The 144,179-nt window shown below is 37.1% G+C and overlaps 6 protein-coding genes across 11 annotated transcripts in view; 5 read left to right on the top strand and 1 right to left on the bottom strand.

The window, feature by feature from the left end:
• The window catches only part of LOC121388260 (cathepsin Z-like), an 8,944-nt gene extending 6,254 nt beyond the window's left edge, over positions 1–2,690 (top strand). Inside the window, exons 5-7 of the mRNA XM_041519529.1 lie at positions 95–170; positions 1,065–1,157; positions 2,268–2,690. Coding sequence (XP_041375463.1) covers positions 95–170; positions 1,065–1,157; positions 2,268–2,381 — 283 coding nt within the window. The 3' untranslated portion in view covers positions 2,382–2,690. The remainder of the gene's footprint in view (positions 1–94; positions 171–1,064; positions 1,158–2,267) is intronic.
• Positions 2,691–7,457: 4,767 nt separating this feature from the next.
• Positions 7,458–10,967, top strand: LOC121388396 (small conductance calcium-activated potassium channel protein 2-like). Its single transcript, XM_041519704.1, has 2 exons — positions 7,458–7,548; positions 8,641–10,967. The coding sequence occupies exon 2, from the start codon at positions 8,753–8,755 to the stop codon at positions 10,010–10,012; it is 1,260 nt and encodes a 419-aa protein (XP_041375638.1). The 5' UTR covers positions 7,458–7,548; positions 8,641–8,752; the 3' UTR covers positions 10,013–10,967.
• Positions 10,968–11,821: 854 nt separating this feature from the next.
• On the top strand, positions 11,822–29,808 carry LOC121388397 (neuroguidin-like). Its single transcript, XM_041519705.1, has 13 exons — positions 11,822–11,954; positions 15,888–16,016; positions 16,876–17,013; positions 17,628–17,712; positions 18,457–18,509; positions 19,313–19,406; positions 20,308–20,432; positions 21,746–21,801; positions 24,828–24,876; positions 26,900–26,992; positions 27,732–27,758; positions 28,906–28,924; positions 29,751–29,808. Exons 1-13 carry the CDS (start codon positions 11,931–11,933, stop codon positions 29,774–29,776), a joined length of 918 nt encoding a protein of 305 aa, XP_041375639.1. The 5' UTR covers positions 11,822–11,930; the 3' UTR covers positions 29,777–29,808.
• Positions 29,795–54,553, bottom strand: LOC121388395 (N-acetylgalactosamine-6-sulfatase-like). The gene is made up of 14 exons (XM_041519703.1): positions 54,350–54,553; positions 48,576–48,699; positions 45,738–45,812; positions 44,092–44,194; positions 42,885–43,028; positions 42,439–42,505; positions 41,026–41,153; positions 39,261–39,397; positions 38,480–38,583; positions 36,861–36,997; positions 36,341–36,443; positions 35,920–36,041; positions 35,361–35,478; positions 29,795–31,044 (listed from the first exon to the last, which is right to left on the bottom strand). The coding sequence occupies exons 1-14, from the start codon at positions 54,437–54,439 to the stop codon at positions 30,958–30,960; spliced, it is 1,539 nt and encodes a 512-aa protein (XP_041375637.1). The 5' UTR covers positions 54,440–54,553; the 3' UTR covers positions 29,795–30,957.
• Positions 54,554–54,821: 268 nt separating this feature from the next.
• On the top strand, positions 54,822–56,867 carry LOC121388864 (glucose-fructose oxidoreductase domain-containing protein 1-like). Its single transcript, XM_041520384.1, has 2 exons — positions 54,822–56,535; positions 56,748–56,867. The coding sequence occupies exon 1, from the start codon at positions 55,339–55,341 to the stop codon at positions 56,515–56,517; it is 1,179 nt and encodes a 392-aa protein (XP_041376318.1). The 5' UTR covers positions 54,822–55,338; the 3' UTR covers positions 56,518–56,535; positions 56,748–56,867.
• Positions 56,868–75,389: 18,522 nt separating this feature from the next.
• LOC121389454 (WD repeat-containing protein 7-like) lies at positions 75,390–140,744 on the top strand. 6 transcript variants are annotated; one of them, XM_041521086.1, is made up of 30 exons: positions 75,390–75,498; positions 80,026–80,202; positions 80,672–80,778; positions 81,595–81,673; positions 83,081–83,249; positions 84,507–84,583; positions 85,130–85,246; positions 86,875–86,925; positions 92,609–92,754; positions 96,725–96,751; positions 102,440–102,472; positions 105,386–105,473; positions 105,859–106,027; positions 109,185–109,267; positions 109,964–110,123; positions 110,779–110,996; positions 111,877–112,072; positions 112,790–113,104; positions 113,830–113,958; positions 114,535–115,327; positions 124,214–124,454; positions 125,242–125,427; positions 126,295–126,304; positions 127,434–127,637; positions 128,454–128,640; positions 129,992–130,262; positions 131,392–131,474; positions 134,479–134,581; positions 135,197–135,301; positions 136,262–140,744. In XM_041521086.1, the coding sequence occupies exons 2-30, from the start codon at positions 80,041–80,043 to the stop codon at positions 136,445–136,447; spliced, it is 4,695 nt and encodes a 1,564-aa protein (XP_041377020.1). In that variant the 5' UTR covers positions 75,390–75,498; positions 80,026–80,040; the 3' UTR covers positions 136,448–140,744. The 6 variants fall into 6 exon arrangements, with proteins under 6 accessions (XP_041377020.1, XP_041377018.1, XP_041377022.1 ...); XM_041521084.1 differs by lacking the exon at positions 126,295–126,304 and having other exon boundaries at positions 125,242–125,437; XM_041521088.1 differs by lacking the exons at positions 86,875–86,925; positions 126,295–126,304 and having other exon boundaries at positions 125,242–125,437.
• Positions 140,745–144,179: the final 3,435 nt, after the last annotated feature.

Genomic DNA, 144,179 nt, shown 5'->3' with positions numbered 1-144,179 from the left:
CATTTTGCAGATTTGTCCCACATTAGCTGCTTAGAACTCCTTTTAGAGTCCTTTGTTTAATATATATGTTAACAGTCAATGTTGTTTGTTTTAGTTGTGGTATAATGGCAACAAATAAACTTGAGGCTTACACTGGAGGAATTTATGCCGAATATCATTTGTTTAATGCAGTAAGTTCAACTATTTTGACACAGCCAATTTTCAATGGTATTGTAAATTTTTATACATTTCAATGAATTAAGTTTAGCTGGCAGTTTGTACTATTATCCTGGGGAGTATTTTTATTTATCCAATTTTCTGAAGATTGGAATTTCCATCCAATATTACATTTTACAACCCATCTGCATTTAAGTAAAAATCTTTGCTAATAGTGTAAACCTTTCTAACATCTTCAGACTGTGCTTTTTTCCCCATTATTTGATTAGTTAGATAATTTAGCATTTGAGAATAATCAAGTTACATTATTTGGCAGCTTAATTTTTATTACTATGGTATTGTTTGTTTTAGTTGTAATTTCTACCCATTTTCATCTACAATTTCTTCACAACATTTTCATGTGCAGTCTGATATAATAATTATTGCATTTTACAGTTTGTTCAGATTTAATTGGTAAAAATTGGTACTAAAGCAATGAAGGTTTTTTTCTCAAATGTTTTAGTTTTTTTTTTTAATATAGTGTATGTTAAATATTGTCAGGGCTTCTAGATTATGGTAGCCCCACTCCCATGGCTAGTGATATTCAACGTTGGGCTAGCAAATAACTACTATTGCCATGCCCAATGGCTAATGAATTTTTGGGGTGTCAAATCTTGCAGTGAAGTCTATTTTGTAAATATGAATATCCTGCCCCCACCCCAACCCCCCATTGTTAGTGTGTTTAATCTCTATCTCCCTCTTTAGGTGACATATCTGATTATTACTATTATTTAGTAAAATTGTATTAACTTAAAGTAAAGTAGGGTTAGTGAATTTTTAATTGTGGCTAGTGAAGTTTTCAAATCACTGATCCCATGGCTAGTGGACTTTATAAAAATTCTAGAAGGTCTGATATTGTTCTTTCTTAGATTAATCACATAATCTCGGTGGTTGGCTGGGGAGTTGATAAGGCATCTGGAGTGGAATACTGGATCGTCAGAAATTCCTGGGGAGAACCATGGGTGAGTATTAAATTTACACCCTCACTGTAGCATATTCTAACATTTACCAAATTGAAGGAAGGAAATGTTTTATTTAACGACACTCAACACATTTTATTTACGGTTATATAGCGTCGGACATATGGGCTACTCTTTTCGATTAGCAGCAAAGGATCTTTTATATGCACCATCCCATAGACAGGATAGCACATACCACGATTGTGGTGCACTGGCTGGAGTGAGAAATAGCCCAATGGGCCCACCGACGGGGATCGATCCCAAACCGACTGCGCATCAAGCGAGCGTTTTACCACTGGGCTACGTCTCGCCCTATTTACCAAATTGAATGCAAAATACATGGAGAATTATTATAATTTTAATAAATGTGTATTATCGAAAAAAGGCCATTTCTGGGTGAACAGCAAACTTTGCCAAATTATATTTTGAACTTCAAAAATTGCAGAACCCCAGGCAAGCCTCATCTGAGGTCGAAATTTCTGCCACCTCTGGTGAACTTTGCTATTCCACATGACCACATAATTATGATGGAGTCTTATATTCCAACACAAACAGTTATGGATTTTTATAATCTATCGTCACGTTGGTAAAGCCAAACCGATCAATATTTTTTATTATAATCAATCATTGGAACATCACTAATACTGTATCACTATCAGTAGCTGTCAGACAACATATAGGTTAGTATCCTATTACTTTGTATCACAAATCAGTGTGAAATAACTGGCCTCCTCTCAGTTTTAAAATGGAGAGTAATAGTTATTTCTATGTGACAGAATGCTTATTCTACATGGTTAAATAATTTGTAAAATATACCTGAGATGTCCGAATGAATTTACTTGCACAAGAATTTTATTAAATGCTTTCATTTATGTATACCACTGTAGCACTATAAAAACTGCTCTTAAACCAACAGATTGGTATTTTATAATTGTGCCCGAAATTATATGTTTTGATTGAAGACTGTAGTTATGCACCACTGACACAATGTACTGTACGTTTTTTTATTTTTAATTCTACAATATTTTTAGCCATGTCTTAAAATTATTTAAAGTTTTGTTCAGTTTCTGTGTATCTACCATGATCTCTCACTACAAATTGTTTTGTTTACAGGGAGAGCACGGATGGTTTCAAATAGTGACGAGTCTGTACAAACATGGAGAAGGCCACCATTACAATCTTGGTATTGAGAGTGGCTGTTCCTATGGTGACCCAATTGTGCCATAAATCTATCCAATAATTATGCAACATTTAAAAAAAAACTAAATTTAATTTTGTTGGCTCACTTAAAATTATAAGTATTTCAAATAGAAATTGATTGTACTAATATTCAGTTCCAACAGGATTAATCTTGGTCACAGTTTTACTAATTCAGATGTTAAAAATATCAAACTTATTAATGTTCTTTCCAAAACTATAATTTATTTTCATAACTGAAATATATTTTTTTTATGGTATCCATTGTTAAAGGATAAACTGGAATTTATGTCCATGTTATATTGTCTGAGATTATACATAAAACCTTTTCGAATAAAATGTTTGTTGTAATATTTTGTGCATATATATGGTGCTGATGTCTTGTGAGGTGTAAACAAATTCATGTCTCACAGTAGTGTTTTATTATTATGTATTAGATATCATTACGTGTTATATTATACAGTAATTTGTTTGATTTATTATTAGGTATTAGATGTTATTAAGTGTAATGTTGTACTGTAAATTGTGCGATTTTTACAATGTGTTGTTGAAAGGTTTTCTCTGTTATTAAACTTGTAGAAAGAGATATCTGTTGTGAGTAGCGTACAAGAGGAAAGATCATGTATATATTGCTGTTTATCATGATCGTATGTTTGAGGTTAGAATGTGATAGCTTCAGTCTTTTGTCAAGCAGCAACCACCACGTAACTGTTAAACTACAATAATAGTGAGTTCCTTAGAAATTAGGCAAGGCATGGTAGACCAAACACTTGGGGCATTTTCACCATTTTCGGGGCACTTGTATTTCATTAAAAATACACAAAAATTAATTGAAATAAACATTAATGTAATTTATGTGCTTGCTTTAATAAATGAATGGCAAAAGATATAAAAGCCATATTTTATTAATTAATAATACCATTTTGGGTGTTTTATAATGGCAATTTTAGAATTAATTACTGAAAAAGGCTTGTTTAATCTCAGGGCAGCATGGCGCTGATTAAGGCAAGATGGTGCTAGACTATTGAGGCATGGTGCTGCACCATGCTAAAACAAGCTAGGGAAAACACTAAATAATATAGGCCTATATGTAAAACAAATTTAATATTTCAACCCCTGCAATTGTCAACGGCAATCAGCATTGCCGTGGAGTTTTTAATTTTTCACAGCATTATATTAGAACAAAATTTCAAGGCATATTTGTCTGCAGTGGACATTTTCTTAATTACAGGTGTTGTATTTTCATTTCTTTTCACCTTAACCCGACCTAAGACAAGTGGCATTTTCCCCCATGGTGTTAGTGGACTATTTACTCCATGGAACTGTAAACTGTTGCTTCGATATTAGTCAATGTTAATATATATTTTTATACATATATATATTTTAGACTTATCATATACTGTTCTTGCATTCCAATGTTCACATATCTGTCTAGTCACGTACTAGATACATGTACTTTACCTAAGCCATGTAACAATTCCTAGCAATATATAGAATATACATATAGTTGGGTGCAAGTGATTAAAAGGGGTTTCTTTGTACACAAAATAATAAAATCTAAAATTTATTTTGGAGGGGTTGGTTGGGGTCAGTTTGTAGCTGAATTGGGTAGGAGATTTATCAGTTTTATTCAGCTGTATGTATATTTAAGTTTAAAAAGATTTTTATTTTTATTTTAGTTGTGAAAGTGTTTTTATTTTTTTAAACTTATTAATCAATTTAGACTGTCTCTCGGGCACTTCGGGGTATGTAAACAGTTTTTATGAATTGAATTTGAATAACAGTTGTTGAATAATAAAAAAATATATATTTCTTTCATTCTGTGCTTTATTGTGGGTCTTTAAGCAAGAAGGGTGGTTGTGTGTGTTTTGTTTGTTATTGGCGATTTTGGTTTTGTTTGGACAGGAAGGAATGTTTTAATTTAATGACAAACTCAACACATTTTATGGTTAAGGACCACACGGATAACGAGAGGAAACCTGATGCCGCCACACATTGGGCTACACTTTTCAGTTAGCAGCAAGAGATATATTATATGCAACGTCGCACACAATGGTACATATTACTGTGGGACACATGTTGGCATGAGAATTAGCCAAATGGGCCCTCTCGACAGGGGACGATTCTAAACTAGCCACAGACAGGACAGCGCATATCACGGCCATTGATATATCAATCGTGGTGCACTGGCTGGAACGAGAAATAGCCCACAATGGGCCCATGGACGGAGATTGATCCCAAACCGGCCGTGCATCAAGCGAGTATTTACCACTGGGCTACGTCCCGTTCCCGGTGTTTTTAATTCTCCGTGGCACTTGTTTTGCTGTGAACTATATTTGATTTTTTATTCAACAGCTCAGTTTTTTGTTGTTGATCATCCAGGAGATACAACTAGCACTAGATGAGGGAGGCCCTAAAACTAGTAGTCACACGACTATCGATCGTGGTATATTTTTCACAAAATATATTCTGACATTGAAATTGTATTGAATTGCAAGTAGTAATTGTGAAGAACCATAAACAGGAAGGAAATGTTTTATTTAACGACGCACTTAACACAGATTTTATTTACGGTTATATGGCATCTGACATGATTAAGAACCACAGATATTGAGACGGGGTACCCGCTGTCGCCACTTCATGGGCTACTGTTTTTCAATTAGCAGCAAGGGAATTTTTATATGCACCATCTCACAGACAGAATAGCATATACTAGTTGATTAGGAAACCACAGATATTGAAACGGGGGAACCCGCTGTCGCCACTTCGTGGGCTACTGTTTTTCAATTAGCAGCAAGGGAATTTTTATATGCACCATCCCACAGACAATAGATATACCAGTTGTGGTACACTGGCTGGAACATCCCGCCCCTGAAACTTAAACAGATGCTAATTAAAAATCAAAATGAACGAACAAACAAACACAGTTATAGGCCCTATAATAACTTTATATACTTCTGTCCAGTGATTTAACACACAAAAAAAACCCCCAATACATGTATATTATTAAACAGGCACAGCCAGCATATCAAGTAATCATAATTATAAGACGTGTAGCAGATGAATATTAAAATTAATGTTATATTTTGGCAAATATATCATGTCGTTAGAATTTAAAATTGTCATAAAATCATTGTTTTTAGTTGTGAATCGTAGATGTATTTTAATCATAGTCCTTTGACTGTTCTGTGCGTCATGGATAAATAACGAAGCATAATTTAGTTTAAAATATGCCCACAGTGTTTAAAAATTAGGGTCTGTCCCTTTAACTTTAAAGCCACTGAATAGAAGTTTAAAGTCAAAGTTTGTTCGGTTAAACGACACCAATAAAGCATATACATTTATTATTCCAAATAATATATGATGCAGATTTGGTTTTTCTATAATTGTTCAATTAAACTTAATAATGTATTTTACCAGATAAATAGGCTACGATTATAAATATATTTTGGACATGAATATAATACCCAACTTTATTTCGCTATCAAATGTTCAACAATGCATCTACAAAATAATTATCACTTTACTTTAAAAAATATTATACGCACTTGATGAAACATATAGAACCAAATAAACAATAACAGTTCTACATTAGTTGAAAGTAAACAATAAACATGATTATGTCACTATTTCGTATATTTAACAATATAGAAATCATACAACAATTTATACTTTTACATTTTAGATGTAAGCTATTAAAAAAATGTTTAAAGGTTTTTGACTATAATGTAGTTTCACGACATAAACATTATTTTAAAGCCTGTTTAGGACGGGCACTTGAATTCGTCTGCATATAAATAAGTTACTATAGTATTTCTATTAAAGAGCACCTGCTTACACAATTCACTGGAGGTTCAGATAGTTTGACTAAATAAAATTGCATATCTAGTTGACATGGAATGCTTTGTTGTATGCTTTTCTAATGAATGTGTGCGTTTCTTGTTGCAAAAGATTTGGTAATTAAAATATTAATGGTCGATATGACAAACAAAATATATCAATTAGGCTATCTCATGACAAATGTCTTGTCAAATGATTAGGTTTATATTTGCACGATATCTGTTTTCGTATCAGATTTTGACAGTAAAAAGTTTGCTTTGTTTAAACGGCACCAATGGATCCCATAGATGGGGATCGATCCCAGACTAACCGCACATTTGGCAAGCGCTTACTACTGGGCTATGTCCAGCACCCCCCCCCCCCCCCCCACACACACACACACACAAACACACCCCTGCAAACAGTAAAGAGCAACCATCATCAATTATATTCATACCAAAAAGCATCCAAGACTGTTTTAAGCAAGCCCAGGTGTTTTGATGTGAGCATTGCTTGTTTAAATTGTGATATCGATGTTCACGTTATTTTCCTGTCACCCCATAACACAACTCATAAATTTCTAAGAAGAAAAGTTTAGGAAACAAGAAAAATACCCAACTATTTTTGTGTCTAATTTAGAAAACAATCGGCTCAAAAATAAGTAACTTGTAGTAAATTCCATAGGCGTGTGCAGGAATTTATGCAGGCAGCACGGTGGGGGGGGGGGGGGGGGGGGGGGGAGAGGGCGTGTCTATAGTCCGTCCCATCCTCCTACAAAAATGTTGGGTTTTTTGTAAATAATTTCAGTTTGGTTTGACGTAAGCGAAAAATAAAAGTGTTTTGGAAATAAATTTAAAAAATACACTTTGTTGTGCAATTTAGAAAATTTTCATTAGCGGAGGGGGGGGGGGGGGGGGGGTTCACCCCCAAAACTCACCTGCACGGTGTACGCGATAGCTCGCGTGTCCGCTAACCCTCGCCTGTGTATATGTTGTCAGGGAGACTGACAACATATAAACAGGGGAGGGCTAGAGCACACGCGAGCTAAGTTTAAGTGTACGCGACTGTATTCCGCTTTCCTCTGCCATTTAATACGTTTTATAACACTCATCCAGAGCGTTTTAGTGATTGTTAAATGCTCCTAATATAATTGGAACCGAAAGCAATCCAATGGGTTCATCTTTTAAAAAACACAAAAAAACCCACCCCTATTAATTAACGATTTAGCCTCGGTCGTATTCTTTTTGTTTCGGTTTTGCCATGGGATCACGTGGTAAGTGACGTAAGTAGCCACCTTGATAAGTGAGCAGAAGTTTGGTGGCGCCAAAACTAAAGTGTGAAGAAAACAAACCATAACGTTTTCTGTAGATATATATTCGTAAGTATTTTTCAAAACCAATGTTTGACATATTGTTTCCTTTTTAAATGTCATCAATAAATGGAAATAATAAAGTATTTAAAATGGAGGAATTAAAATACACGTTACAGCGTGATACTGCAGAAAATGGTTTGGTCCATTATCTACTTTCGACTGGATTCGAAGTTCATTTCTTTCTTTTTTTCTCGAAACTATATAACATATTGACTGGGTAGCTAGTAACTGAGAATAGGCTTATAAGCATGTCAATAAAAGTTTAATCATGTAAACGTCAAAATCGAGCTCACCCAAGTGCGTGTGTGTGTGTATGTGTGCGTTTGTGTGTGTGAGAGAGACACCATCCACGTGTGATGGAGTCAAATATAGACCTAATTTTAAGCTTGCTACGCGCCTACTATATATATATAGCTATATACATGTCCTTTTAATAAGTTTTATTAAACCATAACGATGCACTAAGATATGCATCTGGCAGTGTGCCATGACTGGCGCAGCAAAGGTCATGTTATGTACAGTATTGTCTACAGGAAAGTTTATATAGAAGAGCCCCTTTACTTTAACACGTAAAAAACCAACCTGCCGCAATTGTAATTTTAATAAACAATGTGTTTTGGTGTCATAAAACACACCTCCCTTTGTTTTTTTGGCAGATGAAAGCAGGAAATGTTAATATTTCTTGTTTCTACTTCTTTCCGTCCTAAAACCAGTGTCCCACAACTGGCATATGACAAGCCGTTATATATGGTTTCCTCTGAAACTACGTGTCAGAATTACCAAACGTTTGATATCCAATTAGTAATAGGCATCGAATTTTGATTTTTTTTCTTTTTTTCTTTTTCTTTTTTTTAAATTATTATTTTTAATTATTATTATTTTTGTATTTCGCCACAATCATAAACATGATTTAATAAAGATATTTTGTTTTTCCGCCCCATATTCTTACGTTTCCGACCCAAAATCTGGGATTCGCAGAAGCACGGAATTGTGCAAAATTCACAGACTTAATAATTTTACCAATGATTAATTATATAAATCAGTACTGTAGTGGTGTTAAACAAAACAAACTATAAATTATAATCATTCTACTTTCAGAATTAAAAACAGAACAAAATGTGTGACGTTGGTGACGAAGAACTTTATCCACTGATATCACCCAGTGGTCATCTATTACCGACCAGTACAGTTGTAACAACCGTATTACGCGATGAAAGGGAACATTGGCTATAGACTCGACCGTAGGAAAATCTTAATGATTTATCGACAGCGCATAGTGAAGGCAGAATTTATCTTTGCGATGATCGGATTGTTAATGATGTTGATCAACACAGAACTGTACATACACAAGGTTGACGCTAATGAATATTACTCTCTGATGCTTATCATCAGATTTGTGATGTCGTCGAGCACATTACTGCTCATGGTGGCCGTCTACTTTTACCACAAAACACAGGTTAAACTGCTTAAGCTGAATAAAAATGTTGATGACTGGCGAATGGTCGTATCATGTGCGTTTATCCTGACAGGTTGCACTGAGCTTTTAATATGTGCAATACATCCTATTCCCGGTGACATCGTGATGCCATTCCTAACCATCGATGGTCATTTAAAGCATGTATCCATTGACGCCGTGCTATCAATCCTGATGCTGTTGCGATTATACATAGTGTTAAAGTTCATCGTCATGCACAACAAATGGATACTCAGCACGTCCATGGTCAGTTTTGGTGCCCTGAACGAAGTTGATGTTAATACGGATTTCTTCTTCAAGTGTCTCATGAGGGACCATGCGGCAGTACTGGTCGTGTCCATCATGCTAGCAATCTTCGTTGTCAACTCCTGGGCCATGAGAACCTGTGAATCCTATTTTGTACCCGACAACGAACAGAGCAACGTCTACAATTCCATGTGGCTTGTGGCCATCACTTTCCTCACTGTAGGCTACGGAGATCTAGCACCCAACAGTTACTGCGGCCGAGTTATAGCTGCGGAGACGGGCGTCATGGGTGTAGCCATTACTGCATTGCTGGTGACAGTCATCACGTCGAAATTCAGACAAACCAGATCGGAGCGCTACGTGCATGCTTTCATGATTCGAGTAAAGCTGGAAAGAAAAAAGAAAAATGCCGCTGCTAGAGTGATTACTGTGGCTATGGTGAGGTGGTACCTGAGACGTCATGACCAGCTCACCGGCAATCGAGTTTCAATCTTGAAACGAAAGCTGCGAAAAGCCGTGAAGAAAATGCGAGACGTTGACAGAAGATTGGCGGCCATTAGTTTGAATGCACTGGGTCTTGTTGAAGTGTCCAATGAGATGGAAAATATTTGCAGTGTTGTGGAAGCTATGCAAGCCGAGATTACAAATCTCGTAAACAGAAGTAAACTGCTGGATTCCTTTCTGATAAAAATTGACAATGACCTAAGTACAATACAAGCTGCCGTGGGTAGAAGCTCTGGGTATCACTGAGTTAGCAGCTATAGACCATCTCGCTGATCTCCCTGGTCGCTATAATACTGTACAATACAAACTGCCGTGGGTATAGGCACTGGGTATTACTGAGTTAGCAGCTATAGACCATCTCGCTGATCTCCCTGGTCGCTATAATACTGTAGTCAAATCGTCACAATAGTGTTGAGTTAGCAAACACGGCCTCGTTATACGAAGCGATCTTAGCGCTGAGATCACCGTAAGTGCATTATTCAGTTATGCACTTATGATAATCTTGTCGCTAAGATCGCTTCGTAAAACGAGTCCCAGATCATCTTGTCCACTCTTTGATATTTATAATATTGTAGTCAGATCATCAAGTTAATAGTCAGAATATCTGCTCAACGCCTAGACCTTTATAGTATACTAGGCTACTATTATTGTAGTCGAATCGCTGGATATTGTTGAGTGAGCAGTCAGAACATCTGGTCGACTCTTTGATCTTTATAATATTCTAGTCAGATCGTGCTTGTATCCATTTAAGGTTTAGGAACGTCAACGCTGCTTTGGTCACATGCATCAGTCATCAGGGTAGCTAGCTAGTCCAATTGGGGCCAATGGTAATTGAGAAGAAAGTCTATGTAACATCGTTACACATAAGGTACACAATCTAAAACCAAAAAATTGAAAATAAATTGTTAATTTATAACATAAATATTAACTAACGGTTATGTCTGTCGCACTGTCAAATGGTTATTATTAAGAACCAAATGTATCAGTATTTGACCAGAGCTATTGCAGTTTTATTTTCACTAGTCATTAAATATGACATCTGGGGGGAAAAAATCTAAAATATTTCCAATAACGATCCATGAAATTAAACGAATAAAATGCCTAGTAAGATGTATAATTTGTGCCTAATCCATTTGTTTTGTTTGGTTGGGTTTTTGGGGTTTTTTTGTTTAAAGCAATAAAATATGTTTCAATCAATAAACTTGACGCATTTTTTGTTTGTTTGATCAACAAACATGTTCGTCGAAAAACATTAAAATGAGGTTGGGGGTATACTTACAAAGAGTGATCAGTATTAAATGTAACGCTGATACTGGTCAGAATGTAGTGATTTGAGCTTCTGTTGATACTGTGTCCCTCCTGTGGCAGTCTAGAAGAGGTTGTTTGTCCTTTAATACCAAAATTGAATGCATCGGAATAACCACGTGCATTTTATCTGCAATACATGGATTACCATCAGGTCAGGTCATAGGGTTTAACGTGTACATTGAGAACAAGCTGTTTTAGCGCACGCCTGTCATGGGTACAGGAGCCGTCCGAGGCTTTCTCCCCTGCCCAGGACAGGATAATTACCATACATACACGTACATTATATAACACATGATATACATTTTGTTTTTTAGCCCACCATTGTATTCGTTCATTGAATAATAATGATTTGATTGAAAGTATTCTATAAGTCAAATGTCTCGTGCGTGTATGTAGGGTGGTGGGGGTAGACTGGTGGTGGTGGTGTGTTTGGGAGGTGGGGGGGGGGGGGGGGGTCATATATACATTTTTGTGATCTATGTGTCGTGTATGTTTGTTAAAACATGTACACATCTATCTTTCGCATTAAAATCTTTTTAAAACTACAAATAATCTATGTTCTGATACTGATGTACATTATACGTGAGTTAATAGCATATTTGTAACGTAATCAAGATCTATTCCAAGATGTATGCCCCACCATTTTTTAAATATAAAAACAGAAATTACTCAACTTACTTAAATGTCGCGAATCCATTAAAATAACCTTACACTGACATAAGTGTCTGGAGGGGGGTGGGGGGGGGGTAAAACTAGTGTATGATTATGTTTATTTGCAGGTGCGTCGCCTGAAAGGAGGGATAACTTTCGGAGCGTAATTTAAAAGGCGGAACATACGTCACGAAAACGAAACAGCATGGAGGGGACGCAACTTCAGCAGGTATGAAAATATTAAATATCAGGCAATATTTTAGTCCCTGGAACGTAAACGCCTTTCATATGGTAGTCGAATAAAAAATGGGTTGACTTCATTATTTTCTTCACCTGTTATAACTGTTTGTTTGTCCAATGTAGAATTAAAGGGACACCCTAGTTACGGCTATTTATTAACCATTACGGCGTTGTTTTTCGCTATTAAACCCCATTTTTCACAATAAAATTGCACTTTACTTACATTTTATTATTTAGAATACACATTTCCATTCACCTGAAGTGCTTTTTGGTAATCCTGATGTTTGTAAAACCACGAAATGCATTTTTTCACAAGACGTGCTGTCGAGAAAAAACCGTTAGGCAAGCGAGGTCCAATCTATTTTTAGAGGGAATCTTCCTGTGTAAACGTCACAGATGTTGGTATACCACGTGACCGTTATCATTTTGGTTCGGTTTGTTTTCTCGTGCACGGTTCGCGCAATCAACATCCGATTTGTTGTTGTTCATTTGTGAGATTTTTCTTCACAGTTCGTGAACATTTTCTATAACAATAAAGTTCAAACAAGTAAGTGTCTCAATACAAAACGTTACAAACCCTTAAAACCAATAATTTTGCTAAGTCTTACGATATCTGGAGAGGGGATATAACCAGGACAGAACAGTTGGAACATGTCCAGGAGAGGTGAAAAGAACGCACCCCAAGTCTGTGCGCACTCTGTGAAATTTGTCGTGACGTAGGCATTGTTGTGCTTCGAGCGACATCTACCGGTGACATCAGAATACTAACTTTCAAAATTATTTCAAGCAATTGGGACATGGGAATTCCCATGGTATTTATCGATATAAAACCTGCTTTTTCACTCCATTTGATAAAAACGTGATCTAAGTGTGTTACAGGTTTGTAGATTAATTAACCAAATTATAATTTATTTTTGCTGGATGGAACTAGGGTGTGCAGCTTTAATAAATCTATGTCATTGAAATGTAGTGTGATGAGCCTTATTATCGCAAGTTGTCTTTTTCGGATGGGGATAGTATATAGGTTGGACTATACCAATTAAAATCCCAAAGGCGACCATGTTAACGTTTGTGTTTAAAAACACTATGCAATATATCAACCAAACTATGACCCATAAATATCAGTACTAGAACCCCTACCTCAAAGTATTAACTGCAGAAAATGGTACCTTTCAAGTTTCAATTTTCATGGCTCATTTTCGGTATACCGTATTATTACTATAACCAGATGTTTCTAGAACACACCTAGTTTCGCACAAAATTTGAGTACATTTTTTTTTTACAGGTGCCCCATACATGTCCCAAGCACAAGGCTACTTCACATGGTGGTACTACATCAAATAAAATTGCATACATTTTTAGCCCATATGAAACTAATTTTGTTTACAACCAACACACTCACATTTATGGGGACCAGACAACTCGGACCGGGGGACAACTCGGCCCAGACATCTCGGCCATGGGGCCGAGTTGTCTCGGACAACTCGGCCCCGTGGCAGAGTTATTTTACTGATAGACGGGGCACATTATATGCGTGTTAAGTATGATAGTTGGCCATGTCGTAGTGTCGAAGTATTGTACTATAGTAATAATAATGCATTATACTGATAGATACCGCTAACTATATGGTCACCATTAAGAATGACAATTGTGTATGTCATAGGCGCATATCGTAGTGTCGGATGGGTTTCTAGAAGTATTGTACTATAGAAATAACGCAAAAGACATCATTTGCCAAATTCCCACATTTATTACATTAAATACATACGCACATATGTACGCAAAAAAAACAACAGAACACATATACATTAAGTTATAATAAAGAAATAAAACACCAATCACCAAAAGAACATAGAAATAAAACGTCCAACAAAAGATAAAAGTCAGTGTTGTTACAACAATAAATAACTTTTGCATGTTTTTTCTGGGATCATCTCCAATGTTTAGGTCACCGACTGTAGAACAAAAACAAATTATTCGAACAGTGGAAACTATCTTCAAAGATAAATGGATCAGCAATTTATCAATTTAACAAAAAACAAATTCTTTTATTTCTGTGAGAATACTTTGATTTAAAAAAAAAACACTTGTTCAACAATAGACAAGATTGTCCATGAGCCGAGTTGTCTCTGGACTCTGGGCTGAGTTGTCTTGCGGTGGGCCGGGTTGTCTCAGAACTCCGGGCCGAGCTGTCTCGACGTGGGCCGAGTTGTCCACCGGGCCGAGTTGTCTGGCATTCACATTTATCACCAATCACAGGACATGTGGTGTTCACTTCTCTATCAAAAGTTCGGTGCACCTCGAACTTCATTCCAGCCGGAAATTAATTGGTTTAGTGATACCTATAGAGAATACATGTAACTGGTTACTAGGGCCTCCACGAGTCCAAAATATTGGACTCGAGTACTCGAGGGTCAAACTCGACCCGGACCCGAGTACCCGACATTTACACTAGATGATGATGAGATTAAAGAATAAAGTTAAATAGAATTATGCATTTTAATTCCAGGGCTGAACATCGATGCCAAATCATGTCATTGTATTGCATTTAGAAACCAGTTGATATATTTAGTGTTATGATGGATGGACGGCCAGTTTAAAAAAAGAAACTAGCGCATGATCTTATAATTATTGTGTCACTTATATCGTTGATTATCTAAGCCTGAAATTATTGTCCTACATTGTCCAGTGTATTATAATTGATTCCACCTTGTACGGGTACTCGAGTCCTGTGAACAGACTCGAGTCTTGATAGACTCGACCCGTGCCCGAGTACTCGAGTACTCGTGGAGACCCTACTGGTTACTGTCTTATCCTGTGAAGGTTAGAATGGCGAATGCTGCGAGGCTCTGCCGAACTGCATTCACCATTCGACCTGAGCAGGATAAAGCCGATATCTTAAGAAGTAACCATTTTTTTCTTTTATCCTGCAATCTTACAGGAATAGTCGGAAAATCATTATTTGTTCCATTTTTGTGTATCCAAATCAAGTATTGTCAACCTAGCAAGGCTTTTGCCCTATGATGTCATACAAGATACATGACATCATTCTTTGTAAAACACTAGCTACATTCTGTCACATTCAAATAGTGTTTCTAAGCTCCCAATTCATAAACAAAACTAAAATTTATTTGGATTTACTGTACTAAGACAAATGATTTAAAGAGTATGTTTATTGAAAATCTAGTCTGAAATACTCGAGTTGAGTCGGGCTTACATTGTAGGTCACGTGACCTATATTTTTTGTCACTGACCAAAAATATAGAGATTTATTTAGTCATCATATCTTGACAATGAATACAGTGATTGCGGAATACAACTATAATCCATCCCATCCTCCTACGAAATGTTTGGGGTTTGTTTGGGGGGTTTTGTAAATAATTTCACTTTGGTTTGACATAAGAAAACGTGTTTTGGAAATAACAAAAACTTACCATTTTTGTGTGCAATTTAGAAAACAATCTGCTCAGAAATAAATAATTTGTAGTAAATGCCATAGTATGAAAAAAAGGCGTTCCCTGTGCAGTGTTCGAGATTAAAAATTTTGGGCAGTATCCCAGTTGGATACTAACATTTCAAAATCTGGTATCCCACCTGAGAATTTAGTATTATATGGTATCCCGGTGGGATACTGGGTTCTTGAAGTCTGGTATCCAAAATTAAATTCTGGTATCCCCGGGATATCGGGATACCGTTAATCTCGAACACTGCTGTGGGAAAGACTATAGAAATAAAGATTTTTATTGTAATAACGCGTTTTGCAAGATTACCTGTCAAGGCATTTTTATCTTTCAATTATTATTTTTAGTGTGTTGTAAACAACTTTTGCAAATACCTATTACGTTAACTTCTTAAAACTTTTTAAATGTGTTACATGTTTGACATATAATACATTTTTTATTTAATTTTAACATAATTTTAGATACTAGATGGTGATCTACCCAAATTCATTTCCTTGCTCAAAGACGTATCCTCAAAAAGTGGTGATGTAAAGCAGCACTTGAACCAACTGCTGAACAAAGTGAAAGATGGAGAACTGTCAACCAGTAAGGTATGATGGATCAACTTTGAAACAGATGCCTGATGTACAGTCGGTCTAGGATTGATCCCGGTCGGTGGGCAAATTGGTCTATTTCTCATTCCACCATAACTTGTATATCAAAGACAGTTGTATGTGCTATCTTGTCTGTGGGATGGTGCATGTAAAAGATCTGTTGCTACTAATGGAAAAATGTAGCAGGTTTCCTCTCTAAGACTAAATGTCAAAATTACCAAAGTTTTGACATCCAATAACCAATGATTAATTAAATTAATGTTTGCTAGTTGTGTCTTTAAACAAAACAAACTTTGGAAATAGATGTATTGTACATACTGAAGCAAATTTAATGTTTTCAAGGAACAGAACATCATGTGAACAATTGTTCAGTTTGTCATTTATAATGATTATATGCTGTTACATGGATACATATACTAGTGAACATTATGTTATCAGAATCGGCCAATTGAGTATATTTGTGTTAGTGCTTCGTAGCCATGCAACTTGAGTTTCAGATATATCAGACTTTTAATTCCTGTGCCCTATATTGGTATTTATTGTTTACTGAATGCACTGGTCAAAGTTTTTTGTACAAAATAATTCTGTCTGCTTTCAAAATTTAAATCTTGAAATTTGTGTTATTGGTATATTACATGTACATGACATATAGTAGGTTATTCTTTGAAATTCATTGAGTTGGATTATATACTATAACTTTATTTTAAAATGCGAAAATATGCAAAATATATTGCTGCCATTTAATGTAGCTAAAATGTATACACATTTCTGACTAGTTACCTCTAGTAGATGTTTTCCACAGCTGTGTATTAAAGTGGTAACAATTACTAATTTAAAGTATTTGTTTTGTTTTCAGGGTATCAGCTTTTTAGAAACTAAATACCACCTGTTGTTAAGCTACCTGATCAACTTGACGTACGTGTTGTTGTTGAAGACTGGTGGCCAGTCCATAGAAGGAGATTCAGCAATCAACAGGCTCATTGAACTCAGGACAGTCAGTGAAAAAAACTGATTTTTTTAAAAATGTTCATTCAGACCAAGTTATGATACAGTATTAAAAATTGGACATAACTTTGTGCATATAAAAAGCATCTCTTCAGTTTATGAATTTTTAAGAAAGAAAAAGGTTAGTGGTTTTTGAGAAAGTAAGAAAAAATTAAAATGTTCTACAAATTTGGAATTCATTACAATAAATTTGTAAATATAAAATGAAAATGTTTGAGTTAGGCTTTTGTTTGTTTGGTTTTGTTAGTGTTTTTTAAAAACATTTTTGGCCCATATTATAATTAATATAGAAATTATATTTATTAAAAAATACTTATTAAGGTCAGTTCATATCTTACAAAAGATTCATTATTAGGAGACAGCATGGTTAAATTAATCTTTGCATTTTGTAAATATTAATGAAAACTAATTAACTTAAAATGTGTGTAGTTAATCGTATTGAATGTTAGTATAGCTTAATAAATGATTTAAGATCAAGATCCAAAAGCAATGCTTGTGAAATCTTTGACAAAAATGCTATCCGTCCTTGTATTAATACTATTACTGTGCTATCACTATATGTGGTGATTAACCATCTTTAAAATTTAAAGCATTTACTTTCAGGTGTTGGAGAAGATGCGGCCTATTGAACAGAAGTTGAAATATCAAATCGATAAACTTGTGAAGGCTGCACAGACTAACACACTGGGTAAGCCTTTGCATCAACCTTCAGGATTGGTATACACTAAGATTTGTATATTTATTAAATTTATGTCTTGTTCCAAATTTACCGGCGTCGTGGTTAGGCCATCGGTCTACAGGCTGGTAGGTACTGGGTTCAGATCCCAGTCAAGGCATGTGATTTGTAATCCAGATACCGACTCCAAACCCTGAGTGAGTGCTCCGCAAGGTTCAGTGGGTAGGTGTAAACCACTTGCACCAACCAATGATCCATAACTGGTTCAACAAAGCCCATGGTTTGTGCTATCCTGCCTGTGGGAAGCGCAAATAAAAGATCCCTTGCTGCTAATCGGAAAGAGTAGCCCATGTAGTGGCAACAGCGGGTTTCCTCTAAAAATCTGTGTGGTCCTTAACCATATGTCTGACGCCATATTACTGTAAATAAAATGTGTTGAGTGCATTGTTAAATAAAACATTTCTTTCTTTCTTTTGTTCCAAATTTGTTTGGTTCATAAAAACATAATGGAATAAAAACCAGTGCTGGCATTGAATATGTGGATTTTTTTTTTTTTTACGATTCCACCAGTATCATAAACATTATGTAATATAGATATTTTGGGATTCTTCATCATAAACGTACACGTTTTACCCAAAATCTGGGATTTGTGGAAGCACAACATTGTACTAAATTCGCAGTCTGATGTGCCATACAGCCCTAATTACTAGTACTTGCTTGTTTACTTTTGAACTGTCTGGTGTTTTTTTTTTTTAGATGATAATGATCCTCTCAGATTTAAGGCCAAACCCAGCAACCTCGTCAGTAAGGTAAGATTTCAGTTCTGTAGGTAGTTTATTTTTTCAGACTATATGTTTATGATGGAAATCAGGCACCGATACTTTATTTGCCATTTGTGAAATAATTACTAATGAAAACTAGAAGTGATAATTATCAGTTATCACACAAATGCATTTTTAAATAAAGCAATTGGTTTTTATTTCTCTCTTATTAATGTTGCCCTGTATTAAAACATAATTCCTCTCCAACATGTTTAAACTTCAAAAATATTTCCTGCAGTTTTCTTTGTAGTAATTTACAGAATTGCAGAATATAATTTAATGGAAAAGTTGTGAATAATTTATTTTACGTTTTCTACATGTTGTTGACTAATATCTAGTTCACAAAAGTATTTATATTTGTTTGCATACAAAACCATGATCTTTTATTATTAAACAATCTCTTAGCAGTTGTTTTGTAGGTTTCTTTGTTACTGCAGGGGGCGACATTTAGCTCTCTGTTGGGTGACCACACGCCTGAGGTGCTTGCGTCACAGGATCAACCCACCTCAGTGGATCCATTGAACTGATTGTTTTTATGTTTTTGTTCCAGCCAATGCACCATAACTGGTCAAAGGCCGTGGTATGTGCTTTCCGGTCTATGGAAAAATGCACATAAAAGATCCCTTGCTGCTAATGGAAACATTTAGCAGGTTTCCTCTGATGGCTATGAGTCAGAATTACCAAATGTTTGAAATCCAGTAGCCGATGATTAATTAATCAATATGATCTAGTGGTGTCGTTAAAACAAAAAACAACCTTGATACTGCAGCTAAGATTGTTTTGTTTTTCAGTTGGATGATGCTGAATCAGATGGTGGTTCGGGTGAAGAGAAAGAATCGAAAAGCAAAGCTTATGTTGCACCACGACTTGCTGCTGTACCATATAGTGAGATTATATTTTGGAATATTAGTTAGCAATTGCCGTAGTTGCATCATGAGTTGTAGGACAGGGGCTTTACTGATGATAGTTTTTTGCCACTACATAAAAATTATTGTCATCAGTTGAAAGGATTGTTTTGTGGGGTGGGGGTAGGGTATTTGTTTCAAAAGTTATTGATTTAAAATATCCATAGACAGGCTCAAAATTGGCATAGGTATGCATTTTGTCTATGGCAAAGAACATTTAAAAATTGCGGTGTGTAACAAAGTCTTACGTTTTGAGCTCTGGTTACTACTAAACGAAAAGGAATGTCCAGAATATTTGTTTGAAATACGTACATGAAGATCTTTAATACCAGTGCTTATCTGTTATTTGTTAACTTTAATACATCGTAGTTAAAACATTAATACTTGGTTAATAAACTTTAGCATAAGAACTAGGAAAGGAGCAGTTTTTGTATGGTACTAAAATCCTTATTCAGGATAAACCTTCCTTATTTTTTCTAATCTAAGATTTGACCACACAAATATTACATTGTATCTTCACCTGCTATTTTTGTTATCTCCAGCTGGTGATGAGGGGTGGGACGTAGTCCAGTGGTAAAGCGTTCGCTTCATGCACGGTTGGTCTAGGATCGATCCCTGTCAGTGGACCCATTGGGCTATTTCTTGTTCCAGCCAGTGCACCACGACTGGTATAACAAAAGCCGTGGTATGTACTATCCTGTCTGTGGAATGGTGCATATGAAAGATCCCTTGCTGTTAATCGAAAAAGAGTAGCCCATGAAGTGGCGACAGCGGGTTTCCTCTCTCAATATCTGTGTAGTCCTTAATCATTTGTTTGACGCCATATAACTGTAAATAAAATGTGTTGAGTGTGTTGTTAAATAAAACATTTCTTTCTCCAGCTGGTGATGAGACTGCGGAGGATCGTCAAAAACGCCTGCTGGAGAAGGCGACAAGGCGTGCACTGAGCAGCAGTATGCTACAAGAGCTGCGGAAAGAGTACTACGACGGACCAGAGGAAATCAGGGTAAAACTCGTTATTAACCTACTCAGTTTTAAAGAGCCTATCAATATGAAACGTATTGTGCGATTATGGGTTTATTAGTCTGGTGAGGTATGGTAGTCAATCTGCAGGTTCTCGCTCCCATCAAATGCCGTGGTATGTGCTATCCTGTCTGTGGGATGTTGCATATAAAAGATCCCTTGCTATTAATGGAAAAATTTATCTGGTTTCCTCTCTAAGACTATATGTAAAAATTACCAAATGTTTGACATCCAGTAGCCGATGATTAATGAATCAGTGTGCTCTAGTGGTGTTGTTAAACAAAACCTTTTTTTTTTAATCTGCAGGATTGATTTTCCTCAATAGATGCATTAGATTTTTTTCTGATCCATCCTGTGTCCGTATCATAAAATAGAGGTTGTGATATATATGGGCACTCTTATTTCTTTGAGAATGGAGAGAGGCAGTACGTTGTGGGTCTATTTTTCTGTTTTTGACAAGTCTTCAAAAATGCCTCATTTATTTCAGACAAACCAGTGTCAGAAACATGGTCTTTGGTATTATAATGGAAAAAATCCATTACTATCATATAGACTACTTTCATATATATGTTGAGTGCCTTTTCTAGCTAGTCATTTGTTAATGTGACTTAAAAAGGTGATTTAAAACAAAATATATTAATTCTGACATAATGAAAACCAGGGCGAGCTCTAGCTCTGAGTGATCAGAAAACAATTGGCAAATTTTATTTTATTTTGGTGGGAATATTTTAATGTAATAAGTTATATTTTGTAAGAAAATAACAAGGGTTTCTGCAATTTGTGAAGCTTAATAGATAATTTTCCGAAATTTTCTGCTCACCCTGATTACTATAATAACAAATGTGTCTCATGATTCATAATAAAGATTGTGTTCTCTTCCTTGTGACCGGCCTCGGTGGCATCGTGGTTAGGCCATCAGTCAACAGGCTGGTAGGTACTGGGTTCGGATCTCAGTTGAGGCATGGGATTTTTAATCCAGATACCGACTCCAAACCCTGAGTGAGTGCTCCGCAAGGCTCAATGGGTAGGTGTAAACCACTTGCACAGACCAGTGATCCATAACTGGTTCAACAAAGGCCATGGTTTGTGCTATCCTGCCTGTGGGAAGCGCAAATAAAAGATCCCTTGCTGCTAATCGGAAAGAGTAGCCCATGTAGTGGCGACAGTGGGTTTCCTCTCAACATCTGTGTGGTCCGTAACCATATGTCTGACGCCATATAACCGTAAATAAAATGTGTTGAGTGCGTCGTTAAATAAAACATTTCTTTCTTTTTTTCTTCCTTCCTTGTGTTACAGGAATCCAGAAATCTTCACAGAATGTCAGCAGTAAAGAGAGCAAAAGAAAGATCAGAGTATGTAAAATGTTTGTCACTGTATCTTGTGGTGAAGCCTCCCTAAGTAGTCAATATGTCTGATGGTGGAACCTTCCCAAGTAGTCTCTGTATCTTGTGGTGAAGTCTCCCCAAGTAGTCACTATGTCTGATGGTGGAACCTTCCCAAGTAGTCTCTGTATCTTGTGGTGAAGCCTCCCTAAGTAGTCAATATGTCTGATGGTGGAACCTTCCCAAGTAGTCACTGTATCTTGTGGTGAAGCCTCCCTAAGTAGTCAATATGTCTGATGGTGGAACCTTCCCAAGTAGTCTCTGTATCTTGTGGTGAAGCCTCCCCAAGTAGTCACTATGTCTGATGGTGGAACCTTCCCAAGTAGTCTCTGTATCTTGTGGTGAAGCCTCCCTAAGTAGTCAATATGTCTGATGGTGGAACCTTCCCAAGTAGTCTCTGTATCTTGTGGTGAAGCCTCCCCAAGTAGTCACTATGTCTGATGGTGGAACCTTCCCAAGTAGTCTCTGTATCTTGTGGTGAAGTCTCCCCAAGTAGTCACTATGTCTGATGGTGGAACCTTCCCAAGTAGTCACTGTATCTTGTGGTGAAGTCTCCCCAAGTAGTCACTATGTCTGATGGTGGAACCTTCCCAAGTAGTCACTGTATCTTGTGGTGAAGCCTCCCCAAGTAGTCAAGTAGTCCCACTATGTCCCTGATGGTGGAACCTTCCCAAGTAGTCTCTGTATCTTGTGGTGAAGCCTCCCTAAGTAGTCAATATGTCTGATGGTGGAACCTTCCCAAGTAGTCTCTGTATCTTGTGGTGAAGCCTCCCCAAGTAGTCACTAGTCTATGGTGGAACCTTCCCAAGTAGTCTCTATCTTGTGGTGAAGTCCCCAAGTAGTCACTATGTCTGATGGTGGAACCTTCCCAAGTAGTCTCTGTATCTTGTGGTGAAGCCTCCCCAAGTAGTCACTATGTCTGATGGTGGAACCTTCCCAAGTAGTCACTGTATCTCTCCCCAAGTAGTCACTATGTCTGATGGTGGAACCTTCCCAAGTAGTCTCTGTATCTTGTGGTGAAGCCTCCCTAAGTAGTCAATATGTCTGATGGTGGAACCTTCCCAAGTAGTCTCTGTATCTTGTGGTGAAGCCTCCCTAAGTAGTCAATATGTCTGATGGTGGAACCTTCCCAAGTAGTCTCTGTATCTTGTGGTGAAGCCTCCCTAAGTAGTCAATATGTCTGATGGTGGAACCTTCCCAAGTAGTCTCTGTATCTTGTGGTGAAGCCTCCCTAAGTAGTCACTATGTCTGATGGTGGAACCTTCCCAAGTAGTCTCTGTATCTTGTGGTGAAGCCTCCCTAAGTAGTCACTATGTCTGATGGTGGAACCTTCCCAAGTAGTCTCTGTATCTTGTGGTGAAGCCTCCCCAAGTAGTCACTATGTCTGATGGTGGAACCTTCCCAAGTAGTCTCTGTATCTTGTGGTGAAGCCTCCCTAAGTAGTCAATATGTCTGATGGTGGAACCTTCCCAAGTAGTCTCTGTATCTTGTGGTGAAGCCTCCCTAAGTAGTCAATATGTCTGATGGTGGAACCTTCCCAAGTAGTCTCTGTATCTTGTGGTGAAGCCTCCCTAAGTAGTCAATATGTCTGATGGTGGAACCTTCCCAAGTAGTCTCTGTATCTTGTGGTGAAGCCTCCCTAAGTAGTCACTATGTCTGATGGTGGAACCTTCCCAAGTAGTCTCTGTATCTTGTGGTGAAGCCTCCCTAAGTAGTCACTATGTCTGATGGTGGAACCTATGTCTCTGTATCTTGTGGTGAAGCCTCCCTAAGAACTATGTCTGATGGTGGAACCTTCCCAAGTAGTCTCTGTATCTTGTGGTGAAGCCTCCCTAAGTAGTCACTATGTCTGATGGTGGAACCTTCCCAAGTAGTCTCTGTATCTTGTGGTGAAGCCTCCCTAAGTAGTCACTATGTCTGATGGTGGAACCTTCCCAAGTAGTCTCTGTATCTTGTGGTGAAGCCTCCCTAAGTAGTCACTATGTCCGATGGTGGAACCTTCCCAAGTAGTCACTGTATCTTGTGGTGAAGTCTCCCCAAGTAGTCACTATGTCCGATGGTGGAACCTTCCCAAGTAGTCTCTGTATCTTGTGGTGAAGCCTCCCCAAGTAGTCACTATGTCTGGTGGTGGAACCTTCCCAAGTAGTCACTATGTCTTGTGGTGAAGCCTCCCCAAGTAGTCACTATGTCTGGTGGTGGAACCTTCCCAAGTAGTCACTATGTCTGGTGGTGGAACCTTCCCAAGTAGTCACTATGTCTGGTGGTGGAACCTTCCCAAGTAGTCACTATGTCTGATGGTGGAACCTTCCCAAGTAGTCACTATGTCTGATGGTGGAATCACCCTGAGACATTGTGTTCGCAGCTTTGTGATATTTATACTCCTATTAATACATTTTTCTGGCCTGGTCATTTGACCGTACTAACAGTAGTTTCTTGAAGAGCTACTGAGTAGATCTTTATAATAGCTTAACATAGTATGTATACCTTTTACTGATCTTGTAAAAAAAATAAAAAAATAAAAATTTAAATGTCGAGACCTTCAGGAGGGGTGGGAGGAGCATTTTGTTTACTTAGTTGTTTGTTAGAACTTCTATGACCAGTTTGAGATGTCTTGACAGTGTATATCTGTAATACAACGTCACATTCAACATCACAGGTGTTAACAGTTAACTGGAGTAATTTATTCATTTATTCACCGATTCCACTGGGTGTCACATATTATAATTGTAACCATTTAGTATTGAATAATGTTCATTTGTTACCGAATAAAGCTTATGACAATTAAAAATAATAATTCAAGACAAAAACATGATTCTTATAAATCTCTTAATATCATGCTCTTGGTGACATTCCAGTGTCTTAAGCTGCTTGTCAGTCGTGAATTATGAAAGTGGAATAAATAAAGACATAGCACTTTTTTTAATGTTTGTTAATAGCACTATCAATGATTTTTGTTAATAACATTTTAGAAACATTTTGCCAAATTCTGTTTTCAGATATGAGGAAGAACATTTTGTGAGATTAACTGTTTCCAAAAAAGAAAAGGTAAAGTATTTTTATTATTGGAACAATTTGATTATCAGTGTCTAAACAAAATGTGTCTTACATTATTTTTAAGGGACATACCCTAGTTTTTAAACAGTAAAGCATATTTTTCACTATTAGAGCCGTTTATGATCACTGAAATCAAACATTACTTATATTTTATTGTTTAGATTATCCATTTCCGTACAACCAAAGTGTTTCTGGTCATCCTGGTGTTTATAATACATTTGTGTACCACATAATGCATTTTTCATATTTTTAAAAATGCACCTGCATGAGAAGTAATGATTATTGAATCGCGCTTTAGTCTATTTTTAAGGGTAGTTCAACGTCACAGACTCTATTGTATCCAAATTTGTTACAAGTTTGTAAATTAACCAAACTTAGTGTTCATTGTTATGGGTTGAAACTAGGATTTAGGTGAAAAATATGCCTTGGTGTTTAAAAACTACGGTCTGTCCCTTTAGGTGTGATGTATTTTGTAAATGTTATCATCCCTATCCCCTCACCATGTATTTTCAGTCCCTGAATCAAGTTGTCCAGTCACATGTATTTATGTATTTTGTAAATGTTATCATCCCTATCCCCTCACCATGTATTTTCAGTCCCTGAATCAAGTTGTCCAGTCACATGTATTTATGTATTTTGTAAATTTTGTCATCCCTATCCCCTCACCATGTATTTTCAGTCCCTGAATCAAGTTGTCCAGTCACATGTATTTATGTATTTTGTAAATTTTGTCATCCCTATTCCCTCACCATGTATTTTCAGTCCCTGAATCAAGTTGTCCAGTCACATGTATTTATGTATTTTGTAAATTTTGTCATCCCTATCCCCTCACCATGTATTTTCAGTCCCTGAATCAAGTTGTCCAGTCACATGTATTTATGTATTTTGTAAATTTTGTCATCCCTATCCCCTCACCATGTATTTTCAGTCCCTGAATCAAGTTGTCCAGTCACATGTATTTATGTATTTTGTAAATTTTGTCATCCCTATCCCCTCACCATGTATTTTCAGTCCCTGAATCAAGTTGTCCAGTCACATGTATTTATGTATTTTGTAAATTTTGTCATCCCTATCCCCTCACCATGTATTTTCAGTCCCTGAATCAAGTTGTCCAGTCACATGTATTTATGTATTTTGTAAATTTTGTCATCCCTATCCCTCACCATGTATTTTCAGTCCCTGAATCAAGTTGTCCAGTCACATGTATTTATGTATTTTGTAAATTTTGTCATCCCTATCCCCTCACCATGTATTTTCAGTCCCTGAATCAAGTTGTCCAGTCACATGTATTTATGTATTTTGTAAATTTTGTCATCCCTATCCCTTCACCATGTATTTTCAGTCCCTGAATCAAGTTGTCCAGTCACATGTATTTATGTATTTTGTAAATTTTGTCATCCCTATCCCCTCACCATGTATTTTCAGTCCCTGAATCAAGTTGTCCAATCACATGTATTTATGTATTTTGTAAATTTTGTCATCCCTATCCCCTCACCATGTATTTTCAGTCCCTGAATCAAGTTGTCCAGTCACATGTATTTATGTAAGAGTAGCCCTAGAAGGTTAAAATTCTTTACTATGTTGGGGTACTTTCGTATCTCCCGCATAAGCATATTATGGTACAAAAGAATATATATAGGTCATAAAACACAAGACCCTCAATTAGATGGACTATCCATGTTGTAAACAAATACTGAGCATCAAAATGACGTCATATAAACAACACCAAGAAAGGTGTATCCCATCCCTATTTCAGAGTTGGAATTTTGATTTTAAAATCAGTTTTTAAGAAAATGCCTCCACATTTGACCATTTTTAGGTCACCTAAGCTATTGCAATCCATTTTCATCTGTCGACTTGCATCGTCCGTCGTGCGTATACTAAACTTTTCACATTTTTAACTTCTTCTCCTAAACTAATTGACCAATTCCAAACTAAACTTTGTGGTAAGCTTCCTTTGCACATGGAGAACAGGTGGGATAAGATAGATTGAGTTCAAATATTGTTTTTGTAGATGGCGCTGAAGCAAGTTGAGACTGTGTCCAGTCTTGGTGGTTTGACAGACTTCGGAGATATCAGTGCCCTGACAGGAGAACAACAGAATGAGGTAAATATAATCACAGTACTGCTAAACTGAACATAACCCATCCTTGATGCTGTGGGGTAAGCGTTTAGGTTTAAAGAGGTTACATACTGGGTTTTATATCCCTGTAACAGTTCAAGCCCAGTGTGAATGCACAGTTCATTAGGTAGGAGTCAGGGGCCTAATTCACAAAGGTCTGTTATCGTCTGCTAGACAACAAAGCATCCTCTGCGGTGCGGTATACTTTAACATGCTCATATACCACGAAGGTTTAAAGTATGTCTGCCTCAGGGTTCGGTCTCTGGGAAGCCAGGGCACCATTCCAGGTCAGAAAGCATCCTCTTGGTAAGTCTTTTAGCATTACACTGCGAGGTTGCGAGAGTTTAGTGAATTAGGCCCCAGGTCACTACACTGAGGTTTCTCGGACCATTAACCTCAGGCAGTACGAATAAATGAGGTGTGGAGGGAAACTTTTTTTTCTCAAAATTTTGACAGATGCTGATCTGATGAAAACCGAGTAGCAATTACTATATAACACTTTAGAATTTTGTAGACATCTCTGAAATTTGCAGAGCAAAATTTTACATGGTGTGTTTGAACATTATATAGTTAAAATTAAATGAATTTAATTGGTTTTCCATTAATTTAATTTATTCATCCTTTAGATTCTTTTAATTTTTGTTAATTTACATACTGTACATAAAGTAATTTTTAAGGAAATGGATGGTGTTTTATATTAGTTTTTTTATTTTATGTCTTTCAGGATAGAAAACGAAAGAGAAAACGGACGGTTTGTATCCTAAATTACTGTAATGTTTTTAAGAGCACAGTGCAGTTCTTCGACTGGATTAATACACACATTATTCTATAACTGGCAAATTGTGTCAATCTGTAATTTCTGCTAATGTGTTTCACCAGTATGTTATGGGGCCTAGCTACATGTGAGCAGACATTTATTCACCAAATTAAATTAAAATTTGCCAATTGAGTTTTAAATTCGCAATTGGCGAAGTTGGCGAGTGCCAGAGTTAGCCCTATGTTACCAAGGTTTGTTATGTATGGTCCATGTTTTACCACACAATTTTAAAATACTAATGTAATGTTTATCCACATGAAAACTGTACTTTGATTTATTGTATTCAGGGCTAGCTCTGGGCGACCAAAACATTTCACCAAATGCAGGGATGCGAGAGCGCAGAAATGCGTAAATGCGCTTTTTCATTTCATCTTTAAAAAAGAAAAAAAAGAAAAATGCGAAAATGAAAGTAGTATTGCATGATCGCAAGTAGTATTCGTGTGTAGTACATTCCCTTTGTTGGATTTCGTCAGCTTTGCTGCAATTCGCCAGTTTTGCCCAATCCAGGATATACTATTTGAAAGCCTTTGTCCGACTTGGGAAGAAAGGTGGTGAGCAGTAAGCTTTTTTGTTCCAGTCCCTCTCACATCCCTGCAAATGGTTTATTAAACTTAAAAAATTGTAGAAATCAACAGTTATTTTCTATAAAAAATGTCAATTATTATATAAAATTATTTTGCAGATTAAAATAAAATTTGCCAACTGCTTACAAAATTCGCCGAGTGCCAGAGCCAGCCCTGGTATTTATTTGTAATTTTATGGATAGACCAACAGTTTGTTATGAAATGTCTTACAGGTTAAAGAGAAAAGAAATCGTGGACTATAGTTTATAGCTATTTCTGATATCTATAGAAACAACAATTCTCAGAACTAGTTTTAAGTAATTTATAAGTAACAAAAAAACAGCTATAGCATTTATTGATTTTAATTCAGCTAAATCAAAGGTGAAGTTTTCAAAACGTTTATGTTTAAGTCTTGATTATTATATCATGGATGACAAATATGAGCTTATATTGCACTGTTTTACAATGAATGAACCCAAGAATTGTAAAATTAATATTATTTATGTTTGTCCTTTCAGTCAACCAAGGGGAAAAAAGGTATGCAAGAAAATCATTTTATTTCAACTGTATAAACTGTTTATTCATCTATTTTTATAAACAAAGACACCTGATATCATAAAGCATAAATTAATATACTGTATAACCAGGAATTTTCCTGGGTTTGTACTTTCGAGGTTAAGTTGACAGCCTAAAAAATATATAAACTTGAAAATATCAACAAATTCTATATAAAAAGAATTGTGATCACAATAATAAACGGACAATTTTCTGGAATATTTTCTTTGCTACCATTCGCATATCACAAGAAACTAAGGGAATTGTGTATTCAAAACACCAAGTTATTATATTTTGTAAAGTAAAATACTGTAAAGTACATACTGGTATGTGCAGCATGACGCTGTAATGAGCCAGCTTACTATATGAGTATGAATGAAATGTGTCAAGCTCACATTAAACACTTCACAGTCAGACTTTGAAAATAAAAAAACAAAAATGTCTCCCACAATTGGCTTTATATAAAATCAAAGACTGATCAGTGGTCTTGCTAATAGCATAGCGATTATACGGTATTACTTTTACTGACTTTGTTCCTCTAACGCTGTTGTGGAACGGCCTGAGTGTAATAAAGTTCTGTTCTGTAACAGTAATCATTTATGTGATTGATACGTGATCTCTTTATGTGTATAATTTATATCTAAACAAATGGCACTCCTAAGTTGAGAAAATCTTACCATCATGTTATTATGCATTGTCAACTAGATTTGAAATGAATTGTATAACTTATTTATTATAAGTTTGGAACTTAGATAAACAAATGAAAACAATTTGCATTTAAATCTTTTCTCTCTCGTTTGTTTTTTAGGAACAAAGAAAAGAAGACGGAATTGATTTTGAATTGGTTAATAAACTTTATAAGTTTCTCAAAGTGTACTGAATTTATTGTAATAAAGTTCCAACACGGAGTATAGTAATGCTATTATTTAGAGTGAATTACACAGGTTCCCTACTGATACAGGTCTGTATATGTAACAACTTGTGTTGCTTTTGGTGTTTTAAAAATATATAATATTAATTGACCCATGTTAGTATTTGTTACTTGTTTAAATCCAATTGCAAAATTAATTTAACCTGAAAAATCATGTTATCAAATTATTTGCTATCTCCCATTTTATTTTACATTAAAGATAAGTATTGACAGTCTGTTTCATGGCAGCATTTTCATAATGCAGAAAGGTGAAAGTGCTTTGGCATTTGATAAATCTGAAAGTTCCTCTATTATTATTATTTAGGAATGGACTAGTCTTGCTAGACTCGGCCTGTGCCCCAGTACTCGTGGAGACTCAATTTGTATTGTGATGTGAAATATGCTTTATTGATCTCACTATTAACACAATTAACAATTTAACAGATGGTGGTGAAGACATGGTAAAAACATCATACATGTTACATTCAACAATAAGTCATATTGTAACAACTAAATCATTAAAAACTCAATAATGTTGAACATTAAATACCTGTTTGTGTAAACCTTAAATAATACAAATTTGTATTATTAAAACATAAAATAAATTGTGATATTGTCATTGGTTACATGGAAATGTAAAAAAATAATATCACCTGGATAATACAAATTAAAAAATATATATACAACAAAATATATATTGCACAATGTATGCCTATTGACACCGCAATAAACTACAGGAAAAGTCATTTTCTTTTCATGCATAAAAACAATTGTCTGTTAGATTGATTTATAATATTTTAAATTGACCTAAAAGTAATTACTATCAAATTTTAACAGCCAATTGATTTTAACTGAAATGTTTGTTATTAAAAGAAGACAAACCTTTGCAGATTAGTGTTTTGGAATCTTTAAAACCGATTTTTCAAATATTTAAAATTTTCATAAAAGCCTACACCTAAATTCGACACCCATGGCCTCAGTATCTAATTGCTTTCAACTGACCATAAAAACAATCTTTAACATGAGTAGAAAATATACCACAATGAAACTTTTAAATGGCAAGATGTCATGTGACGGCAAGTACCATGTCGTGGCTGTTAAAAAGTTAATGTGGCCATACACACTTGTAAAGTTTTGATGGGGGTGGATCAATGCACTTGTTAAGTTTTTCGCAACCAGGAGGCGACCAGTTCTGAAAGAAAACGGAAGTGTATTTCTAGTTAATAATGAATTTATTAGGTCAAATAACTTAGTTAAAATATACCACCTCCTCCCTCCAAATAAGGGGGCGGGACATAGCCCAGTAGTAAAGCTTTCGCTTGATGGGCGGTCGGTCTAGGATCGATCACTGTCGGTGGGCCCACTGAGCTATCTCTCGCTCCAGTCAGTGGGCCCACTGGGCTATCTCTCGCTCCAGTCAGTGCACCACGACTGGTATATCAAAGGCTGTGGGATGGTGCATATAAAAGATCCCTTGCTACTACTAAAAAAATATTGGGTTTCCTCTCTAAAACAAGATGTCAAAATGACCAAATGTTTGACATCCAGTAGCCGATGATTAATAAATCAATATGCTCTAGTGGTGTCATTAAACAAAACAAACGTCTTCCCTCCAACCATAACTTATCTGAAGTAGTCAAGACACCAAAAATACGGGATTACGACACGTTTACAACAGTTTACAAAGATGGCCGACAAAACATACAGAAATTTCATTTGGAAACATCCATGGCCTCTTTCTACAGTTGTCGAAAGAGGAAAGGACATGGATCCAGCCGGCCTCGGTGGTGCAGTGGTTAAGCCATCGGACTACAGGATGGTAGGTACAGGGTTTGCAGCTCTGTACCGGCTCCAACCCAGAGCGATTTCTTAAGGGCTCAGTGGGTAGGTGTAAGGCCACTACACCCTCTTCTCTCCCTAAACGACTAACCCACTGTCCTGGACAGACAACCCAGATAGCTGAGGTGTGTGCCCAGGACAGCGTGCTTGAACCTTAATTGGATATAAGCATGAAAATAAGTTAAAATGAACATGGTTCCATCAGGTTTTTTTTTTACATATTTGACACATTCCCATTAGCCATTGGATGTTTAAAACCTTCATAGGCATCAGTATCTGGCCCACCCGTCTAATGCCTATGTCTCTAAAAAGCAAATTCCCTTATAATAGTACTAAACACATATACTCATTGGAATACATAAAACTAAGACCAGTGTCATGTAAAGGAAAGAAAGAAATGTACATACCACGACCTTTGATATACCAGTCGTGGTGCACTGGATGGAACGAGAAATAGCCCAATGGGCCCACCGACGGGGATCAATCCCAGACCGACCACGCATCGAGCGAGCGCTTTACCACTGGGCTACGTCCCACCTCACCTGTTATGTAAAGGAGGCCGAGCACTCTCGTACAGTTTAACTGGTACCAACATTTTCTATCACATCACATTCATCTAATGTTGGGTGCAAACGACAGTCTACTGAGTGACCACGATCGCTCTCCATTCTGAACGTGCCTCACACTTAAAAAAACCCCATGTCACTGGTAGATCACATGATAACACTCATTATTAATGAACCTTTTAGTTTGTACCCCATACCTCATAGAAATGGGGGGGGGGGGGGCAGGACGTAGCCCAGTGGTTCAGTGCTCGCCTGATGCACAGTCGATCTAGGATCAATCGTGCATTTATGTAAGAGTGGTGCGGGACGTAGCCCAGTGGTACAGTGCTCGCCTGATGCACAGTCGACCTAGGATCAATCGTGCATTTATGTAAGAGTGGTGCGGGACGTAGCCCAGTGGTACAGTGCTCGCCTGATGCACAGTCGACCTAGGATCAATCGTGCATTTATGTAAGAGTGGTGCGGGACGTAGCCCAGTGGTACAGTGCTCGCCTGATGCACAGTCGACCTAGGATCAATCGTGCATTTATGTAAGAGTGGTGCGGGACGTAGCCCAGTGGTACAGTGCTCGCCTGATGCACAGTCGACCTAGGATCAATCGTGCATTTATGTAAGAGTGGTGCGGGACGTAGCCCAGTGGTACAGTGCTAGCCTGATGCACAGTCGACCTAGGATCAATCGTGCATTTATGTAAGGGTGGTGCGGGACGTAGCCCAGTGGTTCAGTGCTCGCCTGATGCACAGTCGACCTAGGATCAATCGTGCATTTATGTAAGGGTGGTGCGGGACGTAGCCCAGTGGTACAGTGCTCGCCTGATGCACAGTCGACCTAGGATCAATCGTGCATTTATGTAAGGGTGGTGCGGGACGTAGCCCAGTGGTACAGTACTCGCCTGATGCACAGTCGACCTAGGATCAATCGTGCATTTATGTAAGAGTGGTGCGGGACGTAGCCCAGTGGTACAGTGCTCGCCTGATGCACAGTCGACCTAGGATCAATCGTGCATTTATGTAAGAGTGGTGCGGGACGTAGCCCAGTGGTACAGTGCTCGCCTGATGCACAGTCGACCTAGGATCAATCGTGCATTTATGTAAGAGTGGTGCGGGACGTAGCCCAGTGGTACAGTGCTCGCCTGATGCACAGTCGACCTAGGATCAATCGTGCATTTATGTAAGAGTGGTGCGGGACGTAGCCCAGTGGTACAGTGCTCGCCTGATGCACAGTCGACCTAGGATCAATCGTGCATTTATGTAAGGGTGGTGCGGGACGTAGCCCAGTGGTTCAGTGCTCGCCTGATGCACAGTCGACCTAGGATCAATCGTGCATTTATGTAAGGGTGGTGCGGGACGTAGCCCAGTGGTACAGTGCTCGCCTGATGCACAGTCGACCTAGGATCAATCGTGCATTTATGTAAGGGTGGTGCGGGACGTAGCCCAGTGGTACAGTGCTCGCCTGATGCACAGTCGACCTAGGATCAATCGTGCATTTATGTAAGGGTGGTGCGGGACGTAGCCCAGTGGTACAGTGCTCGCCTGATGCACAGTCGACCTAGGATCAATCGTGCATTTATGTAAGAGTGGTGCGGGACGTAGCCCAGTGGTACAGTGCTCGCCTGATGCACAGTCGACCTAGGATCAATCGTGCATTTATGTAAGAGTGGTGCGGGACGTAGCCCAGTGGTACAGTGCTCGCCTGATGCACAGTCGACCTAGGATCAATCGTGCATTTATGTAAGAGTGGTGCGGGACGTAGCCCAGTGGTACAGTGCTCGCCTGATGCACAGTCGACCTAGGATCAATCGTGCATTTATGTAAGAGTGGTGCGGGACGTAGCCCAGTGGTACAGTGCTCGCCTGATGCACAGTCGACCTAGGATCAATCGTGCATTTATGTAAGGGTGGTGCGGGACGTAGCCCAGTGGTACAGTGCTCGCCTGATGCACAGTCGACCTAGGATCAATCGTGCATTTATGTAAGGGTGGTGCGGGACGTAGCCCAGTGGTACAGTGCTCGCCTGATGCACAGTCGACCTAGGATCAATCGTGCATTTATGTAAGGGTGGTGCGGGACGTAGCCCAGTGGTACAGTGCTCGCCTGATGCACAGTCGACCTAGGATCAATCGTGCATTTATGTAAGGGTGGTGCAGGACGTAGCCCAGTGGTACAGTGCTCGCCTGATGCACAGTCGACCTAGGATCAATCGTGCATTTATGTAAGGGTGGTGCGGGACGTAGCCCAGTGGTACAGTGCTCGCCTGATGCACAGTCGACCTAGGATCAATCGTGCATGTATGTAAGGGTGGTGCGGGACGTAGCCCAGTGGTACAGTGCTCGCCTGATGCACAGTCGACCTAGGATCAATCGTGCATTTATGTAAGAGTGGTGCGGGACGTAGCCCAGTGGTACAGTGCTCGCCTGATGCACAGTCGACCTAGGATCAATCGTGCATTTATGTAAGAGTGGTGCGGGACGTAGCCCAGTGGTACAGTGCTCGCCTGATGCACAGTCGACCTAGGATCAATCGTGCATTTATGTAAGGGTGGTGCGGGACGTAGCCCAGTGGTACAGTGCTCGCCTGATGCACAGTCGACCTAGGATCATGGTGCATTTATGTAAGAGTGGTGCGGGACGTAGCCCAGTGGTAAAGCGTTTGCTTGATGCGTGGTCGGTCTAGGATCGATCCCCGTCGGTGGGCCCATTTGGCTATTTCTTGTTCCAGCCAGTGCTCCACAACTGGTGTAACAAAGGCCGTGGTATGTACTATCCTGTCTGTGGGATGGTGCATATAAAAAATCCCTTGCTGCTAATCAACAAGAGTAGCCCATGAAGTGGCGACAGCGGGTTTCCTCTCTCAATATCTGTGTGGTCCTTAACCATATGTCTGACGGCATATAACCATAAATAAAATGTGTTGAGTGTGTCGTTAAATAAACCATTTCCTTCCTTCCATAGAAATTGGGAGGTAGTGGCCGCAGAGAGCCAAGTTATTTGTTTATGTAAAGGTATGTAGACTTACGTTTGACACCAAATGGCAACCAATTCAAAAACAATGTACTAGCTCTAATTGTTTTAAGATTAAAATAAAAATCCTTAAAAATTGACATACCATGACAGATTGGTCACACCAATTCAGCTGTGGTTCTCCGGGCTTCAAAGCAGCTTTATGCTTAGCAACCACCGCCATCAGAGCTGGCATTTGCTGGACATACTCTGGTTTATGAGGCCTAAAAATTGTACAGCAGTTACTGTATGCAATTATATGACACTTTGTTTACAAAACAAACAATGTTATTTACTCTCTTCTGAGAATTTGATTCACTATTCTGAATAGTGCAAAACATTCTTGGACGGGCATGCAACCTTTGTTTTTAAAAGGGGTTGTACTTCCATTATTCTAAAGGACACTAATATGTAATATATATGGGCAGTTGATCTAAAAAAAAAGAACACCCACAATTAATAGACATTCAATAACACTGGATTTTGGGGACACTTTTGAAGTTTAAGGGGTATCCATTCCCCCAATTGATGCCAAAAATGTTTTTTACAATATTAACATTTTTGATAAATGCTTTTATGAGTGGGGAGGGAATATAACAAAAAAAAATGAGTGGTTTTTTTTTACATTTCTGTAATTGCTATGTAGGGCCCTTAAAAATAAATACCGTATGATGTATTTTTCTCCTGGATCTCTTCCGAGATGGATCAACAAAGGCATACTGGTGTGGTTTACTTGTTCGTGGGTTGTTACGTTCACTATAAACTCTCCTGGACAAAAGTCCACACCCTGTCATAAAAATACCTTTGACATTTTAACATGCTTCAAGATGCTTGAAGAAAGTTTAATATAACACTCTGGGAGTTACTGGAACATGTAGGATACATATTAAAATTACTGGTAGGGTTTTTTAAGGAAAACTTTTGAAAATTGCCCGTTCTAATTTGTTCAACTATAATTTATACGTTATAAATTAACATGACTATATTCCAATACACTGCTAAAACTGTAGGCCTAGATCAGTTTATAGGAAACAGTATTTTTAAATTGATGGCCAAATGAAACATATTAATACTAAGACCGCTGACCTTGTGATATTCTTCTAAGCTGTTAGTCCATGTCCAGAGGTGTGCCTTGTAATCGCCAAGTCTTACAGCCATCAGCTCGTTGCCACGGTAATAAAATATCGGCCTGCAACAGTTCAACATTGTATGATGAGTTGGGTTTTTTATATACATTTATACGGGTGACCACTAACATAAAATAAAAAATTAATCACAAATTTCTCTTATAACAACTCGTGGATTTTGTTTTTGTTTATCAAACTTGGCATATTCAGACACTAATGAAATGTATTAAATGTGTAATTTTAGTCATTAAAAATAATCGATTAGTCAAACACATTTTACAATAGCAGCAAATTTAGAATAGTTGTTGGTGTATGACATTTGTAAAATTGAGAGATGATGTTTAAGTTCGTTCGAAGTTCAAGAATAAAAAGAAGATGATAAAAAGTTAGCAACCTTTACTGTGCAGTAGTGGAAAAGTAAAAAAGACAGGAAGTATGACATTATGGTAAACTGAAGGTATCGTAACTGAAAAGTTCACCTTTTAACTATAGTATTTTGGAATAAAGTGCTGGTAAGGTCAATTCCATCATAAATTCTGTCAGATGGTAGGGACAGTCCTGCGAGTTTGATTAGAGTAGTAAACAGATCCATGAGGGAACCAAGTTGATGAGATACCTGTAAGTAAACCTACATGTAGTTCTTACGTAATAAATGTTTTACAGTAACTTGTGTACTCAAAGTTTGTTTGACATACTGCTAGTACTTGAGCACGATAAACATTTGTTGTAACAAAAATTCCAAATCATTCGAACTTATTTAACTTTACCTGCAATTTTATTTTTTGTTTCTTTTCGTTTATAGGTATACAATTATTTATATTAAAAAAAAATATTATAATAAAACCATTGCTAAAATGTATTTATTTAAAATGTATACATGAATATCAGTTAAAATATAATATTGGCATCAATACTAGTCACTAGTTAAAAAGATATTTCAGGTTAAAACGAGCATTTAGAGAAGACTTAAATTAATACATGTTCCCTACCAGGCCTAACAAATTTACGTATCTCCTAAATTCGAGTGTGAAAAGTGTGTAAATCACCATGAAAGTTAAACTTGATCTGTAACAGTACATGTTAAAAAAAAGTAAAGTTTGTTTTATTTAACGACGCCACTAGAGCACATTGATTTTTTATCTTATCATCGGCTATTGGACGTCAAACATATGGTCATTTTGACACTGTTTTGAAGAGGAAACCCGCTGTTGCCACATAGGCTACTCTTTTTTCGACAGGCAGCAAGGGATCTTTTATTTGCGCTTCCCACAGGCAGGATAGCACAAACCAAGGCCTTTGTTGAACCAGTTATGGATCACTGGTCGGTGCAAGTGGTTTACACCTACTCATTGAGCCTTGCGGAGCACTCACTCAGGGTTTGGAGTCGGTATCTGGATTAAAAATCCCATGCCTCGACTGGGATCCGAACCCAGTACCTACCAGCCTGTAGACCGATGGCCTGCCACGACGCCACCGAGACCGGTCAGTACAAAGATATATACACAATTTCAACTCAATATCTTGAGGTGATGCAAAAAGGTTAGGATTTTTTTCCACCTGTATGTCCTAAGTTCAAGAGCCTAACTCTGTCGAAAATGGGTAAATCATCACAAAAGTCAAACTTGATATATAACAGAACGTGATAAAGCTATACTCAAAATTTCATTCCATTATCTTATGGCATTGTGGAAAAAACACCCGGAACACTATTGGTGGGACAGATGGACAGACAGAAGGAGATGAAACGTATAATCGTCTCCAGTTGGACCGGTAGGGGACTAATAAAATAATTCAGTTACAAGATGTACATTTTGTATGAAGAAGTTACAGGTGGCCTAACAATAGTAACCATATTATACACTAATATATTCAAATTAACGTGACACACCTGTCCTGGTGCAATCTTGCCTGGCCACATGGCTATAGTTGGTTCACGAGATCCACCTTCATAGGTAGTTTCTTTCCCACATAAAAAGGGGCCATTGCTTCCCCCTAAACAAGAACATTGCATAACGTAACTTAAATTGTTGAATTAAATCTCATATTAAACTTTCTGCAATATCATATTTTGTCAAATTTGATTTAACTTTTAACAAACCTGCCCTGGTGCAACCTTGCCTGGCCACTTCACTATGGTTGGTTCGCGTGATCCACCTTCATAAGTAGTCTGTTTCCCACATAAAAATGGGCCATTGCTCCCACCTAGCAAAACAAACTACCTGGTATGAGTATTTTATGTTACAAAAATAATAATTATTAAAAACTCAATCTGCCAAAACGCGACGTTATCCCACATACTATGCAGATTAGTGCAGACAGGGACATACTAATAGTCCATAATACCAGGGTAGGGGGGTTAAACAAGAATTTATAATAATATAGGGATAGGGTCTTGTCCAGTAAAACAAAAAGAGGACTTCAAAATAGCTGCCACAATATGTTTCTCACAATGACTGTGTTTCAGCCATTGATGCTCAATAAAAAATACTCCCCGAAAATCTCTTTTTCCAACAGTACAGTATTTCTCACAGAAAAATTAAAAAGTAAATTGGCCAATTTCTTTAGAGTTTCCAGCCAGAATCTTGTGCAAAATGGCAGGAAATATGAATAAAAGAAAGTTAACTTTTTTTCATTTTTCTAAGAGGCAATAGCTCTGGCACGGCTGCATTCTGTAATTGGGATTATAGGTGCTAGCAAACAACTTGACTAATTCCTTCAATGTCATATTCATTTAACATTAAATGCAATAAAAAAGTCTAGCATGGATTTTGTAATATCACAGAGTGCTCGTAAAAAGCATGTCAGGTTATTTTTAGTTAGAAAAGCACCATTGAAAGATTCCACTTGCAACATAGTGGAATAAAATGAAAATACCGTACCTGCAGTCTTGGCATACGTTGCTGCACCATTGTCCGACGAGAAAACAGCCAGAGTATTGTTTGCAATGTCAAGGTCCTTCAGCTTTTTCAGAATCTGTCCTACCCCATAGTCCAGTTCACGCACAGCATCGCCGTAACTAACAAAAATAACAACGCACATTTTCAGCCACTGCATTTTAATATAACAAAAAAAGAATACTGTAAAAAAAAAAAAATTCTTTAAATTAAACAAAAAATATTAAAATGGAAAGAAATAAATAATCACACAAATGGTAATATTTCATTTCAACTGATTTTCGTGCTTATATCCAATAGCATGCTGTCCTGGGCACACACCTCAGCTATCTGGGCTGTCTGTCCAAGACAGTGGATTAGTTGTTAGTTGGTTAGTGGTTAGTGAGAGAGAAGAGGGTGTAGTGGCCTTACACTTACCCACTGAGCCCTTAAGAACTTGCTCTGGGTTGGAGCCGGTACTGGGCTGCGAACCCTGTACCTACCAGCCTGTACTCCGATGGCTTAACCACTGTGCCACTGAGGCCGGTAAATAGTAATAGCAAATAGTTATTACTGCAATCAAAAACCTAAGCCACAGTGTCAGGAATTTAACCATATTATTGATATTCTATCCCATTTTACTGATAATTGAATCCCATATAACATCTTTCTATTTCATACAGACATTACTAAGCTTGCAGGGGCACGATCTAACTTAGTCAGTAGAGGGCTGGCCTGCGATGCTTGCATCATAAGATCGAACCACCTCAGTGGACCCATTCTGATGGGGTATTTTCCACACGTCACAAGCAGTGCATTACAACTGGTATATATATTAAAAGTCTTGGTATGTGCTGTCCTGTCTGGAAAAGTTCACATGCCTTGCTGCTAATGGCAAAAATGTAGTGGGTTTCCTCTAAGACTAAGAGACAAAAATATTAAAAGCCTTGGTATGTGCTGTCATGTCTGGAAAAGTTCACATGCCTTGCTGCTAATGGAAAAAATGTAGTGGGTCTAAGACTAAGACTAAGAGATAAAAATGACCAACTGTTTGGTATATCCAAGTGTTTGATATCCAATAGCCAATGATTAATAAATCAATGTGCTCTAGTGGTGTCGTTAAACAAAACAAACTCTTTTAGGGGTGGGAATTGGTGAACTGTTAAAAAAAAAGAGGAAATCTAGAGGGGTCCGGGAAATTTGTGAAATCTTAGGTTAAAATCTGTGCCATCTGACACATTTTGGAAGGCAAAAATAATTAAAATGCGAGGAAATGCAATGTTCCATGACGGGAAAACCGCGGATCCGAGGAGAATTCCCACCCCTGCTCCTTCTAAGCCAGTAGTGAATTAAGTTTAGTCTACAACACAATGTGTTGCTTACTTCTTTCCTTTAGTATAATAAGATTTCTAGCAAAAAGGGTACTCAAAGTTGTACAATTATTTTCGAACAGTACTTCGTTTTAAATATTTTAACCACAGAATAAAAACAACAATCCTGTGGAATTAACTGTACCACATACCATATAAAAAAAAATTGTGCTCTGTGATGAACATCCATAGGTGCAGCTATAAACCAAATTTTACTGAGCTTGGACTTGCACTTTGTGAGAAATGCAAAACTTTTAATGTTAAACTTTATTAGTTTAATGCAAAAATTGACACTGTCACCTCATTTTCGGAAAAGTAATACCTATATCTCCCATTTTTACATCATCAAGGCGGGACAAAAATTGAACCTTATCTTTTGTAGATGTTCTCAGTATACTTACAGCCCTCTGTGACTGGTTCCCAGAAATTGTTTTGATGCGTACAGTGGGTCGTGTGTAGCATCAACAGCCCAGTACAGAAAGAATGGCTGATGTGATGCTGCTTGCTTCTCTATGAATGTCAGTGCCTCCTGCAACAAAATACCACACTAGTAAAACAGATGCAGTAAAAATTTGCTATTTTCTGCTTAAAAAATTCCTTTAATGTTGGTCAGACTTGGCTGTGAAAAAATTGCAGGGCTCGAAATTAAGAATTTGTCTGCCACAGCTATTCATGGGGTGGGATGTAGCCCAGTGGTAAAGCACCCACTTGATGCATGGTCGGTCTGGGATCGATACCTGTTGGTGGACCCATTGGGCTATTTCTTGTTCCAGCCAGTGCATCATGACTGGTATATTAAAGGCCATGGTATGTACTACCCTGTTTGTGGGATGGTGCATATAAAAGATCTCTTGCTGCTAATCAAAAAGATTAATCCATGAAGTGGCGACAGCAGGTTTCTTCTCTCAAAATATGTGTGGTCCTTAACCATATGTCTGATGCCATATAACCATAAATAAAATGTGTTGAGTGCGTCGTTAAATAAAATATTTCCTTCCTTCCTTCCCACGGCAATTTAAAAACAAAATTGCCGTAGGTGAAATGGCCCACCGATGGCAATTCAAAGCATGCCCAGGGCAATTTTTTAAAATGACTTTTCCAGCAATAAATGAGACTGAAATGTTATTTTATTGTATGTAGACATATTTTAAATGTACTAATGTTATATACTGGCAGATAATAATTATACATCAGGCATAAACATTTTGTCATCGACAATTTATATCTCAACGACAGCAGTTACTGGCGGTGCCATCGTTAAGTTCAAGCCCTGAAATTGGGAGTGATTTTTCGCTTCCCTATTGCAGTGGTGTAGGAAGAGGCTAAAAAGGTGAAGGGGGGGGCACACTTTTATATTTACACACTTTTACACTATTATAAAGCAAATATAAAGCAAGCTAATTTTGATTATGGGGAGTCCTTTAAGATATTATCGTACTGATACCATATAAAATCACATGCTAAAGGAAGCTAAAAAATTACTCTCTTTGAACTAGTCTCAGGAAAGTGATGGGAAGCGAAAGTTATAGCTACCCTTAAATGGCGTGGTCTGTTGACCACAAAATATAAATAAGAAAAAATAATGCTACTCATACAAATAGGGAAAGATTTTATATACCAGTAACGTAAAAGATTTAGTGAAATATTTTTTTAGTGTATTATGAGATAAGAAAGTGTTATTATGACATTAAGAATAATGATTTTGCTTATAATATCACATTAAATGCAGTGAAAAGTGAAGATAGCAGGTAAGCTAACCAGATGTTGGTATATACAAACATATTGTAGAGTAAGAATAAGAGGAGATAACTCACTTCAATATACATCTGTGTCAAATTAGACTCTCCTGTTTTTTTATCTATTAGAAAATCTTCATAATATCTGCAAATCATAATTATTAATATATACTATTAAAAAGTCATTGAATGAAAAGTTTGAGAATTCAAAAACATATACTTTTTTTTCTTCCACAGTCTATAATAACTAATGGCAAAAAGTAGTTTTGCAGAAATTAGAAACTGATAACAATGAAATAACGATTAGTGAAGATATGTCAGTTAAAGATATGTGACATTGATCCGTAACTGGTATAAACATAATAATGCCAGAAATATATTCCCATTATACTGAATAGAAGTAAAGTGGAATAAAAAGTACAATATTAATACAGAAATAATTGTTTCTAATCAATAAATGAATCAATAAAAACTAATTTTGCTTTAGATTGGGTGAATGTTGTGGAAATAATGAAGCAACTAACCTGCCAGCCATATTGGCATTTTTGTACACTGGGATGTTTGGAGTTTTCTTGTCGTCGTATGGTCCTAAGTGACAGTTTGGAGCTCCGAACCATTCGTCAAAGCCGTGCTTCAGAGGATGATAGTGTGGCTGCTGTCCCAGATGCCTGAAATAAAGTGGAAATAACACAACACAGAGTTTGAAATGCCTAAGAACACTTTATGCTATGGCTGTTCGGAATCTAACATAGGGCTTGAAGTTAAGAATTTGTTACAGCAATTTTGAAAGGTTTTTGCCAGAAGCAAAATGCCCACCTACGGTCATTTTCAACCTGCCTACTGCAATTCTCAACCAGTAACTTTTTCAACAAAGAAAGAAAGAAATGTTTTATTTAACGACGCACTCAACACATTTTATTTATGGTTATATGGCGTCAGACATATGGTTAAGGACCACATAGAGTTTGAGAAGAAACCCGCTGTCGCCACTACATGGGCTACTCTTTCCAATTAGCAGCAAGGGATCTTTTATTTGCACTTCCCACAGGCAGGATAGCACAAACCATGGCCTTTGTTGAACCAGTTATGGATCATTGGTCGGTGCAAGTGGTTTACACCTACCCATTGAGCCTTGCGGAGCACTCACTCAGGGTTTGGAGTCGGTATCTGGATTAAAAATCCCATGCCTCGACTGGGATCCGAACCCAGTACCTACCAGCCTGTAGACCGATTGGCTAACCACGATGCCACCGAGGCCGGTTTTTCAACAAAGAAACACAAAATTAACAACCAAAAATTATTTCTTCAACTAATGGTAATAATTAATTTTTACATGCTTTAAAATTAAAAAAAATATATATTGGTAAAGGCCTGATCTATAGCACCACATACTGCACCTACAGCAATTGCTGTCAGTGCTATTAAATTCAAGGTCTGCTAACATATGGTTATTTAATTTTAGAAAATGTTTGTTTACACAAAAATGTAAAGAAATGTGATGGGTATTATAAACACCTAATACAGTGAAACCTCTCAAAACTGGACCCTCTGTAAAGCAGAATTCCCTCACACCCGGATGTTTTTGACAGTCCCTTTTTAAAAATTAGTTCAGAATGTAACCTCTCTAACCGGATATCCTTTAAAATCTTATTTTTCTGTTTGTCCTGGAGGTGTCTGGTTTAGTGGAGTTTCACTGTATAATAAAAGGAATAATAAAGAGAGTAAACGAACCATTTGCCAATGATTTTACTTCTGTATCCTGAAATCTTTAACATTTCTGGTAGCAGTATCTCATAATCAGGAATTCCTCCAACAATGTTTTGTGGTGTATATGCTGCAAGACCAGGATAAAAATTTTTTTTGAAAGATATGCATTAAAACTGTTCACAAAATCAAATGCAATAAACCATCAAAAAGAAGAAATCATGGCAATTTTTCTGTTTTCTAGATGTAAATAATAATTAATAATAATAATAATAATAATAAATTCTTTATTTAGTGAGGGTAACACAGTTAGCAAAAGCTAATCTTCCCTGAGGCCCTCAGGTACAAACAATACAGAATTACAATACATACATTTATGAACAAATAGAAAATACATATATGGCAACATATGTTCAAATGATATTATTTTAGAAAATATTCCTTGAGTCTATATTTAAAATTTATTTATTTATTTAAAATATAGTGCTCATTGTGTCAAAGATGATTTATAGCAGAAAAGTAAATATTTTTTTGCCAAAGAAACAAAGTGTTGCTTTAACAATCACACGTATAGTCCAGCTGGCCCCATTTTACAGAGAAATCTTTGCGCTAAGGTCATCTTAAATGCATTAGGTAGTTATGCACTTATGGTAATTTTAGTGCTCAAATCAGTTTGTTAAAAAAAGGTTTGTTTTGTTTAACGACACCACTAGAGCACATTGATTAATTAATCATCAGCTATTGAATGTCAAACATTTGGTAATTCTGACTCATAGTCAACAGAGAAAACTCTCTACATTCATTTTCATTTCAACTTATTTTCGTGCTTGTATCCAATTAAGGTTCAAGCATGCTGTCCTGGGCACACACCTCAGCTATCTGGGTTGTCTGTCCAGGACAGTGGGTTAGTTGTTAGTTGGTAGTGGTTAGTGAGAGAGAAGAGAGTGTAGTTGCCTTACACCTACCTGTTGAGCCCTTAAGAACTCACTCTGGGTGGGAGCCGGTACCAGGCTGTGAACCCTGTACCTACCAGCCTGTAGTCCAATGGCTTAACCACTGTGCCACTACATGTTTCCTAATACAGCAATGGATCTTTTATATGCACTTTCAAATAGACAAAAAAGCACATACCATGACCTTTGACCAGTTGTGTTGCACTGGTTGGAACAAGAAATAAAAAAACCCAATCAGTTGAACAGATCCACTGAGGTGGGTCGATCCTGCGATGCAAAAGATCTCTTTGTAAAACAGGGCCCAGCTTTTTAAAGCCACAGTCTTACCTTGCCATAATATAACTAACAGCACTATATATGGTCTTAACTTGTGTAGTTTCCCAGTCAACAAAAAAAAATCAACTGCCGTGATACAATTTTAAGTTTCAGTCTTCATTGTGTAATACCAAGTACAGCTAACAAATCACTACTGTCATACCCTGATAAACTGATATGGTAAAAAACAACAAAAAAACAAAAAAAACAAAACAACAACAACATTTGTACATAACCTAGATTATACATAACAGTGAATGTGTATTAATTATTTATTTATTTTGTAAATTAGATTATGTAATCTAAATTCTCAAATGCATATATTAAATATGGGGTTTTAATAGCTATATACAATTAATAAAAATCTAAATGTTTCACTTCTTTTTATAAATTCAAAGGACGTACAATTACGAGCATGGTTATTAGTTGTGTAGAAACCATTTCTGATTGGAAGACGGCCTGTCAGAAGGGCAGCTCTAGCTGTAAGAAAGAACAAGCATTCTGAGAGTACTGCTAAAGCAATATATGTCCCCTACCGGGCCCAACAAATTTTCATATCTCCTAAGTTCAAGGGTTATAACTCTGAAAAATCAGTAAATTGTCATGAAAGTCAAACCTGATTTGTAACAGTACATGATAAAGGTATATAAAAAGATTTCTGCTCAGTACTTTGAGGCATTGCAAAAAAAAAATCAGAGAAACAAATTTTAATATCTTCTAAGTTCAAGGGCCATAACTCTGTGAAAAATCAATAAATTGCCATGAAAATCAAACCTGATTTGTAACAGTACATGATAAAGGTATATAAAAAATTTCTGCTCAATACAGAATTTTTTTTTATTATCTTCTAAGTTAAAGGGCCATAACTCTGGCAAAAATGTATAAATCACTACAAAAGTCAAACTTGATCTGTAACAGTTCATGATAATGCTACATACAAAATGTCAGCTGAATATCTTGAGGCATTCTGAGAAAAACATCTGGCAAACTATATGTAGAACAGACAGTGAGAGAGACAGACAGACAGGACAGTGACAAAACCTATAGTCTCCTCTGTTGGACTGTCCAGTGGTGGCTTTACAGACCTAATATACACACATACTGGTCAACTATAAAAGGCTACATTGTAACTTATACTTTTATTTTTTTGCACAAAATACTACTATCAAAGAGACTGTCCTGATTTTGCTGCTATTGTAACACATTTCCAACTGACAGATCATTTTAAAAAAGAAAGAAATATTTTATTTAACGACGCACTCAACACATTTTATTTACGGTTATATGGCGTCAGACATATGGTTAAGGACCACACAGATTTTGAGAGGAAACCCACTGTCGCCACTACATGGGCTACTCTTTCCAATTAGCAGCAAGGGATCTTTTATTTGTTCTTCCCACAGGCAGGATAGCACAAACCATGGCCTTTGTTGAACCAGTTATGGATCACTGGTCGGTGCAAGTGGTTTACACCTACCCATTGAGCCTTGCGGAGCACTCACTCAGGGTTTGGAGTCGGTATCTGGATTGAAAATCCCATGCCTCGACTGGGATCCAAACCCAGTACCTACCAGCCTGTAGACCGATGGCCTAACCACGACGACACCGAGGCCGGTGATAATTTTAAATGACTAAAATTACATCATGGCATTTTCTAGTTTAGAATATATTTGTATTTACAACGTGTTTCTGATCACCTGATTATTTCTAGAAGCTGATACTAGATTTTCACCTCCTAATAAAATTAAAGTTTGTTTTGTTTAACGATACCTCTAGGGCACATTAATATATTAATCATTGGCTATTGGATGTCAAACATTTGGTAATTTTAATTTGTAGTCTTCAAAGAACACTCATTACATTTGTTATTAACATCAAAGGATCTTTTATATGCATTTTCTTCACAGACGGTAAAGCACATACCATGGGCTTTAATGTACCAGCTGTGATACACTAGTTGGAATGGGATAAAACAGAATGGGCCAACCTACATGAAGGAGGTTCGATCCTGCAACGAAAGCACCTCAGGTGAGCGCTCTACCAACTGAACTACATCCCACCCCTACCTCCCAAATATATACAGTGAAACCTCTCAAAACCGGACTCTCAGTAAACCAGAATTCCCTCAAAACCGGACATTTGTCATGGTCCCTTTTTAAATATCTGTACAAAAGAGAACCTCTCTAAACCGGATACCTCTTACAACTGGATTTTTTACTTGGTCCCAATGGTGTATATATATGGGAAATAAAATGAAATTTTAGCTACTACAAACATCAGAAACACATTAAATATATACCTAGACACTTATATTCTAAACAAGAACAAGAAAATGTATTTACTATCTAATAGGTAATTTTAGTTGTTAAAAAGATTCTGTTAGTCGGAAACAACTTTCAATGGTAGCAAACTCAGGACCGTCTCTTTAACGCATATCGTATGTTTTTGTTGCAGACTTATAAATGCTTGACAATGCTCAACCCATACAAATACTGAATTACAGCTATTAATTACTAGATGTCCAGTATACAGTCAATAACTGCAACACATGTTCTAGAAATTGAGTTAAGTGACCTGATACAGCCACATGTCGCTCTCATCAATCAACAGCAAATATCTATATTAAAATACTACCCTTCATATGGACAGTGCATATAGGGCCAAATTTACAAAGTCTCTTTCTCTCAGATGCAGGTGTTTGAGCATTGTAAAATTAATGTATGTAGTTACACGCATGAAGGACATAAACATGCTTTGTAAATTCAGCCCAGATTGTTTATCAGTTGTGAAGAACTGGTTCGAATGGTAAAATCCAAATGGGTCTATCCACTAGGATGAAGGTATTAATAAAAATGTTTTAAAGCTATGCCTATCTAGTGTTTAACATTGCAGAATTTTAATTTACCGGTGACCATTCGACAAATTGCCATAGTACTTTAGTCATATACTCCAATGCCCTGAAAACTGAACAGTTTCAAAACCAAACTGACTGTGCATTATTTTTCATGTTACTAATTGGTTATCTACCATACTAAAACATGCCCTAAAGCAAGCACTAAACCACTGGGCCATCTTTCCAACTTCCCTCACTCCATAGCAAGAATAATTTTGATTAGTGACAGCGATGGCAACTATTTAACATTTTAGAATTGTGTGGCCATCTTTAAAACTTGCAAAAGCAAATTGCGACATGATACAGCATAAAATGTTTTCTGAGTCTATGCAGTGTATTATAATACATACATGGTGAACATATTGCATTTGCTGAGTAAAAATTTGGGAAGATCATTCCATCAGCAGCCATCTTGTCGAGATTTGGAGTCTCCTTGTTTGGTTCTCCAAACACTCCCAGATCTCCCCAACCCATCTGAAGGTAAAAACACAAACGTACATTATTACAGACTTTGTTTTTAACGGACATATCATATCTCTCTCCCCTCCTTTCTCTCTGTTTACCCATCCCTCTCTCTCCCTCTAAATCTCCTCTGTTTACCCCCTCCCTCCCTATCTCCCCTCTCTTTGTTTACCCCCTCCCTCCCTCTCTTTGTTCTTCTCTCTCCCTCTCCCCCTTCTATCTTTCTGTTTACCCCCTCTCTCTCCCTCTCTCTGTTTACCCCACTCCCTCTGTCTCTCCTCTATCTCTGTTTACCCCCTCCCTCCCTCTATCTCTCTCTGTTTACCCCTCCCTCCCTCTCCTCTATTTCCCCCCTCTCTCTCTACCCCTTCCCTCCCTCTCTCTCTCTCCCTTCCTGTCTCCCTGTGACTCTCCCTCTGTCTCTCTCTCCTCACTCTCCCCCTCCCTCTGTCTCTTCTCTCCCCCTTTGTTTATCCCTCCATCTCTATCCCCTCCCTCTTCTGTCTATCCCCTCTCTTCTCTGTTTACCCCTCCATTCACTCTCCCCCTCCCTCTCTTTCTCTGCCTGTCTGTCTCTCTCCTCTCTGTCTCAGTCTCTCCCCCCCTGTTTATCCTCCCTCCCCTCTCTTCTCACCCCCTCCCTCCCTCTCCCTTTTTGTCTCTCCCCTCACTCTCTCTTCTATCTCTCTGTTTACCCCTTCCCTCCCTCTCTCTCCCTATCTGTTTACCCCTCCCTCTGTCTCTATGCCCCTCCCTCTTCTTCTGCCTATCCCCTCTCTCTTCTCTCTGTTTACACCCTCCCTTCCTCTCTCTCCCTCTCTTTTCTCTCCCCTCTCCCCTCTCCTCTGTTTTACCCCCCCCTCCCTCTCACACTTCCTCTCCCCCCTCTCTCTCTCTCTGTTTACCCCCTCCCTCTGTCTCTCTCTTTCCACTCTGCCCCTTTTCTCCCCCCCTCTCTTTTCCCCCTTCCCTCCCTCCCTCCTCACACTGTCTCTCCCCTCTCCCTCTATGTTTACCCCCTCCCTCTCTCTCCCCTCGGTCTCTATCCCCCTATCTGTTTACCCCCTCCCTCTCTCTCCCCTCTCGTCTGTCGGTTTACCCCCTCCCTCTCTGTTGGTTTACTCCCTCCCTCCCTTTCCCTTCTCTCTCCTTTTCCCCCCTCCCTCCTCTCTCTCTCGGTTTACCCCCTCCCTCCCTCCTCCCCCTCTCTCGGTTTACCTCCTCCCTCCCTCTCTCTGTGTCTCTCCCCTCTCTCTCTCTCTGGGTTTACCCCATCCCTCTCCCTCTCTCGGTTTACCCCCTCCCTCACTCTCCCTCTCTCTCTCTTCTATTTCTGTTTACACCCTCCCTCTCTTTCTCCCTCCCTCTCCCTCTCTCTCTTTTCCTTCTATATGTGTCTCTCTGTTTTTCCCCTCTTCCCTTTCCCCTTTCTCTCTCTCTCCCCCCCCCCTCCCTCCCTTCTATCTGTCTCTTTCTCTCGCTTCACTTTCTGTTACCCTCTCCCTCCCTCTCTCTTTCTCCCTCTGTCTCTCTCCCTTTCTTTCTCCCCTCTCTGTTTACCCCCTCCCCTCTATCTCCCTCCCTGTCTTTGTCTCTCCCCTCTATCTCCCTGTCTCTCTTTACACTCTCTCCCCCTCTCTGTTTACCCCTTCATCCCTCCCTGCCTTTTTCTTCTCCCTCTTTCTCTCCCCCCCCCCTCTGTTTACCCCCTCTCTCCCTCAATCTATGTCTCTTCTTTCTCTGTTTACCCCTCCCTCTCCCTCTCCTGTCTCCTATCTCTATGTTTACACCCTCCCTCTCTCTCTGTTTCTCTTCCTTCCTCTCTTCCCTCTATCTGTGTATCTCTGTTTATCCCCTCCCTCCCCCTCCTCTCTCTGTCTGTCTGTCTGTCTCTTTCTCTCTCTCTTCTCTCTATTACCCTCTCCCCACCCCTCTCTCTCCCTCTGTTTCTCTCTCTCTCTCTCCTCTCTCTCTCTCTCTCTGTTTACCCCTTCCCTCCCTCTCTCTCCCTTTCCCATCTGTTTACCCCTCCCTCTGTCTCCCTCTGTCTCTATGCCCTCCCTCTTCTTCTGCCTATCCCTCTCTCTTCTCTCTGTTTACACCCTCCCTTCCTCTCTCTCCCCCTCTGTTTCTCTCTGTCTGTCTCCCTCTCTCTCTCTGTTTTACCCCCTCCCTCCCTCTCACACCCCTCTCTCTCTGTTTACCCCCTCCGTCTCTCTCTTTCCTCTCTGCCTTGGTCTCTCACCCCTCTCTGTTTACCCCCTCCCTCCTCTCACTGTCTTCTCTCCCCTCTCCCTCTATGTCCCCCCCCCCTCCCTCTCTCTCCCCTCGGTCTCTATCCCCCTATCTGTTTACCCCCTCCCTCTCTCTCCCATCGGTTTACCCCCTCCCTCTCTGTCTCGCCCTCTCTGTCGGTTTACTCCCTCCCTCCCTTTCCCTTCTCTCTCGGTTTACCCCCTCCCTCCTCTCTCTCTCGGTTTACCCCCTCCCTCCCTCTCCCCCTCCTCCCTCCCTCTCTCTGTGTCTCTCCCCTCTCTCTCTCTGGGTGTACCCCCTCCCTCTCCCTCTCTCTCTCTCGGTTTACCCCCTCCCTCCCTCTCCCTCTCTTTCTCTCCCATCTCTCTCTCTCTTCTATCTCTATGTTTACACCCTCCCTCTCTTTCTCCCTCCCTCTCCCTCTGTTTCTCTCCCTCTCGCTCTCTTCCCTCTATATGTGTCTCTCTGTTTATACCCCTCCCTTCCCCTTTCTCTCTCTCTCTCTGTTTACCCCTCGCTCTGTCTCTTTCTTCACTCTCTGTTACCCTCTCCCTCCCTCTCTCTTTCTCCCTCTGTTTCTCTCTCTCTGTTTAACCCCTCCCTCCCTCTCTCCTCTGTCTCTCTCCCCCTCTCTGTTTACCCCCTCCCCTCTATCTCCCTCCCTGTCTTTGTCTCTCCCCTCTATCTCCCTGTCTCTCTTTACACTCTCTCCCCCTCTCTGTTTACCCCTTCATCCCTCCCTCCCTTTTTCTTCTCCCTCTTTCTCTCTCCACCCCCCCATGTTTACCCCCTCTCCCTCAATCTATGTCTCTTCTTTCTGTTTACCCACTCCCTCTCCTCTCCTCTCTCCTATCTCTATGTTTACACCCTCCCTCTCTCTCTGTTTCTCTTCCTTCCTCTCTTCCCTCTATCTGTGTATCTCTGTTTATCCCCTCCTTCCCCCTCTCTCTGTCTGTCTATCTGTCTGTCTCTTTCTCTGTTACCTTCTCCCCACCCCTCTCTCTCCCTCTGTTTCTTTCCCTCTGTTTCTCTCTCTCTCTCTCTGTTTACCCCTCCCTCTCTCTCTCCCTCTCTGTTTACCCCTCCCCTCTATCTCCCTCCCTGTCTTTGTCTCTCTCCCCTCTATCTCCCTGTTTCTCTCCCTCCCTCTCTCTTCCCTCTATCTGTGTCTCTCTGTTTACCCCCTCCCTCCCCCCTCTCTCTCTGTTTACCCCTCCCTCTGTCTGTCTATCTGTCTCTTTCTCTCCCTCTCTTCACTCTCTGTTACCCTCTCCCTCCTCTCTCTCTCTCTGTTTACCCCCCTCCCTATCTCTTTTTTCTCTCTCTCTCTTTCTCCCCCCTCTGTCTCCTCTCTCTCTCTCTGTTTACCCCCCTCCCCTATCTCTTTTTCTCTCTCTCTCTTTCTCCCCCCTCTGTTTACCCCTCCCCTCTATCTCCCTCCCACCGGCCTCGGTGGCGTCGTGGCAGGCCATCGGTCTACAGGCTGGTAGGTACTGGGTTCAGATCCCAGTCGAGGCATGGGATTTTTAATCGAGATACCGACTCCAAACCCTGAGTGAGTGCTCCGCAAGGCTCAATGGGTAGGTGTAAACCACTTACACCGACCAGTGATCCATAACTGGTTCAACAAAGGCCATGGTTTGTGCTATCCTGCCTGTGGAAGCGCAAATAAAAGATCCCTTGCTGCCTGTCGTAAAAAGAGTAGCCTATGTGGCGACAGCGGGTTTCCTCTAAAAACAGTGTCAGAATGACCATATGTTTGACGTCCAATAGCCGATGATAAGATAAAAAATCAATGTGCTCTAGCAGCGTCGTTAAATAAAACAAACAAACAAACTTTACTATCTCCCTCCCTGTCTTTGTCTCTCTCCCCTATATCTCCCTCTGTCTCTCTTTCCACTCTCTCTCTCTCCCCTTCTGTTTACCCCCTTCATCCCTCCCTCCCTTTGTCTCTCCCCCTCTTTCTCTCTGTCTCCCCCTCTCCCTGTTTATCCATTCCCTCTGTCTCTCTTCCTCCCACTGTCCCTCTTCCTCCCTGTCTCTCTCTCTCTCTCTGTTTACCCCCTCCCTCTCTCTCCCTCCCTCTGTCTCTCTCCCCCTCAATCTGTCTCTCCTTTCTCTGTTTACTCCCTCTCTCTCTCTGTCTGCCTGTCTCTCTTAGTCATATGTATGTTTCTATTGTTACAAGGCTTTAGATCACATTGATTTGTGCACAATCTAGACCTCACCTGAAAAATATTAAGAGTAGGTAAGAGGGTTGCTGGTTTTGTAGCTATATGAGTGGGAGTAGGAAGGTAAGTATGTAGCTAGGTGCATGGGTAAATGGATGGGTAGGTAGGTGCATAGCTCACCATGGTGAAGACCACATAGGTCATCAAAATAAACAGTATTTATTATGTTGACATTTAAAGTAGTTGCAGGTCCAATAAATGCTAAATTAATTATTTATTTATTTATTATATATATATATATATATATATATATAGTGCCATAGATGTTTGTTTACCTTGGTGAAGACTACAGTGACAGTGTCACTGACAGTTAAAAAAAAAAAATTGTTTAACGATACCACTGAAGCACATTGATTTATTAATCATCAGCTATTGGATGCCAAACATTTCTTAATTTTGACATTAGTCCGAACGGATGTAGAAAAAGTATTAGCTTAATGTGCGCTGTGTAACTAGTTTGAAACCCCAAAAACTCGCCCCAAACTTTGCTGTCTGTAAATAATTAAAAATAGATGTCTACAACTTTGGTGTCATTTTATTTATTAATATTACAGTGAAACTCTGCTATTACGACCACTAATTAAATGGTTTTATATTGGGGAGATTCTAATATCGGATAAATAATAATCTATTACAATGAACTGTCAAGACTATTTTAACGATGTTTGTGCGTTTGTCCCTTATTTCCAAAAAGGAATGATCAGGCAAGGCTTTTGGACTCTGACTGGTGTGCATATTCAACAATATTTAATGCACATTATTGCTTAAAATATTGGTATATTAATTAAGAAAATGGTAATGATACAAGTTGCCTAAACAGTATGGGGGAGTTGACCAACTGCGTTGGGGGCAAGTTGACCTGCTCTCGCCAATTTGACAAATAATTTTGAGAGAAAACATGCTACAATTTTCGATAATTAGAAGAATGGAATCTTTTATATGCATCATGATCATCCCACAGACAGAATAGCATATACCACGGCCTTTGATATGCTAGTCGTGGTGCACTAGGTGGAACGAGAAATTCAAATATCCCAATGGGCCCAACGACGGGGATCGATGCCAAAGCGCTTTACCAGTGACTGGGCTAAAATGGGCTAGAATCCGCCCCTTGGCCATGTCAGTAGAGTAGAGCTTAGGTTTATCTTGATGAACTACCGAGATTCTGTACTCACATCATCCATCAACATAATGACAAAATTTGGGGTGTTTCCAGCTGCGACTACAAAGCAAAGTATCACGCAGACAATCGTGATATACGACATTTTCTCCCAGTCCTTGGTAAAGACAATCTTAAGAATTCTTCAAAGAAACCGCCCATCAACAAAGGGCAAATTACTCTAAATGTTAAATGAACGCAAAGTTTCCGTTGGAGAATCCGTTATCAGCCGAGATATTCCGAAGGGCAAAGGAATGCGTCAATAACAGCAGACTCATTTACGATTATTTGTCGTAATACCCACCTGTACTGCTACTATTGAAAATAAATATTCTTAATTACTGCTGTTGACATTCCAAAATTGTAATATATTTATTCCATTTATGTCTTTATGTCTATAAATACGTTTGTAATTAAACAAAATAGTTTTTGTGTGGTTTTTTTACAACAATCGTAAATAAAATTATCCAAATGTTTTTCAAAAACCGTGTAATGTCATTTATGGTAACTGGTATAGGCTTGCTGATATGAGTTTATAATGCCCTTTTGACACAATAAGGTCAGGCTGATGTCGAGGGAACTAGTTTGCCCATTTCTGAAGGCGTAAATGGAATATGATTCACTGGCATTTCATTTGGTTTCAATCAATGTGATGGGGATGGCATAATCATAATGATAATGTGATGAACAAGATTATGAAGATAAATTTTATTAAAATTGATAAATGTCTGGATAATGATTTCTATGGACTAGTGTGGTGCCATTCTATAGTATTTATGCTTATACTTAGTAAAAGATGATGCAGTATGATGAACATGATCCAGCCACAAAATATTTTTAAATCATCGCAGTTTGCAAAGCATGCAATGTTGCTAAAACAAGCATCGTAATTTTTGGTTCTCAGCTATGAAATAGAATAATTTAGTGACTAGAAAAATATTTTTAAATTTTGTTGCACATCGGTGGAAAATTTGGTGCAATTATTCAACCAAAACTTATTACGTGATGAAAAAAATGCTACCGGGTGTTGGTGTTTTTGGAAGTACATCGTTAATAAGGTGTATTGTCCCCATCTTGAAAGCATGTGGGTTCAAAGTCATAGCAATCTGGAGTTCTACAGAGGAAGATGCCAAAGAACTGGCAAAGGATCTAGGAATACCACTAAGTACCAGCAAGGTCGATGAAGTGCTTCTTCATAAGGATGTCGATCTAGTGGTTCTAAGTTGTTCACCGCATATTCAGTCACCCATCGCTGTTAAAGCTCTCAATATTGGAAAGCATGTCTTGTGTGGTATGCCTGCAGGGTCAGGAGAAAAAAGTGCACACAAGATGGTCAATGCTGCAAGGTATTATCCTAGATTAATGTCTCTGATATGTCATGGCCTTCGATTTTTGCCAGTAATTTCAAAGATGAAGAAACTAATACAAGAAGACGACTATGTGGGCGACATTACAGTTTGTGAAGTGAAAGTTCATTGTGGATCTTTACAACACGACAAGTTCGACTGGATGTGTGATGAACTAATGGGTGGCGGGACACTCAACACAATTGGCAGCAGCATCATTGATGTCATTACATTTGTGACAGGGCTTAAAGCTCTTAAGGTTCATGGAATGCTAAAAACATTCACCAAACAAACTGATAAAATTAAAGGTATTCGAGAAATAACTAGTGATGATTTCTGTTCCTTTCAAATGGAGATGGAAGATGATGCATGCGTTAATGTTGTAGTGAATGCTCATATTCCTGGAAATTTCATCCAAGAAATTCTCATCTGTGGTACAAAGGGTCATCTCATTGTGAGAGGCACGGATCTATTTGGACAGAAAAGTGACCACACAAAAGAGGATCTCCTCCTTTTTGATAGAACAGGCATTAAGGAAGAAGTAAAATTTGGAATTTTAGAGAAAATCCGGAAGGAAATTCCATCTCCGTATTTGAAAGGAGTCATTCGCATGATTGAAAGTGTAAAAGATGCATTTGACCGAGAGGAACAGCGACAGATTTGGTGTTCAGAGCCGCTTCATCTTGCAGCAACCTTTGAAGATTATTTTTACACACAGACGATCATTGAAGCCATCAAGAAGTCTAGCAAGACTAAAGAATGGGTGAAGGTTGTCATGGTGACTGATGAACTGGAAGAATATACGACCCCCGTATTGAGACAAACAGCTGTACCTTAACGCTGAACATGAGAAGACATATAGCTGTTGTATTCATCATGAAATCTCTTCAAGTTCCAGAGTTTTATCATAAGATTTAACTTGCTATTAATAAAAATATATCCTCAGGGTTTCTGCCAGAGGATATGTACCCTAAAATCTTGAAAATTATTTAATATATTTTAATGATATTTAGACAGATAATAGTTTATAAGACTGCTGTTTAAAATTTGTCAAAGAACATAAAACACATATAGCTGTTGTATTCATCATGAAATCTCTTCAAGTTCCAGAGTTTTATCATAAGATTTAACTTGCTATTAATAAAAATATATCCTCAGGGTTTCTGCCAGAGGATATGTACCCTAAAATCTTGAAAATTATTTAATATATTTTAATATATTTAGACAGATAATAGTTTATAAGACTGCTGTTTAAAATTTGTCAAAGAACATAAAACACATATAGCTGTTGTATTCATCATGAAATCTCTTCAAGTTCCAGAGTTTTATCATAAGATTTAACTTGCTATTAATAAAAATATATCCTCAGGGTTTCTGCCAGAGGATATGTACCCTAAAATCTTGAAAATTATTTAATATATTTTAATAATATTTAGACAGATAATAGTTTATAAGACTGCTGTTTAAAATTTGTCAAAGAACATAAAACACATATAGCTGTTGTATTCATCATGAAATCTCTTCAAGTTCCAGAGTTTTATGATAAGATTTAACTTGCTATTAATAAAAATATATCCTCAGGGTTTCTGCCAGAGGATATGTACCCTAAAATCTTGAAAATTATTTAATATATTTTAATGATATTTAGACAGATAATAGTTTATAAGACTGCTGTTTAAAATTTGTCAAAGAACATAAAATGCATGTAGTGTCCAATTTCAAAACATTTTAAAGCTAGTAGGGGCACTTATGACACATTTTGTTCTTATTAGGTACCCTCAAATTATTTTTTGTTAAAAAAAACCTGATCCTTAATTCACATTGTTATACACCCATCTTCGACGGGTTGTATTATGATATGGTGTTGTCTGTCCGTAGTTTTCGGAGCATATCTTTGTTATCAATTCATATAGGATCATCAAACTTTGCATGCAAGTACAACGTGGGATGGTGGTGTGTTGCGTAACCTTTTCATGCATTACTGCACATTAAAGGAAATCCTTGTCCAGGCCATATCTTCCTTATCCATTCAAAATCAGATGAGATCATCAAACCTTGTATGCAGGAACAACTTGATGTGGTGGTATGTCGCATACAGTAACTAGGTCATTGCAACCTAATTTTGACAGACATATCCTGTACCTCGCCGAAACTCTTGTTTTTTTTCATGCATTGCTGCACATTAAAAGAAATCTGTCCAGGCCCTGTCTTCCATATCAATTCAAATAGGATCATCAAACCTTGCATGCAAGTACAACTTGGGATGGTGGTGTGTTGCATACCATAACTAGGTCACTGCAACCTACTTTTGACAGGTGTATATGTACCTCACTGGAACTCTTGTTTAATCTGTTACATGTAAAAATATTTCTTGTATTTTATGTTGTACTGTGTTAAATAGGGTTTTTGTTTTAAAAGCTCAATACTGGTGATCATGATGGTATATATGAAATAGATGTAATAAGGCAAAAAATAAACGGTTACAAAATCAGGCAGGAATTTGTACCTGTTGTACTTAATTCTGCGTTCATTTGGTGCTCATGAATATTGTGAATTCACACGTTCCAAATTGTGAACTCGACTTCACCAAGTGGAGAGCGTTCAGGCAATTTATACACAATCTGCATTGTCATACCAAACTCCATTCCAATTAATTTGTGTTTTTTCCGCCATTTTTTCACACGGTATGAAGACTGCTCGATAGAAAATCCTACCCCAGTAAAACTTGCAAGTTGTGTTCATGTGTTATTTTGCCAAACGAATGCTCTTCACAACTTGTGAATTGGGAAATACAATATTCACAACTTCTAATGAACACAACATAATAGGCTGAAAACAAAAGAACTCTGCCTGTTTAAAAAATAGCTTTCATCATATAGATATATCAGTGTTCGAGATTTAAATTTTTGGCCAGTATCCCAGTTGGATACTAACATTTCCAAATCTGGTATCCCACCTGAGAATTTAGTATTATATGGTATCCCTGTGGGATACTGGGTTCTTGAAGTCGGGTATCCAAAATTAAATTCTGGTATCCCTGGGATATCAGGATACCGTTAATCTCGAACACTGTATATACATACATGTACCAATGTGTACATGTACATATAGCCCTGAAAATAAGCTGTAGTCAGTGTGGCTGGTTAGTAGGTTACGTGGTATTTCTCAGTCGTAACAAATTTGCAGGGAACATTTGTTTTTAAAATGATGATTAGTGACAGTTGGTGATCACATCACTACTATCTAATGTTTTAGAATTGCGTCACGATCTCTGAACTTGACATAGCTAATCGTGATGCGATACTTAACAAAATGTTCCCTGATTTGGTTACAGTTCTCGTTTCGAAATTTCAGTGAGAAGGCTAACTAGTCTACTAATCAGTAGGGCTCGAACTTAACAGCACCACCGACAGCAATTGCCGTCATTGAGATATAGATTGCCGTAGTAGAGAGCATCATCGATGGCACTTTTGTGCCGTCGGTAAAGCTCCTCAACAATGGTGAAGTGTATACACCTGGTGTACATTATCTGCCAATATTTAACATTTGCACATTTAAAAGATCTCTACATATAAGAAGATAGCCTTTCAGTCAGGTTTATTTGCTGCAGTCGTCACTTTTAAAAAAAAATTGCCATAGGCAGGCTCAAAATTACCGTCGGTGGACTATTTCACACATTGCATTTCTTTTACAAATTGCCGTGGCAGACAAATTCTTAAGTTCGAGTCCTGATCAGAATGGATCATACTAATTGCTGGATGAGTGGATCGTGAAATATCAATGAATTAGGATATTTAATGTAATCCATATAATTCCTACAAGATGAAATCCCTCGAGATGTTAATTAATGCAATTAAAATGATGTCAGTAAGAGGTTTTACCACCATAAAAAAAATCAATTTAACATAATTAGAAACATGGGTTTTTTTTTGTGAATATTATTTTAGATATGTACAATAAGATCTGCCACCTCAGAAAATCATGAGTACCATGAACAAAATCTTGATCGCGAATGAAGTATTGGTTACTAAAAGTTTATTTTGTTTAACGACACCACTAGAGCACATTGATTTATTCATCATCGGCTATTGGATGTCAAACATTTGGTAATTCTGACATACAGTCTTACAGAGGAAACCTGCTACATTTTTCCATTGAAAAACACTTTTTTGGTTTTCCTTCTTGTTATGTAATTGCTAAAAAAACCAGAATCCTGCCTTTTTATATATATAGAAAGTAGCATTTATGAAATACATGTACCTGTTTACATGTGTATATTATTATGTATATATATCACAAGCATAAAATTTCTACTCTTTTAATACACCTGTGGCAGCAATGGTTACCTTTTGGTTAGTGTCTATCTGTAGATGTTTAATTATAGCATTGTTCCACCTTTGTACATGTACCTCCATTAAGTTATTGTTGTTTGAAGTCCCAACCAGTATGATACATCTGATACATACGTTGTAGAATACATTATTATGTACCTGTATGTAGTTCTGTGGTAGCATACATACACAGGGCTTCTAGATTATGGTAGCCCCAATCCCATGGCTAGTGATATTCAATGTTAGGCTAGTAAGTAACTACTATCGCCATGCCCGATGGCTAGTGAAATAAAAGTTGTTAAGTGCTGCATTAAAGTCTATGTTGTAAATAAGAATATCCTGTCCACCACCACCCCCTAGTCTAAGGGTTTCTAAGTTCTATCTCCCTCATTAGGTAGGATATCCGATTATTACTATATTAGTAAAATTATTGTATTTACTTTAAAAGTAGGGCTAGTTAATTTTCAGTCGTGGCTAGTATATTTATGAAATCACTGATCCCATGGCTAGTGGATTTTAAAATATTTCTAGAAGCCCTGGTACATTTTCAAAAATAGTGAAACATTGTTTTTGAGTTGGTCTGTGTAGGTGCTTTTATTCAGACTATTGCATCAGCGAAAACAAATGTTGAGACAAACGACATGTATTTAGTTTGCTTCACTTGGTTAAAATATACTTTTGGATTTTCTCGACATTTGTATTTTAAATGCCTATATTCAAATATCCTAGTCTCTTTTTACAATAATATTCAGTTTCATTTCATGGACTGGATGAAGACCTATAATTTGACTAAATTAAAGAGGTATTACTTGTATATACTGTAAATTATGAAATATTAACAATCTTAAAATTTAGCAAAATCCAAATAAGTGATGTATCAGTGATATACTCTTTAGCGAGGTTGTCATATCAGAAACTAAAAAAGAATAAGCCTAAATTGTAGGATCAGCTGAACTGATTTTTTTTACCAATTTGTATTAATTAAATTTAGTATAAAATTGCAGTGATGTGCATGCAAACCAACCATTGTTGTTTGCCATGTCACTGTTGTTTGTTCAGTTAATCTCTGACAAAACAATTGCACAAATGTTTTTTTGGACCTGGCTGTTGTATTTCTCTTTCAATTTAGTGTCATGAAATAGAAGTGCCTGGTATGGCCTCACTACATTTGCTAAAATTTTATCTTTGCTTACATTTCCTGGTTCACAGTAATCAGAAAGCATTGACTAAACGTGTTAATATACAGGCAGATCAACTGACTATGTTAAGTGGTGTTCTCATTATGCAATTAGTCACACCAACTTGTCACATGTGAACGAATCACAGTGTGAGAACACCCTACTAGTTCGGAACGACTTCAGTCTACCACGTTCCAATTTTTGTAGGGCCGACAAATCTCATGCAACAAGTCGGTGCGACTGATCACATAATGAGAACACCGCTTTGAGAACTTAATAACAAGACTCACTGAGATGTGTTAGCCCCCCCCCCCCCCCCCCTAAAAAAAAATGCTGATGTTAATTGATTTTACTTCTGCTTTTAGTATTATATTGGCATTACAGAATGCTACACAAAGCAGGGCTTCTAGATTATAGTAGCCCCACTCCCATGGCTAGTGATATTCAATGTTGGGCTAGTAAATAACTACTATTGCCATGCCCAATGGCTAGTGAAATTGTTTTGTCAAATGTTGCAGTTTTCTATTTTTGTAAATATGAATATCCTGCCCCCACCCGCCAATGTTAGTGTTTTTAAGTTATATCTCTTCTCTTTAGGTGACATATCCAATTTTTACTATTATTTAGTAAAATTGTGTTAATTTAAGGTAAAGTAGGGCTAGTGAATTTTTAATCGTAGCTAGTAAATTTTTAAAATCATTGATCTCGTATGGCTAGTGGATTTGATACAAATTCTAGAAATCCTGACAAAGTGCAAGTGCTGGTTGTGTTATTAAAGTTAGTGAAAAGTTTGGTTGTGTTACTAAAGTTAGTCTATTGGTAAATGTTACAAATTATATCAAATTTATAAATATTATAAAATGCTTATTTATACTGGTAAATAAATCTCAAGTGTATACATGTTACTTAGATCTGATTTGCATGCCATCATTATGCATTAACATGGTTACGGTACAAAAAGTAATTTTTATCTCATCTTTTGTTTTTAATCTTTAAGGTGGTGTTTTAGTATTTTTAATCTTCAGTTCTATAGAAAGGAATTACATTGTATAATAAAACAAACTCAACTGTAGGCTCCTTTTAAAATTTCTTCCATGAGCCATTTTTCAGTTTCATTTAAATGTTATCAGGAATTTAGGTCACGTCCAAATACATTTGTAGTAAAACGTTATGGCCCTTGAATTTAGGAGATATGAACATTTGTTGGGGTCCAGTAGGGGACATGTATTGCTTTAGAGGTTCTCTCAAGTGATAGAAATAAGAATTGTTTTTATACTAGTCTACCGGACAAATACATCAAAAAATTTATTTGCCCGCCACTATTTTTACTTGTCCAAATAAATGGGGTTTTTTTTTTTTTTCAAATACAAGGATGATGTTTGTGATTGCTCAAAGTGAAACTGCAATGAAAATTTTAACTTGTCCACTGGACAACCAAAGAGGCACATTTTGCTTGCCAGTGCTCTACAAAGCAAGTTAAAATTTACTCTTCCTTGGCCAGTAAAGTAAAATATTTTAGTGGCCAGCCACTTATATTTAGTAGCCAGTTAATATATACTTGTCATTAAATCAATTCATCTGCCATTTTACGGCACATTACTAATGCTGTAATTGTTATTAGGACCGCATTCGAATGAACTTGTGAAGGGGTAATTCCTAGTTGTTAAATAGTAATTAAAATTACTGTTTGTGTCCGGTTCCACTAAAACAGTGAACGACTATTAACTATCATTATCAAATTCCGTACCCAATAATTGTATTAAACGAATTTAAGTGAATTACTATTTTAATGTCACTGCTAAAATATGCATTTAAATTGCAGTACTCATTAAAAGTTAAATAAAAGCATTGTGATAATATCTACCAGGCTTCAACGCGTTACTAGTAGTTACCAATCGGCTACCTTACTTTTAGTTTAAATAATATTTATTTTCGTCACATACTGCCTTGTAAATCCATAAATACTGTTTTATAAATAGTTGTGTCTTTAAAGTCGTTTAAAGTCGAGTCATGAAAATAGTGAACATGACTTCCGACGTGATTAAAACGACATTCACGACTGGAGACGTCATCATCGTGGAGGGACCCGTTGTTATGATAAGCACGAGACGATTGGAGCGCAGCATAACACATGTACAAGTCGACATTTAACATAATTAACGTTTGAGTTTCAAACAAACAAGTAAAGACACAGTGGCTCAACAATGTCATTTTAATACATAAATAAAACCTGGCTCTAAATGGGACAGGACCGACTTGGTCCAAAACTGAACTGGGGCCGAATTATTTCCAAACGCTTGATATTCAAGTTAAGGGAGATAACATCATAACAAAGTATTACAAATGTACCTCCCACTTAACGTCACCGTGTTTACTCTTGAATACTGGAAAATTGTTATTCACAGTCTGATTAACATGTCTCAAACTTTTATTTTTCAAACAAATTACCGCTAGAAAACTTGTTTTATGGAAGATAAATTGCTACTGGTCCACAGTGTTTTCTGATGTCCAGTTTTGTTTACAGATTAAAGTAAAATTCTTGGACTGGCGAATGTGATTTAATTTTTTAGACGCCAGGGAATGTTTTTAGTCGCAATAGCGAGTATTGTACTCGCTTTGTAGAGCACTGCTTGTCAGAATAGATTTTCACTTGTCGGGACAAATGGACAAGTGCTTATTTCGAACATTGCTTTCAGAATGCTTGTTAAAACTATGTGTTTGTCTTAGTAGGCTTAAATGCAGATCTATACACATGTACTGTAGTCATGATGTCTGAAGTGGGAAGAGTCATGTGCTATAGTGGGGTGGGGGGTGTACAATAACCTTTTTGTGTTTGATATGTAGTAGGACCAAAAAGAAGGTTTTGTTCCCCCACCCCCACCCGCACCCTGATTCCTGCAGGCCTGTTATGTTAGTGTTGTCAAGAGTATACTTTGACGTTAACACATACCGAAGTAACTCATGTTTGAATCTGATTGCATTTATACGATTATATAAGATATATTTAAATGTATGTTGATTATTTTATACACGTGTCATTATGAAAAATTCAAACTAAAATTATGGGATTAAATTAGTACTAGGACCAATATTGACCAGTTTGTTTGTCATATACATGTATGTTTATTACATTTCACCAATTCAGTGTTAATAGTTTTAATGTGCATCTGTGCATGCTGGTACAGTTTATGTCTAATATACTACTCGATGTTTGCTAAGGATATTTGAAAAAATATACCTAAGTAAAGCAAAGTTCTGCATTCATTATGTTTAGTGCACCATGACGGTATATCAAAGGCTGTGGTATGTACTATCCTATCTGTGGGATCGTGCATATAAAAGATCACTTGCTACTAATGAACAAAATGTAATGGGTTTCCTCTGTAAGACTATAATATTATGTTAAAATTACCAAAATGTTGGCATCCAATAGCCGATGATTAATAAATCATTGTGATCTAGTGCTGTTGTTAAACAAAACTAACTTTACTTTGGTATATCCCCAGTGAAAGTTGAGTAGTATATTTTAGTACTGTGTAATAATCATATTTGATTACCAAAATTACTCATACAATATAGGTATTATTATTGGCTTACTGTGAAAATTGGACAATCATAAATTATATACATGTATGTATTGTGTTTAGCTAGTGAATGTTTTATTTTTATTTTATGGCATACCTGTTTGTGTAAACCTGCACTCAAACGAGAGAAGTATAGACATGCATGCACAAACACACCATTACACACATCATTATACACATGCGTGCGCACACACACTCACACTCACGCACATACACACACATACCACACCTGCCGCTGAAAATGGCAAAAACCATTGTTTGGTTTGCAGGTCCCTTGTGTCAGTCTAATTTTGCAGATATAACCCACATTTCATTTGCACGTTACATTTAGGACATAATTCACATGATCATGACAGGTTATGTAAAAACAAAATGGGTTACTTGAATTTGTTTTTGCGCAGTGCGTAATGGTTTACGCCAATTTTCAGTTCTCGGAGGCATACAAATTCTTACACACACACACACACATACACACACACAGAGTTTTATTCTTATCTTTTTAATGTCATATCAATTATTTTTGGATGTTACGGGTACAAATACCTGTTCTTAGTAACATTTAAAATAAAAATTAAATAAATAAGACAGATGTTTTCTTTTCCATGATAATAATATATGTTTACAGGTGGCTGTTGCATCAGACCACTCTTGATCATCTCTCTCTGTCTGTTTCTGTCTCTCTCTCTCTCTCTCTCTCTCTCTCTCTCTCTCTCTCTCTCTCTCTCTCTCTCTCTCTCTCTCTCTGTATGGGGGAAGGGGTCACCTGTGTGGATGGTCTGGGCACTACATTTTCCATGTTAGTACAAAGGGGTCGTTCAAATATTACGTAACGCTATTAGACACCCTCCCTCTCCCTGTAACGCTCCATAACGCCAGATCATAGGCCTACACACACACACACACACACACACACACACACACAAAAACACACCAATAATAATAATAATAATAATAAATTCCGTAACACTTGGAGACGCCCCCTCCCGTTTACAAACAAGTCATGCGATGGGTGTAATATAATTTTAACGTCCTGTTATTTTCGATTTTAGAAAGCGCTGATACTAATTTCAACTCGATTTACAATCGTTATTGTGTGTATACATGTATGTCTAACTATAACTACCAACGTCGACATAATCGCTGTCACAGAGCGTTTATTGGGGGGGGGGGGGGGGAGAGACTTTAGTAATTTTTAAAAGTACGTTACTTAACTCCCGCTTTGGTGGCTTGGTTCCTTCTAGTGTTTATTTATAAAATGTGACTGCAGGCATGTAATATTGGACCAAATGACAAATCGCAGACGTTCTGTAGCTATCTATATCATTTATTTCTTTAAATGTAATGCCTGTTAAATACAAAACAAAACAAAAAAAAAAAAGATACCAAGAAATAGCTAGAGCATCCAAGTTGTTTGACTATCTTGTCCGACTTAACTGTAAATATTTATAACCTTTACATCTCGACTGAATGTAAAAGTTGTGGTGAGACTAACGGATCGAGATTAACGGTGAGGGTTAATAACGGGCAAATAACCTTTGAATCATGCCCCCGGACCCCCAGGCCCCAAATACCTCGTGCCTTCGGCTTGTTCAGTTGCTCTCCCCCCCCCCCCCCCCCCCCCCCCAATAATGTCCACCATGCTACGGGCCTGATCTGGGAAGTTTTAAAAAATTAGGACAGTAATGTTTTAAACTAAAAAGGACACTTTTCCATATGTTCTGGGGGTGGCAACTGCTATCTACGTCCATGAAAACATTTATTATTAAGAATGTTGGTTACGTTACGTTTTAAAATACAGCTGGAATATGGATTTATTATGGGGCAAACTATATTTCCCTCCAATATTTGAAGCGATACGAACGTCTGTTTACCTTCCTAATAAACTGGGAGCCCAGAGATGTTTAATTAGCATTGCGAGTACAAAAGGTCTGAGGCCTGGAATATGTAGGTGTGGGCTGTGGGACCCCCAAACGGCCATTCTTAAGTGTCATCTCCTGTACCATTCCGAGGGGCCACCCCTCAAAATACCCCAAATTTTAAGTTTAATTAGCATGGTTGAGTACACCAATCAAACCTACACCAAAATGTTCTCTGTTGATATACTAATTAAGATTCACCATTCTTAAGTGTCAACTCCTGTACTTAGTCCACTTAAGAACGCCCCTAATTAGCACTAATTAGAAGTTTAATTAGCATGGTTGAGTACATCAACGAAACTGGTGCCAAAATATTCTTTAGGGTACCCTGACTAAGGATCAGTGATTCTTAAGTGTCAACCCCTGTACCGAATCCACTTAAGAACGGGTCAAAGGTCAAAATCCACCCAAGTTCAGGTTTAATTAGCACGATCGAGTATATCAACGAAACGAACAATAAAATTTTCTCTGTTGATGTAGTATTGTTCGTATAAAGTGCTCCTACTGGCAGTAGCTTGTGGGAATTTCCCTATTAGCTCAGTTGGTAGAGCACTGAACTCTCGTACTGAGAGTGTGTGGTTCGAATCCCCTAAGTGGAGGTTGATTTATATCTGTTACATTTGGAGCCGACGTAGGGACTGGGTGTGTTCTTAACACAAGAATACAATTATAACCCAATCAGGACCCGTAACAGTTCAACTGCCCATGGCCCACAGCTCCTGGATGTAGCTTCACTTGAGTGGGCAGTATGTAGTATTGTTGGTATAAAGTGCTCCTACTGGCAGTAGCTAGTGGGAATTTCCCTATTAGCTCAGTTGGTAGAGTGCTAATTAAGATCCACCATTCTTAAGTGTCAACTCCTGTACTTAGTCCACTTAACAATGCCCCTACTTAGCGCTAATTGGAAGATTAATTAGTATGATTGAGTACATCAAGGAAACTGATGCCAAAATATTCCTTAGGGTACCCCGACTAAGGATCAGTGATTCTTAATTATCAACCCCTGTAATGAATTCACTTAAAGTCAAAGGTCACAATTTGCCCAATATCAGGTTTATTAGCATTCACGAGTACATCAAAACATTAATATGTTCTCTGTTGGTATGATAAACAAGACCCGTGATTCTTAATGTCAACTCCTGTAGTTAGTCCACTTTAAATACAATGGAAGGAAGGAAATGTTTTATTCAACGACGCACTCAACACATTTTATTTACGGTTATATGGCGTCAGTTAAATGCAATTAACTTGAAATGAAAATGTATGATTAATATAACTAAATAGTTTTCTATTTGATTGTAATATTATATGAATATGATAATATGACTATTTCCACATTTGAACAATGAAAGATTACATTTACTTGATGCCTTTAATTCTCAGTGTGAGTGTTATAGCAGCGATACTTTTTGCATGATTAAGAGTAACTTGCCATATCGGTTGATAATATCTGTTGTCAAAATCCCAACCATTTGATGCAGTTGAATGTTGTTGGATATCAGTGCGATCGGCATTCACCCACATTTGTGCAACAAATGATGCATGTTTTATATTCATGTTTAGCTCTGCCTCACATGGTGGAATGACACTTGCATTTATGCCCTTCAGCTTCTCCAACGGATTCTTTGTCGTTGACTTTGGTCCATAACCCTTTTCAAATATCTTGTATCGAAAGGCATTGAGTGTTGTCTTGCTTGTATCCTTTGCTCCATAGATACTGGCAGTAAATGTCTGTAGGGTATTTTGTGTTATATGATATGTAATATGATATATCAATCGCCATATCTTCATATGCTTTTTGTACCTCTGTATTCTTTTCCAGCTTAGTACATGGTCTCAACTTTCCCTTGCGAACAAATGATCCAGTGTAGTCACTACTGGTGAATGCATGAATCTTGGTAGTGCTGCACACATCTGTACAAGTATCTGGTACATAGCGGTTATATTGATATATCTGCGGTTATTTTGATATATCTGCGGTTATTGGCAGCTGTACCAACATCCATCCACAGTGGCAACTCAAACTTTCTGCAGTGATATAACATGATGACTGCTATATCAGTATCTGACGCACAGATGACTATGTCTTCTTTTACCCCAGTATTGTGAGTGTCATCAACTGCTTTTGCATGAAGGCATATCTTGGTATCCGCCTCCTTGTGGTTATTTCTAAGGTCATCGACCACTTCGCCAATTAGCCCTTCATACATTACCTCACTGTCTACCGTCAACTTTAGAAGGACTTGCAAGAAACATTCTGATTCAAACAATGGCATTGTCTATCATTCAAGTTCACCTCATCGTTGACAACTATCCACAACCATCTTAACAGGGAGTTTTTGATAATTCAAAACCCAACTGCCACAGTTCCTGGAAAGAGAGTGGTAGGACCAGCAATATGCACATAATTTGAAGCCGCCAGCTCTACCTTGATATTCCCAGGGAATGCTATCATTTCAAAGTTGTAGATCGAGTTGTCAAGTGCGATGTGGTCGATGACCTTAGAAATAACCACAAGGAGGCGGATACCAAGATATGCCTTCGTGCAAAAGCAATTGATGACACTCACAAGACTGGGGTAAATGAAGACATAGTCATCCGTACATCAGATACTGACATAGCAGTCATCATGTTGTATCACTGCAGACAGTTTGAGTCGCCACTGTGGATGGATTTGGTACAGCTGCCAAAAATAACCGCAGATATATCAATATAATATTTCATTGTTCAAATGTGGTAATAGTCATATTATCATATTCATATACCGGTAATATTACAATCAAATAGAAAACTATTTAGTTATATTAATCATACATTTTCATTTCACGCTTATTGCATTTAAAGTGGACTAACTACAGGAGTTGACATTAAGAATCACAGGTCTTGTTTATCATACCAACAGAGAACATATTTGAGGAACTCAATCTACTAATAATCTTCCAATGTTTTGATGTACTCGTGAATGCTAATAAACCTGATATTGGGCAAATTGTGACCTTTGACCTTAAGTGAATTCATTACAGGGGTTGATAATTAAGAATCATTGATCCTTAGTCGGGGTACCCTAAGGAATATTTTGGCATCAGTTTCGTTGATGTACTCAATCATACTAATTAATCTTCCAATTAGCGCTAATTAGGGGCATTATTAAGTGGACTAAGTACAGGAGTTGACACTTAAGAATGGTGGATCTTAATTAGTATATCAATGTAACAGAAAAATCAACCTCCACTGAGGGGATTCGAACCACAGACTCTCAGTATGAGAGTCCAGCGCTCTACCAACTGAGCTAATATGGAAATTCCCACTAGCTACTGCCAGTAGGAGCACTTTATACCAACAATACTATATACTCCCCCTCAGATGAAGCTACGTCCCGGAGCTGTGGGCCATGGGCAATTGAACTGTTATGGGTCCTGATTGGGTTATAATTGTATTCTTGTGTTAAGAACACACCCAGTCCCTACGTCGGCTCCAAATGTAACAGATATAAATCAACTCCCACTTAGGGGATTCGAACCACAGACTCTCAGTACGAGAGTCCAGTGCTCTACCAACTGAGCTAATAGGGAAATTCTCACTAGCTACTACCAGTAGGAGCACTTTATACAAACAATACTACATCAACAGAGAAAATGTTATTGTTAGTTTCGTTGATATACTCGATCGTGCTAATTAAACCTGAACTTGGGTGGATTTTGACCTTTGACCCGTTCTTAAGTGGATTCGGTACAGGGGTTGACACTTAAGAATCACTGATCCTTAGTCAGGGTACCCTAAAGAATATTTTGGCACCAGTTTCGTTGATGTACTCAACCATGCTAATTAAACTTCTAATTAGTGCTAATTAGGGGCGTTCTTAAGTGGACTAAGTACAGGAGTTGACACTTAAGAATGGTGGATCTTAATTAGTACATTAACAGAGAACACTTTAACATTAGTTTCGTTGATGTACTCGATCGTGCTAATTAACCTTTAAATTGGGTGGATTTTGACCTTTGACCCATTCTTAAGTGGATTCGGTACAGGGGTTGACACTTAAGAATCACTGATCCTTAGTCAGGGTACCCTAAAGAATATTTTGGCACCAGTTTCGTTGATGTACTCAACCATGCTAATTAAACTTCTAATTAGCGCTAATTAGGGGCGTTCTTAAGTGGACTAAGTACAGGAGTTAACACTTAAGAATGGTGAATCTTGATTAGTATATCAACAGAGAACATTTTGGTGTAGGTTTGATTGGTGTACTCAACCATGCTAATTAAACTTAAAATTTGGGGTATTTTGAGGGGTGGCCCCTCGGAATGGTACAGGAGATGACACGTAAGAATGGCCGTTTGGGGGTCCCACAGCCCACGCCTACATATTCCAGGCCTCAGACCTTTTGTACTCACAATGCTAATTAAACCTCTCTGGGCTCCCGGACTATAAGCATGGGCAAAACACGCGAATTATAAACAAAGCACACAGTGACAGTAATTAATACCGACTTAACGTAACTTGACAAAATCTAGGTATCTTGTTTAATTACCACACTGACGTCCAAAAGAAACTACATTAATAGCATTTAAATAATTTGATAAATATTATTACTAAACCACCTAACAAACACTTTGCATGTATCACGGAGTGCATTGTGACGATTAGATGTTGAACTTCGTGATACTTTTATACCCCACTGTACCTTTTGTTGTTTTCAGTAATACAATTTCAAGCTTTGTAAAGTTTCTTTTGGACGTCAGTATAATATAACTAGCTCTTCCAGTTGCTGGTATCTTTTAAAATCTAAGATTTTAGGTTATATATGGCCCTCTTGAGACATCAATTACAGAGGCTACATTTCATATTAAGAGTACAGTTCGGCCAGTAATAAAGTGTACGAGATGGAAGGGGGGGGGTGTAGCAGCCCCTCCCCTAGTGCTGAAGCAAATCTTCGCATTCGGGCAAAAATGATGGCGATGTTTGGGGAAAATGTACTGAACTAAAGCGTTTTCATCAGATATTTCCATCATTCTACCATATTAGATGTGATTGATGTGAAAATGCTGTTGGGTAGTAATGCAGATATGAATAAACGTTATCCACATTCTGGCATTTTCATTTAGTGTACGAGACGGGGGCACGGGGAGGGGGACAACTGCCCCCACCCCACCCCACCCCTAGTGTTGGTGCGAGTCCTCAAATTCGGGCAAAAACGACAGAGATATTCGGACAAAACAACACTTACACCATGTATTTCCATCAATCTACTCATAATATTAGTTGTAATTCATGTAAAAATGCGTAGTGTTTCGTTTGCAACCCTATACAGCTAGCTGTTTGGTAGTATTGCTAATATGAATAAATGTTGTTATCCTGATTCGGGCATTTTCGTTTACTTAAGGCAAAAATCAGTCTCTCCCCTCCCCCCCCCCCCCCCCCCCCAGAAAAAAAAATATGGGAGCTTGTACGCTATATAGGCATTTTCATTTAATTCGGGCAAAATTGAGCTTGCTGTTTTACAAAGTGGGAGACTGTACGCCTATACGCCTATACGGTTATTATACCGATAGTTTATTGTCGGGTGTCTTGTGTGAAGTTAGCCTGATTGCTACAGAATACCGACCATTCCGTCAACAGACAAGTAAAGTGACACTGACATGATATTAGTCTGCGTCTGCAACACTCGATCACTCTTACTGTCTCTATTTCTCCCCTCTCCTCTCTCTCTCTCTCTCTCTCTCTCTCTCTCTCTCTCTCTCTCTCTCTCTCTCTCTCTCCTCTCTCTCTTTCTGTGTGTGTGTGTGTGTCTCTGTCTCTGTCTCAGATGTTTTCTTTTCCATAATTATAATGTTTACAGGTGGCTGTCGCATTAGACCACTCTTGACCATCTCTCTTCCCCCCTCTCTCTCTCTCTCTCTCTCTCTCTCTCTCTTCTCTCTCTCTCTCTCCTCTCTCTCTCTCTTCTCTCTCTCTCTCTCTCTCTCTCTCTCTCTCTCTCTCTCTCTCTCTCTCTCTCTCTCTCGCTAATATGGACATATGGTTACGGACCACACAAATATATAGAGAGGAAACCCGCTGTCGCCACTTCATGGGCTACTCTTTTTCGATTAGCAGCAATTGATCTTTTATATGCACCATCCCACAGACAGAATAGTACATACCACGGCCTTTGTTGCACCAGTTGTGGAGCACTGGCTGGAATGAGAAATAGCCCAATGGGGCCACCGACGGGGATCGATCCTAAACCGACTGCGCATCAAGCGAGTGCTTTACCACTGGACTATGCCACCCACCCCCCCGACAGAACAGTACCATGATCTTTGATATACCAGTCGTGGAATACTGGTTGGGACAGGTACAAAAACCAAAACCTCTAAGCGAGCGCTGTACACCAAACTACATCCCAAACAAAGGTGGTAAAAAAAAAAAATAATAATCATAAAAAATAACTGAAAAGCAAAACCATATAAAATGGTTTAACATCTATAGGCATACGAGCCATAATTTTCAAGGGATGGAGGCTTGCCAATAAAATTTCACAAAACAATCGTAAGCCTAGTTTTGCACGTAAACGTAAATCTACGACTAAACCACACTTTTTGTTACAACTAGGCATATAGAACAACAAATATAGTTAAAAGTACACGTATTACATTTTCTTTTGTCCTTAAAATGCTCCATCTTCTGTAATGATGTAAATTTCTTCGTGAAATAGATGCCAAACACTTGTAAATGTATGCCCGGTATAACTGCTAGTCGCAGACGTAAACTTACGATCTTTTGTGAAATAGGCATTTTAAAATACTTATTGAACCATTTTATTGAATGCCTTAAATTACTCTGCTGCATGTTTTTCAAACCCTACATCCTACACGAATAAGTCAAATAAAGATCTGGGGGTTTTAATACATCAAAAATTATATATCGAAGACAGTGTGAAAATCAGAGGCAACCATATTAACTAATATTACTAGTAATGTTTATAACGCCTGTTATTTTATAATTTATGTAACCTGTGCTATTCACGGAAAAGTTTAGACTGGGCGAGGTGACCGTACACTGTCTCTTCACAGAGCAATCTAATTAAAAATTAGCTCCACTTGTTAATTACTATTACCTGTGGATCTAACAGCACACCGTTGAAGTTCATGTCCAGTTGACCTTTCATTCGACCAATCAAAACCTTATTTGCAAAGTCCAGTGATTTGACATGGCATAATGTTTTTAACATGCTCCTATACCACTAAGGTTTCGAGCATGACCACCCCGGGTTCGGCCTCTGGAGGCCAGTAACCCAACTCGGGGTAGAGTTAATTAGGACAATTTTGAATTTACACCAATCAGGGAGTGGGACTTTATATATTACATTTTTTTTTTTTTGCGACATTTCTAAAATAATAAAATTCATAATTATTTAAACAAATTATATAATTTTGATCGCATTTTGGAACGGGTATTTCTAATGTTAAATTAATATTACAGAGCTCTCTGTTAACCCTAATTTTCCAAGTAGGTTGGTTTCTAGGAGGTTGGGCCTAGGCCACAGGAAGTTTGTTTAGCAGAGGGGCCGAGTATTATAAGGGGCACCAACTATATTGGGAACTTCAGTGTGGCCGCAAACCGGGGGAGAGCCCCGAGGGGGCGGGAGGCAGTCCCCCAGACAAACCGAACACTCCCTACGGCCGAAACCGCCTACGCCTATGGCCTAACCTACTTCTGGTGGCATACCCCCCACCCCCCACCAGTGATTTGAAAAGAATTTGAAAACATTCTGGATTATACCGATGGTATACGAAATGATTCGGGTGAATTACGAAGTATGCCGGAAACTAATTTCAGTATAAAATTTTATATAAAATTCGTTTCAAGACGGAAAAAAAAGGTGATGGTATAGCCATAAAATCTATTTATACTAGTATACAATCTAAAGTTTATTATTGCACTTTCCCCCCTGTTTTTTAATGTCGATTTAGACCAACAAGTTCGCCTATTGCATAAATAGTCTCGCCCGATAGTTTTAGAATTGGTATGCTCCCGAATAACGCTATAAAAGGCGAAGTGTAATTGGTCGATATTTAAATTATTATTTATAGATGAAATGTCACCTGGACATGGGAGTCCACGCAATGCTGTTAGATCTACTGGTAAACCAGTAGAGCTAATTTTAATCAGATTGACTGAATGTTATTTAGTTGAAAACCCTTACCCCAACCCAGGACGTCTTGTTTTTGCAGTTTAAATCAGTTTGATGACTTTACAAGCGGTTAGCTCGAGTCACCTCCAGTCCTACCCCCCCCCCCCCCCCCCCCCCATTGGCTACGGGCCTAGGAGGTGACTAGCTGATCACAAGCGGTATATCCTCACCATTCAGCGTATTAACTGAAACTACTGGGGGACATAATTGTACCGTGTATACAGTCAGTTCTTAGTTGCATAACATTGTATACGGCTATCGTATATATAGCTTCTGCAGTATATTTTATATATCTCGTATTACCTCCCTTAGTTTTGTTTTTTAATTGTAAACTATATTAAAGCGCATGTTTTCCAGCCTCATTAACGTAAAAGTTTAATGTTGTGCATGGAAATCTAAGATAGGTGTTTTAATGTACATTTTCAAAAATGTTTTGGTTGCTGTCTTTTGTTAACTAATATGGTAAATATTACGGAACTATATTATTTCGAATGGCAGGAAGTCGAAAAAGGCGTTCCGGTCAAGTAGTACTTGGGTTTGAGGAAGTGCAGAAACTGAAATGTGATGATAATTTATTTAAGTAGAAAGCAATGCTGTTGATTTGCACATAAACTTCCTTCGGTTTGTTGTTCAGGTTTGTGTAACTTGTCTCTGTCTTTATTAATCTCATACTAGCAGATAAGTATGTTTTAGTTGCATCACATTAAGTTACGGAAACGTGCTTTTGTAAGTCTCGATCTGTCACTTTCTGTGTCCGTACACTCACGTCACCTTAGTCTGAGCGGCACAAAAGTCTGCGCACGTCAATAACGTTACATTACGCATTGAAGCAAGTTTTGGGGTATGTTTGTAAACAAACAAACAAACAACGTTAATTTATTTCACAAAACAATGGTTAAAACAACACATCTTGATTGTGAATATATGTATAAAACTGATAGATAACAATTTGATTGAAAAAAACCCTCAGAATTAATGCACTAAAAGTATACTTTTGCCAGCCTCGATCAACATGTTTTTGTATTGCCTGTCAACGCTGTAATGATCAACCTTGTGTATCAACTTGCATAGAAGCTTCCATACATACCTTATAACAGGGCTTCTAGAATACGGTGGCCCGATGCCCGAGGCCAGTGGTTTTTGGATTCGGGCCAGTAAAAGTTACTTTGTGAGATCCCGATGGCAAGTGATAAAAAAAAAAAAAAAAAATCTACAACGCTTGGAGTTGGCTCGTACGAAAACAAAAGAAACATCTACAAGTCATTTCTTTCGATTTGCTATCACATGCAATATTTTACTAACAAATAGTTGGTAACCAGTAATTTGACCCATTGATGACATCAGTATACCTACCGATGTAACTTTATTCAAGTTATAAAGTGTAAACACTTAAAAAAAAAAAAAAACTTGATTGCTTGCGGCCATGTTCTTATTTGCACTGGTACCCAAAGATTTGTTACTCTAATGTTAATAGTAGTACAGTGCAAGCGTAAGTAAAATGCGTAACGGTAACCAGTCTTTTATTAGTTTGTAAAGGTTGCATGTCACCATGTATGTTGCAAAACGGTCCATGTGTAAATTATTAATTTAATTTATAAAATATCACATAAATTGCAAAAAAATAAATAAATAATAAAAATAACTAATTACACAATATCTTGAAATAGGTAAATATAACAAAGTACCTATATTGAAAAATTACTAATTTTGTATGTTTTTGTTTTTTTTTGGGGGGGGGGTTTGGGGGTTGGGTGTGAGGAGGATTTCCCATTCTTAAGTACATAAATATATACTCATTCATAAGTGATAGAATATTTATTTGTTTTTAATACTGTAATTGTCATAATATGTAACATGGATTATATATGTATGTATGTATATATGTGTGTGTGTGTATATATATATATATATATATATATATATATATATATATATATATATATATATATATATATATATATATATATATTTATATTAACTTAGGTGGTTTTTTAGTGGAAACAATTATTTAAAATTTTTAATAAGTAACTTTACTCTAAACTGATAAAAATGGTTTCATGTTTTTCTAAACAAACATAAAGTGTGCCTAATGAGCCTATGTGTTGTGCAAATTGACAAATTGATTACATATGATCTCAGTATGCAAAATGTACCCGGTACACTAAAAAGTTAATTATTTTAATTTACTGTGGTTTTTTTTTTTTTTTATCAACAGTTAAAATTGGGCAAGTGAATTTTTTACCATGGCCAGTGAATTTTCAAATCCACTGGCCCAATGGCAAGTGAATTTTTTTAAAATTCTAGAACCCCTGCTTATAATCTTATTGTAATTTATGAATCCTTAAAGGAAATAAATGCTTTTTTATTTTATCTGTTAGCGTAAACTAAGGATCATGGAACCCCCAAGCATACTTTGAAGTGTTTGTTGTTTTCTCTCCGAGTGCTATTTCAGATTAGTGTTGTGCCGATTTATGTGCCGTCATGCAGGCCAGTAAATACAGAGGGGTCCCACTAAAAATGCACTCATTACTTGAGTTTAAAAAACATTAAAATTAAAATAACTTTCAGTAGTAACATGTTCATTGTTCCATTGTATTGTGGCAGTGAAACAAATTTTTTTAAAGAAAGATTTTAACTTAAAAATATAACACAAATGCTTAGGTGCGCAGACTTAGGTGCCACCAGTGTAAATCGCAAAATTACATCAGTCTGTCACTGAAATGTCTAACATGCTTATTTCCATTCACCCATGAAGTTTAGGACATCATCTACATGGTCCAGTATGGTTGTAATGGGCTGCACATTTCAAATGGGATGTGTGATTTAAATATAACCAAAACATTCAGATTTCAGTCTCTGAGGCCTTTATCTGATACCAGGTCGTTTCACCTTAAGACCATTTGAAACCTTGATTCGCCCTTAGTCCCATTCACACAGTGTTGGTTCACCCTAAATCTCATTCGTACCCAGTCATTTCCCCTAAAAGTGAATTGATTCGCTTCTAGTCTGAACGGAACATTTTTACTTTACTCTATATATAGCTGGTATTTAAAACTTGTCACTTCCAAGCTAACTCTTCATGAAGCTGGACGCTGTTGCCTATGCTCTCGACTTGCCCCCCCCCCCCCCCCCACACACACACACACCTGGGGGGCTTGATTGTAAGCTTTGGATCGCTGCTGGAGTTTCGCGTCGCGTACACCGGATCACGGGCAACTGTGACTTTTGTGTACGGCGACTCGGACTTGCAGAAGAGCAAGGGAAGAGGGCGGCTCAGGGGGGAACAAAACTGGCGGCTCAACCGCCAGCAGCAGTCCCTTCTGCGTCACCGCCCCCGGCTCGGCCCAAGACGAAAGGACCAGCTCATCCGGACCCGCTCTCAATGCGCTGATGTGCAAGACGCCCGCAGATGGACCTCCATCTCCCGCTATGCCACTGCCTACATGTAACTGGCCATTGTCACCAGTCTTGCCAGTTCTGGACCACCGCCTTCCGAGTGACCAGCCTGACAAGGCACAGCCTCCACCTTCACAAGCACCGTCCCCCTTCGACTTGGAAGCCGTCTGGAAAGTTCAGATTGGGAATATCAGGTCCAGCTTCCTGAAGTTCGTGCAGGGGGACACCTCGGATCCGGCATCACTGATGGGCGGACTAGTGGAACCAGAGCTAAAACAACTGCCTGATGGAAGCGCTTACAAGCTACACACCATCAAGTCTACAGGCGGCAAGAAGGTACTAACTCAGCGCCGAGAAGGAGTCTACCGACAAGTGGTCCTGGTTAGAGAGATGGATAACCACACCATCCACAGGATCGTCAAGGCCCTTTTCAGCAACGACTACCGGAGTGTCATAACCATCCTCGCAGACCAGAGATGGAAGCACTTCATCCTAGCCTTTGCCGGTTCTCGCTCATCAGTTCGCCGTAGGCCAACCTCCACACCCTAACGACCTTAACGAGGCCACTCACGTGGACATATAGATCGGACTTTAAACATTTAACCTTTGTTCAAAATTTAATGTCGAAATTACTTCTTTTTTTAATATGATTAAATAGTCCCATCCTCTCTTCTTTCTCTTATTTATTTTTGGATTGTCCTTCTAAAATGCTCCAAATTATATAAATATTCGGCCGAGCAGTCAATTCTTTTTATTTTTGGCTTGTAATTTTTTCTTTTTTTTTAATTTATTCTATTAACCTTTTTACTAATTTCTATTTTCAACACTACCACCTCTCTCCTCCCCTCCCCCCCCCCCCCCCCCCCCCCCCCCCCCCCCACACACACACATCCTGCGTCAGGCCACCAATCTTATCAGAGGTTGGACTCGGGATGGCCGTGTTCGAAACCCAAGTGGTATATGGGCATGTTAAACTAGTTATAATCATCATCAAAACTTGTGTCACCATGTTTCAACCGTTTCTCAACCGAAATAGTACAACAAATGGTCACACAAACCAAAAACGTATAACTTACCATACTCGCTAAATCACGATTGAAGTACTTGCATTATTAACAAAATAAATCTCCAACGACAACCTTCAAAACTTAGCCCACCATTTTAAATTTGCTAAATGGAAGGAAGCAACTCGCCTTCATATTAAGAAAAGTATTGGATTAATATGTGCCCTGCACTAATTGGCTCAAAAAAATAAATATATTTATTATGGTTTTGAAGTTTTTTGTGTGTGGTTTTTTTACTGTTTATAATAGTTCATAATATAATCCTTCCCAGCCTTCATGAACATTGTTCTTTGTATTTGATTTCAGTTTTATTTTATGGGGGAAAAAAAAGTACAAGTGTTTTGGAATTGACAAAAAAGCACTATATTTGTGTGCAGTTAAAAAAACACCAATCTGTTCAGAAATAGCTTATTGTACATACTATGTAGACAAATTTTGTGCTGTTGTATAGACCTTCATTCAGCGTATTAGACCATCTTCTATATCGTAGGTTGAAAGTCAAATGTTATTGACCAAAATATGTGAAATGTGAAAAACGATATAGGATAAATCTGTGAACAAATTTTTTTATATAAACAAAATAAAAATTATGGTGAAACCACTTGGGTGAACTAGTAATAAGGGCAAAACGACCTGTTACTGTTTGTTTATGTGTACATAATTGTGTTGATTACAAATTCGTTCCCACATGTGTATTTCAGAATATTTCTGTCAAGATGTCATCCGGCAGCAGTCTTGTTGTTCCAATGGTGCTGTGGGGGCGTCATGCTCCCACACACTGCATATCTGCTATATTGATGACCGCAGACATGAAGAACATTGTGACTGGGTGCAATGATGGACAGATCTGTATCTGGGACATTACTGATAACTGGCAGGTTTGTATGTACATTGTTGTACAGCATTTGAGTTCTAGTCTTAAGTTAAGGCCTCCATGGGTATTTTTTTTTCTAGGCTCGTTTGTGATGCTTAAACATACACATTTTTTTAATCATTCCTTAAAGGGACATAGTTTGCTGCAATTTTAAAGATGTTATCGACTAACAGACACTTTGTAACAATTGTAATTACATATCAAATAAAATATTAGTGGCTGTATATTAAACATGTTTTCCCTTAAGATTAAGGAGTGACATAATTTCTCAATTGAATAGTGACCTTATAAATTGTTTTAACAGTAGTGATGTAATTAATATAATATTTTAGTGGAGAAAACCAGAGTCTTGTTTGACATTTTGTATGTAGTGAATTTGATTATCTTTTATTAATAAAACAATTTAACTAGAAGTCAAGTTATTATCTATTTACATGTAGATTTACTAGATTACTATGTTGTGTATGTTACAGTTATTTCCCCGAAGCATGCTGTTCGGTCACACCACGGCAATCACCTGTCTGGCACCAGGAAGTGAGGAGCCAGATGAACAGTATGTCGTGAGTGCCTCGGAAAATGGGTGAGAATGAAACTAATACTGTAAACCAGGGAAAAATGGGTCCATATAAATTCAGGCAATAGGATTTAAAATTTCATGGGAAGCACTTTTTTGGTTCCGTGACTTGTGATTATGGGAATCTATTGAAAATTATTGTAAAAAATAATTATATATGTATTCTTTTCATTGAATAGTCATACTCAATATAATTATCATTGGAAACAAACTTCTGGTTCCGTGATTTTACTGACACGGTTCCGAAAATTATAATTTCCGTGAAATCCAAGAGTCTGAAATTACACGTCATTCACGTTCCATCTCAATTATAAAATTTATAGACAAACATTGTTTTCCTAGGTAAGATTGAGCTGAAAGTAATTTTGGTCATTTACGAAATATACATATTGGAAAAAACCCGAACCAAAAGCAAAATTTTTGGTTAACAACACCTTGGCACAAATTAAATTACAACTATTTGGTGTTTGACATATGATTATATCAACATTAGTTTGAGAAAAAGAGAAAGGAAATTCACTGTTACCACGCAGGCTATTCCTACTAGTTTTAATTTATTTTAACAGTTTCGTTAATTTTGTTTTTGAATGTATAGCCATATTTATGAGTTTATTAGCATAACACGATTTGACAATTTGTATTGTAAACAGTGAAATTATATTGAATTTGAGAGTTCCATACTAAATTGGTAAGAGTAATTCATGATATTTTTGTACAGGTTACGGTAAAAATACCATAATGGATGATGTCGTTTGTGTGTGTGTATATATATATATATATATATCAGTGTATTTAATGAATTTATTTACTGTTTGTTTACAGAGAAATGTGTTTGTGGGATATCAGTGATGGGCGCTGCATAGAAAACACCAAGATGACCATGGTTCATACCGATATCATAGTAAGTTTATATACTTTATTACCACCAAGTGAATGAATGAATGGATGTTTAACATCAGGGTGTGATCTCGATCAGTCAATAGAATGCTCATCTGGGGTGCTTGCATTGTAGGATCGAACCAACCAGTGCCCCACGATAGATACAAGTATAGGAAAGTGCACGTATAAACGGTCCCTTGCTGTTATTATAGAAAAATATAGCACGTTTACTTTAAGATTGTACGTCACAATTACAAAAGGTTTGACATCCGATAGCCGATGGTGAATAAATCATTGTGATTTAGTGCTAGTCATTAACCAAACAAACTTTACTTTCATTTAATGATCGATCGACATCCCAACACCAAAAACTCACATTGACTATTGGGTGTCAAAGATACCACCACCACTATTGCATAAAACCTACGATTCACAAGAGCTATCGGCTGGCAAAAGGTTACTTACGTTTTTTTGCTCAGCTGATAGTTCTCATATGTGGGCGATTTTGGTGAGTCTTTCGCTTTGTGAGGATATATATCTATTTAGTTTGATACTGTTGGTGTAAGAAACAAAAATCTCTTTGTGAGCAGACAACGTGTTAAGTGCTGAGTTGAAATAACTAATTGACAAATGGAAATAAGAATTAAAAACACATTGTTTTAAGATTGCATCACAGTGAAATCAGTGAGACAGTTGTAAACAAACTAACTCGGCACCTACATGTAGCTCATCATGTGTCTTAACAGATGAGCAAGCTTTAAGTAACCTTTCACCAAGCTTATGTGCAGATACCAGCCTCGATGGTGTTGTGGTTAAGTCATTGGACATACGGCTGGTAGGTTCTGGGTACACAGCCCAGTACCGGCTCCCACCCAGAGTGAGTTTTAATGACTCGGTGGGTAGGTGCAAGACCATTACACCCTCTTCTCTCTCACTAACCACTAAAAACTAACTCGCTGTCTGTTGACGGAATGGTCGGTATTCTGTAGCAATCAGGCTAACACCTGATAAGACACCTGACAATAAACTATCGGTATAATAACCGTATAGGCGTACAGTCTCCCACTTTGTAAAAGGGCAAGCTAAATTTTGCCTGAATTAAATGAAAATGCCAATAGCGTACAAGCTCTCATTTTGGGGTTTTTTTTGGGGAGAGACTGATATTTGCCTGAAGTAAACGAAAATGCCTGAATCAGGATAGCTGAGGTGTGTGCCCAGAACAGTGTGCTTGAACCTTAATTGGATATATGCATGAAAATAAGTTGAAATGAAATCATGTGCAGGTCACTTATGCCATCTAAAAAAAGTTCTGCACTTTTTTGGAAAACACAATTTTGTTTTTAGGGCTAACTGGATCTGTACTTTATTATTATTATTTTGAATGACACAAATTACATTTTTGTTCTTGGTTCATCTTTTTTTTAACCAGGCTTACAAGTTCCAGCTATCTAAAGAACTCCGACTAGTGTGCAGTGGTTACTACCCCGAGATCCATGTGATCGATCCATCCAGCTTTGAGATTCTCTTCAGTCTGTGTTCCAAAGTAGTTCCAGATTGGATCAGTGCTTGTTGTGTTCTGAGGCCGGTTAAGAGAGATGGTTGGTACTTATAGAATATTAAACAAGCTTCCATTTCGTATAATTTTGATGTCCCGAGTGAAATAATTTTCATTGTCATTCGCTATAACTCGTGACAATTGAAAATTATTTCACTCATTGACGTTCCTGTAAGGTTGTATTGCGCTAATTGATGACGTCATCATGTGACGTCAAAAGTGTTACGTCCCACTTGGCATTCTAGTGGGATGTATCACTTTGATATGTACCAAGATATTTGTAACCCTGTGGGTAATAAAACATTTTATTATCCACATGGTTCAACATAACCGAGTTCATAAAAACAATACCTAGAAGATGTGTAATAACAAGTGTAATGACGTAATTTTGGGAAACGACGTCATAATATGACGTTGCTTCCTCAGTCCTAGCTCAGACTTTGAATGTGAAATACGATGTCATTTCGTCATCTCCTTCTAATTGTCGTTGAAACATTTTGAGATGGTCCTTGTTATTCATTAAAAAATAATAATAAATATATGGATCATAAAGAAATGATTACACTCACATGTGAATCTTACTGATTTTTAAAAATTTATGCCAGGATTCAGGTATTACCCTTACTCTCGCTTGGACAATACAAGAATTCTGACATTTGTTTCATAAAATCAATACAACACACAAGCTTGAAAATAATCTATATATATCGTTTACTTTAAATAGTAGTTAAATTTTTGTTGAATCTGTTGGTGCATAGGGTTGCAGTATTATTAAAAAACAAATTTCAAAATTAAAAGCTTAAATGGATAAAAGTCTTAAAAGAGTGTTTAAAACTAATCAAAGACAAAGTTCAGAACACTCAACGTTACACCTGTATAAAGCAGGCTTTCTCGGGAGTAAAATTAGCAGCTTCTTAGAATGTAGTAATGGCAGGCACATCTCAAAATAATAGGTTAGAAAATTGTAGTATAAAAACATAGCCAGTGCTGACATCCAAAGAGTGATTGAAATGTGCCTGTTGCCGGCTTATTTTCTCAAGCTTCGGATTAGTTAACTATTCTAGTTTTAAGCCTGTGTTTTAATAATGTGTATAATTTTTAGTGATAAAGCTATATGATGGTTAAGACTTTTCACAACTAATTTTACAAAGCGAACTTAGCGGTAAAATCACCTTAAGTGCATAATGTAACTATGTGATTTTAGCACTAAGATCGCGATGTAAAACGAGCCTAGGTGTTCATACTCTGTAGTCAAAATGTGGACAAATTATAATGTTTGATGAATAATTTTATTTTGTAGGTACCTCGGATGATGTAGTGTTAGCAGTTTCTAATTCTGGCACTGTCAAAGTTTGGACGTTATCATCAGAACCCAAGGTGAAAAAGAATTGGTGGAATAAAGGAGTTTAATTTTTTTTAATTTAAATTTATATTTTTGAAAACGTGTTTTTTACAACTATCCAAATATATGGACCATCAGTCAGACAAAGGAATACTTTAGACAAACCAAAGCTGTTTTTTTTATCTGGTTATTGTATAGCATTGCACATTAAGTCTTGTGACTAATATTTCAGAGGAAATGTATTCTATGAAATAAAATTCTTGTAACAACACCATCAACTGGAAATATAGCATCCCGATGGGAATCCTTATTGTTACTGTATGATTTCAAACATTGTATTTGCGATTATAAAATAAAGGTGGTGAAAGAGGTCACAATCAGGACAAAGACATTTCCCAAGATCATTGATGTTCCTTTAGTTATCTGTGTACCATTACTTTCTCAGACAGAGTCGAATATAAAATTGTAATTTACTTAACTTTCAGTTGGATATTTGGGTAGAAAATTATGTAATTGGAAATCTTGTTACACATGATTTAGAAGTTTTATTTCCTGCTAAATGTTTTTTTTTTTTTTTAAAGGCTAAAATTGTCTTTGAAGATGAGTCGAAACAGATTCGGTGTTTGAATGCTCAAACATTGACATGCTGTTCGTATAACCAGAGAACTGTTCTCATAGTGTGTTCCAAGTACTGGCAGGTAATGGCTTTTTTCTTTCTTTTTTACACGAGATTATTAACATTAATATTTTTATTATTATTATTTTTGTCAGTTTGCTACTTTTTTACCTGCCTTCATGCCGTAATATTTATGTACATTCTCACAAAGTCTCTTTGTAAGCATTTTATATTTCTAGTGTGTACTGTAATTTTATTTTAATTTTTTTTTTTGGTACTTTTTCACAGTTACCAATGTTACTTCATAAATGCACCCATCTGTAAGCCTAGTCCACACATGTGTGACTTAATTTTGCACCTTGTATTGATAATAAAAAACTACTGTTTTTTCCCGTAAAGCAATAAACTGTGGTCAGCAGTGTTAAGATTATTTGCTCCTACCGCTCTGTTGTTTGCTAAAATAACATGCAGAATCTCATGGTTAGAGAAGCTGTTGTGTTGTTGTTCAGTTAAAAAACATTGTACAAGATTGGTTTGCTATAAATCGGGGGGGGGGGGGGGGGGGTTGATGCGTTTTTTTTTTTTTTAAATATCTTTGGACACTATTAAATGATGAATCTTGTTTTTAAAAAGTCTTTAGTAAATGCCCTTTGGATTTAGAAGATCAAATATGGCATATATTTTTTTTTATTATTTTTTTTAAACTAACAATTATTTGTGGTCGTATAAAAATGATTTTCAAACATTCAGCTATTTTGTTTAGTTTGGCATTTTAAAATCACACCATGTAGTGTATCTGTGAGTACAATTATTAACCATAGAATAATACTTTAAAATCTCTTTAATACGTGCCAATTGTTTCATTATAATATTTAGTACTTTTAAATTAATAAAAGTTAGTTTTAGATTCTAATTAGGATCATTATCCTATTTTGTTAAATAATTAATCGATAGTTTCGTATTCAGCTTTGTCATAGTTTTATCTGCTTTCTTCATTTTTCAGTTTGGATTTTGAACAATATAATATCCATGTTTTTATTATTTACAAGGGTTAAAGAAAGACAGAAAAAGGATGGAAATTTGGTTAATGACACAGTACAGCACATAACATGTTTGTTTTTTATCAGCAGCAAGGCAACTTCAATATAATTGTTCCCATAGACAGGACAGTACATACTACAGCCTTTCAGGGAAAAATCCCACCTAGGATCGATTCCTGTCGGTGGGCCCATTGGGCTATTTCTCGTTGCAGCCAGTGCTCATCAACTGGTGTAACAAAGGCAGTGGTATGTGCTATCCTGTCTGTGAGATGGTGCATATAAAAGATTCCTTGCTGCAAACTCAAAAGAGTAGCCCATGAAGTGGTGATAGCGGGTTTCCTCTCAATATCTGTGTGGTTCTTAACCACATGTCCGACGCCATATAACCGTCAATAAAATGTGTTGAGTGCGTCGTTAAATAAAACATTTCCTTCGTTCTCTAATTCTGTTGTGAAGGTACTTACTACGCCTGCAGGCATACACATGTCTTTGTGTTAAAGAGTAATAGTCATGTTGGTTTTATAAGCCGTGTCCCTCTATAAACAAATAGCATATTTTACTTATTTACAATTGTTGTAGTATGTTATATTTCTGTTTCTGATGCCGAGACCAAACTCAGCCCACTGTGTTGATCAATGCTGGTTTTTTAAGTTGTTCTGTTGATTTAAAGGTTTATAATTTTGAACCCCATACGAGGTCTTCTGGAGGCAAGGATAACCGGGTAAGAAGGTTTGTTGTGACAGTGTTTTCTCGTTTCACATTGCTAGGTACTGAAACCATATAATAGTTATAGTCCTTCCCACAGGGAACTCCTTTTTCTTTTCACATTACCTGTCCTCACAAGTGCACACACACACACACACACACACACACACACCCCACGAGTGGTCTGGTTTGAACATCCCAACAGCCAATGAGATGGCCTAAAATTCTATGGAATTTATTCCAAGTTATTTATTTCTGAGCCGATTCTTTTGTAAATTGCACACAAAAATAGTATTTTTTAAATTATTCCCAGAATACATTTACTTTTTTTCTTACATCAAACCAAACTGAAATTATTAATAAAAAAAGCCATATTTGTAGGATGGGACGGACTACAGATAATGGTATTCTTTTTCATATTCTTACTGAAGTAGTTTCCCCAGTTTATGGAATAAAGTACTTATAAATTTAGTGGAAAGAATTAACTCTTGTAGTTTGTTATATAAAGTGTTATCTTATGAATAAAAGTATACAAAGTGTTATCTTATGAATAAAAGTATACAAAGTGTTATCTTATGAATAAAAGTATACAAAGTGTTATCTTATGAATCTTTTATGTCTCATGAAGTAATGTGGGTTTTTAGTTTTGCTTTCTACAAATTTGATGTGAAACATTTGCAGAATTCAAAAATTGTTCCATCTTATATAATGATTTTCAGTGAAATATTATGCAAACCCAGTGAGCTTTCATTATAAACGGATGATTCAGATGTCTTAATAGCCTATAGCAACTAACGTTTTCTCTCCCTATTTGGGGGATGGATTTAGCTCAGTTGGTTGAGTGCTCGCCTGAGGTGCTTGCATCGCAGGATAGAACCACCTCAGTGAATCCGTTCAACTGATTGGGTTTTTTTCTCGTTCCAACCAGTATGTGCTTTCTTGTCTTCGGGAAAGTGCATATAATTATATATATAAAAGATCCTTGCTGCATTAGGAAAATGTAGTGGGATTCCTCTGATGACTACCAAATGTTTGACATCCATTAGCCGATGATTAATTAATCAGTGTGCTCTAGTGGTGTCGTTAAACAAAAACCCTCTTCTCTCCCTATTTAGACCATTGTATCAGAATAATCATGTTAAACAAACATTCATGTGAATACTTCTAAAAGCATTAAGGTGTGGTTAACTACTGGTAGATGTATATTATCTGTATTGGTAAAAACGAAAAGTCATTTAAACATGGAGTAACTTAAATGTTTTTCGTTTTACATACTAATGAAATACAAGGCAGAAAATGTTCTTAATTAAACTTAGTAGATCATTATTGGGCACTAAATAACTGGCATATTTGTTTTAATCTCATTTTATTAGTAGCCGTTACACACTTACATTTGATTAAGTGAAAGTAAATGCATTGAAATATAGAATATTAAATACTGTAATTATTTATATTGGAATTTCTTTCTTGTGGCATTCATAAGCATACAGGCTCCTATTTTTATAGGGGGGCAGGCTGCTTTTTGCCCGAATTAAACGAAAATGCTTGAATCAGGATAGCAATGTGGGGTTTTTTTTTTACATTAATTGGTATTACTGCCAAATGGCTATATGGGTTTGGAAATGAATCACTATGCATTTTTACATGGATTACAACTAATTTTGTGGGTAGAATGATGGAAATACATGGTAAAAAGGCTTCATGTTAGCACACTTTGCCCGAACATCTCTATTATTTTTTGCCCGAATTTGAGGATTTGTTCCAGCACTAGGTGGGCAGTTGCCCCATTTGCCACGTATTGTAGGCTTATGGTGGAATTCACAGGAGATTTAATATCTAAAACAAGTAATTCACATTGTATAAAAAAATAACATACAATGTAGCTTGATAAGATTGTGTGATACAGTAACAAGCAATAACATTTGCGATATGTGAAACGAGAACTCACCACCATCAAGGATATAGCTGCCTGTAGCATCTTGCATCATCTTTTTTTATTTCCTTTGCTGGCTATGTCTGCATTCACCTGTGTTTGTTTCAGTTTGGAGCTAGTTTAACATTAGATCTAGTTTATTTTAAATTTTAACACTTTTACTAGATAGCGGTGCTAGTTTTAACTCAGCCTCTCTATGTGTCTATAGGTAATCCAATAATTAATGTATTTTAATTGCATGTCACATGAAATATGTAAGTACACATATTAACAAATTTCATTTCCTAAAATTAAATTAAAAAGTTTTAATTTAACCTTTAAAAATCTGTTATGTTATAACATTTTATTATATACACCAGATTTACATTTGCTATTTTTGATAAAAGGAATTTTTAACACATAAATTTAGTATAATTATATCATGTATGATAATATTGTACTGTACGTGTATATGCTATTTGATCCAAAACCAAAATATAATCTTTTTCTTCTTTTATTTTTTGGTACATTGATAAGAATGTAATAAAATATAATCCATTTAGGTACAAACAAATCTCATAACCTCTAATATACATGTATGTATGTAACCGTCATAAAGCTGTGATCATTTTATGTGGCTTAATCTACCTTCTTAAGCCTTAGCGGTGCTGTGGCTTGGGTTTCTTAATAGAAAAAAAATATAGTGACACACAAATTAATTTTAACAATATACATGTATTATAATTGATAAAAATTTCTCACTTTTTTTTCTCTCAGTCTTTTCATACATATAGGCTATAAAATCTAAAATCTTCTCACAGATATTTAACCTTTTCCTGTCTGTGCTGGAATAACTAAGTACGGATTGAGCCTTTTCTTGAAATTAAACTAATAGTGACACATAGTGCTGTCATGCCCACAACGTAATTAAATTGATGGCATGTTCGGTGCCGTCACTCTTAGTAAGGGTTAACTCCCTAATTCCTTTCTTTCTTTTCACAGCATCTTTAAATAATACAAATTTCAACATGCACCCATCAAATGGATTATAAGACATCACAATAAATTGTCGTTCATCATTTCAATATATAAATGTACCGGTTTATAAAAATATCCATACCTGCTTTGTAGATGCATCTCCATTGATACATTCCTGTATACACACAATAAAAACAATATTAAACAATAAGTTACTGGACACATTTTACACTATGGTACATGTCTTTTATATTTGTACCTGCTTAAAACTTTCCTGCCTGAATAAAGCTTTCTGTGGAAAATTGCAAATGAAACTACAGTAATTTAATACATATGATATAATACAATAATGAAAACATGATATAACAGTGATAGAAATAAGCAGAATGTTTTACTAGTCCAACGGACAAATACGTCTAGAAATGTACTTGTCCGCCAATATTTTCACTTGTCCAAATAAATGGTTTGTTTTATTCAAGTACAGGATGATGTTTTTGATTGCTGAAAATAAAACTGCATTTCACATTTGCACTTGTCCACAGGACAAGCACCAAGGTGCATTTTGTTTGTCCGAATAGATTTTCACTTGTCAGGACAAACGGACAAGTGCTTGTTGCAAACGCTGTATAATAGTACATTATTTAACAGGTTGCCCACTTTAATATATTATATATTTAAAAAATGTTTCACAAGCTTGAGATGTTTCAAACATATAAAACACACGCTGGAACATATAGCTATCTGTTGATACATGTATTTATGAGCAGTTTAAAATGATTCATATGGTGACTAATCAATAAATAACCACTGGTTTTGGGGATATCATTCATATAGCTTTTTTTTTTTTTTTTTTTTTACAGCCATCAAATAACATGTTGCGCAAAAAACCATACAGAAAAATAAATGTGTTCAGTATTTATTTATCAGGGCTGGGAATTCTCCTTGGATCCGTGGTTTCCCTCTCATGGAACATTGCGTTTTCTCACATTTTAATAATTTTTTTGCTTCCAAAATGTGTCAGATGGCACAGATTTTAACCTAGGATTTCAGGAATTTCCCAGACCCCTTCTAGATTTCCTCTTTTTTTACAGTTCACCAATTCCCACCCCTGATTTATAAGGAATAGAACTGGTCCCATGCTTAAAAACCTTAAAGTCTAGACTTTAATAAAGTCCAGACTTTAACGTCATGGCAACGCCATTCAAATAGCATTACGTTAAAAGTCTGGACTTTATTAAAGTCTAGACTTTAAGTTTTACCGGTATAAGCATGGGCCCTGGTCATTTTAGCAAGCTAAAGCATAATGTTTTGAAGTTTACTTCTTTATTGGACATCAAGCAAAATGGAATTAAAAGTTTGGAAAGATGTAGAAAGAGATGCAGCACAGTTTAGATAGTATGTTATTGTATTCATCTGTTTGTTCTTAATAGGCAAGCTAGACTGTTGGTTATTTCAATGTGCAGTGCTAGCTTACATGTATGTAACAAGTACGGTATTTAGTAGGAATGTTACCCCACTAGAGTATTTTGCATGATATGCAGTGTGCGTATAGCTTACTATAACGATAGTAATAAATACGATGAATAAATCGTCCAGATTATGAGTAGAGCCCACATAGTGTTAAATGAAAGCAGGAGGCTGTTTGAGAAAAGTAAGCTGCTATTTTCTACAGAAGACACTGAGGTACATGTATATAGTTCTAAGCATGAAAAAAAGAGGGCAGTGGAATCGGCAACTTCCACTAAATATCACTACCAGCCACCTTCTAATAAATTTCTCCCTCTAGCCAGTGCACCATGACTGGTATATCAAAGGCCATAGCATGTGCTATCCTGTCTGGTGTAGTGCATATAAAAGATCCCTTGCTACTAATGAAAAAATGTAGCGGGTTTCCTTTCTCAGACTATATGTCAAAATTACCAGATGTTTGACATCCAATAGCTGATGATTAATAAATCAGTGTGCTCTAGTGGTGTTGTTAAACAAAACAAACATCTTCTTCCTTCTAATAATCACTGTGGAAAGGACTGAATTGTTTTAATGAATGGCATCACACTACTTTCATAACCAGTGACTGTTGTCAAATATACCATGATTATGGTTTTGTGACATGTGGTCTACAAAATGTGAGAAGAAAACCACTTCTGTGGTATATGTTATGTCATATATTTGAAACCGGTAACATGAGTCCGATCTTTCTTTGATTTAATATGTTTACATGTATGTATTCAATCTTTCTATTCAAATAAAAAAAATTAATTTACAGTTATAATAGTCATATATATTAATTAAAAAACAAAAACATCTTGAGTTTTCTACTGAACATTCATTCTCTTTGTTTCCCAATAACTAATTTTCATTTCTGCCAGTCTCTTGAATGCAGATTATGCTAGTATCTATATGGGTATTATACATTCATTTTCATATTCACATTATTTCATTAAATTATGGTTATTAATTATTTTAGTTTTGATGAAGCCTGCAAGTTACAGTTGTTTTTGAACTTGCATATTATGCTAGTTTCCATACAGGTAACATACATTCATTTTCATATTCACATGATTTTGTTAAAGTTTGGTTATTCATTACTTCATATCTGGCTTAAAAAGGCACCTCATACATTTTTTTAAACTACAGATCGCGTTAGTTTCTATTTGGGTATTAAACATTCATTTTTAAATTTTATAGTCGCATAATATACCTGTTCTGTTTTAAAATATTGTCATTCATTTCATATCTGGTGGAAGACGACACCCAAAAAAAAAAAAAAAAAGTTTAACTGTGTATAAAAATTCTCTCTTTTTTTCAGATTTATGATGCGGGAGATTTCTCATTGCTGTGTTCCGAGTCGAATCGTTGTGGAGAGCGCTGGGCTGGTGGCGACTTCATCAGTGTGGATCGCGTCATCGTCTGGAGCAGTGACGGAAAAGGCTACCTCTACAAACTCCCCACCAAGTAAGATACTGGCTTCATCGAGTCTCGGCATGATTGTTATATACCTAACTAACAGTTTCAGGCTGTGCTTTTAATACTAACTGTCTCTTCAACCCTGGCAATTGAGAAAAAAATGGCCATAGGGAACAAAGAATGCAAAAACATATGCTGTGGAAAAAGTCTCCAATTCTGCAGTTAATGTGTAAAAGAGGAGTTTAATTGTCAATGTAAAAAAAATAAAAATAATAATAATAATTGAGGAACGTGATATAAATTATTTAACTTTCATGGCAAAATAAATGCCACAGCAAACTGAAAGCACTGTGGTTATTTCCACAGCAATGTCGATTGTTATGGTTAATTGCCAGGGTTACTCTTTTTTTTTCTTCTTTTTTAAATGTGTGTTGGTGTTTAGATTTAAAGATATTTTTAACCATTTCATTGTGTATATTAATGAGCACGTATATCTCACCACCAAAACTCAAGATGGGGAAAATAGTCATAGCAAACAAATATCTCAGGAAAAACAGTTTGTGGATTGTCAGAAAAAAGAAGAAAATAATGATTGATAGACTAGTCCATCTCATCATCCTGCAAAAAAAAAATTGTAAATAAGTTCAGTTTTATTTGAAAAAAAGTAAAAGTTTTTTGGAAATAACTAAAAAATACTATTTTTGTGTCCAATTTAGAAAACAGCGGCTCAGAAATAAATAACTTGTAGTTAATTCCGTAGCATGAAAAAAGGCATTCCCTGTGGGACGGACTATAAGTAAAACAGTTCCCGTCGCCACAAACTTGAGAATCTGTTACTCCAGTGAGAAAAATCTATTTTTGCTATTTAATGTTTAAATATCTCAGTATATGACTCGGTGCTGCTCCGGTGCCACACAACTGGTATATGTAGGCCATTGTTTGTAGTGTCCTCTATGTAGGTACGGTTTGGGATCAGTTCCCATCAGTGAGCCCATTGGGCTTTTTCTCGTTTCAGCCAGTGCACCACGACTGGTATATCAAAGGCTGTGGTATGTGTTATCCTGTCTGTGGGATGGTGCATATAAAAGATCACTTGCTGCTAATTGAAAAGAGTAGCCCACAAAGTGGCAACAGCGGGTTTCCTCTCTCAGTATCTGTGTGGTCCTTAACGGTAACCTTATGTCCGATGCCATATATTCATAAATAAAATGTGTTGAATGCATCATTAAATAAAACATTTCCTTTCCTTTCTAAGACTATATGTCAGAATTACCAACTGGTTTGACATTCAACAGCTGGTGATTAGTAAATCAGTGTGCTCTAGTTGTGTCGTTAAATAAACTAACTTTAACTATGTGGGAAAGTCCATATTAAAGATTCCATACTTCTGTTTGGTAAGAGTAGACAATGTGACACCAGATGTTTTCCTATCTCACTATCTAGACTGTGTGTCAAACTAACCATATGTTGCACCATATTGCCATTGTTTAAAACATCTTGAGGTATTGTTAAACATTCCTTTTCTTGTATGGTACAGTGTAAAATAGACATATTTTAGGTTTTGACCTTTAGCTTAGGCAAATCAAAGAAACAGACACATTGTGGGTGTTTTCCATGCTGTTTAGAATAATAGACATTCATACGGTTTGACCTGAGCTGGAGCATATCAAAGAAACTGACACATGAAAACATTGTTTAATATCTATCCTGCACAGAAAAAGAGACATCCTTTAGGTTTGACCTGATCTTGGGTGGATAAAAAAAACCCTGTGGCACACGAAAGCATTGTTTATTTCCATGCTTTTCAGCAAAATAGACATCGTTTAGGTTTGACCTGAGCTTGGGCAGATAAAAAAAAATCAAGGCACATAAAAACATTGTTTGTTTCCATGCTGTTCAGCAAAATAAACATCCTTTAGGTTTGACCTGAGCTTGGGCAGATAAAAAAAAACCCTGGACACATGAAAGCATTGTGAGGGTTTTCTGTGCTGTTTAGAATAATAGATATTTGTAAGGTTTGACCTGAGCTGGACCATATTATCAAAGAAACTGCAACAAAAAAAATTTGTTTAATATCTATCCTGCACAGAAAAATAGACATCCTTTAGGTTTGACCTGAGCTTGGGTGGATAAAAAAAAAACACCTAGAGACATGAAAACATTGTTTATTTCCATGCTGTTCAGCAAAATAGATATCCTTTAGGTTTGACCTGAGCTTGGGCAGATAAAAAAAAACAAACAAGACACACAAAAACATTGTTTATTTCCATGCTGTTCAGCAAAATAGACATCCTTTAGATTGACCTGAGCTTGGCTAGATCAAAGAAACAGACACGTTATAATTGTGTGTTATCTGGCCATGTCAAGTCTGAGACAAATTAATTTTGTGTTATTCTATTCTGTGTTTGGCTAAACTTCTTGTCACCGGTTTCTTCTTAATGATTGTTCAAATTTGTCAACATTAGTAAAGCAGTACAGACATTGCTACTTTTCACAACTTCCTCCTGTGCCCACCCCATCAAGGTACTACAAAACTGTATATTTTTTTCTTTTGTCAAATTCATATACTCCGCATAAAAAAAGCTTACAGATTCCTCTCCTTCACTCAAGCAAATGGAATGTACATTTTCAACAATCAGGTGCTGATGCAGGTTTTCTGAAAGGGGGAGGGGGGGGGTCCCAAATATGATGACTGATCTCTCCTTTTACACAGAACAGTTAATATAATCATTTTCCCCTTAAAGGTTATGGTCGATTTTCAAAAAGAGGGGTTCCAGACCTCTGGACCTCCCCTGTATCTGCTACTGAATAATGTTGACAAGTTTGAACAGCCTATACGTGGTTATGTATGGACATACTTCTTTAATCAAGTTGAAAATGGTGCGTGCATGTGTGTGGCTTATTCAGATGTACAGGGCGGGATGTAGCTCAGTGGTACAGTGCTCGCCTGATGCGCGATCGATCTAGGATCGATTCCCGCCGGTGGGCCCATTGGGCTATTTCTCGTTCCTGCCAGTGCACCACAACTGGTGTAACAAAGGCCGTGGTATATATTAATCTGTGTGTGGGATGGTGCATATAAAAGATCCCTTGCTGCTAATAGAAAAGAATAACCCATGAAGTGGCAACAGCAGGTTTCTTCTCTCAATGATCAATGATATATTTCATCATAAGCCTATCTGTGACTGAAACCAATTTGTTATAATTACCAACAGAACAAGTAATATAGTTAAAAATACATTATTACACTGATCGAACATCCAAAATGAGGTAAATTGTCATATGAAATAGATGCCAAACACATACACTAATGATGTTATGTGGTCTTGGTTTCAGAACTCTAAAGCAAAATTGAAAATTCAGCTCTATTTTTAGGTTTATTAATAAGAAGGAATAAATTTGTGTCACTCTGTAACGATAATTCCATTTCTAAAATCATGTAATTTCACTATCAGGTTTTCAGCAATGTTAAGAGAAGGCCTGTAGAGAGTGTTATTTATTAATATTATGTAGCTAAGTAGCTGTAAGTTAATGTAAAAAGAGAATTTCATGTACCAATTTCAGTCAATAGTGGTATGAGACTGTTTTATATCTTAGAGTTAATAAGAGAATTTCAAGTAACAATATATATATTTCAGTCAATAGTGGTATGAGACTGTTTTATATCTTAGAGATAATAAGAGAATTTCAAGTAACAGTATATATATTTCAGTCAATAGTGGTATGAGACTGCCCTATATCTTAGAGATAATAAGAGAATTTCAAGTAACAATTTCAGTCAATAGTGACGTGAAACCCTGTCGTGAATCTTAAGAGATAGAAACATGTAAATAAATAGCAAAAATAAAAATAAAATAAATAAAGCTAGAAATCAGCCTTTATACAAATGTTCTGTCTGATTTATTTTGTTAGAATGAGGACAGGCTCCATCCAGCTAATAAACATTTCCTATGTACATTACAACTATTGTCATGGTAACAGTCAGTCAGCTAACTGTTGGCTAATGTCTTTAATTTAGTCTCCTCAAGGGAAAGGCAGTACAGAGGTAAGGATGTTCATTGTTTGATATGTTCTGTTTTGTTACAGTTGTTTATGTTCTTTTTTAACATGTTCTGTTACTTTACACATTAAAAAGACACACACACACACACACCCCACCCCCCACCACCCACCCCACCCCACCCGTCCCCAGCCTTGTGAATGTTCAGAGATAGTTTACAATGTCAAGCTGTATTAGTATGATGATGGGGTGGACTTTAGCTCAGTTGGTTGAGCGCTCGCCAGAGGCATTTGCATCGCAGGATCCAACTACCTCGGTGGATCCATTCAACTGATTGGGGTTTTTTCTTATTCCAACCAGTGCACCACAACTGGTTAAAAGCTGTGGTATGTGCTTTCCTGTCTGTGGGTTATTTTTCCATATTAAAAACAGTAGTGACGAATCGTCTATTTATGACTCTGCTTATCATTTAAAACTGTAAGCACAAGTTTAGATATTTCGTTTATCGAAGTACAGTATTTTAAAGTTCTGCAGTGCTGATGCATGTGTATATATTGCACTGTTTAGATGAATGATTAGTATTTTGATATTTCAATTGCATCAAATGTAAACTTTTTTACATACGATAATCAACCAAACTAAACACTGATAGTCAGTTTTGATAAATATTATTATAAGTATTTTTTGGTGGAGTATACAATTTTTTTTTTAATGTAAATTAAAATACCTCTGTTACATATAAGTGCTTTTGTCTGCAATTGATAAACTTAACTGAATAAATCATAATAGAATAATGGTCAAAGTTCAAGCTGCACAATGTGACCAAAGCAAATCCCATCCAGTACACCATGACTGGTATATCAAAGGCCATGGTATGTGCTATCCTGTTTTTGCTACTAATAAAACAAACAAAAATGTTTGACATCCAATAGCCAATGATTAATAAATCAATGTGCTCTAGTGGTGTCATTAAACAAAACAAACTTTAACTTTTAAAAATTAACTAACATGTGAACAGAACAACAGTTCATGTGACATATTGTGCTCTGCAACTTGCTCTTCACAAACAGAGATGAAATTTTTCTGGACAGGACAGGAACTATATTAACGTGCCCATATCGAATGAAAGTTCAGGCATGCCCATCCCTGGCTTAATCTCTGACTTTGCCATTGACTAAGTCTGGGACAGGAGGGGGAGAGTTTGTAGTAGGCAGAGTGCATATCCAAAATTTGAAGGTGATATGAGCAATATAGATGAACTGCCAAAAATAAAGGGTATCGGACAGGGGTTTTTTAATTTGGAATTCTGGATTTTTAATCATCTGTGTAGTCCTTTAAGGTTTTCTTCTGTTTGTCCAAAGCATTCCATATTCCCCATCCAAAAGTTAAGGTATAGTTTGAGCTAATACTTTTCATACATTCTGAATAGGAGCAGCCATTTTCACTATTGTGCAATCCTAACCCTTGGGCCAATCTCAATACCCGATGACCAATATTAAAATTTTCAGATTTTGTTTCATAATCTACTTTCTTCTCTGACAAATCTTTTTTGAGACTTTATCAATTACTTTGTTTACCTAAGGGGCGAGACGTAGCCCAGTGGTAAGGCAATCGCTTGATGTGCGGTTGGTTTGGGATCGATCCCCGTCAGTGGGCCCATTGGGCTATTTCTCGCTCCAGCCAGTGCATCACGACTGGTACATCAACGGCCATGGTATGTGCTATCCTGTCTATGGGATGGAGCATATAAAAGATCCCTTGCTGCTAATCGAAAAGATTAGCTCATGAAGTGGTGACAGCGGGTTTTCTCCCTCAATATCTGTGTGGTCCTTAACCATATGTCCGACGCCATATAACTAAATAAAATGTGTTGAGTGCGTCGTTAAATAAAACATTTCCTTCCTTCTTTCCTTGGTTAGCCTAGTAATTAAAACACCGGATTGGTTTAGTTTAAAATGTGCAGACATCAAACTGTCATTTCTTTCCTTTCCAAAGTTGTTTAACATACATATACACGGTAGGTCTACAAAACTTTACCCAGACCAAAATCATTTATACTGTTTAACCTAGGTCTGTTGGCTGAAACAAAAGTACATGTACAATATATGTTACTGATTTTATTTCTACATTTAACCATGATGGAGTGTAACCATACCAACATTTTAATTTATTTTTCTTTTCTGTTATTTTGCTGGTACGGTTCTTTTTTCTTTTCCTTTTTGTAATGACCTCCTTTTTTTCATCCCCTGAAATTAATCTGTAATTACCTCTGTACTTTTTAGAAAATTAATTTTGTTTTCAAAACATCGTTTAATGAGTTACTGAGTGGTTGTAATGATTTTGTTTTCATTCTGTATTAGATAGTTCATTTAGAACTCTCCAGAAGTAGATCATGTTTTTGAATTTCAGTTAATATTTTACATCCAGTGAATATATACTCAACAACGAAAGTTTAGCTAATGTTAAAAGAAATGGCATAACATTTATAAATTAACCTTTTTTTTATTAATTAGTATTCACATCTGAAATGTTTACCATTTACAAACAACATAAACTCATCAACCTTTGCCTTAACACAACAGGAGGACCTGGTTTTCTTTTTAAGTTTATTCAACTATGGTAAATTTAGACGTCATAAAAGATATTTGCTAAACTTTTGTTGTTGAGTATATTTAAACTTTGTTAGGATTAAATACAACTTTTGTGGGGGAAAAACCGCAACATTTTATATTATTTTTAAAAATAGTTTGGTAGTAATCATAAATATTCTAAAGTGCTATTTTTTTCATACAGTACACTAAAACATTGGTAAAATTTTCAATTTGTGATATGGGTATGTCATATTATAATTATTATTATTATTATAATTACAATAATGTTTTATACAGTAGAGTGGGTGGGACATAGTCCAGTGGTATGGGGTCGATCTTTGTTGGTGTGCCCAGTGGACTATTTCTTGTTCCAGCCAGTGCACCACAACTGGTATATCGAAGACCATGGTATGTACTATCATGTCTATGGGATGCTGCATATAAAGGATGCCATGCTGCTAATGAAAAAATGTAGCGGGTTTCCTCTGTAAGACTACATCAAAATTAGTAAATGTTTGACATCTAATAGCCGGTGATTAATAAATTAATGTGCTCTAGTGGTGTCATTAAACAAAATAAACTTGTGTAACTTTAAAGCTAGATACTTGTACTTAGGTTTATTGTCTTTTTAATGTAACTCCACATAGTGTGTTAGTTTTCACGTTAATTTAACAGTAAATATAAACACATGGATATTAAGAAAAAAAACATCTAAAATAATATTACTACCAGTAACATCAGTCATCTCTTTTTTAATTGTATGCATTAAATTATCAGTTGTCTATACTCTCAAGGGTCAGTCCTTCCTGGATTCCATGGATGCAGAAATATTAGCAGAATTTACATCACTGTGTAGAATAATTATTTGTCCGTGGAAAATAAATGTTCGTGCAGAACAGGTGCAGAATTTGTAATTTTATGCAATGGAATGTTTTTTTATTATCGCAGAATTTTTGAAGTTCATTGCTTAAAAATAAAACAAAATTTAAAGAAATAAACATGAAGCCTGGAGTTAGACATTTGCTCCTTTTCAATCGGCAACTTATTAAAAACTGGACTGGTAACCATCTCATAGTGAGTAGTCAATGAAAGACTGAAATAGTCAAATATCAGACATTTTTGGATGATCTTGTGGGTCTAGGTGATTTGCCCGACATGGAAATGGAACTTTGAAGACAATATAATTAGAATTTAAAATAAATATGAAAAGAAAATCAAACAACTTGTGTTAATTTGTAAGAATTATCTTCAGATTATATGTTGCAGAATATGCCGCAGAATTCTTCAATTTCTGCTGCAGAATATATCTAATCTTAGCACAGAATTGTTTTTAAGTTGCCACGGAATCCATGGGAGACTGATTGGGTTCATGGAAACCTATTTTATTTATTTGTGTATAGATATATTTCATTGAAGCTTTGGAAAACAGTACAACTATTTCCGTATCATTTTATTGTAATCAGCTGTAGAAACAATATTTTTGGAGACATGATTCGGGGCTTCTAGAATTTTGGTCAAATGCACTAGCCATGGGATCAGTGATTTAAAATATTTACTAGCCCAGGGCTCGAGCTAGGTCTAAATTTTAAGGAGAAGTGACTTCTCCCTCCAGACCTTGAGAGGGAGAAGTTTTTAACCAGAGTAATAAACAACAAAAAAGCAATGTACCACGATAAACATTTAAACCGGGATAATTAATCCTTAATTACGCATGTCGCCATCTCCAAATTCCTGGTCATTCACCCGTGAACGCATGTTGCTAAGCATGTGGCCTCTGTTTTGACAGGGCGACTTTGATGTCGCTCCAGACACACGACCAGGGCGAAGTCGGCGAGATCAAGGCGAAGTTTGGGCTCACTTCGCCAGTTCGCGTGAGCCCTGCTAGCCATTATTAAAGTTCACTAGCCCTACTTTACTTTAAGTTAATACACTTTGACTAAATAATAGTAATAATCAGATATGTCACCTAAAGAGGGAGATAGAACTTAAAAACACTAACATTGGGGGTTGGGGTGAGGGCAGGATACTCATATTTACAAAATAGACTTAACTGCAAAATTTGACCTTTTTTTCACTAGCCGTTGGGCATAACAATAGTAGTTATTTACTAGCCCAACATTGAATATCACTAGCCATGGGAGTGGGACTACCATAATCTAGAAGCCCTGTCTGGCATGACAATAGTAGTTATTTACTAGCCCAACACTGAATATCACTAGCCATGAGAGTGGGGCTACCATAATCTAGAAGCCCAGTCAGGCAAGGCAATAGTAGTTATTTACTAGCCCAACACTGAATATCACTAGCCATGAGAGTGGGGCTACCATAATCTAGAACCCCCGTCAGGCAAGGCAATAGTAGTTATTTACTAGCCCAACACTGAATATCACTAGCCACAGGAGTGGGGCTACCATAATCTAGAAGCCCTGTCTGGCATGACAATAGTAGTTATTTACTAGCCCAACACTGAATATCACTAGCTATGAGAGTGAGGCTACCATAATCTAGAAGCCCCGTCAGGCAAGGCAATAGTAGTTATTTACTAGCCCAACACTGAATATCACTAGCCACGGGAGTGGGGCTACCATAATTTAGAAGCCCTGTCTGGCATGACAATAGTAGTTATTTACTAGCCCATCACTGAATATCACTAGCCATGAGAGTGGGGCTACCATAATCTAGAAGCCCAGTCAGGCAAGGCAATAGTAGTTATTTACTAGCCCATCACTGAATATCACTAGCTATGGGAGTGGGGCTACCATAATCTAGAAGCCCTGTCTGGCATGACAATAGTAGTTATTTACTAGCCCATCACTGAATATCACTAGCCATGGGAGTGGGGCTACCATAATCTAGAAGCCCTGCATGATTATTCACCCATGAGGTCTGTTTCCCAGCACTATAGCGTTGTTGCTAAATGCAAACAACAAAGTTGATGTAACTACAAGCACCATTGATCTTCAGATGCAAAGGTGAGGAATTTCTTGCATTCATTTCATAATTTATTTACTTTTTTTTTTCTTTTTTGTCAAATCAATTTAAATAAAACTATACACAGAAGATACCTATTTTTAAAAATAATTTTGAGTTGATTTTGGCAGAAAGTTTTGTTAATAATCATACAATTTGCTCACTTTCCAAGGACCCGGTCTAGATCATCTTCTTCTAGCTCCACGTAAGTAATGGCTAAAATGTTGATGTGTTGTGCTGTTAAGTAAGTTTAAAGTACATGTACATTACTTCCAAATTTATCAGATTCAGACAATAAAAGAGTAATTGATTTTTTTTAAGAATTAAGTTTACTTATTACAGCTAAGACTTTACATATAAATTTGACAAAATAATTCCTTCCATTATATTTCTGTAGTATTATGTTTTTAATCCCACAATAAAATATTGAGTTTATTAATCATTATTTATTTTATTATTTAATGTTATAGAAATTTCTTGGGAAAAGTCTGTTTTAAAGTTAAATTTAAATGCAAATTATTGTCCTGGATCCCGTTTTACGAAGCGATCTTAGCTCTAAGATCATTTTAAGTGCATAGCTATATTATGCACTTAAGGTGAGCATAGCGCTAAGATCGCTTCGTAAAACAGGGCCCAGATTGTTTTATGATGTATTTTAACTGGGTCACGGTACAATATTATGCTGCTTAGTATATTTGCTATGGCATATAACTGGACATTGCTTTGTATAGGTCATGCAAAAGTGATGGTCATTAGTTTTTAGTATAAACTTAAATGTGTGCCAAATGGAAAACACTTGTGATACGGTTAGTATGGTATGTATTAAAACAGTCGCGAGTAATTTGCTTTATGGACCTGCTCCTGGAGTAGCAAATGCTTCTTAGAGTTACTTCCCTTGCTCAGGCTTTGGCACTTTTTTTAAGTTGGAAGGTGACGGCCATCTTTTATTTTTGTGGGATGACTGAATTCAAAAGTTGACATGTCCACTGCCATCAGAAAAGTAACTGAAAAGTATTGCTTGTGAAAACTGAGATATGATCATACATGTAGTGTCAATAAAAATTAAGTAAAGTGGTAAATTAATGTTTATTTTTTTATTTTAATTAATCAAACTGTGTCTTAAAATAACTAGTATTTACACCGAATTCTTTTTTTTAAACTAATTTTGTAAGTTTTTTTAGCATTCAAAACATCAACTCTTAATTGCCAATAGTTGTTTTTAGGGGTTTTTAACTTTTTATCGTTTGGTGCTTTCAAAGGGAAATTAGTTTTCAGGGGAAGTAATTCATATTATTGAACAGAGCTACATCTATATCTCATGTCCCAACTTTTTTGAGGTGAAACAAATTTATTTTATATGTTACCATTTGCAATATAGGAAAAAAGTGAATCATAGCTTTTTTTCTTTTTCTATTTTTGCCAAATGTCTTACATTAAATGATTTAATGGTAGGCAAGACATGTAATTCTGTTCAAATTGTGTTATGAATACCAGGTATATAATACAGGTATTACAATTATATGTAGACTAACAATCATTCCAACCATTTGCTTAAATCCTGTTTTAAGTTAACACTTACATTTTGAATGTCATGTTGAAGTTTTGTATGCATGAACTGGTGACAAATGGCTTGTGAGTTATGCTTGAATTCAAGGTTTGTGGCTTACAGCTTTGCTTGAATCATTGTTGGTACTAATCTTTTGCATTTAATTAATTTTCTGTTTAAAGTTTATAAATAATAAATTATTATGTTCAAATTTTACATAGTGTGTCAATGGCAAGATACAATCTGAATAGTACAGGTTCTACATGTATGTGGCGTTAGAATTTGGCAGCACAAAAAAGTTCTAGGCCTGAATATGATATTATACTTGATGTACGTATTGTTTGTGGCACTATCCAGCTGGAGAAGTATACAGAATATTAGTATGTAGAAGTTGAATAATATGGCACATATCTGTACCTTCGTGACATTAATTTTGTTGTATACTTTTCACCCACAGCTCCTTACACTGTGGTTTTTCATAAATATATATAAATAATATTTTCATATACTTACAATTTGTGACACCCAATAGCCGATGTGTATTTTTGTGCTGGGGTGTCGTTAAACATTCATTCATTCATTTTGTTGTAAGTGAATAATAAAAACAATTAAAATAACGAGGTATGTGCAGTACAACAGTGCAGGGCTCGAACTTAACGACGGTACTGACTGCAATTGCCGTCATTGTGATATCAATTACCGTAGATCAGGGGTGTTACTGATAGCACTCTTATGCCACGTGATGAAAATTACTGTCGTCACAGTAAAGTTCCACAATGATGGCCAAATGTATACACCAAAATGTATATACAAAGACTTCATACGGCAAAATAACCTTTGAGTCATGTTTATTTGCTACCTTAAAATACAACTTGCCATAGGGGAGCTCAAAATTGCTGTCGGTGGGCTGTTTCACCTATGGGTTACAAATTCTTAAATTCGAGCCCTGCAGTGTGCAGTGCAGCTATATTTTATGTGACTCATTGGTATGTATCCCATGAAAAGAGGGGTGTGATATAGTTCATTGATAGAATGCCTAAGATGCAATGAATCACAGACTATGGTATGTACATGTTGTACAAACATTTTTATGAAAAAGTACATACATTACATGTATTGGGTGGTAAAGCACTCCCCTGATGCGATGTTGGGTCTAGGATCAATACCTGTTGGTGGTCCATCTACCAATGACTGGTATATCAAAAGACGTGGTATGTGCTATCCTGTCTGTGGGTTTGTGCATATAAAAGATCTCTTGCTACTAATGGAAACATTTAGTGGGGTTTTTCTCTAAAACTAATGTCAAAATTACAAAGTGTTTAATATCCAGTAGCCAATGATTAATAAATCAATGTGCTCTAGTGGTGTCGTTAAACAAAACAAAACAAAACTTTTTTGTAATCCAAATTTTAACCGAGACTATTATCATCTTCATCTCTAGTGTTATGGGTTTTTTTTATTTTACTTAATTTAGAAATCTGTTAAAGTTTTTAACATACTAAACTATTTAAATATGATTTTATATTTAAATTTGACATGTCCATTTACACAAATAGTTTTTTTTTTTTTCAGTGCTAATGCTGAAAGTGCAGATTATCATCAGCATCATCAACCGACTTCACCACATGCATACTACATTCTAAACCTGTATTCTGAACAGGTAACTATCATCAAGCGACTTCAGCACATGCATACTACATTCTAAACCTGTATTCTGAACAGGTAACTACCATCAACCGACTTCACCACATGCATACTACATTCTAAACCTCTATTTTGGTCTGTCTGTTTGTCTGTCTGCTTTCTCTCCCTCCCTCCCTCTCTCACTCCCTCCCCTCCCCCTCTCCCTCCCTCCCCCTCTCTGTCTCTGTCTCTGTCTCTCTCTCTCTCTCTCTCTCTCTCTCTCTCTCTCTCTCTCTCTCTCTCTCTCTCTCTCTCTCTCTCTCTCTCTCTCTCTCTCTGTGTATGTGTGCGTCTCTCTAATATTAAAAACCTGTAGTTGTAGTTGAAAATGCTGTTGTGTCATTCTGTTCCTCTTCTCCCAGTCACTGGTATGTTCCCCTGCGATGGTGTACCAATACACCAAAGAGGAGAAGCCACAGAAACTGTTACTGCGAGGGGACTCGGAGGGCCGTGTGGTTATATGGAAGCTGCCAGACGTGTCGGAGAGACAGATGACTCTGGTCAGACAAGAGAGCTTTGACAGATTGCCAGGTTCATGTTTTGCATATTTAAAATAACTTCTCATTCTTCATACTTTCATCATAGAATTGAACACGAGGGACAAAATGTTTTTGTGAGGGCCGAAGTTTTCTGAGGCTCTTACTCAAAAACATTTTGTCCTGAGGGTAGGAATTGCCTTATCTGCTACACCGTATAACAGTAATGGATTCTTTGTCTTGCCCATTTAATTACAGTAACAAAATATTAATTTGTAAGCTACGGTTTCTTTATTCTAGAACGATTCATAAACCTTTCACCTACAAACTCATTTAATCATACGCGGAGAAACATAGTCCACATTATGCAACAACATAAAAATGTAACACATAAATATAAAACAATGATCCAACATGAAACGGCAACTTGGATAATAAGTAATTCAACAGAATTTAGAAAAATGTCGGGCCAGACCAGTGCATCATTCAGGATGGTGATTTGTGTTTCAAGCACTCCCCCTCCGTCATTGTATTCAATGCTATACAAGGACGGAGGGGGGATGGGTGGTCATGAATGACCGTTGAACTCATAGTGACTTAAGACAATAGGTACAACCGTAACACAAAACTAGGATTCACACACAGACTACCCTGCTCACTGCATCAGTACACAGGGTGCATTGACTAATGATAACAATGCACCCACCCCCATTTAATGGTCCAGCATGTACTCTAATAAGGAACCGGACAAAAGAATACCGTTCCAAGTACACAATTGCAATGCACTCGGGGGGAAGCTGAACAAAAGAATATCGGCCTCCCCCACCCAAACCCCCAATACTTGCTGCTGGTAATAACTTGGTACTTGGTGATGCCTCGACCAGAAGCAGTCAGGCCCTTTATAAGGGCTCTATGGGCAACCTAGGGAGACACCACAGCATCGTAAAGGTCTAAAATAAACGAGCTACTCTCGATTCACTAATATCAAAACCTATATTAGCTCGGCCATTTACCTTTCGACCGACCGTTCAAAATTGCGCCAAATTCCCTCAATCAAAATTGCGCACCCTTTTCTCTTTGGCATTAACTGCTCCATTCAAATTCCATAGCACCACCACCACCCCCACCCGCCTGCTACTGATTTGATCGGGCTGCTGGTGCTCCCTTGCACCTGCCAGTGCAGGCGGTCCCTCCTCTCCCCTCCCCCCACCTTTCCTGTCATGGACGACAGGCGTGCGCTACAACAGCTTGTTCTTAATGTGCACATAAAACCCTATGACATGACATGTGGCCATATTACTTACTATGTTCTGTTCCAACCAGTACATTGAGAATTAATAAGGGTATCTGCTCTTCTGTATTCTGGGAAAAAGATGTAAAAGAAGTGTTGCTGTGAATTGAAAAGAGCAAGCCATGTGTGAGATAGCATGTATAAAAAAAATAGCTTTAACAATCTCTTCTGTCTGAGTAAAAGTCTATTTTAAAAATCCCTTCCTGCTAATGAAAAAATGCAGTGAGTTTCCTCGAAATACATGTCACAGCAATGTTCGGAATTTTTGGGCAGTATCCCACTTGGATACTAACATTTCAAAATCTGGTATCCCACCTGAGAATTTAGTATCCCACTTTTGGATATAGTTACCTGACATTCAAATATAGCAAGCAAGTCAATTTTAATTTTAATAAATAAAAAGGCTGTATTGGATGAAAACATTTTATAATGGCTACTTGCCTTTTTAGTGTTTTTATCGACTTTGGAATTACTAGGCCTAATTAAGGAACATGTAGACTGGAAGGAAACATCCCAACAAAAACAATAGCCACTTAGCAGTTCCCAGTCTATTGCTATGTCGCTATTGCTCCAGTGTAGCATTAGACTGGGTACAAGTTGGGGGAAATATTGTTGCAGTGTAGTATTGGTCTGGGTTCGAGCTCGAAAATGCTGTTACTTAACTTCATCAGTAAACGACGACTTTCATTGTTTCAATGAAAAATAAACACTCAGGATTAATAAACACAACATTATGTGGTATCCTGGCGGGATACTGGGTTCTTGAAAATTGTCTAGATTATACCCTGGATCCAACATGAAATGGCAACATGGGTAATAAGTAATTCAACAGAATTTTGAAAAATGTCGGGCCAGACCAGTGCATCATTCAGGATGGTGATTTGTGTTTCAAGCATGTAAGCTTATAGTCGTTCCCATTTGGGAACCTCTTTTTCAATTTACTTTAGAAAACAATCGGAAATGTTTTGTTATTTCAAAACACTTTTACTTTTCTTCTTACGACAAATTAAACAGAAATAATTTACAAAAAACAATATTTTTGGAGAATGGGAAGTACTATAAGTACCATACTTGTTTGTGGCCATATTACTATGTCCTGTTCCAACCAGTACATTGAGAATTCATAAGGGTATGTGCTCTTCTGTATTTTGGGAAAAAGATGTAAAAGAAGCGTTGCTGTGAATTGAAAAGAGCAAGCCATGTGTCCTGTCTGAGTGAAAAGTTTGTTTTGTGTAATGACACCACTAGAGCACATTGATTTATTAATCAGCTATTGGATGTCAAACATTTGGTTATTTTGACATATAGTCTTAGAGAGGAAACCCGCTACGTTTTTTCATTAATAGCAAGGAATACTTTATATGCACCATCCCACTGACAGGATAGCACATACCACGGCCTTTGATATACCAAACGTGGTTCACTAGCTGGAACAAGAAATAACCCACACCGATGGGGTGTCTTGAGTGAAAGTTTATTTTAAAAATCCTTTGTTGCTAATGAAAAAAATGGGTTCTTTAAATACAAGTCGCAGTGACCAAATATTTGATATCCAGTAGACAGTGATTAATATATCAATGTGCTCCAGTGGTATCATTAAAGAAAAAGAAAAACGTTTGTAATAGTCTGATGATAAGAAAGAAGAGATAAGATGTAAAGTTGATAAACATTCCAACCCCTTCAATTAAGGAAATATCTACAGCATTAAATATGCTGTGGAAAACAAAATCGAGTATAGTCCAAAACAAAACAAAATGCTACGAAGAATTAAAAATCCACGGCTATCTCAACGGCATTGCTGGTTGTCATTGTCAATTTCTGGGGCTGACTTTCCTTTCATTCTTCTATTTGTCTCAGTTTGTGTATGTGTGTGTGTTTGCGTTGTGATAAATTCTTATGTCTTGTCAATGTTGTATTTCAGCTTTGCCCCCTCAGTGTAAGACAACTCTACAGGATGTCTGGGACTGCATGTACAGACACCCACCTGGTGTTCTCGATGGAGTGGTACAGTTTCTTATTAATTTTATTTATTTATTTATTTACTTATTTATTTACTAATTTTTTTAATTTTTTTTTTTTAATTTATTTATTTATTTAATTTTTTTTTTTTTTTTTTTTTTTTTTTAAATATTTATTACTTTTTTTTTTTTTTTTTTTATAAATGTATTTCATTCATTCAGTAGTTTAATCATGAATTTGTGTTTATGCAGTACTTTCTCAACTTATTGGTTTTAAAAAAATAATTCACATTTTGACTTCATGATGTTACATTTTAGTGAAAAGGTCTCTTTCTTATAAACATTGTACATCAATGAAATTTGATCATGTACATACATGCACCAATTAATTATATAATTTATGTCTAATGTAATATATGTAAAAAAAATTTTTTTACATCATTAATGTAATATATATAGTTACGTATATAACATTAATCAGGGGTGGGAATTCTCCTCGGATCAGTGGTTTTCCTTTCATGGAACATTGCGTTTCTTCGCATTTTAATTGTCCTTGCCCCCGGACCCATCTAGATTTCCTCTTCTTTTTTTTACAGTTCACCGCCCCGGACCCCTTTAGATTTTCTCTTTTTTACAGTTCACCAATTCCCACCCCGATTAATAGTCATGCTATTATTTCAAAGTAGATTGTGAAAAAGTGAGTTGTATTTAATTTTACAGAATTTTTGTATGTTCTCTTTAGTGTGATGAGTCTGAGCGGTCACTGCACATCACATCGACAATTTACATCCCGAGTCAGGGCAAGCTGGTGTGTGGCCGAGAGAATGGCACTATCGTGATAATTCCAGCCATTCACTGCATTATGTTGCAGCTGCTTACCTCGAAAACACTATCTGCCAAAAGTAAGCAATAATAACAATGATGATGTTCTCTAGTCATAAGATGTTAGTATATTGTGGAAAAAGTGCTATGTCTATTGTCTGTGAAGGTGTCGTGTCTGAACAGTCTTTTTAAAACAATAAAGATATATCGACACAAATTATCACTTTCAAAACAATTATTATTACTTTCTAATTGTTTAAAAATTACTTCATGTTGGTTTCATTGAAAAGCAAACCAATGGTAATAAAATTGCAGTTAAAACTGGCATAGTCCACATTAACCTTTATCAAGAAACAGTATATAAGATTCTTTGCTGCTTGCTGTAACAATAATCTGCAGGTAGCAGCAGATTTCCTTTCACTCTGTACATAGCCCAGTGGTGGGCCCATTGGGCTATTTCTCGCTCCAGCCAATGCACCACGACTGGTTATCAAAGGCTGTGGCATGTGTTATCCTGTCTGTGGGATGGTGCACATAAAAGTTCCTTTGCTGCTAATCAAAAAGAGTAGCCCATGAAGTGGCGACAGCGGGTTTCCTCTCTCAATATCTGTGTGGTCGGGGGGTGGGTGTGGTGGAGACTTTAACAGTAAAATCTGCTGAGGTGTTATAAAACCTATATATTCCTTTCCTAGGATACGCACTGAACAGTAAGGGTTTATTTATTCTCTCTGTCAGACATTCCCGTTAAGATCCTGCAGGGACATGATGGGCGTGTGACATGTTTGCTGTACCCATTCAACGAGAGCACTCGATACGAACCCCAGCACTTGTTGTCCGGTGGTGCCGACTTCTCCGTCATTTTGTGGGACATCAACTCAGGATGCAAGGTGCATACCTTTACCGTGCATGGAGGGGAGCTCACGCACATGTTGGTACCACCAGGAAACTGTAATGTATGTATAAAATTTATTTATTTATTTATTAAATACTTTGTTCTACAAAGAGTATGCTTTGGATAATATAATGAATGCAGCATTGCAGGGCTCGAATTTAACAGCAGCACCAATGGCAATTGCTGTAGCTGAGATACGAATTGCTGTAATTATGGGGATTTATCAAATAGGTCAGTTTTTTGTCACTGGATTAAAATGATTGCCAATGGTTGAAGGAATAATTTTTGGTTTTTAATTTTTAAAATTTGTGTTTATTTGTTACAAAAGTTATGGGGTTAAAATTGCCATAGACAGGCTCAAAATTGCTGTGAATGAGTATTTTGCCTACGGTAAAAAGCTTTCAAAGTTGTCGAAGGTAACAAAGTCTTTAACTTTTGCTCTAGAATGTTTACATTAAATAATGGTAATTTGTATTTGGAAATTCCAACCAAGAAATTTCATAATATATGATTCAGGGGTGGGAATTCTCCTCAGATCAGCTGTTTTCCTTTCGTGGAACATTGCGTTTCCTCGCATTTTAATCATCCTTTCCTGTGTCATATGGCACAGATTTTAACCTAGGATTTCAAAAATTTCCAGGACTCCTCTAGATTTCTCTTTTTTACAGTTCACCAATTCCCACTCCTGATGATTAGTTTAAATTTACATAAAATGAGAGAAACGTTTATCTGTACAAGCAGTTTGTAAACTGCTTCTATTTTAGTATTATAAAATTTTAGTATTTATTTCCAGATTAAAATGGGAGAAGCAGAGATTGCTTCCCATATCAGAAAATTAATTTTGTTCCTTGTCTAGTAAATCTATGTTCTGTAGATTACAGGGAGGCTATTCTGTTTCATAAAAAAAACTAATTTCTTGATTTTTTTGATTTTTTTTTCAGACGAGAATTCTGTACTCGGTATGCTCGGTTGCCAGTGATCACTCTGTAACTCTCCTCAGTCTGAAGGAGAGAAAGTGCATCATGCTGGCTGGACGTCACCTGTTTCCTGTCCAGACAATCCGCTGGCGACCGCTCGATGATTTCATGCTCGTCAGTTGTAGTGACGGGACCGTCTATGTCTGGCAGATGGAAACAGGTAGGACAAAAAACTATTGTTTTTTAGATTTAGTTAATGTTTATATTTCATAGTTAAAGCCACTGACCCCAAGATATACCATTTGTGACACCCAATAGCCGATGTGTATTTTTGTGCTGGGGTGTTGTTAAACATTCATTCTAAGCGAAAAAAAGTTTATCTTCAATTCTTTCATATAGTTATCATTGTGTGACCACACAATAGCTGATGTATATTTATACACCTGTCTTTGACAGTACCTCATTGTCAGCCCATCTGTAAACTTTTTGTTTCCGGAGCAGCTCTTCCTTATCAATTCATATGGGATCATCAAACCTTGCATGCAAGAACAACTTGGGATGGTGGTGTGTGGCATACCATAAATAGGTCACAGTGACCTACTTTAAAGCACTACTGCACATTAAAAATAAATCCTTGTCAGGGCAATATCTTATCAATTCATATAGGATCATCAAACCTTGCGTGCAAGTACCACTCGGATGGTGGTGTGTCACATATAACTAGGTCACCATGACCTACTTTTAACGGGAACATCATGTACCTCACGGGCATTCTTGTTCATGCTGGAATGTTGTTAAATATTCATTAATTCACTCAAAACGTTGCAAGTAATGAGTAAGTTAACAGTTAAAGTGTTGTATAAACCAGATATATTTTACACCTCTTAATAATTAGGATCAGCGGCTGTAAAATAACCGATTGCTTGTTTTGTTTCAGGACACCTGGACCGTGTGGTGCACGGGATCACTGCGGAGGAGATTCTAAACAACTGCGACGAGAACGCCACCCCCATGGAGAGCCTCACGAACCCGAACATCACGCTGGCACAGGCCTTCAAACGGCGGAACCTGGCCACCTTCAAGAACCTCGCCCAGCAGAAGCTACAGCAGCACCAGCAGCAGCAGCAGGCTCAGGGGCGGAAGAGTGACCTCATCAAGCCCACGGGATTCCCGCTGCACATCCAGGGCGTTCGTACAAACATCAGAGATCCCGACGCTCACGTTCTCTTCTTTGATACAGAAGCCATGATTGGTTGGTACTCAGTATAAATCTTTCTTGCATTTTTTTTTTTCCTTGCCTTTTTTTTTTTTTGTTCATTTTTTTAAAAACAAGTATTTATTATCTATTTATTATTAGTACAACTTCTGATGAAAGAGTATGCCTGTATTTGAGCAGGACGCCATTGTGATATATCAGTTAATACTGTTCTGTGTTTAGTTCAACTTTCAATAAAGGAGTATGTCTATATTGATTATACATATTAAGTTAATGTTGTTCTGTATTTACCTCCACGTCTGATGGAGTCGTGGTATGTCTGTATGTCTATATTGTTTATATAGAAGTTGAAATTTTCTGTATTTAGTTCAGGTTTTGACACAAGAATATGTCTATATTGATTATACATAACAATGCATTGAAATTGGGTTGTTTTTGTTTTTTTTACGATTCTGCCAGAATCATATACATGATTTTATATAAATGCAGTGAAACCTCTAAAAACCGGAATTCTCTCAAAACCAGATGTTTTACAGAGTCCCTTTTTAAAAACCAAAACAGAATTTAACCTCTGTAAACCGGATCCCTCTTAAAAGCAGACATTTGTCTTGGTCCCAAGGGTGTCCGGTTTAGAGGGGTTTCACTGTACATTGGAATTCTGTCTCATTATCTGATACTTCTGACCCAAAATCTGGGATTTGCAGACGCACGTAAACATGCTAAATTCACAGCCTAATAACGTAATATTGTTCTGTGTGTAGTTCAACTTCTGACTGAGGAGTATGCACTGATGTCACCTGGAGAGCTGGAAGCCCGAGGACTGCTGGGAACTCAAGATGAACAGATGAAGATGAACGAACCTGACACAGACCCACAACAAAAACTTATTGGTAAACATTTCATGTGGATAATAATTATAGGATATTAAACTACTTGTCATTTCATACCATGTTTATATGGTAAAATGGGTTATAGGATTGGTTTTTCTCAATGGAAACATTAGGAATATCATATATTACACACGAAGAGGCATTATTTGTAATGTACTGAGATGTCATTATAGATACTTTTCGGGGTGGGTGGGTGGGAGGGTATTGCTTTTGCAAATTATATAATAGCCATTGGTTTTTTTTAGTGTATTAAAAGTTACATTCCTTTCCTGCAGGGTTCAACAAAGTTACAGGACCTGGGTCCCAGCAAATGAATTGTTGAATTGGGCTAGTGAAAGTTATCAACTGTATCACTATAATACACAGGGCTTTTGCGAAAGCTTCTGTGAGGTCTAGTGACTTTCTCAAACATTTGTCAAACACTGCTTTCCTTTTTTTAATCTTTCTTTCTTTCTTTTTTATGTGCTATACACATGTATATGTTTTGCTTTTCTTTTCTTTTTTATACTATATATGTTTTGCTTTTCTTTTCTTTTTTACATAATATCAGGCGTTTTGCTTTATTTTCATTTTTAGGTCTTATAAACAAGGCTAAAGAAAGAGCAGAAAATGTTGGCCAGAAAATCCAGTCTAAAGTAGAAATGGCTGGCATCAACATACCCACCCAGCCATCGACCAAGACCTCTCCGAGTAAAGTTGTGAGCAACCAGCCGCGTAGCAGCAGTGCCATGAGTCGTCCCGAGAGTATTCCCATCACCGACTCACTCACCTTGGAGAGTGCCCAGCTGTTCATGTCGTGTCTACACGCCTGGGGCCTCGACCCCGACCTCGACAAACTGTGCACCAACAAGCTCGGTCTGCTCAAACCGCAGTGTCCCATTTCATTTGGTCTTCTCTCTCGACAGGGTCACATGTCACTCATGCTGCCCGGATGGCACAAACGCGTCTGTCAGGTGGAGCTCTCTGCTCTCAAAGGGGATAACCCTGTAGCAGCAAAAACGCTTTCCGAACAGGCTCGTATGCACGGAGAAAGTTTAAAGGATCGGCGTCCAAGCAGTGAACCGATGAAGCCGACGCTTCTCGCTCAGAGATCGGGGAGCGTTCCGTTTGATGTGGAACACCTGATGTTTGTGTCTGAGGATGCAAGTGTTCCCATGTCCGGTCCTCCATTCGCCGACCCTCCTGTTCCGACCATTTCTAAAATCGGTGAAAACCTTCTGCTGCAGGAGACTCGGATATTCTCTGCTAAAGCCCGGTGGCAAATCTCCAGTGGCGTAACGACCCAGCACTTATTGAGTGTGATTTCCGTGGCCAACACGCTGATGAGCATGAGTCATTCGAGCTTCTTGAGGCAGAGACAGTCCAAAAGGTAAAACAGACTTATTATTTGTGTGCCTTTAAAGCTAAGATTTTGTATGAGTCATTTGAGCTTCCTGAGGCAGAGACAGTCCAAAAGGTAAACAGACTTGCTATTTGTGTGCCTTTAAAGCTAAGCTTTTGTATGAGTTATTTGAGCTTCCTGAGTCAGAGACAGTCCAAAAGGTAAACAGACTTGTTATTTGTGTGCCTTTAAAGCTAAGCTTTTGTATGAGTCATTTGAGCTTCCTGAGGCAGAGACAGTCCAAAAGGTAAACAGACTTGTTATTTGTGTGCCTTTAAAGCTAAGCTTTTGTATGAGTCATTTGAGCTTCCTGAGGCAGAGACAGTCCAAAAGGTAAACAGACTTGTTATTTGTGTGCCTTTAAAGCTAAGCTTTTGTATGAGTCATTTGAGCTTCCTGAGGCAGAGACAGTCCAAAAGGTAAACAGACTTGTTATTTGTGTGCCTTTAAAGCTAAGCTTTTGTATGAGTCATATGAGCTTCCTGAGGCAGAGACAGTCCAAAAGGTAAACAGACTTGTTATTTGTGTGACTAAATCCAAGATTTATTTTTAAAGTTTGGGTTTTATGGTAGTTGGGTCTTTTAAATGACCCAATGAAATATTGTCTGCAAATATAAAAACACTTAATTTGTCCCAAGATGTGTTTTGTTTTGCCAGCTACATAGTTGTCATATTGCACTGAATATTAATTTTTAAAAATTAACTTGATACTACAAGGGGTAGAATGTACTTCAATGGTAAAGCACTGCATTGGATGAAAGTATTGACCAGTTTCATGGCTTTTCTTGCTGTATTTTGGTTCATAATTGTAACAATGTCTCTTTAATGTCTGGGGACGGGACTTAGCTTAGTGGTGCAGCGCTCGCTTGCTGCGCGGTCGGTCTCAGATTGATCCCCGTCGGTGGGCCCATTCGGCTAATTCTCGTTCCAGCCATTGCACCCACGACTGGTATATCAAAGTCTGTGGTATATGCTATCCTGTCTGTGGGATGGTGCATATAAATGATCCCTTGTGGCTAATCGAAAAGAGTAGCCCATGAAGTGGCAACAGCTGGTTTCTTCTCAATATCTGTGTAGTCCTTAACCATAATATGGTGCCAGAATCCATTATATGGTGAATTATACAAAAATTAGTTAATCACCTTGTCAGCATCATGGGAAGGTGTACTATCATTTCACAATGTCTCATTCAAACCAATCATTTATTTATGCTTTTATAGAACAGAACCCAAACCAATTATCTTTTATGTCCATTTCCACAAAAGGCAGAAACCATGTCTTCAGCACTACCTTATTCTGTCTCTCTAGAATTTTGTAGTATCACCCATAGCTGACAGACATAATGCATTAGCTTACAAAACTGGATTGTTGTGGGCTGTAAACTGTCTGAGACGACTGAATCCTAGGTGCCATACTGCCTGACATGCTAAGTGTTTAGTTCTTAGACATCTGGAATGTGGTAAAATGTGTGTGTTGTTAAGTTGCTGAATAAATGCTGGTTATGTAAATAGTTTTATCAGAAGTGACTGCAGAGTTCATTTAAGAAAATATTAACTGAACAGAGACAGAGAAACTAGTTAAACAGGAAAGTTGTTTTCCCTTATTTTAGTCTGAATATTTACTATGTGTATTAGAGAAAAAATAATATAATTAAATTAATTTGCCTGGGGCAGGACGTAGCCCAGTAGTAAAGTGCTGGCCTGGTGTACGGTCAGTCTAGGATCGATCCCTGTTAGTGGAATCATTGGGCTATTTCTCGTTCCAGCCAGTGCTTCACAACTGGTGTTACAGACCATATGTACTATCCCGTCTGTGGGATGATGCATATATTAAAGTTCCCTTGGTGCTAATAAAAAAATAGTTGCCCATAGTTTCCTCTCTAAAATATATTTGTGGTCATTAACCACATGTCTGACACCACATACCTGTAGTTGTGTTGAGTGTGTCATTAAATATAAAATTCCTTTCTTTCTGTCTTTCTTTTGTTTTAAACATGTCTTCCATATGCAACAACCTTAGTTAAAAATTATGATCTAGCTATGTCTGTATTTTGTAGACAATTTGAATATTATATAAAAAAATTAATTTAAGTTGCAATTTAAAATGAAAATGCCTGGGAATTGTTTATTGTAAAAAGGATGCCGGCCCAAAGAGGATAAATGTTTTATGACCATACGCAATAAATTATTTAATTTACTTAGCATAGAGGGAAATTAGTTTATATTATTTCAAAGGCATCATCACAGGATTGTAACTTTTCTAGTCATTGTATATTTTATAGACATTATATAATATTTGACATATAGTTAAAAACATGAATTAGTAGATAACGGTCAAGTATTTTTCTTTAAATCGGAGTCCGTTCATGGTAGTTCATATTATAACTAATTGGTTAGAAGAAGCGACCCCTTTATATAAATGGCATCAAATAAATATGCATACTAATAATAAATATTGTTAATTGTATTTTTTGAAATGTATGCACATTCATATTTTCTGGGCTAAAATATCTAGATATTACTACATTAACTGGAATAATTGTAACATTTCAGATGTTCCAATGATGAAGGATCTCTGGTCATTATAACAAAGTGGTTACTGCTATAGTGTGTTTAAATAAAATGTGTGTGTGTACATGTATATCATTCTATGAGCGCATTAGACAAACATTATACTTAATCATGCACCAGATCAATGCTGATGACGAATGAATTTAAAACTGTATTTCAGGGCTCACCCTGGATCAAAAATACCTGTAGCCAAAATATTAGCCAAATGAAATTTTTATTAGCCATATTGAAAATGCTTTAGCCAAATTAACAAACATACAGAAATATGGGGGTGGATGGATGTTTATTGAGGGTAGTTGTTTTTTCTTTCTTCCTTTTTTCCCAAATAAAAATTTGAGAGCTTTTTTTATATAGAGCTCATTATTTCTTTAAATAGCAATCTTTATGTTAATTTACCATCCTCGGTGGCGTCATGGCAGGCCATTGGTCTACAGGCTGGTAGGCACTGGGTTCGGATCCCAGTCGAGTCATGGGATTTTTAATCCACATACCGACTCCAAACCCTGAGTGAGTGCTCCGCAAGACTCAATGGGTAGGTGTAAACCACTTGCACTGACCAGTGATCCATAACTGGTTCAACAAAGGCCATGGTTTGTGCTATCCTGCATGTGGGAAGCGCAAATAAAATATCACTTGCTGCCTGTCATAAAAGAGTAGCCTATGTGGCGACAGCGGGTTTCCTCTAAAAAAGTGTGTGGTCCTTAACCATATGTCTGACGCCATATAACCGTAAATAAAATGTGTAGAGTGCATCGTTAAATAAAAAACTTCTTTCTTTCTTTATGTTAATTTGAATAGTTTTTTTTCTTCATTTGTTTTCTTCTTTTTTAAGTGACCCATCAATTCCCCACCCCAAACAATTTCATAATTTGTGCCATGTTTTTGCTGTTGATTTCAGCGTCATGTTAAATGCTTGTGATTTCTGCTTGCAAAATACCTCGGCTAAGAATACCGACTTCACAGTATACTCCATTTATTTAAAAACAAAAAAACAACAAAAAACGTTAATAAAATTAAAATGTACGGTCTTTTTAAAATCCAGCTAACTTATTAAATGTCACCTCACAGTCTTACAAATTTATAGCTAAAATTATCTAACAACTATGATTATTGTAAACTACTTTTATTCAGTGTACATTTAACTGCAATTTGTATAAATACTGCATGTTCATTTCCCGCGATAGCGATCTGCATGCATGCTCTCAACCATGGGTACGAAATTAACAAAGACAAAGGAATAAACAAAAACTGCAGTTAGGTATTCATTGATGCGAACAACTATTGTTTTTCTACAAATTTACATCAAGATTTACTTTTGCGTAATCATATTGCTTAATGTCTGCAACGATATCTCTTGACACGCGGGTGTCGGCTGACTCTGAAGCGTGACGTATATTCGCACCGAGAGCTGTCCTCAGTTCAGCCAACGAACGTTCTTCCTAACGTTCGCGAACTATTTGATTGGTGTTCGTCATGTCCATTTGGTTTAACGTGAAGTGCACAAACCAGTCTAGCGAACGTTTTGTTTTCGCTCGGTCTGGCTGAACTCTGCCCTTGAGATAGCCTGCATGTCTTTCAGCCCTGAACTGGCATGTGTATTAAAATTGACACGCTTTGTCGGGCTGTTTTTATTACTTTGGTTCAAAGATTTTACAAAGTAAAAATAACAAGTTACAGATCTTCCAGACATTGCTGTCATACATGTTGAATGCATGCCGTTAAAATTAATAACCGTGATTATTAAAATAAGCAAACATTATAACTTATAAGGCCTACGCTGAATTCTGCATGACACAATTTTTTTGTTACCGGTCGCGAGATCGCCATTACGCTAATTGAATATTTGGTATTAGTAGTATGTTTGAGGTGTTGGATAGATTATGTAACCGTTTGTTCACATCAGAAGACAGAAAATGGCTTGGCCAAAATTTTAGCCACTTGCAAATTGTATTAGCCTTTTTTTTTTTTTTAATTAGCCAATGGCTAATTTGGCTACCGACAGCGCGAGCCCTGTATTTAGATATTTTTTTTACACCTGGTCTTATTATACTTAATGGCATTCACTGTTTATTAAATATTTTAATCAACAATCTTTATTCAATTAACAAATTAAAATGTTTTCAAAACATTGACAATCAAAACAAAACTATACCTGAAAGTGTCTTATTTTTAATCTACATTTACGCAATGTATTTGCAATTTATATATAAGACTAGTTCATTTCTTACACGCATGCAGTATATCACCCATGTCAGCATAGTTCAGTGTTACAGGTAAATGCGATGGGATATATGATTGATTGCCCTTAGTGGACCCATCGCCTTTTATCTTACGACAACCAGTGCCCAGGACTGGTACATTAAAATCAATGGTGTGGTGGCGTGTACTCGGTCTACCTATCACTGGGTTCGGAGTCGAGGCATGGGATTTTTAATATACCGACTCCAAACCCTGATGAGTGATCCGCAAGGCTCAGTGGGTAGGTGTAAACCACTGTTTTGTTGGAGCAGCCATGGTATGTGCTATCCTGCCTGTGGGAAGCGCAAAACAATTTCCCGTGCCTTCGCAGTAGCCTATGGGACCAAGTTCCTCGAAATACCTCACAGATGTTTGACGACAATATGATAAAAACTATGTGCTCTAGCGGCTTCGTTTAAACAACTACCCAGATGGAGAAGTGCATATAAATGATACCTTGTCACGTTTTGGGTATGCCTGTAACATTGAAAGTGTCGAAATACCTTGAGGAATGGACATCAGGTTGCCGGGGTCTGATTGAAAATTAACGTTGCGGAAAGACACTGGCTTAAGATGTTATAATAGTCTAGCTCAGATTTCAAGACATCACTTGCCGGATTCGTTTCAAGTTGTGCTGTGTCATAGCTAGTTTTGTTTTGTAGATCCACATAGTCATGATCACAGGACACACACACCTTCCCACCTCCACCATATAAAACTTGATACACAACTATCCACAAGCACCAAACGCCTAGAGTTTGAGGATTAAAAAACCCAGTGCACTGAACATAGTAGCTATAGTAAAACACCTACCAGCCCTTCTCCTGTGTGTACTGTACACTGGTGCTAAAAATACTACAAGTAGAACATAAAACCAGAATCCAACATGACCAAAACACTTTTATAATCACTCTCATAATTAGCATGCTATTTGTGAAATATTTGTGCACATACCATGTTAAAACTATCCCAGCAAATTAATTCCATTTAGTGTACAACTGCAATGCATCTACAGTTCACCTGAGGTTGAAATTTGTTTAAGACAAAATTTAAAAATACAAACTTTACTTTCAACAAAATTGGGGATTTCTAATTAACACATTTATTTTATCTAAAATGCCACGAGACACCACAGTGTTCTCGCTGGGTGAAAATTAAAGGAGGGCAGTCACGCAGCACCACACCCTTCAAAAAAAAGAAGAAAAAAAGCTAAATTATTTTTTTTAAATGGGGGAGGGGGGAGGGAGCTTGGTGGTTACCATGTTGTTGTGTGTTGATAGACTTTGTGGAAAGACATGCTCCTTATTTTGATTACAAAACGTTTATACAAAATACAAGCAGGCTCGTCTTTTAAAGTTACATTCTCTGGTTACCATATTATAACATCATGTACAAATGTGAAATACAAGCTCAAATGCACTTTTAAAAAAGTTGTGTGTGTTTGCTATGAACGGTTATCGTCAAACGTATAAGCTTGATTCGTCACCTATGCCGCCATAGCTCGGCAAAGCACAAACGACAGCCTGTTGTGAGTTTTAGCTAACACGTGTGTTTGCCGATTTCAGATTGTAGGGTTCGTCTCAAAAATTAAAAGAGAAATCTTGCGCTGTACAAAGAACGTTTCGGTTGAGGATACGGTACCAGAGTCTTTAGTTAAAACCGGTTTGATCTTGACAACGTATTATTGACAGTTGTATCTTCCTATTTCAGAATTGATATTTTATAAAGTGACCCTACGTTTTGCTGGTAAAATAAAATGCAAGGTACCACACGTTATATGTGTTGCCTGAGTAAATCGATACATTGTTTTTATCAGATAAATGTTTTATTACTAAATGTTTACATTATCAGCAATGAAATCTAATTTTGTGAATTTGACTGTTGACCATTTGCGTTTCGCCTACAGTGTATTACTAAGAATAACACGTTTGAGTACCAGTGACAATAAAATGGTGAGTTTTATTAGGAATCATTTTTGTCTGTTCAGGTATAGACTAGAAGGCATTAAAAATATCATGTGCTGGCGTGCCATTAAATATTTCTTTCCCATTCATGCCAATATTCAACTAGTCAACAAACCCTAACGGGGGATATATATATACATGTACATATATTATGTCATGTTAAAAGAAGTCGGTAGTTGTTTTCATAGCTACTACATAACTTGAATCTAATTGCATGGTGGGTCGACCAGGAAGCCCTAATTACTTAAAGTACCCGGTAGTGTAATTAGTATAACTACACCTTATTGTTACGGGTATGCCTCGCACTTTTGTGTGGTGATTGCTTCTAATTAATCCACCAGTAGGAATAAAAAGTAAACGGGTCGCTATTACAGGGCACAATATTTCACGCGAATGCAGACGTATTATTCTAACTGATTTTATACACTTGATGCACAGCACAGGAATAGAAGTTAACAAATACGATATATTGCAACAGTGACAACTTGCGACCAGTCTAAATTAAATGCCATGTATAGAGTCAAGCCAAATGGTTTGAAGAAATACGCACGGATTGTTGGTTACGGTTATATAATTTTCTACTGTTTCATTTTTAAAGGAATATATTTAGTAATAAAATTTATTGATTATAATTTTACAAATGTTCAAAACAGTTTAAATGTATACAGTAATCCAGAAGTGTAAGAAAATTTGGAAAATACTCACATCGCAAAATGAGCTTTTTAAAAACAAAACATTTGGAACATCACTGTATTATATAACCGCTATGATATTCCAGGAAAGTGAAATAGAATGGCAACATCGAAACGAAAGAAATATTCTTGAAGTATTCACAAAAAGATGTTTAACAAAAATTATTTTTGTATTTTGTTTCATCTTTATATTATAAAAGTTTTATTTTATTTAGAAGTATTATAGTAAAATCCTGCACATTTTTTTGTATTGGGAATGAGACTAAACAAAATGCGTCACGTTATTATTGTGTCGATGTGTTTGCCGCATTTTACGGATTAATTACTTGCTCGCATTAATTTCATGATTTACACTATATATATATGATAGCTTACATTTCGTGTTTAATTAGTGTAATAAATATATCTGTTATAACTGGTATTTCATGTAATAATTAGTATAACAAATATATCTGTTATAACTGGTTTTAAGGCTTTGCTTTGTTTGACAAATTGTTTTTCTAAAGTTGTTAAGAGCTTCTAACAACCTGCTACAATACCAGGGAGCAGTGTAGGATAAGGTTACTGTGCACACAGCTGGAAACACCCATGACCCTTTCCAGTGTCTGCCATCCAAAGATAATTTGTTATTGTTTACAATTACTTCCTGCCGCCAGTACATTTTCGAAGTATTAACAACACAGACCCAATTAGGTGTCTCGAGCTGCTGCGAAATTAAACATTTACTGTATGCCATGTGGACTCACTGCAAGATAACATTATTCTTTACTTGAGATTTCACACAATTTGTCACATATGCTGGACTGTAAGAAAAACTGTTTATAAATAGCTTGCTCTGGCATGCTGGTTGGAGCTGTTTGTGTTCAAGTTCCAGGAGCCAGAATAAATTAAATAGTTCTTCATCTAATTACATCATGATTTATTATTATTAGCAGACAAAACATTTAAGGTTTATACTAAAACAAATAACTGCTAGCATCTAAAAGCAAAATATTTAGCAAAAGTTAAGTTTCCGATTTTTAAGTGCATTCCAACGTTTTCAGTGCAGTTTTTTCAGATTGAAGTGGAAAGGAGATAATTGGTTCTGGCACTAACCCCTCGATATGTCCGACGCCATATTACCAACCATAAATAAAATGTGTTGAGTGCGTCGTTAAAAAAAACATTTCCTTCCTTCCTTCCTTAATGTCTTTGGTAGTAATATCAAATTGTCAGTCTGAGCTATCAAGTTATTTTACTTTTAATTGCTTACTGCCTAACCTTTAATTTACCCCTAGATGGGAACAGGTTTTTTTGTAACAGGGATTCTGTAAATGAATAATAAAAAAAAAAAAATCAATTAAATAAAAAATAAAAAAATTGTCAGTCTGGTCAGCAAAAAAAGAGACAGTTTTATAAATTTATTTTCAGAAAAAAGGACCTTGTGTACAGTGGCCACCACGGTTTGGTAGTGTTTGATGGTCCTGACAGTGGTGACGGCGGTGTTGATGACGATGACGCAATGGGGATGCAGCAGGCTCAGATCAAACAGGGCTGGAGTCTGCTGGCCGCATTACACTGTGTCCTACTACCCGAGCTGGTCGGCGCCACTCATTACCATTCGCCGCAACTCGAGATGCTGGCTCGCAGGTGGCAGGATCGATGTCTAGAAGTAAGAATTACTCTCTATAGTCTGTCCCATCCTCCTACAAAAATATCGTTCTAACCAGTGCACCATGACTGGTATATCAAAGGCTGTGGTGTGTGCTATTCTGTCTGTGGGATGGTGCATATAAAAGATCCCTTGCTGCTAATCGGAAAGAGTAGCCCATGAAGTGGCAACAGCGGGTTTTCTCTCTCAATATCTGTGTGGTCCTTAATCATATGTCTGATGCCATATAACCGTAATTAAGTGTGTTGAGTGCATCGTTAAATAAATCATTTCCTTCCTTCCTTCCTTCCTACAAGAATGTGTTCTGTAAATAATTGAATAAAGTACTCGCCTGTTAACCAAATGCGAGTAAAATTTCTGACGGACGAGTTAAACAATACAACTATTAGTCCGACGGGCGATCTGGTTTTGTTAATCAAGGTTTCGGGGGTGGGGTGGGGTGGGGGAGAGTGTGTGTCTTTTTTATTTCGTTTGCCATGTGATGTTGATCACTTGGCCAACTAAGTTATTGATAATGTTTTTGTCAAATTTATATCTATCATTTGAAGGAAGGAAATGTTTTATTTAACACATTTTGATTTCTTTTATTTACGGTTATATGGCGTCAGACATATATGGTTAAGACTATCATTTGAAGTGTATATTATAATATTGTTAAACAATATTGGCGGACTAGTAGAAATACTGGTGGGCTAGCTAGTACATTTTACTTGGTTCTGGTCCGGAGAGCTAGTGAAATATTTTCCATTTCTGCACCCCTGAGTATATAATATATTTTGTTGTTCAGATCCGAGAGGCTGCCCAGGCTCTTCTCCTGGCCGAACTGCGTCGTATTGGTCCAGAGGGCAGAAAGGGGATTGTTGATGAATGGGCGCCATCTCTTCCAACGTACGTTGATCCACAACACAGTCTGCTGAGTGACACACCGGGACAGAAAGAGGATGAAGAGGAAGATGAAGAAGATGATGAACAGATGCTGGCAGGTTGGTATCAAAACAGTCAGAACAGTCGTAGGTATGAACAGATGCTGGCAGGTTGGTATCAGTACAGTCAGAACAGTCGTAGGAATGAACAGATGCTGGCAGGTTGGTATCAGTACAGTCAGAAAAGTCGTAGGAATGAACAGATGCTGGCAGGTTGGTATCAATACAGTCAGAACAGTCGTAGGAATGAACAGAAGCTGGCAGGTTGGTATCAATACAGTCAGAACAGTCGTAGGAATGAACAGATGCTGGCAGGTTGGTATCAATACAGTCAGAACAGTCGTAGGTATGAACAGGTGCTGGCAGGTTGGTATCAATACAGTCAGAACAGTCATAGGAATGAACAGATGCTGGCAGGTTGGTATCAGTACAGTCAGAAAAGTCGTAGGAATGAACAGATGCTGGCAGGTTGGTGTCAGTACAGTCAGAACAGTCGTAGGAATGAACAGATGCTGGCAGGTTGGTATCAATACAATCAGAACAGTCGTAGGAATGAACAGATGCTGGCAGGTTGGTATCAATACAGTCAGAACAGTCGTAGGTATGAACAGATGCTGGCAGGTTGGTATCAATACAGTCAGAACAGTCGTAGGAATGAACAGATGCTGGCAGGTTGGTATCAATACAGTCAGAACAGTCGTAGGTATGAACAGATGCTGGCAGGTTGGTATCAATACAGTCAGAACAGTCGTAGGAATGAACAGATGCTGGCAGGTTGGTATCAAGACAGTCAGAACAGTGGTAGGAATGAACAGATGCTGGCAGGTTGGTATCAATACAGTCAGAACAGTTGTAGGAATGAACAGATGCTGGCAGGTTGGTATCAATACAGTCAGAACAGTCGTAGGAATGAACAGATGCTGGCAGGTTGGTATCAATACAGTCAGAACAGTTGTAGGAATGAACAGATGCTGACAGATTGGTATCAATACAGTCAGAACAGTCGTAGGAATGAGCAATGAACGTAAACTGTCGGTGGGCCCATTGGGCTATCTCTTGTTCCAGCCAGTGCGCCACAACTGGTATATGAACGGTTGTGGTATGTACTAACCTGTCTGTGGGATGGTGGATGAAATATCCCTTGCTACTAATGAACTAAGCGGGGTTTTCTCTCTAAGACTGTATGTCAAAATTACCAAATGTTTGACATCCAATAGCTGATCATTAATAAATCAGTGTCTTAGGTGATGTCGTTCAACAAAACAGACTTTAACTTTTTGTAATGAACATAAAACGGACATTGATATATTTTCTGTTTCTTTGGCAGATTGATTCATTTAGCTGCTCTGGGTGCATTTGTTTTATTGTAAAATTAGTATCCACTGAGCTGTCAGTTGGGATATATGTTTCTTCATAAGAAAATTACTGCAAGTGTTGTGGTTTTCCACTTAACTAAAAGTTTGTTTGTGCCAGTTATTTACTTGAGAACAGTTACAAGATTTGAATTGTTTAGACACTTATAGACATAATTCTGGTTTAAACAGAGAAGTATCATTAAGAAATAGACTAGTGCTCATCTCCATAACCGTTACTTCTCAGAGGTCCGTGCATTTTTTAAGATATTAAAAATGCAATTTGAATATAAGGAAATGGATAAATTAAACAGTAAAATCTAAGTAATGTCCTATTTCACTTATCAAAAATGGCTCTAATAGTGGAAAATATGCCATAGTGTTTACAAAATAGGGCAGTGTCTGGTTTATTGGTAGGAGTCGCCTATATGGCTGCAGCAGGTTTCTTCTTTCTAATAGTGGAAAATATGCCATAGTGTTTACAAAATAGGGCAGTGTCTGGTTTATTGGTAGGAGTCGCCTATATGGCAGCAGCAGGTTTCTTCTTTCTAATAGTGGAAAATAATGCCATAGTGTTTACAAAATAGGGCAGTGTCTGGTTTATTGGTAGGAGTGGCCTATATGGCAGCAGCAGGTTTCTTCTTTCAAATAGTTTTAGAATACTGACGTATTGTTACACCCAGTATTCCTTTCCTTTCTTGTAGGTGATTCCCCAGCTCACAAAGTATCGGTGTCGTTTGAAAGTCGGAGAAGACAGGCGACTGCAATCGTGATGCTGGGAGTGATTGGAGCAGAGTTTGGTCATGAGATCGAACCCAGTCGAAGAAAACCTGAGGAAGTGAAAAAAGGCAAAAAGAATGTACAGGAGGGATTCAGCTTGGCCAACTATAACTTGGCAAGACATACAAGTGAGTTGCTTCTTTTATGGTTTCACCACATTCATTGTTATCTGAAATTTGTATCTTTTTTTAATGAAATTTGGACTAAAGAGTTTTTCTTTTCTTGGAGCACTGCTTAAGTGTAAATTTTCTATGGATGAAAAAATTCCACATTTTTCTACAGTTCTCTGGTTTTTCAAAAGCTGTGGTGTGTGCAATTCCGTCTGTGGGAAAGTGTATATAAAAGATATAAAAGTTTTCAAAATTTTACAAACGTTTTGAGATTTATTTATTTTTGAAGACCATTTTCATCTCTGATTATTTATCATTAAGTTGACAGATAAACTGAAAATGGTAATATTTTATTACTCACTGCATTTTATTAGCATTTCTAGTTTATCTTGAGTTTCTTATAGAAAATGTTTCATCTCTGATAATAATTAATTTGTCCAAAATAATACTAAGCCTTCAAAACTGTATTTTATTAGCATTTTGAGTTTATCTCAAGTCTCTTATAGAAAATGTTTCATTTTGATCATAATTAATTTGTTCAAAATAAAACATGTCCACTATATTTTATAAGAGTTTTGAATGTTGTGATCATTAATTTATCTCAAGCCAGTGTTTCTGTCACAAAGATATTTTTGGGTATGGCGCTACAGTCAACGGGGTATGGGGGCCACCCCCAGAAAGAAAATGGGTTAAGTTTAGTGTTAGGGTTTAAGAAAATCATACAGTAATGATAAAGAGTAAATAATTTTGTCAAAAAGTTAACTTTAAAAAAAAAACGTCTGTAAAAATATTTGGGTATGCAAGCCTCTTATCTCGTATAAACTATGATTTCAGGTAAAGCATTGACGTTCCTCCTGCTAACTCCCCCGAGCTCCAGACTTCCGTCGCACACCCCAATCCGCCGTGCGGCGATCGACCTGCTGGGCCGTGGCTTCACGGTGTGGGAGCCTCACCTCGATGTGTCCTCTGTGCTGCTCGGACTCCTGGAACTGGCCGTCGATGCCGAGAGACTGCTTCCCAGGTCAGAACAAAGAAAGAAATGTTTGATTTAATGATGCACTCAACACATTTTATTTACAGTTATATGGCGTCAGACATATGGTTAAGGACCACACAGATATAGAGAGAGGAAACCCACTGTTGCCACGTCATAGGCTACTCTTTTCGATTAGCAGCAAGGGATCTTTTATATGCACCATCCCACAGACAGGATAGTACATATCACAGCCTTTGATATACCAGTCATGGTGCATTGGCTGGAACGAGAAATAGCCCAATGGGCCCACCGGTGGGGATCGATCCCAGACCGACCGCTCATCGAGTGAGCACTGTACCACTGGGCTGCGTCCTGTCCTCTATATTGGAACAGTAACTGGTCATTTTAAGAATGTTTTCTCTTGTATTCTTTTGAGCTCTTAACTTAGGTTTATTACCTAATACTAGTAATAATTGTACATGGATTATTAGATTTAATGTTCAGTCAACGGATTTATTTAATTTATTTTTTACATAAATGTCTTTTCCTTAAGATTCCAGAGATAAAACCTTTTCTGATTATCGAGAATTCTGGATTTTAAGTCATCTGTACAGTTTGTACAGTGTTTCCCACTCATTGTACAAAGTTTCCCATATTCTCTGTCAAAAATTTACATTATAGTTTCGTCTAGTGTTTTTCATAAATTCTATTTGGGAGCTACCATTTTACAAAATTGTGCAACTCTAACCCTATGGCCTGTCTGAGTACCTGGCCCCCAATATTTAAAAAAAAACATTCTTTTTTATTGTTTTTTGTTTTGTTTGTAACCCACTTTCATCTGTAAGATTCTCTTTGTTTACAGCATGACATACAGCCTACCTCTAACCCCTGCTGTTGACTATGGCTAGTCACGATACCCAGCCATTAATATTAAAATTTCCTGATTTTTCTTTTGATAATCCACTTTTATCTGTATGATTCTCATTGTTTACAGCATGACGTACAGCCTGCCTCTAACCCCTGCTGCTCACTCTATGGACAGTTGCGGTGCCCGGCCACCAATATTAAAATTCCCTGATTTTTCTTTTCATAACCCACTTTTATCTGTGTGATTCACTTTATTTACAGCATGACGTACAGCCTGCCTCTAACCCCTGCTGCTCACTCTATGGACAGTTGCGGTGCCCGGCCACCAATATTAAAATTCCCTGATTTTTCTTTTCATAACCCACTTTTATCTGTGTGATTCACTTTGTTTACAGCATGACGTACGGCCTGCCTCTAACCCCTGCTGCTCACTCTATGGACAGTTGCGGTGCCCGGCCACCAATATTAAAATTCCCTGATTTTTCTTTTCATAACCCACTTTTATCTGTGTGATTCACTTTGTTTACAGCATGACGTACGGCCTGCCTCTAACCCCTGCTGCCGACGCGTGCCGTACCGCCCACCACTCCCTGTCGCTGATAGCCACGGCGCGACCTCCGACTTTCATTATCACCATGGCGAAGGAGGTGGCCCGCTACAACGCCCAGCTGCAGAACACACAGTCCCAGCACTCGCAGTTACAGAACTCGGTTCTCATCCGGGCGCGATACGAAATCTTACATGTAATTGAGCTGCTCGTCGAAAAGATGCCAAACGATGTGGCTGACCTTCTGTTAGAGGTGAGAATCTGTTTGGTGGTTTTCATTGTTTTGTAAGAGTCTACAACGCCCAGCTCCAGAACACACAGTCCCAGCACTCGCAGTTACAGAACTCGGTTCTCATCCGGGCGCGATACGAAATCTTACATGTAATTGAGCTGCTCGTCGAAAAGATGCCAAACGATGTGGCTGACCTTCTGTTAGAGGTGAGAATCTGTTTGGTGGTTTTCATTGTTTTGTAAGAGTCTACAACACCCAGCTCCAGAACACACAGTCCCAGCACTCGCAGTTCTCATACGGGTGTGATACAAAATCTAACATGAACTTCTAGTCGAAAAGAGGCCAAGTGATGTGACTGACCTCCTGTTAGAGGTAAGAATCTTGTATGTGGGAGGGGGGGTTTGGTTTGTTTCTATTGTTTTGCCTTTACAAAGTGGGCATGGGTGTTATCTTTCTGACGGCAGTGGCAACAGCATCATCTTTTGCGTTAAAGTTTAACATTAACATTTCACATTTAAATCAGTTTCTCACAAACTATACGTCCCAGGTCAATATAGCTTGGTTTATAGTTGCTCCTATGTATGTTCATCACAGTACACTGAATTTTTTTTTTAGGGCAGACGAGATGTTTAATTCCACAGAATTCCTGTTTTGTTTTATGATTATCTAACTTTCATTTTATAAGAGTTTTATGTTACTAGAATTCTGCAATTTGTGAAACCTAAAGGCAATATGTAATTTTCTAATATTGCTGTATTTGTTTCTATCATTTGTTTAGTTTACACATGATTCCAGATTGTCTATTGTATTGATCCTAAATTTGTACTATAGAACCAATCTGCATGCAAATTCATGGGTTTGCATTTAGAGTTGCTTGCCCATAGGTCAAAGGTGTTTTTTCTAAAAAAAAAAAAATTGTTTTGCTGTGTATTTCAGTTGCAATTTCTACCATTGGACGTTACATATAAAATAGTAAACAACAGGTAGAATTCTGTTACCATGACAAACTGATGTTTAAACCTTGGAATACGGGTGTGAAACATTATCTTTATTATTGTCCTCAGTTAAGTTTATTATAGTTGCAGCTGGTATTCAGTGTGTGAAGTGAAGTCATGTATTTATTTGTGTGTTATGTTATCTTTTTATCCAGGTGATGGATGTCACGATGCATTGTCTGGAGATGTCACAGCTGAAGATGAAAGGTCTTCAAGAACTCTTTCCAGCCATATGCAGGTACAGTGAACAGGAACGCCAGTAATATATCTGTTTAAAGAAATTACAGAACTCCTGGGTATTAAACAGACAGGGGCATAATTCACGAACCTCTCGCATTAATTTTGCAGAGAATATCAAAAAGACTTGCAAAGATAGTTTGATGTTACTTTAAAATTTTGTGAACTAGGCCCCTATAGGTAGTACTAAACCAAATAACTTCCGGCTGGGTCAAAATTCGAGGTGCGCCGAACTTTTGAAAAAGAAGTGAACACCACAAGTCCTGTGGTCGGTGATAAATGTGAGTGTGTTGGTTGTAAAATAAAATTAGTTTTGTCGGGGCAAATAGTGTAGCGCATTGGTAAAAATTATAGAAGAATTGTGCCTTTGATGATAAAAGCATGAAACTTGGCATGAAGTAAGAACATACCAAAATAGTTATTTCTAGATATGGCCTCAGACCACAATTAATTTCGCTATATGTTTCTATATAGCCTTAGTGGCTATAACATTTTTATTAATATCAGCAGGCCCGTGAAGTTTTGTATGTATCTTTGCCTGCACGGGGGACACATACCCTGAAAAGGACAACCCCTGTTGTCCAGCTCTTTCTCCCAGCATATTGGTTTAAATAGACACACCCTCTAAACCAGGCCGGAGTACACCCATTTTACACAAAAAGCACTACTTTTGCATGGGCGGGAATTACCACAAACAAGTCTTCAATGTCAACAAGTTACACATGTTTACAAACTACATGCTATCCCCTGTCACTTCAGTCAAACAGTTGCCACTTCATAGCTGTCTGCCATGAAATAATCACAGTCAAACAGCAGACTACTTGCGCGGTCAAATTTCTGGATTTTGGACAACCAAATGGGAAGATAACTGTAATCTGAGGCCATATAGGGACATTGCAGATTTTCCCTGTGGTTGCCATGGTGGCCATTTTTCAAAATGGCCACCATGGTCACAACATAACTTAATGCAGGGGCTTGAATTTAGCTTACTTTTTGTTCTTTACACAATTAATTCCATTGATTTATATGAAATATGTATGCAATTTTATTTCATCTTGTACCACTGTCAAGTAACCTTGTGCTTGAAACATGTATGGGGTACCTGTAAAAAAAAAGGTGCTAAAGTACTAATCAAAATTAAACCCAGGTGATTTTCCAGTTTTATATATTATTTATGAAAATCCCTGGAATAAAAACCATAAAAATGGTACCGGTTATTTGAATACCATAACAGGTTATGATAATACTGACTCATTTTTATGGTTTTTATTCCAGGTATTTTTATAACTAATATGTAAGACTGGAAAATCTCCTGGGTATAATTTTGATTAGTACGTTAGAATTTTGTGCGGAACTACAGTAGTCGTTATCTCAGAAATGAGCAGCTTGGCCGCCATTTTTTTCTGATTCACTGTAAGGGTGAGGAGTGGTAGTATTTATATCCGTGGCATTTATGTTGATTGAAATGCTGCAGGTAGGAGTTCTAGCCACATATGTTACTATTGTCGTCTGTGGGATTTGATTTGGTAGTATACACCTTTAAGAGTTTTGTGAACTAGGACCCAGTATACTACCATAGTATATAAATATATAGATGGCACTATGAAACAATATTATTGGTTGTTCTCAACTCCATTAATAATGTGTTGTATCTTGTTTTCATATTTTGTCAATAGATAATAAAGAAAGAAAAATTATTGTTCTGTGGTGGATTTCTTTATTTTCTTTCTCATCCCCTCCCCCAATATAGTATTTGTTTTATGAATTTGTATTATTATACTTTACTCCAAACTTTATAAACGGTTTTAAAGGCATACTGTCACAGATTTAAGGACCTTATTTCTCTAAAAACAGATAATAAATGATAATTACATTAATGTTTGGAAACCAAATCTAGCTATTGCATCACCATAACTGAACCATGATGGAGTAAAATCCATGTCAACCCTCTTGGCAATATTAGTTTTTGAATTATGGACCATTGCCATAATTCAATAATTTTTACAAAATATCATTAGTAAGTGGAGTATGGTGGCTACGTAGATGGCTGAATAAAGTACATTTAGGCACAAATCAAATATATATTTCTTTAGGTAATACTTAGGCCATTTAATAGGTCAGTGGTCTGTGACAATATGCCTTCAAGTGGACAACTTCATATTTTAAAATGTTATTTGAAAAGCAAAAACATCTGTAAATATATTCAGTCCTGTATATCAAGAAATATTTATATCTTATTATTTTGTCCTTTCCATTAGTACCCTGTAATTCCCTCTTGTCAAATTAGTGACTTTATTATTTAAAGTCCGAACCAAAATGTTAACAACTACGAAGAATTGCTCTCCTACCTTTATTTTTCGTGAGATTTTACCCACATTTCGTCCAGACAGAAATCTTGAAAAAACCCATTACAATGACACAGATTCCACATACTAGATGATAACCATGTCACCTATATCGACTTCGCTGAGATCGCATAGGGCAAAAAGCATGTAATTTTGACTTTTTATGGAATATTCTCCAAGAGGGGTGAAAGGATATGCCTTAATCTAACAATGTCATAACATGATATAATATAAAAGTAAACGTGATGACGTCATATTAATTTTATTATTATTATTAAAAAAATATTTTGTAATGATACCACTAGAGATCATTGATTTTATATGAATTATGTCACATACTTTGGAGGCTTTCACCCCTCTTGAAGAGTATTCCATAAAAACCCCAAAATGGCAGATGGCAGAAACTGCATGTATTTTGCCGTATGTTATCTCGGCAAAGTCGATACTGTCGACATCGTTACAGTCTCATATGTGGAATCTGTGTCACTGTAATGGTTTTTTCACAACTTGTGTCTGGACAAAATTGGGGGGAAATATAATGGTAATTAAAGGTAGGAGAGTAATTTATTGTAGTTGTTAACAATTTGGTTCGGACTTTAACTCAGTGAAAATGGTTATGAAATTATTCTATATTTTTTATTAATATGAAATCAATTACAGGTTTAGCATGGTATCGTTCTGTGCTCAGACAAAGCGAATCTGGGTGGGCTCCAAGAATGGTGGCTTGGCTCTGTACGAGATGAAACAACACGCAAAAACTCAGGTAAACATCAAACCATCTCGTTTCTCTTGTTATTCCGTACATAGCTTGCATAAGGTTGGATCTTTTGCTGTAAGTTGAGGTTTTATTTTTATGTGTTAGTATTTTTCCAGGTAAAAATTATGCTTTTGATGGTTACTATGCCAAATGTGTTTTGGTTTAATAAATAATATTCTGAACTTGGAACCTGATGAGCAGTAGATCTTGCATATGAACATGATTTCAACTGCAGTATATTAGAAGGGTTCCAGTTTTCACCTCCGGTGCTTTTTGAATCAGAACACAATATTTCACATGCACCATCATTCGGTTCACATACTAGTTCTGTATCTTAAACGTTCTGAATTAAATGTTGCAAACTTCTGAAAATTGTTTTAAGATAACTCATTTTAATGCAAATTTATGATAATAATTGATTAGTTTATGCAAATATAACTTCATAAATTCACATAACTGAACGATCAGTTAATTAATAGGTAAAAATCTCATAAACTGACTTAAGATAACTTAAGATTTTGAAATGTTGTCCCTTATGAATGATATGTAATGTGGTGTTTTAGGACATTTTTCATTGTTTAATAATCATTTCTTATGTGCACACACTGGTTTCTCTTGTAGACGATATCTGCACATAAAGGGCCGGTGATAGCCGTGTCTGTGAACCAGGATGGGAAGTTTCTAGCCACGTTCTCACACGTTGACAAGAAACTCAAGTTCTGGCAGGTCAGTTCACATACATTTTGCTATCACCAAATACAGTTTTTCTCTAATTTTTTATGAAATTCTGATTTAGTTATATTTGAGGTTTCTAGAAAAGTGATACGTTAAATAGAGAATACTGAATATAGATAGCCTGTTTTTATCTTACATGTATGCAACTACATATATTTACAAATTCAATGCTTAAACACCTGTTTAAAAAAAATGGGCTTCATAAATTTGGCTCATTATGTATTATATGCTATAATAACAATACATTTTATACTTCTATTATTTATACATTGGTCATCTACCATTGAATTATTGTCCAGGGCCCCATTCTACGAAGCGATCTTAACACTAAGATCACCGTAAGTGCATCAGGTAGTTTAAGTTATGCAATTAATGTGATCTTAGGCCTATGATCGCTTCGTGGAACAAGGCCCTCATTTATTACATTTTTTCTCAAGACCTTAAATAATCCGATTTAAAACTGTCTTGGACTTAATTTATCATTTTGAGACTTCTAAATGTTTGCACCGGCCTCAGTGGCGTCGTGGTTAGGCCATCGGTCTACAGGCTGGTAGGTACTGGGTTCGGATCCCAGTCGAGGCATGGGATTTTTAATGCAGATACCGACTCCAAACCCTGAGTGAGTGCTCCGCAAGGCTCAATGGGTAGGTGTAAACCACTTGCACCGACCAGTGATCCATAACTGGTTCAACAAAGGCCGTGGTTTGTTCTATCCTGCCTGTGGGAAGCGTAAATAAAAGATCCCTTGCTGCCTGTCGTAAAAGAGTAGCTTATGTGGCGACAGCGGGTTTCCTCTAAAAAAACTGTCAGAATGACCATATGTTTGACGTCCAATAGGCGATGATAAGATAAAAAAATCAATGTGCTCGAGTGGCGTCGTTAAATAAAACAAACTTTACTTTCTAAATGCATTTCTCTTGTTTATTACTCTCTTGTTCAATTACATTACAGACAGCAGCATCAACCCTGTTTGGAATCGGTTCTCAACAGACCAAGTGTATCCGCCAGTACACGACGCCCCCGTGTCACACGACCCCGGTCACCAACATTCTCAAGCTGGTCCGGCTCGTGTGGATTGATAACCGCACCGTGGTGCTTCTCACTGTCGACGGAACAGAAACCAAGTACTCCGTCTGAGGGAGGTTTCCGCATTCCGTGTTAAAAACCAAATAATCTGTCAGAGGCAGATTTCCGCATTCAGTGTTAGAGCTGTTGTTCGACAAATCGTTAAACACTGAATTTGGCGATAACATTTCATTTTTAATGAGCCAAAAAGCTAATTTGAAAGCCATAGGCACTGTGATTCTTGTCATGGTGACAGTGTTGGAGCTGTCGTTTGAAAAATCGTTAAATGTTGAATTCACCAAAAACATTAATTAGAAAACCACATGCCCTTTGTAGATATACTGGCACTGTGGTTCTTCTTACGGTGAATGGAATGTGTTAGAGCTGTCATTTGACAAATCGTCAAAAGCGAAATTAAAACTGAAATTAGCAAATCCATTTTATTTTTAGGTCACCACAAAAGCTAGTTCGAAAGCTACACGACCTTTGTAGATATACCACCATTGTGGCCAATTGAAACTTAAATTTGGCTCCAGATTTTCTAACCCAGTTCATCAAAATTGCTAATTTTTAGAAGTCCATTTGAAGCCTGTACATGATTGTAGTACAGGCCACTGGAAATTGCATATTTATGTAAACCATTTATGGGCTATGCCAGAGAAATTTTTTAAAATAATCCTATTCATTTTTTATTAACTCATTAAAACTATGTGAATGATGTCCAGAATTTAATACGCGAACAAAAGAAGGATTACACAAAACAAATATTGCATGAGCAACAGATATACAAAATAATTGTTTGTGCAATTTCAGAGGTCTGTTGTAATAATATCACAATCTTGCACCTAGTTATAGTTAGTGGTGTTAGTGGTCGGTAGGGAGTGCACATTACCTGGTGGAAATACAAAACAAATTTGTATATAGGTGATGTTTATTGCAGATAAACATCTCATTTGATCTCACTAATGGAAGGATCAGATTTTGTTGTGTGATAAGATGAAAACAAAAAAGATGATGCCAAGACGCTAAAGCTATTGTACGTCAAAATGACTGAAGTACGCTCTGTTGGTAAAAAGATGTAGTGTAGGGATATTGCTACTAGAGGTGTACAAGTCGGGCAAATATGTTACAGAATTAGTGATATGATTTTGTAGTATTAGCATCGGCTTATCCAAAGTTACTGAAGAATTCTCATCTGAAATCTAGCCATAACAACAGCTGTGTGAAGACAAAAAGTACTAATGGAGGAATTGTAGAGAACACAAATCTTATAACCATCCTCAGATTGTGAAATGCCCTTTATTAATTAATATATTACATGCATGTATATATATTCAATTAGTTAATTAATGCAAGAGGGAAAATGTTCCTCTTCGCCATGAATGAATATGTACATGAAGAAAGGAAGGATAGCAACTTGAGAAACTTCAGGAAGCATGTGTACATATAATAGCAACGGCTCAAAGGTGATATTGTATTATAATACTGTTGATATTATTACTGGATATTAAGAAATGTTAATAAATGTGTTTGCTGGCATACATGTTGTAGGGTAAAGTAAGGACAATGAACTGCAAGTATTTAAGAACAGAAACCTGAGGGAACAGATCGAGTCACTAGATTTAGTAATTAGATATATAGTCGGCTAGTATATTATTATTTAGTCGTAGTCCTATGAAGAGTAGGTATGTTGTTTAGTGATATGGGAGCACTGCTATATAATGTCAGAGTTCTGAATAGTAATTTGCTGGCCAGTGTTGTATTTTATTTTTATTATTTTCTGGCATAAAGCCTGGCTTTGTCTACTAAATAGCGAATTATGTTACCTGTACATACAGGAACACTTGTCCTTATGGATGTAACATAAACCAGATTCAGAACATAATGGATCTTTCAGTGAATAAGTACATTTGGTAGTTGTCCTGTTTTCAAAGAAGGAGATATTGAGACAATTGTATGTTTGTCTAACCATTGGCTGTTTGGTGTGTGTACATTTTAGTCGTCTGACTTTAACCAACTTATTATTGTTGTAATGCTCAGTAGGTCGTCCACATGTTTTAAAAGTTAAAATCATTCATATGTGGATTCACACTTAGCAATGCATTTAATCTTTGCTGATACAGCTTTATGCAAAGAGAATATGCTTGGAATTGCACTTAGTTTCACTTGGTCAAAGGTCAAAGCCTTAGGGAATGCAATGACCTGGGGTTGTGGGTTTTTTGAACTCATGCAAAGGGGTAAATAGCTAAACAGTTCAGATGCTGATACATAAAATATTAAAAGATAAAAACTAAAAATTACCATCAAACTTTTGAGGTGTAACATGTTTTAATATTGTTAATATAAAATAAATACTGAGAAAAACACTTTGAATGTGTGCGAATTAAAAAGAGTTCAACCTTAATAACTAGGTAAAAACATTGATACTTGTGTGATGTTTCTAGTTGTAAATATTTTCACTTTTCAACAATCAATATATTCTTGAAATATGTGGGTGGGATTATGTAATATTTTGGTCTGCTGGAATTGGGGCTTAAGTGAGATAGGATTTTCTTCTATAAATTACATCTTCTATATTAAAACAATACTTGCTAATCACTGGTGTAGGAAGTGGGGGTGGGGGCAAGGGGTGCATGTGCTTCCCCCTCCCCCACTTTTCTTGATGCAGTAGCAGCAGTGATTTATTTATATATATATATATATATATATATATATATATGTGTGTGTGTGTGTGTGTATGTGTATAACCCCCGCCCCCCCCCCCCCCACACACACACACACACACATTTTGGCAGTTTCCTATGTCATTGCTAGTTGTGAAAGATTAACATAAACATAGCTGTAAATCTAGATAGTATACTAACAATGAGTAAACATTTTTAGAAGGATGCTGAACAATTTATAAATTTATACCAATAGTAAAGTAATCCATATACATATTGACACTGGTCAGAATTTTTAAAATTGGCCAACAACCAACCAATTTCAACAGAGCTTTGTTTTAACTCTGGAATAGGATACCAACTACTTATTACATTACAGAATAATTATTTTGTTTAGGAAGATGCACAAGACAACCTAGTGACCTTTAATTAAAATGGTCACTTTGAAACAAGAGTGAACACCATGCTTGATGGGAGTAGGGGGTCACCTTTTATTAAGACAAATATGTAATTTATTCTCTGTAAAATAAAATGCTAAATGTTGCAGCATAAAATAAATGAAGCATTGCTTTTATAGCTGTACCATTCTCGTTCCAGCCAGTGCACCATGACTGGTACATCAACGGCTGTGGTATGTGCTATCCTGTCTATGGGATGGTGCATATAAAAGATCCCTTGCTGCTAATCAAAAAGAGTAACCCATGAAGAAGCAACAGCGGGTTTCCTCCCTCAATATCTGTGTGGTCCTTAACCATATAACCGTAAATAAAATGTGTTGTTAAATAAACAATTTGCTTCTTATAGCTGTACCATACTCTTTATGCATACAGTTTGACATGGTAAAGTTTATTACTCCTGAGGTAAATAATATTTTGAATGCTATATGTTTTATAGATGACTTTTTGATGGATTTTTATTCATAGAATTCAGGGGTTGGGGTATGGTGGTGACATACATTTTTCACATTTTAACTTGTCATTTTGGTTAACCATATAACACAATAAAAGTTACATATACATGTGGGGGTGGGAGGTGGGAGAGAGAAAAACTGTATCCACACCTTTTCAGTACTAAGAATATACCACTACACTGAAGCAGTCATAAATAAATGTTACAGCCCTGTCAACATAATGATAAACAGAATGTAGCAACAACAACAAAAAAGTAATAAGGAATGGGTTTTAATCAGGAATAGCATTCTGTTCAAAAACGTTTTGCATGTTGAAAAGCTGAGTAGTAAGGTTGGGGAAAATAGTGTTAGACTTTCCTATTTTTCATTTTTAAGGAAATAAACACCAGTAAAACTGGAATAAAACTATCCAAAAATAGGTATGAATGAGCATTAGAATAGCTAGTTGCCACAAAATGTGTAGGTTTTGAGATAGAATGTTAATGAAACAGAATTGTTTGTTCTAATTGTTTTGTGTGGGCAACTGAAGAATTTCGAAACCAGTATTTTAGTGTACATACCATGCCTAGTATTGTGTACTGTAGACGGATGTCAGTGATTCATAGTTTTTCACATGTATGCGGACAGCCCTTGTTGTGACCATAGTGACTCATCTAAGATTAATTGTTGTGATATGATGCATTATATCGAAGACTCATTAAGTATTTGACAGTGTATTTATCGGAGAATAGTATATCATTCAATATTTAATGTTACATCATGTGCATTGACAATAAAGGCTGTGATACAAATTAAATGCTGGTTAACTTGTTTGTTATCTGCAGGAATAAGTCTGAGCATTTCAGAATGTATTGTGGTTATCCTGTAACCACCGTTTCTATTGACAATATGACGGATAACGCAAAGTCATATCCTGCTAGTAGCAGGATAATAGCAGGATATGACTTGACATCACGCGCATATCTACACTACAAAATCCATCATTAGGTCATCGTACAATGTGACTGAAATAACAGAAATCATAGCTTTTCCCTTAAGTTATTCTCTCTATTCTCCCCTACTAATAGTGGTGTCGTGCTCATTTTATCGGTACCTTGCGAGGGTCAGTGTGTAGCCTAATGGTAAAGCACTCGCCTGATCCTTTTTCATTTCAGCCAGTACACTGGGACTGGTATATCAAAGGCTGTGGTATGTGCTGTCCTTTCTGGGATGGTGTATATAAAGGATCCCTTGCTACTAATGGGGAAAAATGTAGCGTGTTTTCTTACCAAATGTTTGACATCCAATAGCTGATGATAAATAATCAATGTGGTCTAGTGTCATTAAACTAAACAAACTTTAACTTTGGTACCTTGCACACTTGAAGCATCACAGTTCTTAAAACACATATAGAACATTTAGTTCAAATCAAATGACATGATTTACTGGTCTGAGAAAACACTTTATGACAAACCCTGTGATATATCTCACCAATGACTAGCAGTATCCATTGCACTTTGAACTTTGACCTGATAAACTACAACAGATATTATATCAAAGACCTGTCCTGTCTGGGAAATTGCATCTTAAAGATCTCTGGTAAAGAAAAAATGTTGCAGGTTTCCTTGGAAGACCATGCACCAGAATTGCCAAATGTTTGACATCTAATAACGATGTTTAATAAATCCATCTGTTCTTGATGGTCGGTAAAAAATATTTTTTTAAAATTCACCAGAGCCCCGTTCCATGAAGCAATCTTAGCCCTAAGATTACTTAAGTGCATAGCTACCCTATGCACTTAAGTTGATCTTAGGGCTAAGATTGCTTCGTGGAATGTGGCCCTGGTCAGATACTATTTGATAGCCATAGTACTATCTTTATACGATTATAGCAACAATTAGTGTGTCCGTATATCTTTCCTGCAGTTGCATCTGCTGAATTTGATTGTCAGGTTGGACAATCCACATTTATTTAGGCAGCATGTCTGGATAGTGATAGATACACTGTACTTCTGAATAGGGTTCATAAATTTTTGTTATGATCCAGCAAATGCACCACGACAGATATATAAAACGTTGTGGTGTATGCTATCCTGTCTGTGGGATGGTGCATATAAAAGATCCCTTGCTACTAATGGAAAAATGTAGCAGGTTTCCTCTGAGACTATATGTCAAAATTGCTGATTAATAAATCAATGTGCTCTAGTGGTATCGTTAACAAAACAAACTTCTTTTTTTTTCATTATGAACAAAATTCCATGACTTCAAAGGCAATATTATAATTATTGGTGTGAATTTATGCTCATATTTTAAATGAAAACATTTTTTTCAGAAATGTTAGTTTTCAGACTTTTGAGGCATGTAAAATTATTTGCAAATGTCACAACTTTCTAACATTTCCATGGCCCGTATGAACCCTTCCGTGTGGACCCAATCTGTTATTTCCATTCCAACCTTGGCTTAAACTGTTGTATCAAAGGTTGTATTAAAAAAAAAAAAAGGTGGTAGTGACCGTGGGTTTTCCAAATCTTGATCACGTTAGCATTATTTAACATCCAATTACTGCAGTTATATTCTTCCGAGGATGAACAATTATTCCTTCCAGTGTCGGGCGGCTAAACACAATACAGTGGTAATAGTCCATGGGCCAGATACCGAAACCCTCCCTCCCTAGGGATTTTTGGAGACAAGTATTTTTAGATACCTCATTATATATGAATTTAATATCTGCTTGTCTGCAGCAAAAACGTTGGTGGATTAAAAAAATATCGCCATTTGTGTCCCAAAAACACTATATTGAAAAATTAAATATAGTGATAAAGTTGTCATCCATATAAATTTTGAACAGATATAAGGCCAAAATGAATGATATTCATCCTATACTAGACGTTAATAGTAACAAACAAAATAACAATGCAATATGTGGTATGAATAATGATATACTCATCGGCAAAAGTTAAGCAATGTCTGAAATGCATTATTTTCTATATTTACACATATTTTGGGCTGCTTGAACCTTTTACTATTAAAAATTGCACTGTATTTAATATATTGAGGCAGCAGTATTCAAATATGGTTCAGTATATCTGACTATACTATACTCCACAAAATTAATTAAGGTCCAATAGATATTTTAGCATTTTCCTTTAAATATGGGGGAAAATACAACTTCTTCCGTTGAAAGTTGTCAGCATTGTGGCATGTTCTTAAACTTAATGACTTAAATAACAATTTTGAGGGAACACAATGACAAAAACCATTCTGAACAAATGTGTAACAAATACTTGCCTAATGCTCATTTCAATATTTTTCATAAGTATGTGAAATCCCAGTGTTTTTTGCGTGTATAACCAGTAAAAATTTACTGAAACAATGTATAGAAGCCATATATATGACCAAAACATGCTAAAATATACTACTCAAAAGAATTTAAGGGTCAGACGATATTTTCGACATTATTTTCTGAATGTCAATTATATTAGCTAGACCATAATGTCACGCATGGTATTGTTCCATTTTGACGAAAGTGGGTCTAAGCAACCCATAAATGAATTAAAATCCACTGTCATTGACACTGTCGACTAGTTCTAATGGCGAAAACATGCTTACATTTGCACGTAAATTAGGGCGAAAGCGAAAGGTCTGCTAAGTGTCCATAACTTGCTTTTTCACAAAGCGCTTCATTTGCACGCTTTGCACGTGTATTCCATGTTCCCAATGCTAAATTTCCGTATAATTGGAGCTTGCGTTCGTGTACGGTGCACACTCCAAATTCGACAATGGTACGACTTCAACTGACTATCGAAGATCGAGGAAGGGCTATTGCTTGGCTTCAGGATGGCAATACGCAAAGAAATGTTGCTCTGAGACTTGGTGTCAGTCAGCGTGTCGTTGGCCGACTGTGGCAACAGTACCAAGCAACGAATTCTGTTCGAAATCGTCCACGTTCGGGAAGACCCCGAAGCACTACAAATAGAGAGGACCGCTACATCACCAATATGGCTCTACGTCAACGCACAACCACTGCACGCCGATTACGTGGCAATCTGCGGACTGCGACTGGAACTCGAGTGTCTGATCAAACCATACGCAATCGTCTGAGAGCCAATAATCTACGCTGGCATCGCCAGGCTGTTCGACCACCACTCCTACCACGTCACAGAACGACCAGACGTCACTGGTGCACGCTTCATCTGCGGTGGCAACGTGTTCAGTGGGGTCGAGTGATGATCACTGATGAGTTCAGGTTTAGT

This window comes from Gigantopelta aegis, chromosome 14 (assembly GCF_016097555.1).
Source record: "Gigantopelta aegis isolate Gae_Host chromosome 14, Gae_host_genome, whole genome shotgun sequence".
NCBI classification, from domain to species: Eukaryota; Metazoa; Mollusca; class Gastropoda; order Neomphalida; family Peltospiridae; genus Gigantopelta; species Gigantopelta aegis.
Note: the sequence above shows the minus strand (reverse complement) of the source record. Positions and strands in the feature narration are given on the sequence as shown.

Excerpts from the sequence above, each read along its gene's own strand:
- LOC121388396 (XM_041519704.1), top strand. The coding sequence starts at position 8,753 with ATGAAAGGGAACATTGGCTATAGACTCGACCGTAGGAAAATCTTAATG.
- LOC121388397 (XM_041519705.1), top strand. The coding sequence starts at position 11,931 with ATGGAGGGGACGCAACTTCAGCAG. Across the intron at positions 11,955-15,887 it reads AGGGGACGCAACTTCAGCAG|ATACTAGATGGTGATCTACC; the intron begins GTATGAAAATAT and ends ACATAATTTTAG. Across the intron at positions 21,802-24,827 it reads AGAGCAAAAGAAAGATCAGA|ATATGAGGAAGAACATTTTG; the intron begins GTATGTAAAATG and ends TTCTGTTTTCAG.
- LOC121388395 (XM_041519703.1), bottom strand. The coding sequence starts at position 54,439 with ATGTCGTATATCACGATTGTCTGCGTGATACTTTGCTTTGTAGTCGCA. Across the intron at positions 44,195-45,737 it reads TAATAACCATGCTCGTAATT|CATATACACCACAAAACATT; the intron begins GTACGTCCTTTG and ends CTGGTCTTGCAG. Across the intron at positions 36,444-36,860 it reads CAAAATACTATAGTTAAAAG|GCCGATATTTTATTACCGTG; the intron begins GTGAACTTTTCA and ends GAACTGTTGCAG.
- LOC121388864 (XM_041520384.1), top strand. The coding sequence starts at position 55,339 with ATGAAAAAAATGCTACCGGGTGTTGGTGTTTTTGGAAGTACATCGTTA.
- LOC121389454 (XM_041521086.1), top strand. The coding sequence starts at position 80,041 with ATGTCATCCGGCAGCAGTCTTGTTGTTCCAATGGTGCTGTGGGGGCGT. Across the intron at positions 110,124-110,778 it reads GAAAACACTATCTGCCAAAA|ACATTCCCGTTAAGATCCTG; the intron begins GTAAGCAATAAT and ends TCTCTCTGTCAG. Across the intron at positions 113,105-113,829 it reads TGATACAGAAGCCATGATTG|TTCAACTTCTGACTGAGGAG; the intron begins GTTGGTACTCAG and ends TTCTGTGTGTAG.